This window comes from Theropithecus gelada, chromosome 9 (genome assembly GCF_003255815.1).
Source record: "Theropithecus gelada isolate Dixy chromosome 9, Tgel_1.0, whole genome shotgun sequence".
NCBI classification, from domain to species: Eukaryota; Metazoa; Chordata; class Mammalia; order Primates; family Cercopithecidae; genus Theropithecus; species Theropithecus gelada.
The window spans coordinates 49,176,692-49,320,870 of record NC_037677.1 but is presented as its reverse complement, the minus strand read 5'-3'; positions in this window follow the sequence as shown (position 1 = coordinate 49,320,870).

Below are 144,179 nucleotides of genomic sequence, written 5' to 3'. Positions count from 1 at the left end.
CCTGATGTAAATGACGAGTTGATGGGTGCAGCACACCAACATGGCACAAGTATACATATGTAACAAACCTGCACGTTATGCACATGTACCCTACAACTTAAAGTATAATAATAATAAATAAATTTAAAAAAAAAGATATCTTGTGATGGTCACACAAATTGAGAAGCGGGGTCGGAGCTGGAGCTGCAGTTAGTGGGGACAAGATCAATGTTGCCCTCAGGTTTTCCATTTGCATTGCTATAAAGGAATACTTTGGGACTGGGTAGTTTATTTTAAAAAGAGGTTTAATTGGTTCATAGTTCTGCAGGCTGTATGTGAAGCATAGTGCTGGCATCTGCTTCTGGTGAGGGCCCCAGGAACCTTACAGTCATAGCAGAAGGTGAAGGGGAGCCAATGTGTCATGTGGAATGAGAGGGAGCAAGAGAGAGGGAGAGGAGGCGATGCCAGGCTCTTTTAAACAACCAGGTCTCATGTGAACTCATAGAGTGAGAACTTGTTCTTGTTATCTGAAGGACAGTGCCAAGACATTCATGAGGGATCCGCCTTCATGACTCAAACACGTCCTACTAGGCCTGCTTCCAACAGTGGAGGCCACCTTTCAGCTTGAGGTTTGGAGGGGACAAAACGTCCAAACCATATCACTCTCAAAGCATCATAGCAGGACAAGAAGGAGGCCTCAGAATTTCCTAGTGCGGAAAACATTGAGAGAACATGTCTTTTCTAAACCCTAACCTCAAGGGAATATATTAGGCATTGTACCTGCCCTTCATCTGTTTTTGAGTCCCCTGCTTGTGGAATACCTTTGATCCTTTGCTTTTTGTTCAGTCATGCATGCATTTCTGCAAGGGCTCATCCAGCCCCTCCTATGTGCCAGGATCTCTCTTAGGTGATACAACACAGAAAAAAAAACAAACATAGTCCTTGCCCTTATGGAGATCATAGTCTCACAGGAATTTGCATTATAAGTATCTATTGAGCAACACAAGTCTTCTGGTGAGGCAAGTACAGGATCTTGTAGGAGCACATAGGAAAGGTATCTGACACAGCCTGAATTATTGACATGTATGTTTGGGAACATGGCTCCCATCCTCACTTCTTGCAGTTTTTTCACTCCAGAACGCAGGGAAGGGTGAAAATCTGTTGGGAAAGATGTCATCATCCTCCATCCAGGGCTGGGCAGTTCACTGAACAGCCATGTGCTACTCTCCACCTTGGACAACAGAGTCTTGAAATTGGTTCATGGCTCAGAGCCTGGAAGCTAAATATTTTGCAAGGAGATCAACCCTAAGGAGAGAAAAGTGGTCATCATATTTTCTACCCTCACCCAAACCTGATTCCATCCCCAAACAGTGCCACTCTCTGTTCTATTCTTCATTATCTGAGGATAGCAGTGTTTAAGTGCCACATTGCTCAGATCAGCAGTTTCACAGACTTGATATCATTTAATCTTCCCAACGGTGCTCTGAAGGAGTTACAATTTTGTCCCTGTTTTACAGATAAATAAATTGAGACAGAGAGCACTTTGTTAACTTACAGACCCATCATGCTCATCCTCAAGTGAAGTGAACACACTTCTGCCTGAACTCTCAGGCTCTAGTTCTCTGCCCACTTTGACTCTCTAAGTAGAGACAAAAGTGGACAGCAGAGAAGGCTTCTGAAGCTTCTTTTCAGAGATCTTCTGGGGCTCCCTAGTATGCAAAGAATCCAGTACCAAGCAAAGATTACACTCCAAGACTATCTTGGAATGTAGGCCTCTCTATTATCAGTTAATGTTGCTTTCAAATTCAAATCTATTTTTCTAGCCTCAGCTCTTTTCTAATCTGTCTTTCTCCTCTGCTGCAGTGACTCCCAAATACTCACTTGTCTCTCAATGTGTCCTTCAAGCTTCACCCCCCCTCCCTTGTTGTTGTTCACATTGTTCTCACTGCTTGAAAGGTCCTATATATTGTCATTTCTTGAAATTGCCCTTCCTTCAGAGACCAGCTTTCACCATAAAACTTTCTTTTATGCCTCCCAGGAGAATATAAACTTACTGTTTTTCATGCTCATAAATCTCTGCAATAAAATTTTATTATACCCCTTCTGTCTATTGACTTTTTGCTCTGTCTTTCCCACTAGAATAGGAGCTCCTGGAGGGCAGGGGCAATGCTTATGTTGTGTCCTGCACAATGCAAATCACGTGCCAGCCCTGCACACAATGTCTCAGTTCATATCTTGGTATTGCAATGAGAACCTACTGCTAGGTCCTTCTCAAACAACTTTCTGGGCTGAAGTCACGGGGTGGGGGTACAATTGCTTGCTTACTGGTTTCATGCTACTTATCTCTCAGAACCCTCAATTTCCTCACATGTGAAGCAGGATTATAAATACTTGATGAGAGATAATGCCAGAATCCAGATGTCTGAATACTTGATTTCCGTTCTGACACATCCTATATAGGGGAAGGATAGTACGAAGGACATATATACAGGGCAATGCCAGAGACATAGTCTTGATTTCTAGCAGGGAACCTAGCTCCCATGTCCCCTGCTCTGGTGACTTAATTGGCCCTTGTGCAGACTAAACAGAGTAGCTATTCTCTTGGTCCAAGAGCTATACTCAATGGCAGGCTTCAGAGGCTTGCTGCACAGATCTTTCTGCAGAGCTCTTTCCTGGCTCCCACTTGGTCTCATGAAGTCAAAAGCAGAAGACTGTCGCAAGTTCTATCTTATTGGTAGATAAGATTGTTCTGTCTTATTGATAGAAAGATTAGGTCTCTCACAGAAGGGTTTTCTGAAGTCTAGTTCTGTTTATGTACGTTTCACTTTCCCCTCAAAAATTCCTACCCTGCTGGATCTGCCTGTTTGACTAACTGCATGTTCTGAAGTATACCTTTTTATCTTCCAGTCATTTCAAAGCCCTGCCTTGGTAGGAAAGCAGTATACATACATGCGTTTGGGACAGATTTTTTTTTTAATTTTAAACTAATTATTTGAATAATAACATCATGATCTGAATTAGGCAGATGCATAGTGGAAAAAAATAATATACTGTTGTTGGTGTCAAGTTTTTCCTTATACCAACAGTAACACCTTGGGAAGTTTTCTTAATGCCTCTAACCTTTAGCTGTAAAATAGAGATGATTATGTTTACCACCTAGGGCTGTTTGAGCATCAAATAAGATAAAGTGCATGAAGATCCTATCACAGTAATTGGCATGAAATAGGTGTTTGATACATGTTGGCACCTTTTTTTCCTCTCTTTAAAGTTAACCAACAAGATCCTTTTCTCATCTGATTACAAGTAGTCAGTTTCTTATGAAGGACATCTGGGAAGTCAGAACTAGAAGCCTGTGCTAATTTTATGACCTCATCACATTCTGTCATTGAAAAAAAGAGTACAATCTAGGGCTGGAACCCACCTAGTGCTTTGGAGCCATCCTAGGCTATTTAGTACTTGAATGTTTAGCAAACTTGCTTAAGGCTCTTAGATTAAACCTGGTGGTTTCTGCTCCAAGTTGCTCAGAGCTCAGCAGTTGACTTTTGCCCCATGGAAAATCATGGACATTACTGATCTATAAGAAATAAGCATCATTTTATCTTTGGTTAAGATGGTGTCATTGTCATCATCATGACCTCCCCTAGCTGCCAGGAACTCAACACACTATTGCTTGGGGTCACAAAGACCAGTCACCTGCTCCTAGCCACTCTTTCCCTGACCCTCCCAGACATTACTCCTGGAGCAGGGTATCACCTGCTGCTTCTCTGGAAGTTGGGCTTGAAGCAGAATGGAATGAACCACTCAAGTCTGAAAGATCCCCACTCCCCTCTCTTCTTGATATATTAGGTACCCATAGTTTTTCTCGAAAAGTTCTTGAGAAACGGGGTGAGGAGGTATAGCTAGAAGATTTTTCCTGAGCCTCAGGGAGTCAAAATTAAGCCTTTCAATGCCCACGTTTTGACTCCAAGCAGAGCCCAAGAGATGATGGGAGGGAGACTTGGGCAGTCCTCCTAAGACAACCAGTGCAGTGAAGTTATTGAGAGCATGGGTTTGTAGTTAATTACTACCACTGTGAGTCTAAAATCTGCATAGATGTGTGACCATGGTCCAGATCCTGAGCTTCTCCATGCCCCACTTGCCTCCTCTGTGCAATAGTCATAACACTACTCAATTTATGCTGTTAGAAGGATTAAATAAGACAATTAATGTAAAATATGTATGTAGTATTTGACACAACTCTACTGCAAAGTAACGTAACAGTGAGGACCTTCAAGTCACATTATGTATTCAAGAGTTTAGAAATTACTGAATGACAAGAATCCAAAGCAGTTTGAATTGGATTATCAAAAAACAAAAGGATAATAGTTTACCTGGGAAAAATGTTAATTAAGTAGGGAGAACAACAAAGCATTTTCCCTTCTTATTTAAGCTACATAAAAGCTTTATTTATTATAATCTTTAACATTTGATCTCAGTTAGACATTAGACCAGTCATAGCCAGGAAGTCAGTGGCTGACTGGATTTGCTGGTGATTCTCAGGCTTGTATTTTCTTATTGATTCATTTCCATTTACTGTCTTCCTGATTGCCCCCACCATGAAGGAGGATGAATTCACCATGACAGAGAAGCAGTTCACTTGCCCCCAGATGAGGCATAGGTTCCCCTGAATGGAACAGCTTCAGCAGGTATACTGGCCTACAAAACTATTGTGCCCTAATGGCCACCTTCCATTCCCTCTGGCTATGACTTATTTCTGTCACCCTGTATTTTGTTCTTTAGGCACAAAGAGAATCATAGCTTATAACAATGGCATATTGTCCCAGTTGCATGTATGTGTATGTACATTTGCCTCCACACACAAGATCACATGAATACACAAAGATGCATTTACAGGCATTCACACAAATATGCAAAGGTTAGGTGAGAAGTACTCTGATAAACATAAATACCGTGTGGCCACATTTAATAGATATAAAAAAAAATACTTGCAAATACACTCATCCATGCCCACTCTCGCACAGACACACACAACCATCAAACACACACACACATACTTTGACCATGTGACTCTCCTGCAGGACTATGGAATATGTATAGTACAAATAGACAGTTCTGCTTATTTTAATCACATTCTTTTTATAAGGAGCTTTCTCTAGATCCCTGGATCAGCAGGGCAATTCCATATCTTATTACAATCTGCCAAGATGAAATAGATAAATCTATTAGCCTGCTCTTTGCTTGTTTCATCATTGTGACAGCCTCTCACGGGCCTACATCCATCAGGTTCCCATGCCAGCTGACAGGCAAGTCTCCACCACCAAGCTGCAGGTTAATAGCTCCTTAATCTCTATTTAATTGTTCATTAATAATTCCAATACTGCTTTCCTCTGTTAATTGATTAAAAAACAGTTTCAGCGGAAGTGAATAATGAAGTTTGGTAGCAGCCAACTATGGAATGAGTTTTTTTGTCATCAAGATAATCAAGAAGAAATAGTGGCCAAAATACTTCCCGTTCCATTTGCAGATTTCTATAATGCATGAATTGACAGGGCCTTTGGAATTCAATGACATCAGCATATATAGTTGCTACTACAACCAAGTTGTGAGCCACAACTGGTTAAACAGTTTTCTAGGGAAGACAGCATTTTGTGATCAAAGAAATCTGGCAGATCCGGCATACAAATGTCTGTCACACTTTGGAGTCTGACATTAATCATTGGCATATTAAAAACTCTGAAATTCTGCAGTTTGAGACATCTCTTTACATTGTTCAGGCAATCTTAACCCAATGTTACTTGACAATACAATCACATATCTTACTGAGCACCATTTCATTTATCAATTGTCACATAATGGATTACCCCCAAATTTAGTGGCTTTAAACAACAATGATGGATGATTTTTTTATAATACTGTGGCTCTCCTGTGCTGGAAGGTGGAAGACTGTCTGGCAGTTGATGTCTGGGGAGCCTCACTCCTCTTCTACATGGTTTCTCATCCACCAAAAACCTTTCTTAAAAGGTGGGCTCAACACAGTGTTGTACTCAATAGGGCAAACAACAGGCACCATTAAGCTACTAAACGCTTAGCTGCGAAAGTCAAGCAACATCACCCTGTCACGTAATATTGAACAAAGCAGTCATAAGGCTAGGCTAGATTCAAAGTGTATATAAGTTGATGTCCCTCTGTGGAAGGGAGGACAGATAAAGTCACACTGCAAAGAGGCCCTTGGAATTCAGGAAGGAATTGTCGTGGCTATCTTGGAATATAATCTACCACTAACTGCTGAGCAGTTTTTGGAACACAGTTCAGAAAATGCCAATGTAGAACAATTCTTAGATTTTCCAGATTAGGATACTGAGACTCATGGATGTAGAATGATCTGCCTAAGGGCACAAAGCCAGTAATTAACAGACCTGAAGTTAGAATCTAGTCCCCAGACTTCAAGTCTTCTCTCTTTGCCATGGTGTTGCCAAAGGATGCTCTACCAATTAGGAATAATGTGAATCACATCCAAACACTTACTTTCTGGATTTGGGGAGTTCTAGACCCTGATTTTGGTCTTCTAAACAAGTCTAGCTAGACTTCTTAAATCAGGAATAACTCTATAAACCAGAGATGCAGCTTCTTGTGCTTTTATTCCATAAATAATAAGTTCTGGAAACAGCCAAATTTGGAGATTCTGAATGGCATGGGTTGGGTGAGCTCTTTCAAAAAATTCTGCGAGATAAAGTAACCTGGGTTTTTTCCACCAATATTTTAGTTATATTTCCTAGATTTCCACTGAGTTCTACACATTTACAATCCATGGTCAGATCTTCACTGAATCTCCCAAGTCCCTTAAACCATAATCCAGCCCAGCTCTTTGACAGCTCATAAGTGAATTTACTTAATGCTCCTGTAAGTTGGCAACTTATTCCAAACACAGCTTTCATGTTATTGCAATGCTTAAAAGCAAATCCAGAAATAATTACTCTTCCGCGAATTTTTCCTGAACTGGTCAAGGCAGGCATGAAAACTTTATCCAGTTCTTATATCTGAGAATTTAGCTCAATCCCCCTCTACTTTTGTATCATTGTGGCCTCTTATTTTGCATGCTCTGTAATATTTTATTGAGTCTACTGAAAATATATTTGCTGCTTGAATGTATTGTACCTATGTTAAGTGAACCTTCTTTTATTTATATACAAGCTGCTTGAATTTTCTGTATTATAATGCTAGTACTATAATTCTTGGACTCGAAGGTATCCCATGAAAGGGGCCATATCTGATATGGTTTCTTTTTTTTGTAGATATCTAAGGTCAAAATCTGCTGCATCGGTGCTGGGAGAATGCTTGCTGGTGATGACTTGATCAATATCTCCAAGACACTGGCTCCTAGCAACATTTTGCGTTAACTTGGCTTTAAATGTTCCAGTTCTCTTTGCTCAGGAAAGCTCATGAAAAAGAAACATTAAAATGAAGGCTAATGATTATAGAGAAAAAATATGTGTTACACTTCACAGGTAATACATGAGACTAGCGTCATCTTCCTTCTGTAACACATTTATTATGAACAGAACACGACCTTTTTCTGGATGGCATTTTCAGCTGATGTGTCACAGCATGAAAGAGTCTGAAGATTACATCTACTTCCCATTCTTAGCTTGTTACAAGGCAGGAGGAACAGAGGATGAGGGATTTTGTGGCTGTGATTTATACATGAAGAGCAGGGGTGGGTGTTAAGTCCCTAGCCTGATATTTAAATCTAAGATTACCTGGAAACTAAGCAGGAGAAAGAAAAAAGCAGGCTATATTATAAGCACAGCCAGTATCAAATAAACTTGGAATGACTTCTCTGGAAATGCTGTTAAAATTCAGCTCAAACCTTTATTTGTTTATTTGTTTGATTTTTCCCCAAGACAGAGGCTACAGGAAGCAGAAAAGCAAATACCCCATGTGATGCTTGTATTTGAGAACTACAGAGAGAGGTTAACTGATGAAGTTCAAGTGTCAAGGAGAAAATCCCCTTTGAGCCACTTCAGATCTTGGGAGGTGCCAATCTTCCTGGGTCCTGATATTAAAGTCCTCAGAGTATGCAACTAGGTCCAGTTGGCAGGATAGAGCAGCAAATGACATTTTGAAGACTGGTCTAATCTGATAAACAATTAAATCACATTCCCCTGAAATTTGCCTTTCCAAATATTGTCTGTGCTGAAGTCAAGATAAGAAGTCCAATTCTGAAAATGTATTAGTTTAGAAATGAAATGGCCTCTAATATGCATTGAAGCAATGCCTCTGTTCATTGAGTCACCTTTCTGGAATTCTCTAAGTGTCACCTGCAACCTCTTTTTTTCTCTTTAAACCACCTGCTTTCACATTCACCCACTCTACTTCCTACCTGTCTTTTCTATTTATTGACTCACTAGAATTAGTCACTCATTTTGGTGCTATTTCTGCTCCCAGGTTACCCAAGTTAATATGTATGTAACTGTGGCTTACTTGTAGTTCTTTGGAGTCAGATAAATCAGAGGCAAATGCAGAAGCAAAGAAGCAAGAGGACTGATAAGGAGACATCAAACTTAATACAACTTTAGAACAAGGATACTTTCATTTCACTGGGGATTGAGACAAGTTTCCAGTGAAAATGTCAGGATTCATGGAAGTAGGTTCACAAAGGAACTAAGATAAAAATGCTTCAGCTTGTTCTTTTAAATAATTGAAAGACAGAGGGGGGAAATGGGTGCAATATAAGCTGAGGAACAGTCAATTGAAGGTGTGTGTGAGGGAGTGAGTTGAGTGGGGAAGATGATCACAGCCTAGGTATTGACTCCAGGGACAAGACCTATTGCGCCAACATAATAGAAGTCAACCCAGAAGCTCTTGTGAAGAGATTGGATGGCTACAATCAGGGTTCAAAAATTCCTAATTTAAATTAGAAAACAATCAACTTTACCTCTTTCAAAAAAACTTAAATGGAGCCACCCGACGTTCTCAGTAGGATGAACAGTCTCTTCAAGGCAAGTTTCCCTGACAGGCTGCATACTGAGGACTTACTATGATGTTTATCTGTGGCTATAGCACACGTAACTTCTCCAACCCAAGTAAAACTAGAACAAACACCTCGATAAATCGTAAAGTTGTTTATATTTTATTTAAAAGGACCTTTTTAAACTTTTGATTCTGAAATATGGAGTAGACTTTCTTTTCTCTATTTCAACCACAAAGTACAGCTGAAAAATTTGGACATTATGTATAAAACAAACATAAGACTGAAAGGCTGACAAAGAAGGCAAATTGGCTAAAGACTTTGGTACCGAGGAGATAACACAGTGGTGAGTTTTCTGGTTTTCTTTTCACTTTGTGTATTCCAGACTCTGAGCTGAAGAAGTTACCAACTCAGAAGTGCCAATGAGAGCAGACAAAGCTTACTCTCTCTAGTCAAAGGACCAAGATAGGCATAGCCTAGCAAGACAGAACATGCTGAAACAGTAATCACTATATTCCAACCAAACCCACCCTCAAATACACCAGCAAAGCCAAGCGGGAAGTTTAGACTTTCACCCTCATGATAGTGAAACACCACAACACTGTTACAGAAGACTGAATAGGAAGCTGGGATTTTAGTAGTTGTCTCTCAACAATTAATACAATAACTAAATAGAAAATCAAGAAAATCATAAAACTTGATAATACCATTAGAAATAGGAGTGTTCATAGAATATTCCACCCAACAAGAGAATGCACATTTTTAAGTGTCCACAGAGCACATACCAGGGTAGATCATAACATAGGCAATACAATAAACTTCAACAATTTAGAAAAAGTTGAAATCATACAGAGTATGTTCTTTAACCACAACAAAATCAAAGTAGAAATCAATAGAAAGAAAACAAGTATGTATTTAAATACTTGGAAACTAAATAACACACTTCTAAATAATCAATGAGGCAAAGAGAAAGTCTCAATAAAAGTAAAAAGTACATTAAATTAAGATGCAAATGTTTTCCAAGAAGAGGGAACACTTCTCACTTTAATGAAGCTCTTATTACTCTGATATAAAAACCAGATAAAGACAGTACAAGTGAAGAAAACTAAAGACTAAGATCTCTCATGACTGTAGATGCAAACGTCCTTGAGAACATATTAGAAATAGGAGTTAGTAATATATATGAAAATTGTTTGTTTTAACTAAATGAGGTTTATTTGGGAGTGCAAGGCTGGATCAACATTAAAGAAACAAACAATATAATTCAACATATCAACAAACTAAGTATAAAAAGCCATATGATACCATCAATTGATGTACAAAAAACATTTGTTACAGTTCAACATGTATTTATAATAGAATATCATCAAGTAAAGAATAGGGTGAAATTAACAAATGTCTACAAAAAACCCTATAGCAAATAGCATAATGAATGCTTTCACCCTAATATGGAGAACAGCATGAGGAGAATGTCATCACCATTCTTACTCATCAGAGTGCTGGAAGTTCAAGATTGTGAAATAAGAAAAGAAAAATAAATCAAGTCATATAGATAGAACACGAAAAAATAAAATGGTTTCTATTTAAAGATAACATAATTGTTTACATAAGAAATCCCAAAGAATCTACAAAACAATTGCTGGAACTAATAGTTCAGTTAGGTCACAGAATGCAAGGTAAACTTACAAAAATAAGTTATATTTTTGTAAACTAGTAATGAATACATGACATTGAAATTAATAAAATCAATACTATTTACCACCTGTAGTTTTAGTAGAGAGATAGACAATGGGAGGGCACAGATAAACAAAAAATAGACCCATATACATAGGCCCAATTACATTTTGACAAGGCTGCAAAAGCAATTCAATAGATTAGAAGAGCCTTTTCAACAAAATTATGTTGGAGTAATTGGATACTATAGGACAAAAAAGAGAAACTCAATATAAATCTCATTGTGTATTCAAATGTAAGATGTAAAACTATAAAATTTAAACAAAGGAACAGAGATTGTCTTTAGGTTCTAGGGCTAAGCAAAGAAGTCTTAGAATTGACAGCAAAAGTATAATCAATAAATAAGAAAAATAAATTGGATTTCTTTAAAATTACTGATCTTTGTTCTGCAAAAGACCCTGTGAGGAAGATGAAAAGACAAGCTAAACTCTGGGAGAAATTATTTGGAAACCACATATCTCTGAAAAGGCTAGTGTCTAGAATACATAAAGAAGAATCAAATGTCAACAGAAAATAAAACTCAATTAGGAAATGGAGAAAAGGCACGAACAGACATTTTGTTGAAGAGGAGACACAGACAGCAAATAAGCACATGAAAAGATGTTTAACTTCATTAGTCACTAAAAAATGAACATTAAAACCATACTGAGTTATTTTAATGGGTACATATTGTTATGTACCTATCAGAATGGGTAAAATAAATAAAAGTAGTTACAACATCAAATTCTGGTGGAGATACAGAGAAACCATGTCATTTAAACATTGCTTGCAAGAGTGTAATGCAGGCATGCTAGGATAAAATGAAAAAGTTATGTAAAAATCTAAACTAAGCGAGCAACCCCCATATGACTCAGCAATCACATTTATAGATTTTTCTTTCAGAGAGATGAAATCATCTGTTTCCACAAAACTTATACATGGGTTTATAGTATCTTTATTTATAATAGCCAAAAGACTGGAAACAGACCAGATGTCTCTCAGTGAGGTGAGGTAGTGGTGCATAGGCAATATTAGTAGCAAATTCTGAAGGGAAGCTCAGAATTCCATCTCTTCCGTACTTCATTCTTAAGAGAAAATGTTCTGACATGTCTTAGAAGCAGAATAAAGTTCCTGAGCCCACAGAAGGGCCTTGGCAGAACGGTGACTGGGGTATAGCAGAGGAGATCTTACTTCTCTTCTCTTAATATTTGGATCTACTCATTCCGCAAATGTTTCTGTATTAACTTTTTATTAGCTTTAGTTGCCCTAAATCATGAACCTCTGGATGCCTCTTTCTCAACATAAACCCACAACTTAATGTCAAGAAGCTCTCAAGGTAGGATTCAGGGGAAGGGAGCATTGGGCAAGCTGCTTAGACAGACTCTTGGTCATGTAATGAACTAAAAGGGTCATGAAGGCCATGGGGTCCTAGAACCACGGTGGGAAAACAGACATGCGCCTGGAACCAGAGCCCTGGACAATGGCTAGAGGGCATTGTTCAGTATGTATTCTAGGTGGAAAGGGTAGATTACTGTATGAATCTAGTATGGTGTTTGTACTAGCTATTTTCATGCTGCTGATAAAGACATACCTGAGATTTGGTAATTTACAAAAGAAAGATGTTTATTGGACTTGCAGTTCTACATGGCTGGGGAGGCGTCACAATCATGGCAGAAGGCAGGGAGGAGCAAGTCACATCTTACATGGGTGGCAGCAAGCAAAGAGAGAGAGAGCTCGTGCAGGGAAACTCCCCTTGTTAAAACTATCAGATCTCATGAGATTCATTCACTGTCATGAGAACAGTGCAGGAAAGACCCACCCCTACAATTCAATCACCTCCCACTGGGTTACTCCCATGACATGTTGGAATTGTGGAAGTTACAATTCAGGATGAGATTTGGGTGAGGACACAGCCAAACCATATCAGTGTTCATCTGAGTTACATGGGATTAGGGTTCTAATTATCCCATCTCCATTTCATGACACAACTAATGGAGTCTGGAAGGAGGTGTTGAGAAACGTGTGGAGTATGTTAAATAAATCCTATGTTTATTTTAACTAATGTTTCTGAGTTGGTTCCTATAGTTTTCATGTAAACTGAGTTACACGCCTCAAAGCAGCTGTAATAACAGATTGGAAGCCAATGCAGATAGGGGAATGTTACTTTAGCAACAACACTAGCATCAGAGACATTGTGTCTCTGTTAATATGTCCAAATTTTCACAGATACTGTAAATAAAGAGAAACAAATGGAATGATCCCAGAAACTTCTGTTGATTGGCAGTGACTTCTCCTGGAGTCTATGCTTCAGGCATGTTCTTGATGTTTCAGTATCAATTGAACATGACGCATGATGCAGAGCTTAATGCTCTTCAGAATGGGTACTCCTAGTGTCCAGTCAAGCTTTGTGTTTGATTCACAGGTAGGTGGCAATGTGGAGATTACACTTGTTAGCTGGATGCTATGAGAACCTGCCTTTCTGCCTGTTCACTGCAGTGGATAAATTATGTAGGAGAATGTTCTTCCCAAGAGCTCTTTAATACACACACGCTGTCTAAATACACACACACACACACACCCCTAACACACCTATGTGTGTTACATGAATATATAAAAACATATGTGTAAGCCACATATATAATCATATATGTGTTTTTCTCTTTTTCTAAATGCTTCTAATACATATACACACATACACATATACGTATGTGTGTCATATAAATGTAATATAAAAACATATGTATGGCAAATATAATGTCATATATATGTTTACATGCAGTTTCAGGTTTTTCTAAATGCTTCCTATTACAATAACATGCTCCATAATTTTCTATCAATAAGTTGAGACATGGATGATTATTATCTAGAGTACATTACGCAGATATCTATTATATAGATTATTATGATATAGATCTATTATATAATGGCTACTATTATATAGATCAGAAGGTGGGATCCTCACAAAGTTAAGCAGTTTTTATTGGGTTTCACAGCTCGGTTAAGTGGAAACATGAAGCAGATCCCAAGCCTTCTGACTCCAAGAGATTGTATCCAACAGTCATGACAATTCTGTTTGTGCAGTGTCTGGCACTTTGTAGGTGCTCAAAAATATTGTTGAGTAAATAAATAAATATCAGGAAGTCTTGGCATTCTGACCTGATTGCCTCATTCTCTCTTCCTTGTTCTGATCTGCTGTATCAGCCTAAGAGGTACTCCGTTTTTCTCCTGACGAGGTCGCTCTGTCACCTTTTGCCCCTTCAGGGACTTTCTATAGTTTCTTCATCAAGCTCTTTACTAGCCCTGCCAAGGAGCAAGTGTTTTTATTGGAACAGCATGAAATGTGACATTACTCATAGCTTCTGACGGAAAATTAGTGGTAGTGATAGCCAGCTCAGCACAGCTGTTGTGTCTCCCTCTTGGAAGCAGGTTGGAAGCAGGAAGCTGAGGGACTGCAGGGAGTCATAATGGTCTAATGACAGCTAATGGTGAGGAAACGATGGACTGGAGGCCCATAAATCAATCTGAACACAGGGATGGCTTAATGAAATGCTCAGGAGTTGCTTGAGCTCTTCTGAGCATTGTTCATGGATGGGTGTGTGTCTATTAATGGACCATTATTTTTTGTTACATAAGGGAAAATTATAACCATTTTTATATAGAAAGTCTCAAAAGGCTAAGACACTTTGAGGTCCACCTTTAGTTTCCAGAGCTCCAAGCCCGTGATTCTTTCATGGTCTGGTCTATCTTACATATTTGCCAAATCATGGAATCTCTAGTCTAGTGTGTGTGTGTGTGTGTTTTGTTTTGTTTTGTTTTGAGATGGAGCCTTGCTCTGTTGCCCAGGCTGGAGTACAGTGGCACGATCTCAGCTCACTGCAACCTCTTCCTCTCAGGTTCAAGCGATTCTTCTGCCTCAGCCTCTTGAGTAGCTGGGACTGTAGGCACGTACCACCACACTTGGCTAATTTTTGTATCTTTAGTACAGACAGGGTTTCACCATATTGCCAGGCTGGTCTTAAACTCCTGACCTCATGATCTGCCCACCTCAGCCTCCCAAAGTGCCAGGATTACAGGTGTGAGCCACTGAGCCCGGCTGGATGGCTCTAGTTTTTAGCCTTTATCTAATTTTTATTTTTCTACAATGTATAATGAGGCAGAAGTCTTAAGATAAAAAGAGACTAATGTCTAGTTAAGTCTAACACAATTGCCTCTGTGTTCTCCAGTCCAACCAATATTAACAGTTCTGATAGTACAACCTTGGTGTCCGTTCTCCTCTGTTTATAGATTCTTTGGTTTCAAATATTTACCTTTTAGGAAGAATCAGCATAAAAACTTTGATGTTAACTAATAATTTTCTACAAAGATGGGGTGTTTGCCAGTTCTCTAAATGGTTTCCTCTGGAGCTAAAATGCTTAGCAACAGTGATGTGCGATCAAAACTCCAGGACTCATTTAAGGCAGATTCAAGGTGCAGCACCTTCTTTCTGTTCATTCAAAGAACTGTTAAACAAGGAGTTGGCACAGGTTGTAAACAGACATGTCTTGCATGAATTTTGCAAATATTACATTTTATATTTCCAGAAATATTGTTGAAATGGGATAATTTTCTCTTTGGGGAAAGAGAAGCACATATATCTTGATGGGATTTACTTGAGGATAATAATTAACAATCACAGCTTATTATTTTTATCTTAATATTTTTTAATTTTTTTCTAATTCTAGAAATTAATATCTAGAAATTATTAGTTTCTATTAATTTTTCTATTAATTTTTTCTTCTTTTGAAAAAATATATGATGAGAGTTAGAAAGCTTTAGACCTGTAATGGGGCATTGCCCAAGGGAATCCTGGAAGGTACCTATGTGGAAAATTATCACAACCACTCATTTACGATTGAAGATGATATTGAGATCTGTATGAGAGACTTCATTAAAACCTTTCTTGTGGTTTTTGGAGTTGGTAGAAGTATCTTCTGAAGTGTGACTGCCTAAGTTCTGTGTTTCTAGAGTATGCTGCTAACTAACAGGTTGTCACAGAGATTGGAATGGAAAGTGGGAATTGCCAGGGACAATTATATTACTCCTCCAACTGCTAATCTACTGGTTTCCAGAGGTACATCTGACACTACTTCTCTGTCCTCGGCACAGGACAACACCCACTCTTTGTTACCGTTTCTTCAAAGCGAGTAAAAATGAGTTGCATGGATGGATGTTAAGATTAGAGGGAGAAGAGGGTCATGATCCAGAGAAAAGAGCCATAGCTTACCCTAGAAACAAAGCAGAGAAGGAGGGCGAAACTATGCCGTTAGGAAAAATAACCAGCAATTTCTTCAAAACCTTTCTCACAGCCATAATAATTAGGCGGACTGTTCCTCATGCTGCTGGCAAAGTTTGTCCCAGAGATGCCCTTTTGATTTTTACCAGCCCTGACTTTCTACACATTGACTCAGAATCATTCTGTCTGTCAATCGATTTTGTCTTAATCCTTTTCATGCTCAACTGTTTAGCCTAGGTTCTGCCACAGATATCATACCAGTTTGGAATGACCACATGTCTTCCTTTAAACTAGACAAACACATGGCTTGCTCTGGCCCCAGGATTTTCTCTGTTTCCTGTCTTACTGCCTACAAATCTAGCTAATTATTATGAGAAAGAAAACTGGGAGAAAATTCAAAGGGAGTATAAGTGAGATTTCTTACTTCTAGGTCTCTAACTTTTAGCTCTACATTGCCCCATAATGGGACAGTTTTCCCCTCTGATCATGCTGTTCTAGAAACATACTGCAAGTGTTATACCTAGATCTAGGCAGACGACTTCCAGGGGTAATGACTTCTAGGGTGGTGAGGGCTGAAATAAGTACTGTATGACTACTTCTTCAGTAAGTGTGGAAAGTTCAACAGACATTTGGCCTCCTTGTTTGTCTTTCACTCAAATGGGGTCAGAGCCAGGAAAAATGCTGTGATCTGCACCAGGGCACAGAAAAGGGTATTGGTTATTTTAGGTGCTCGGGTATAATTTATATGTTTTATGATATTGCAACTATATCACTCTTATATGTATATAAATTATGTGTGGAAATTATGTAGTAATAAGTTATAGGCAGAGTGACTCTCATTCTACATAGAGTCACTCTGCTTATAGTCTGCTGTAGTCTAATAGTCTACTATTCTGAGACTGAAAATGTAGTGTGAATTTCAGATTGCTTACTGAATCTAATAATGTACACTCATCCCACGAAGAGAGATGAAGTTTTCTTACAAAAGACTATGACCCAAGACCTCTGAAACACAGAAGAAAGCAAACGGTTGCTGGTTACTTACGTATGATTCAAATTACCAGATAAAAAGTGTCAAGAATAACAAACTTGTAATCTTTCTTCAGTTGATAAACAAATGCCTCCTTTGGGTTATTATAAGACTTAGAAAGAAATAACCAGCTAATATTTATATCAAAGTAAGGCTTTAATGCTCTCACAAATGCCGGAATCATAAGGAAAATAGTCAGAATCTTTTATTCTTCCCTAAAGTCCCACACTTGGATGACCTGGGCCATTCTCAGAAATCTCTGGCAAAGCTAGCTAATCACTGGAGGTCATAAATAAAGACAATGCCACCTGCAAAAACACGTGGCTTCTTCCTGGAGTGGCTGAGAATTGGTGATAACAACCCACAATAACCCTGAGCTTAGGAATGGATTTACATTTTGTTATTATACATTTTGCAATTTTGGCAGTTTTGAAGGTAAAAATATGTCAAAGGGTAATATGTCTCAAGGACAGTCAGTGTTAAATCAATATTAATTAAATAGGCTTATTCTTATTTAACAAAGCACTGAAGTGTGGAGGAAGGGATCCACTGTGACCATTTTCTTTAATTTTCTTTTACCATCTGTCAGGTAAGGTAAGACCTCCAAATCCCGTATGTCAGCATTTAAAAAATATAGCCAATTTTCAGCTCAGGTTGCTTACCTAATGATGTATTTACTATGTCTCAGTTGTGATTTACCAGAGATAAAGCTCTATTCCTAAGCAGAAAGGAACTAGGAGGAGCACCAATAAAGACAGTAGAAGTTTTAAAGCAAGAAAAACATGTTGTCTTTAATTATTTTAATAAACTCAGAAACTTCAAAGGATGTGACAGCACATAGGCTCAAGATAACACGTATGTTTTTGGCCATGAAAGATATAGAAGGAATCACGTGTGGATCAGCCGAATTGTGGAGATACAGTTTAAATAGTCTTTTAAAAAAATCCATTTGACATCTGTTAGGGACCAAGATTCCTATTCCTAACTTAGCAAGATATAAAGCACATAAAGAAAAAAAATCCATGACAGATAAAAAACCATCCTGTGAATTAGTTATGTCCACTCAAGAGTGTAGATATCTTAATGGAGTGGCAATAAGATCTGACCTTTGCTTCTGATGATGTTACTAAAAGTTGGTATTACCGGATTCCCATAGGGGTTAGACTACCAAAGAGCCACAGGACAAAACTCATTATAATATGAAGTGTTGTTATTATTATTATTATTTTGTTTACCAACCATGGACCTTCAGATCATTCTGAGCATATTTAATATATTTTTTATTTTTTTATTTTTTATTTTTTAGATAGGGTCTTGCACTGTCACCAGGCTAGAGTGCTATGGCACGATCTTGGCTCACTGCAACCTCCGACTCCCTAGTTCAAGTGATTCTCCTGCCTCAGCCTCCCAGGTAGCTGGGATTACAGGCACGTGCCACCACGCCCGGATAAATTCTGTATTTTTTTTTTTCAGTAGAGACGGGGTTTCACCATGTTGGCCAGGGTGGTCTTGAGCTCCTGACCTCGTGATTCACCTGCCTTGGCCTCCCAAAGTGCTGGGATTACAGACATGAGCCACTGCACTCGGCCCATCCTGAGCTTTTTACACATAAAAGTCTATGTCAAATATAATTACAACCATTTCTCCCATAGCCTGCCATGGTGCTATCCGGGATGCTGATTTAGCTAATGTTGAAGACATGTCTCAATTGAGAAGTCAGGGTACCTTAACTCAGGGCCTGAATTTCGACCCTGTCTCTATTTCCTTTGACCTTGTGCTCCTAGCAGCAAATGCATATCAATTTTGGACTCCACTATATAACTTCAGAAAATTACAAATGTTGGAAGTAATCCAGGAACTATTTTTATATCCTTATTCCTATCACCATATCAAAGAGCAATGAGATGTAATCCTTGTCATCAGTGGTATTATTATCTGACATGAGGTATCAGATAGTTAAACCAATAAATATAATCACTTTGGTAGGGGCACACGTAAAATGTTTTCGACCTCAGAGGAAATATTTTTCTGCTAAGGTATAGAAAGAATGAAATACAGACTTAAACATTCTTTACAAATATAGGGTTTACATCACTTTTGAGTTAGACTTGAATTTGAATTAGGACATGGATGAATTTCTCCCTGTCAAGATATTAATTTTCCCACACGAAGAAAAATGTTTTCATGGGGATATCGACTTTTGACACGAATTCTATCTCTGACTCTCTGAGAGTGGGTTGCTCAGCAACAATGGCCTGTAGTATGTTTTTCTTGGGAGAGGCCCAAATATGTGCCTTTATAACACTCCAATCCCATGTTTATTTAGATTATGATAAATGAATTTCTTTGATTATAGTAGTTATTTTCTCTTATTTCTGCCTAAAATAATCCACTTCAAAAATTGAGGGTAGTTGCCCATTTTGAACTCTATGCTAGAATTTCTCAGGACCGGCGGGGCATGGTGGCTCACACCTGTAATCCCAGAACTTTGGAAGGCCAAAGTGGATGGATCACAAGGTCAGGAGATAGAGACCATGCTGGCTAACACAGTGAAACCCCGTCTCTACTAAAATATATATATATATATATATATATTTATATACACACACACACAAAAATTAGCCGGGCGTGGTGGCACATACCTGTAGTCCCAGCTACTTGGGAGGCTAAGGCAGGAGAATCACTTGATGCCAGGAGGTGGAGGTTGCAGTGAGCCGAGACCACACCACTGCATTGTAGCCTGGGTGACAGAGCCAGACTCCATCTCAAGAAAAAAAAACAAAAAACAAAAAACAAAAAACAATTTTTCGGTGCTTAATTTATTCCTATAATTTATAAATTTGATTGAATACAATGTAGGCTATAAGAAAACATAATGATTTCTACTATTTAAATGTACAGCTATTATACTATTTTTGAGGAGCTTTAGTCACCCTATGATTGATGCTTTAGGACAGATGAGTAAATCACAATGATGACATTATATGGAAATTCTTAACCAAAATGTTCAAAAAATTCCACCCCTTTATCTTGTTTTTGAAAATAAACCAGGAAAACTAGCTTTAAAATGCCGATAGAAGCTCACTATTTTGTTACTTCACCTTCAGCATTAAGCACTGTACAGTTAGAAACAGATAAGGTAGCTGAGAAGCTGACAAGTCTCTGAGTATCTGGATATGCATTTATATTTTTACTATCTTTAAGAAACAATTTCAGATTTAGTAAGAATCCGGAAAAATGCATTTACTTATATTAAATAAGGTCATGAGAGTGGAGTCTAATCTGATGGAGTCAGTGGCCCTTAAGAAGAGATCACTCCTAATGATGAGAACACACGGACATATAGAGGGGAACAACACACAATTGGGCCTTTCAGAGGGTGGAGGGTGGGAGGAGGGAGAGGATCAGGAAAAACCACTAATAGGTACTAGGCTTAATACCCGGGTGATTAAATAATCTGTATACCCATGACATAAGTTTATCTATGTAACAAACCTGCACTTGTACCTCTGAATTTAAAATAAAAGTTTTAACAAAAAGAACCAAAAGAAAAAAGAAGTAGTTCCTCTCTCCCCTTGCATACACTGAAGAAAAGCTACAGCAAGAAAGTGACCACCTGCAGACCAGGAAGAGAGCTCTCAGCAAAACTCAACCATGCTGGCACCCTGATCTCAGATTTCTAGCTTCCAGAATTGTGAGAAAATAAATTTCTGTAGAAGTTATGTTATCTTGATATGAACTGATGAATACACCTTATCTGAAGAAACACATGCACCTTCTTAAGAAACAGGCTCACACCTAGATTTTGAGTATGTGAGCAATTGCAAATCCAAAACCCTGTGGTAAATTCACCCTCTTAGCAGCACCCTCCCTTTAACCCTACAGTAGTCCTGGCTAACTTTTATTTATCCTTTATCGATCTGACAACAACTCAGGTGTCTTGAATTTATGACATTTTGTTCCTAACTACTCCCTTTTTGTGAATAATCACTGATAGGTCAATAAAAGGTTCTGTCTTACATACTCTATACCAATTTTAGGTAATTGTTAAATGGGAAATATATCATTATTAAGAGTAAGCAATAGCAAAGTAGTTTTGGTTTATACCTGGCAGATTCCCATTGGATAGAGATATTGGATGGAGACACCACAATTTCTGAAAAAAAAAAAAAAATTGAAATCAGGTTCTGAAAGCATATACTACCACCTGAAAAACACGGTCTGAGAAAACAGAAGCATTCCTTTGGAAAAATATATCATTTTGAATCTTTTTAGAACTTAGCATATACAAAAAGTAAGTAAATATAAATACTTTGGTAATTTAGATATGAAAAGCTTTAATATACTAGTGGAGGAAGAATATAATCCAAATATTTAATTTAATTAAAGTGTTTGCTCTGATAATTTCTGATTTAAGAGTTTCTGGATTTATAAGCTGAAGGTCCAATTTGTTCTGGGGAAAATATACTATAACTCTGGGGAAAATATACCTATCAGGTACTAAGAATTTTTAAGCCATATTATCTCTGAATCTACTTCCATTTTTAGTTTTAATTATATCCAGCATACACCCTGGAATATGAAAAGAAGCAACTTAAGGAAGATGTCAACTGAGCAGATATAGATGATGGTCAATAATCCAAAGGGTATACTGGATGAGATGAGTAGGGAATTTAAATAATGATATCAACATTAATCCAAGGTTAACTAGCATGAGGGTCCAAAACTGAACAGATGACTTTCTCCCTGATGTTAATTTTACTTCTTCTTAGTTTCCATTCTCAATGAATTATCTACTTAATTGTTCATCTAGTTTACCTATTTGTTCAAAGAAGAAATTTGTCATTCTTAAAATCTTAATCTCCACATGGATCAGTCCCCAAATCCTTTTGATTTTATACTTTGAATATCTTAAAAATCACTTTGCTGCTCAAATCAGCTTTTACCAGCTAACTCCAAGATCCCATTATCTTTTATCCTGCATCAGTCTCCTTACTATAGTATTGCTGTCTGATCTTGCACCTCTACTGCAATCTCTAAATCTGAGACAAAACCGTACAGTTTTACCACACAGATCACTGTCATGTTTAAGGCCTTTCAATGTCTTTCTTGTACTCACAGAATAAAATACAAAATTCCTATTTTAGTCACTCTTTTAATTTTATTATATATTGACAAATAATAGTTGGACATATTTTCATGGTACAGAGTGATGTTACGATTTTTAGATACTATGTGATTTAATTACCATAGTGATTGTGAACTAATTACCATATCCATTGCCTTGAATATTTAACTTTTTTTGTGATGAGAACATTTGAAATTACCCTCTTTGCATCAAATATACAGTACTCAATGATTAGCAATATTTACCACACTGTGCAATTTATCTAAAAAATATCAAACATTCCTCCATCTAACTCAAGCTCTGAACTGTGGGACCATCTTCTCTTCATTCCCCAGCACTCAGCCTCTGGTAACCACCATTTTACTCTCTGGTTCTATGAGTTCAATTGTTTTAGATTTCCCATATAAGTGAGAACATGAGATCTTAGTCTTTCTGTGTTGGGCTTTTTCACTTTATATAATATTCTACAGTTTCATTCACGTTATTGCAAGTGACTTAAGGGTGAATAGTATACTATTATGTATATATGCCACATTTTATTTCTTTATTCATTCCTTGACGGGCATTACGTTGATTCTATGTCTTTGCTATTGTAAACAGTGCTGCAATGAACATGGGATTGCATATATCTTGTCAACCTACTGATTTCAAATCTTTCAGGTAAATATCCAAAAGTGGAATTACTGGATCACATAGCACTTCTATTTTTTTGTTCTCTGAGGAGCCTTCATACTCTTTTCTATAATGATTGTAACAATTTACATTCCCACCAACCACATACAAAAGTTCCATTTTCTTCACACCATTTCCAACACTTATTATCTTTTATCTTTTTGATAAAAGCCATTTTAACAGTTGTGAGGTGATATGTCATTGTGGCTTCAACTTGTATCTCACTCGCGATTAGTGATGTTGAACATTTTTTCATGTTTCTGTTGCCACTTGTATGTCTTTTGAAAAATGTCTATTTAAGCCCCTTGCCCATTTCTTAATTGAATTGTTTACTTTCTATAGTTATTTAATTTCCTTATATATTTTGAATATTAATTTCTTATCAGATACATGGCTTGCAAATATATTTTCCAAATCCATACGGGGTTGCCTCTTCATTAATTGTTTTCTTTGTTGTGCAGAAGCTTTTATTTTGATATAATCCCACTTGTACATTTTTGCTTTTGCTGCCTAGGTATTTGGGGTCAAATGTAAAAAATAATTGGCCAGACTAAAGTCATATAGGCTTTTCTCTGTGTTTTCTTCCTGTATTTTTACAGTTTCAGGTCTTATGTTTAAGTCTTTAATCCTTTTTTGGATTGGATTTGAAGTTGATTTTTGAAAATACAACATTTTTAACCTCAGTTACTGAGCCCAAAGTATCTGATTACGTCATCTCACCAGAATCATTCTATGTTACTTTCTTTAGTTTTTCAGTGTGATCCAGCCAAACATGCCTTGACAATCAAATCCTTGAGAGGACTATAATTCTTTGTAGCTCGGACCCTGCGTATAAATTTCTCTCTCTGCATATGTCTCCACCACATCCTTTATCTGTGGTTAACAATGCTTAATTATTCTTCATATTCCAAATCAATGTAACATACATATGCAATAACATAATTGTATAATTTAGTAGTTATGATCAACTTTCAAGTAGGGAGTAAAATACTTTTCCCATAGTAGAAGCTAATTAAACAAATATTAATCAAATGGAGTTTTATAAATTTACTTGCTATAAAACTTATTTTAAATAAACTCCACTGTGAGACAAAATAGAATCAAATTTTTGTTTTGGAATGTGGGCAAATGGGATCCATGATTCTTTCATCAAAAATTTGTCATTCCGGCAAACAGCTGATGCTTATTGTGACACTAAGACAAAGAGTCAGGGATGAGCTTAGTGTCCAATTTGTAGAGCTGCGTGATATTCTAAGCAGACAGTTTATGCCTAACATGGTTTTGCTTTTTTTCTATGACAGTGATCTTAAAATCTGGCTATCTTCACTCTGTATGTCCTTTGCAGGATGATTCCATGCTTAGCCAGTTCTCCATGGCTCTCACAAGTAAAAGGGGGAATAATGGAGGATAGATACAGATGTAGACATAGGAAATTTTGGGAAATATACTAATGCTCTAATACTTGATTCAACCCATGACATATGCTTTTCTAGAAAAAAGTTTTAATTTTGGAGTTAAGTTTTGCCTCACAGTATGATCAAAACATTTATTGTCACAAATTGTAGGAATATAGCCATGGTGTAACAGCTATCACTGGAAGGAAACAGTTGTGTTCAGTTTTTCTAAAGGCATGGTAAATTCTTATACCTATTCCCATCTTCTAACAACTCTTTCAGTTTGTCATTTAATCAATTAAGAAGTCGGAGATAAAAAAAAGAAACTATTAGTAACAAATAAATTGTTTTATAACAAATAAAAACTTTTAGCAATAAATAAAATGTTAGAGATGTTTTTTAAGCAAAATAAATCAAGACAAAAGTTTGGATCCCAGTCAATTTGCAGAGAAATAAAAGTGAAGGAACTAAAGAATAGTAGCTTTGAAAAGCACTAGAAACATCGACTCAAACCCAATAAGAGTCCAGGGCTAGCTATCTATGAGAATAAAAGCCATTGAAGAGAAGTAAGTGTTACAAGCCATTACAAAATCAAACTAATAACATAAGGCATAGAACTTGGAAGAAACTTTGGGAAAAGTATACAAAGACTAATTTCTCTAACTTTCATAGAAGGAAAACAAATGGTATTATCTCAAATTTAAACATGATCTTAACAAACAAGCAATGATTTCAGCTTCCTCATTTTTGTCCATATCACTTCTTAAACCAAAAAGGAAACTTCTATGAAGTAATGTCATTTTAGGGAAGAAATTTTTTTTGAAGATTGGAGAGCCCTTTAGTTTCACATAAGCATAATTTTTTCCTATTACCTTCAAGTAAATTCTCTCTTTGTCTTTATATTTGTACTTGTGCAATCTAGAATGATATAAAACCAATATTAATATGGTTTTAGGTGATATGAGTGGTAGGCTCTTGCAAGAGAGGAGGAGATAGACAAAAGACAGTTTTGGTTTTCATTCTCTAATTTTCCACACTGCTTTTTGTGATATTATATGCAATGCATGAGTATATATCAACAGAGATTATCTGAGCAAATAGCTCATAGCTCACATATTATTCTTACCTTTATATAACTTATATTATAAGTATACCAATGTACATAATAATTAGATCATTTTAATGATAAATATATGCAGATGTAGAATATAATAAAAAATAAAATTAAGTGTAAATTTAAAATAATGCAATAGGCCAGGTTCAGTGGCATGTCTATAATCTCAGCATTTTGAGAGTCTGAGGACTTGAGATTGGGAATTTGAGATCAGCCTGGCTAACATGGTGAAACCTCGTCTCTACTAAAAATACAAAAACTAGCCAGGTGTGGTGGTGCACACCTGTAATCCCAGCTACTTAGGGGGCTGAGGCAGGAGAATCACTTGAACCTGGGAAGTGGAGGTTGCAGTGAGCTGAGTACACCACTGCATTCCAGCCTGGGCAACAGAGCAAGACTCTGTCTCAAACAACTAAAAAATCCTAAAATAAAATAAAATAATGCAATAAATACTCTAAGGTATAAAATTAAAAGAAAACATATTAGCATAGATTTTGTATGGTCAGAGGGAATGAGTGAAGAGCTAATATATTTTAGCATATTATATTTCATACATACATAAAATATATATTCTCTACTATGCCTATATACACAAATATATAAAATACATACTGTATATAAAAATATAACTTTTAGGTACGTAGGAATTTTAAATAATCTCTTTCAAGTTACTGATACACAAATGAATAAAATGACATAAGTGCATAAACATATAATGTAAAAATAGCATGCAAAGGCAGACATAAGTACATATGTATTAAAATTTTAAATAGAAAAAGAACAAGTAAGACAAAACCAGACTAAATCTAAAGATTTGAAAATTTCAAAGAACAAAGAGTTAAAACAAAACAGAAATAAAGGGAGAAATATTTACACAAAGAGAATGTTAAATATTTTCACAAAGTGAGAATTTTGTTCATGTAAAAAGTTTTTAAAAGTTACTGAAAAATGTAAAGAAAAGACTAAATAAAATATATGAATGAAAAACATGCTGAAAAGTACTAAAATCATGAACTCACATAAAGGAAAATGATTAAACTTAAAATATATATGTGAAAAGATGTTGAGAATTACATTTATGTTGATTGATAAAGTTAACTACAAGTGAACAGGATTCCAAAATGCTCAGAGCTCACAGGTTTGGATAATAAACATGCTAGATATTTGCTTTTCATACTCATAATGAATAAGGACAAATTCAACTTTTGTACTTTATTTCTGTCACAGTTAAACAAACAAACAAACCCAAAATGCCAAAAATGCATTTAAGAGAGAAAAAATTAAAAACAAAACTGGAAAAACAACAAAAATTACTGTTTGCGTCTATGCTAGTTCTGGAAGCCCTGATTCAGGTGACAATCAATACTTTCACTAGAGGAAATGAAAGAAAACATGCGGAAGAAAAATAAAACATGTTTTAAAGTCAATAGTGTAGTGAAGTGTTGTGAAATGTCAAAATATTAAATCACAAAGAAAATGAGATAATGGCGAGATAATGACAATAAATTTTTTAAAAGCTAAATTACTAAAAATCAAATAGTGGTAAACAATAAGTGCTTAAAATTAAATAGGTGACAGCAAAACGTTAAATGAGGCAGCTGGCCAACATCCAAATTTTAACAGCTTACTAGTATGTTAAAAAATAATAATAAAAAAAAAAAGACAAGGATGTGTTATTTTACTTTCCTCTTTCTATGGAAGTCGATGGAAGCCTTGAGTATGGACTCTGTGGGTTGAGGGAGCTAGGACAGAGCCAGTTTATTGAAATAAGAAAAGGGTGAGGAGGAACAATGAAGTCAACAGCCTGAAGGCTCAAATCTGCATGAAAATTACAGCTTGCAAGGATGGAAGTTTCAGTAGCTACAGTAGCAAATACAAGTATCCACAGGAGAATTTGAGACAGAACAGATATGTCTGCCAACAGGTGTTATTAAATAGTCTTCTTTGTGGTATGAAATGGAGTCATTTGTCTTTCTCACTCTGAACACACACACACACACACACACACACATACACAGATCACTAATGGTTTGGATAATGGATGTGTTTGGAGATACTTACTAAATGCTCAGTGCTTTATATGTATTGTCTCATTTCAGCCCTAAAGAGGGAGATATTATTACTTTCCCCATTCACAGAATGAGTAAACTGAGTTTTAAGTAGGTTAAATGGTTTGCACAGGATTACAGAATTAGAGAATGAAAGAACCACATGGCAAACCCATGTAGCTTGTGCCAAACTTCTACTCTTCTGTGTCATTGTGGTCCTTGATTGTGAGGTTCATTCAAAACCAGCAATCAGGCAAAAATACTCAAAGGTTACAGTTAAGAATTTGAAAGTCATTTTGTTATTATCATCCCTAAAACCCCAAACTAACGGGAATTCTATTCCTGTTTCTAACCAAAGATGAGGCAAGAAGACATTCAATGTCTCCTGAAGAAATTTATATCAAGATGTTGATTTAAATACTTAGAGGTTCAGTTTCTGTGTTTTCTTTCCCTCCTAGGTTCCTCCATCATTGCTGGCAGGGAATGCTGTCTCCAGGATACAATGGCATAAATCGGCATGACAGATATAAAGTCGCAACTGCTAGAAGGTGCTCTCTTCTTTGAAAGCCTAAGAAAACAGAAGGTCAGGTTGCTTCTTCACTTGGCATCTTCCACACCCTTTAGAGAACTTAGCAAGTTAGCCAGGATTGGAAAACCTCCAATGATGTGGTGGTTCATTTCATTGCAGATCAACACCCCCGATAGTTAGAAGTCATTTTTCCCACCTGTATCCAACTCATTGGCTGCAGAGATGCATATGTTCCTTTGTAGGAAAGTGAATTTGCTTTCTTTCCTGATAGCTGCTTCCTCAACCTGCTGGCTGGGTGTTAAGCGACTGCTGTCTCTGAAGACTCCTAGGGTTTGCTCACTTGCTCCATGGTTATGTCTAACAAGGTGTGTAAAGGCAAATTAAGAGGAAATGAATTGCATAGGAAAAGACACAAAAGATGCAGCAGAGAGAGATCTTTCTAAGTTCTGGCTCATCACAGTGCCTGTTAATCACAACTTGCAGGCCCCTACACCTAGCACTGCCCGTACCACAAAGTTCAGATTCCTTATCTTAGCCTTCCGTAGCCAGGCATGGCCTTCCATGATTTGCTGCCTTCATTTTCATGTGTGTCTCTTGACGATCACACTTTTCTCTACCAGTGTTTCACCAGCCAGAATGGTGTCTTCAACTCTGTGGATTCCTCCACCATACCCCACTTCTCTTACTTTACCCTCTTCCCTGACGTAATTCCCTATGCGTGTTCTTCATTAAGTTTTTGTTTCTGTTGTAGATGTAGTAGCTCATTCCCAGGTGAGAACCTCACACCTGGCAGAACAGCTTGTTCAATATAAAAGAATCCTGTCCTGGGCTCTCAGGACGTGACCTGTGTTTCAGAACAAATAATGCCCCAGAAATCAATTAACAATTCTCTTCAGCAGGGGCAGCAGTGGAGAAATGAATACTTCTAAGTTGCTCATCTGGACACTTGTGCCCCTAACCCTCCTACTCCCCATTCCCTTGACAAGGAGAACTGGACCTTTCAGCCAGGACAATCAAACACTGTTTCTTAGGTTTGAGCCCCATCACCAGGGCCTAAGTGGCAAACTGAACCCAAACACCTGCACAGAAAACTTGTTTTTATGTTAGAATGACTCCCTCTTTTATAAGAGAGTTGCAGAGCTTTCAGAAATGGCATTAAATCACAGAGTGCCTTGTCTTCTTTTCCTTTTACTATTAGGACTTTCTCATTCTGTTAGGAGGAATTGCTGACCTAATGTAACAGAAACTACCACCGAATCTTGAAAAACAATTATTCTCCTTTGTTTTTCTTTTTTTCCTTCTCCTTTCTATGCTGAGCTTTTAATAATGCTTTAACAATGGTTAACTTGATGCATGTAGCTTTGCTTGAAGAACTTCAGAAATTGGCCTTGAAAAGCTAAGCATAGAGTCAAGCCTCCCACCTCGGGAAGAATGCTGAGAAGTCAATCTGTATTTCTGTTGCAACCAAGCTGACATCACCAGACCAAGAGATAGCCATTTGCTCAGCACAGTCATTGAGACCAGATATACCGACCTGCATGTAGTCGACCCCTGCACATAGTTTCTCCACATCCCCACTTCCATAAAAACCCTCTGGCTAGACTGAAAAACTTGAGATGGTCTTTGTGACACTGTCATCCATCTCCTCAGGTTGCTGACTCTTGAATAAACCTGCTTTTCCTCTTACTAACTCTTGTTTCTTGAGTTTGGCTTGCAAGCAGCAAACAGCTGAGCCTGGGTTTGGTTAAAATTTATGGTACCCAACTTGGGACTGTGTCCCCTATGTGATCTAGCCTGCCTGCTTTCTGACGGTCAGAGCAATTGACTGCAGCATTGCACCAGGGCTTACCCATTCACACTATAGACAGAGCAATAATTGCTTGTGAGTGCCAGCTGCTCGTGACTAGCTGACCTCATGGCTAGGATTCCAGGGATGTTCCACCAGCTGCCAAGAACTGTCTCAGGGATTTTCCCTCCTCTCCAGTTTGTAGCATCAGCTGCTTCCAACACTCAGTTGATACAAGAAAAAGCAGCATCTGGGGAGTTGATGGGCTTCAAGATGGAGTAAGTAATTTTGCTGTGTACAACTGGGAACTCTTTTTCCCTCTTTTTGGAATAAACCACTGTGTTTTTGTGTTTGACGGGGGTGCCCTGTCAGAAAGCAAAATAGTTGTTGGACTTTTATGTCATTTGAGAGCTGGTTCATTTGCATTTGTCTGTCAATTGTCTTTGTGGGCCCTGGAAAAGTTCAAAGGCATGCCAGATTTTCTGGAACTCCAGATGGTTACATATTGTGGCCCATTTTTGTGCACATTTAATAATAATGATCAAATTACAGTAAGGAAAATTCAGAGCTCAAATGGTTAACTTGCAATTATAGAGCTAAGTAGAGTCATCTAAAGCTATTTATTTCTCACTTTCTTTTTCTGCCTGATCTGAATCTGCTGTTATTAAACTACTGGTGTTGAGATAAACTGTTTATGGTCCTTGTAATCAAGGTTTTTTGGAGATTTTTTCTTACACAGTTCCACCAGTTCTACCTAAACATTGGAAACTCATTTGAAAATGAAGGGAAGAAAAGAGTAAAAGAGATGTTTTTTGCTTTTGTTTTTAATTATACTGCCATGAAAACTGCTTTACCCCAAATTTTGGCTCTCAACTTTTATTGGATTACCTATTGGGGCAAACAAAATTAGCCAAGTAAACAGGTTCCAATTTTGTTGGAGATATAATTGAATTTAGCTATCTTTTGTAGGCTGATGAGTTCATGATGTTGTCTCATGGATAGAGTTCCAAGGTAAAAGCTATTGGATTTTTGTTTGGGGATGTGTGTATACATGTTTAGATGTGTTTTTGTATATGTACATGTATTATGTTATGTATTATATGTAGCATACAACCAAACTGGCTAATAAATAAATGAGTACTCATAAATTAAGTCCAAATACTTTTCAAGTTCACATGAATTTAGTAATCTTTGATAAATAAACTTGATTTAAAATTATTGGTAAAATAAAAATAGAAATGTCTTTAGAGTTGTTGGCATTCATTTTTTGTCTGAGTTTACTGATTAGGTAAGTTTTATATTTGCTCTGCTAGATATTTTAAGGTACCAGGGTTTGACCCAAAAGTTATAAGGCTATAAACCCAACTAAAAACAGAATAATCTTTTTTTGTGTGATTTTTCCTGAAAAAAGTAGTAATTTAAGATTGTTGGTTCCATGAAAACAGCTGAATCTTCTGAACTATTGTCAAAATGCCCAAGTATTTAACTTTGAGGTTCTTACTTAGGTGAACTCTTGATGTTCACTGACTTTAAAACTGGTTACTAGGAAAATTACTTTAAATGATGAGTAGTTTTGCCTAATATCTCAGTTTTCAAAAGTAATTTTTATAAACTGTTAAACGTGAAAGAATTGGGATACATGTAAATGAGATAAATGCTTGTAGGTAAACTTTTTATGTAATTCAAAATTTTTAAATTATTTTAAATTGAATAATAGGCGCTCATTGGATGTCTGGGTCATGTCCAATTAAGACAGTTATGATATGGCAAAATATATTTATAAAAATTATGGAGTTGTTTCATCTATAAAATGCAAACATCTGAAACATCTGATAGATAGTTTAGAATTTCTTGTTTCCTAGGTTTTCACTAAAATTTAAAATTACTAAGAATAAGAATTCCAGTTAGTGTGTAATTCTGTAAGTTCTGTTCTTATTGAGAAAGAATCACTTTATGTAACTTGGATGTTATTTTGAAGTAATGTGTGCAAGAAAGTAAAAGATAAATAGTAAGTACAAAAGAGATATGAAGAAAATTATTTATGTGAAGATGCAGTTTTGGTAAAGAAAGTTATTTTTAAATGAAAAATTTTGTATGAGAAAGAATCTTATGTGTTAAATTTTTGTCCTGAAATAAAATGACTGATTATTTAGAAAAGAGGTAAGTGTATGGCAAATAAGAAAGTTCAAGCATGTTGTAGATAGTCTGAGTAAGTCAGGATAAAGTTTGTGGAAAGATAATTTTTTAAAAAAATATTTGTATGTGATTAACTTAGCTATAACAAAAAGAGAATTATTTGTAATAGTCTTTCTAAGATTGGTCACTATGTTAAAACAAGGTTTTCTCAAGGCATTGATTTATTGCTAATGAAACTATAAGAAGTTTTAATTTTTAATTCTATAATCTGTTTTTTTTTAAACTTCTCAGATTCATATCTCAGATGATCAATTTTTGCAATGTCTCACTGCTTTCAACTATTTCTCTCCTAGAGGTGCCCAAGATGGTAACTCTCTCCTTCAACTTTTTCGCCAATTCCTGTAATTTTTTTCCCTCTAGTTCTAACTATTGTTGTGGCCTGATGCTGAAAGGTTTTATCTTAAAAGTCTAGAAGAGCAATGTTTTCCTCTAATATAACTTGATTCTTTATTTTTGGCTTTTCTTGATATATGTAGTTTTTAAATGTAATCAGGAAATTTCTCATGCCGTTACTAAGAGTTATGTATTCCCCTGCTGTAATTATAACTTTGAACACACTGTTCTTGTGTCTGATTAAATTCAAGTATTTTTTTTCATCAGGTTTGCCTTCCAGGTTGTCTAAATGGGCTTCCCAAAAGGAGAAGCAATCACAGTGCAGAGGGTTTTTTTGTTGCCTTTTTTGGTAACTGGCTTAAGAAAAAAGATTTTACATTTTATCAAGAAAATTTCCATGCTGTCTTTATTCAATCTTTTGATTACTTAGGAAGACTGAGATTTAAAAAGATTAAGTAAGATTCTTACATCCATGTAACTTTCTGTTTTGCCTTTGAGGTTTTAAAATTATCACGATTGGTTAAATGAATGATTATTATTTTATAATAACCTGTGATTTGATCAAATATTTTGAGCCTTTTAACATCTTTCATAAACACCATCAAAATCAAAATTCTAAGCTAAATTTCTGACCTAGACTTATACTGGGGACTTGTCAAAACCATAAAAATTAATCACTACAAAGTTATAGAATTGTTTTACAACTTCCAAACAGATCATTGACTCCAGTGTCACCACCTTCAGCCCCTTGAAAAGGTCCTTACCAGGTGCTATTAACTAATCCTGTGGTATTAAGTTACAGGATTTTGACACCTTGATATATACATCTCGTCAAAAAGGCATCATCTGCTGCCGAATCTTGAATGTAATGCCAGTATCTGACAACAAACTCAAAGTAACCAAAGCCTTGTCTCCAGATCTGGAAAAAGGCAACAATCAAAGTAAATTGCTTTCATGAAACATAGGGACAGGACCATAATAAAAGACATTAAAACTCATTTAATAATTTTACCTCCATCTGAATCCTTGATACCACATAATTAGAAGTTTAGCTACCTATGAACTTCCTTTTCCTGTCATTCTTAGAACTAGACAGGGCTTATAACCTTTTTTTGTTTGTTTGCTTGAAATGTTGCTAATGCTTCATGTTTTGTTTCACCTCCAAAATTTGAAACTATTCAATCTCTTGAGGTCCAGGGACTATTGTGGAAGAAGTGGGCACATGAGATTGTAAGCAACAGTTTTGAAAGATAAAATTAATTTAGATCCTCCAAATAAAAAATAGTACACGATGCCTAAACAGCTGATGGCACAACACATAGAACTTACAGACAAGTCAGGTTTTTAACCTTCCTATTTGGCTGTTGGTTTTTGGCTCTTATGTTGCTTAAAAGGGTTTTGAGGCTTAAAGTCCACTTTTGTTCCCATCTAGCTTAGAATAATTAATTGGCTATAAGTCTTTAAACTCTAAATCCCTTGGTCATAGGAGTCCCGCTGAAGAATGTGATGGATCAGGGGAAGGTAGTCACCCCACTATCACATCAAAGTAGGACAAAATAAGAGCTTCGACATTTGTTGACCAAAAACAAACAAACAAACAAACAAACAAAAAAAAAGAAAATGTAAATAAAAAGTAGAGAACAAAATAAAGTATTTGCAAACTATGCATCTATCAAAGATTATAACATCCAGAATCTATAAGAAACTTAAACAAATTTACAAGCAAAAAACAACCCCATTAAAAATGGGTAAAGGACATGAAAAGGCACTTCTCAAAAGAAGACATAAATGTGGCCAAAAAACATGTGAAACAATGCTCATCATCACTAATCATCAGAGAAATTCAGATTAAAACCACCATGAGATACCATCTCACACCAATCAAAACGGCTATTATTAAAAAGTAAAGAAATAACAGATGCTGGCAAAGCTGCAGAGAAAAGTGGACACTTATATATTGTTGGTGGAAATATAAATTAGTTCAGTCACTATGGAAAGTAGTTTGGAGGTTTCTCAAATGACTTAAAACAGAGTTACCATTCAAACCAGCAATCTCATTGCTGGCTGGATACCCCAGGGAAATTAAATTGTTCTGCCAAAAAGACAATGCACTGGTATGATCATCGTGGCACCATTCCCAATAAAAAGACATGAAATCAACCTAGGTGCCCATCAATGGTGGATTGGATAAAGAAATGTGGTACTTATACACTTTGGAATACTAAACAGCTGTAAAAAAGAACAAAATCATGTCTTTTGCAGCATGAATGCAACTATAAAACATTATTCCAAGTGACTTAATACAGGAACAGAAAGCCAAATATTGCATGCTTTCACTTATAAGTGGGAGTTAAACACTGAGTGTGTTGGTTAATACTCAGTGTCAACTTGATTGGATTGAGGGATACAAAGTATCAATCTTAGGTATGTCTGTGAGGGTGCTGCCAAAGGAGATTAACATTTGAGTCAGTGTGCTGGGAAAGGCAGATCAACCCTTAATCAGGATGGGACCAATCTAATCAGCTGCCAGCATGACTAGAATATAAGCAGGCAGACAAATGTGAAAGGAGAAACTGGCCTAGCCTACCAGCCTACATCTTTCTCCCATGCTGGATGCTTCCTTGCCCTTGAGTATCAAACTTCAGGTTCTTCCGTTTTGGAGCTTTGAGTCACTCTCCTTGCTAGTGTATGTGTGTGTGTGTGCGTATAAATATATATAAAATTCATTAATACATTTTATTAGTATTTCATTAGTTCTATCCCTCTAGAGAACCTTGTCTAATACAGATTTTGGTACCAGGAGTGGTTCTAGAGGGATCAAATATTAAAAATGGAGTTCTTTCATTGGTTTTGGGGTTTCTGGAGTTGGCTGCTTATATGATTAGACCCACAAATGCTAAGGACTCTACTTCTAATAGTATGGAGAACACTGATAGTCCTTGGTGTGAACTGTTTAGAGAGTTACTCAAATTAAAAGCCTTTGACACTCCTGATTTATTGCTCATGAGAGTCAAGGAGTTTAGTAACATAATAGCTTTGACCATATGTGGAGAACCAAGGAACATGATGAAGCTGGATGGTTGCCTCTAAGTTCAGTGAACAAAGTGATGAAAGAAAATACTGAACTAGGGGATTCTATTTCCCAGCTTCAGAAGCAGATATTGAGCTTCAAATCTGATTAGATTGCCCTGAGTGAGAGTCTTACCTCCTGTAGAGAAAGAGATGAAATTGAACAGACACAAGCTTTTATCATGTGAGTGGTTGACAGACACAAGCTCTTATCATGCAAGTGGTTGATCTGCAATAATGGTGCATGCACAGCCTCGGCAGATGTCTATTGTTAAAGTGAGGACATTGATTAGAAAAGAATGGGACCTTGCAACTTGGAATGGGAATGTGTAGGAGGACCCTGAAGAAGCTGGGGACACTAACTCTGTAAACTCAGATGAATCTTTATTGCCAGAAGAAACAGCTTCCCCATCCCCAGTAGTGGCAACATCCCCTCCCCAACCCATACTGCCATCAGTCTTTCCACCTTTGTCTGAGGAGATAAACTCTGTGCTGCCTGAGGCAATGGTGATGGCCTCTGCTGAGGCAGTTGCAAGGCAAGATAATGCTGATTCTCCTCAGGAGCCACCCCCAACATCCCTGTTTGCTTTTAGCCCTTTAACTAGACTAAAGTCCTGGCAGACCCCTAGAGGTGAGGTTGAGAGTGTGACCCATGAAGAGGTGCACTACACTCAAAAAGAACCACTTGAGTTTCCTAATTTATTTATTTTATTTTTTTTATTTTTTGAGATGGAGTTTTGCTCTTGTTGCCCAGGCTGGAGTGCAGTGGTGCGATCTTGGCTCACTGCAACCTCTGCCTCCCAGGTTCAAGCAATTCTCCTGCCCCAGCCTCCCGAGTAGCTGGGATTACAGGCATGCAGCACCACATCTGGCTAATTTTGTATTTTTAGTAGAGACAGAGTTTCTCCATGTTGAGGCTGGTCTCAAACTCCTGACCTCAGGTGATCTGCCCACCTAGGCCTCCCAAAGTGCTGGGATTACAGGTGTGAGCCACCGTGCTGCCTGGCTGAGTTTCCTAATTTATATAAAGAGAAATCTGGAGAACAGATTTCTCCAGATGGGAATGGATATTAAGGGTGTGGGATAATGGTGGAAGAAACATAGAGTGGGATCAGGCTGAATTTATTGATTTGGGCCCACTAAGTAGGGACTTTACCTTCAGTGTTGCAGCTTGGGGAGTTAAAAAACGTTCTAATAGTTTATTTTTTTGATAAGCTAAAATGTGGATTAAAAGATAGCCCATGGTGAGTGAACTGGAAATGCCTGATCCCCCTTGGTTTAATGTAGAGGAAGGGATCCAAAGGCTTAGGGAGACTGGGATAGCAGAGTAGATTACTCTCTCTAGAGCTACTCATCCCAGCTGGGAGGGTCCAGAAGAAATACCCTTGGCCAATGCCTTGTAAAATAGGTTTGTGAGGGCAGCACCTTCATCTTTGAAGAGCCCTGTAATTGCTCTTTTTTTGTATGTCAGATCTAACAGTGGGAACCACAGTCACTCAACTACAAAATTTGAATACAATGGGAATAATTGGATCCTGAAGTGGCAGGGGCCAAGTGGAAGCACTCAACCATCCAAAGGCAAGGTAAGTGTAGCTAACATAATGGACAACAGAGGCAAAGCAGCATTCGGAATAGCCTGACTTGTGTAGAGCTCTGGCACTGGCTAATTAATCATGGTGTTCCTAGAAGTGAAATTGATAGGAAGCTTACTGCATTCTTAGTTAATTTATACAAGCAGAAAACTTCTAGATTGAATGGATAAAAGACTAACTTGAATTATAAAAACAGAGAATCATGGCCCCTCAATCAATTTCCTGACTTGAGCCAGTTTACAGACCCAGAACCCATTGAATGAAGGGGAGGCAAGCTCCCCTTGAGGAAGGACCTCACTACACTACAGAAAATGCACGCAATGAATCTTTCTCCCATCCTTTCCCAAGGAGATCTCTGGCCTTTTACTGGAGTAACTTTGCATTGGGGAAAGGGAAATGATCTGACATTTCAGAAACTACTGGAAACTGGCTCTGAACTGATGTTTATTCCAGGGGACCCAAAACATCACTGTGGTCTTGCAGTTAAAGTGGGGGCTTATAGAGGTCAGGTAATTAATGGAGTTTTAGCCCAGGTCCAGCTTACATAGGATCCAGTGGGTCCCCTAACTCATCCTGTGGTCATTGCCCCAGTGCCAGAATCCATAATTGTCATAAACATACTTAGCAGCTGGCAGAACCCCATGTTGGCTCCCTGACTGATAGGGTGAGATCCATTAGGGCATCTTTTAGTATTACCATGCTCTGTGATTAAGGTCAATGGGAAACTACAACAGCCCAGTCCATACAGGACTACAAATGGTCCAGACCCTTCAAGAATGAAGGTTTGGGTCACTCCACCAGGAAAATAACCACAATCTGCTGAGGTGCTTGCTGAAGGCAAAGGGAATCCAGAATGGGTAGTAGAAGAAGGTAGTCATCAATACCAGCTATGACCACGTGACCAGCTGCAGAAATGAGGACTGTAATTGTCATGAGTATTTCCTCCTTCTTGTGTTAAAAACATGTTTGTGCATGTATACACTTGTACTAAGAAAATATTTTCATTTTATTTTCTTTCTCCTTTATCATGTGACATAAGATGACTTATTGACTTCAAATCAGCATTTAAGTACTGTTAACTTTATGTAATAGTATTTGGGTTGGGATTGGTGCATTTCTGGTTGTACGAAGGACAGTTGTATTATGTTAGGTATAATTACGACTTTTTTATTGTCTTTATTTGAAGATTATGTATGATCTCAGGAGTTGTATATGGGTTCAACTTGACAAGGGGTGGATTTGTGATGGTTAATACTGAGTGCCAACTTGATTGGATTGAAGGATACAAAGTATTGATTCTGGGTGTGTCTGTGAGGGTGTTGTCAAAGGAGATTAACATTTCAGTCAGTGGTCTGGGAAAGGCAGACCCACCCTTAATCTGGGTAGGCACCATCTAATCAGCTGCCAGTGTGGCTAGAATATAAACAGGCAGAAAAATGTGAAAGGAGACACTCATCCAGTCTCCCATCCTACATCTTTCTCCCATGCTGGACACTTCCTGACCTCGAACACCAGACTCCAGATTCTTCAGTTTTGGAACTTGGACTGTCTCCCCTTGCTCCTGAGCAAGGGACCTTGTGATCATGTGAGTTAATACTTAAAAAACTCCCATATATATATTATATATATATAAAATATGCCAAATATATATACACACACACACATATATATGTAAAAATTCCATTAGTTCTGTCCATCTAGAGAACCCTGACTAATACACTGAGTAAGCATGGATATAAAGATGGGAACAATAGACACAGGGGAGTTCTAGAGCAGGGAAAGAGGGAGGAGGCAAGGGTTGAAAAACTACCTGCTGGGCACTATGCTTGCTACCTGGGTGATGAGCTCCATACTCCAAACCTCAGCATCATACAATATACCCTTGTAACAAATGTGCACATGTGCTTGTTAAATCTAAAATGACAGTTGAAAAGTAAAATAAAATCTTCAGTCCTCCACTAACTGAATGAACCCCTCCTTGGCCAACAGAACCCCAGAAATAAAAGCCTTAAAAATGTAGTTCCTAATCATGACAGGACGGGAGGTCAGACATGCCTCATTGTATCCCCTTCATTTTATGGTATGGACACAACCACCAATTGACATGAATGTTAAAACAGAGCTCATAAAACTGACAGAACAGACTCTTTGTAAGATAAAAGATTATAAACAGGACCTAAGGCTATGCCAGGTAAAGGTTAAGTCACACACCCCTGCCCTTAAAAAGTAAACTATGTTCTAACTGCCACAGGCATTTTCTTTTTCTCTAGCAACTAAGCAACAACTGGCTTTGAGGTACGCAACATGAAAACAACTTGCAGCTCTGCTGGCTGCTGACTAACTGACCTCCAGTCTCTGTTCTTCTAGCCAGAACTACAGCCTTAATTATACAGGAGACTGATTTCAGTAACTTTCTCCTGATAAAAAGACCAACCGCAGAGTAGGTCTGGACAGTTTACAGAGATTTAGCACTTACATGCATTTGTGTCCTAAAAAAAATCTTTTGATCTATAAGATCTAATTGTAATACATTTAAATGTTTAATCTACACCCCAAAGTGAACATTGGTGGTATGTTACATGAGTTTGTTTAATACACATGTGTCAGTAACATCTTCATGAATATTCAGCTCTTACACATGTGTAACATCTTCATGAATATTCACAGCTCCTTCTCTAAACTGTTGAATATGTATGTTTAGCCAATCTGTCATCATATCACCACGAGAGCCATGGGTACAACTGACAGTGGGGAACAAACCATTATTATTGATATGGAGCCATATATTTTATAGTTAATACCCATCTATCACCTGATTTTAAAGAGACTATTATGGTTGCAGGAATGCCAAATAAAACCTGTGGCACCTTTAAATTGTCATCTTGGAGAACACAATCAACAGAAAAAATTAAAAAGGTAAACCCTACTCCAGGAAAAAAAATAAAAGCATTACCAAAATATGTCAAAAAACAAAAAACTTATTTGACTTGAGATAAAGTGTTGCTGGTTGTCCTGTTGTAAATTAAAACGGCTCCCCCAAAATAGACACAAATTGACTCCCTTTTCAAGTATCATGAGGTAGGCCATTCCAAGTTTCTGCCAAGGTGGGACAGCCAACTGATATGATTAGAAATTTAGCAATTGCCAGATATGTTAAGACTCTAGTCTCTATACTAACTTCTGCTCATGAGTTTGCTTCCAGCAGGACCACTCATCCATGTACGTGGCCCTGCATCCTTTTCAACTGGGAGAGCAGGTCCTCCTGAAGACCTGGAAAAACACACACACACACACACACACACATGCACACACACTGAAAAAAGGACCTGAACATCAGCTCACTGCCAGATCAAATGGTTTCATTCCAAAATTTCTAGTTCACACCCCTATCCAGCAGGAAGTATCCAAAGTGGTATCGATGCCCCACTTTCCATAAAAATGGAATGAAAAATTGACAATGGGAAATTTGTAACAGAAACTACAACCTTATCTTGAAAAACAATTATTATCCTTTGTTTTTCTTTTATTACCCCCTTCCTCCTCTGCTGGGCTTTTAATAATGCTTAACTTACGTACTTTGCTTAAAGAACCCCAGGAAGTGGCCTTGAGACACTAAGCATGTAATCAAGGATGTGAAACATTCCGCCTTGGGAAGAATGCTGAGCAGTTAATCTGTATTCCAGTTACAATCAAGCTCACACCAGTTGGACCACCAGATGGCCCATTGCTCGATATAGACATCAAGACCAGACATACTGACCTATACATGCTCAACTCATGCACATAGTTTCTCCATATTCCCCCTCCCATAAAACCCTTCAGCCAGTCTGAAAAACTTGAGATGGTTTTTGTGACACCAGTCTGCCATCTTGTTGAGTTTTCAGCTCCTGAATAAATCTGCTTTTCCTCCTAACCAGTCTTGTCTCTCAAGTTTGGCTTTTGAGTAGGGAGCAGCTGAACCTGGGTTCTGTTACATTTATATTTGGTAGACCAATAGAACACATCCCCTTAACTATTAGAGTTTCTCACCTGGCTTCCACTGGCAGTAGTTGCTCCAACTTTCCCCCACCAGTGGTAGGGTCACCCTCCCAAGTTCCAGAACCCAGCTGAGGCCTGGGAGTAAAGCTGTGGTCAATCTATATAGCCAAGGCCATGGGATTTTTAAAATAAAAAATCATGAAAGATTTTAGACATATAAAACTATATGAAAAAATACAAACATCTATGAAAGCACATTAAGCATAAGAAGTAGCAAATTATTTGAAGTCCTTATATAACCTTCACCAATTGCATTATTTCAAGGTCATCTCTCCAAAATGTGCCCGTCATATGGATTCACCGTTATCACTGTGTTAGGCCCTTTGTGCCACCGTAAAGAAATAACTGAGACTGAGAAATTTATTTTTAAGTTATTTAAAATAAATTAAATTTATTTTAATTGGCTCATTTTTCTGCAGTCTGTACAGGAAGCATGTTGCTGGCATTTGCTTCTGGTGAGGCCTCAGGAAGTTTATGATCATGGCAGAAGGTGAAGGGGGAGCTGGTGTGTCACATGGCAGGAGTGGGAGCAAGACACAGTGGGAGAAGGTGTCAGGATCTATTTTTTTTTCTTTTTGTCAGTTTTATTTTTTAACAATATTGTTTTTTGTTTTATTAACTTTTATTTTAGGTTCAGGGGTACATGTGCAGGTTTGTTATATAGATAAATTGCGGGTCATGGGGGTTTTGGGTACAGAGTATTTTGTCACCAAGGTAGTAAGCATAGTACCTGATGGGTATCTTCTTGATCCTCACTCTCCTCCCACCCTCCAGTTTCAAGTAAGCCCTGGTGCCTCTTCCTTTTTGTGTGTCCATATGTACTCAAAGTTTAGCACCCACTTGTGAGAACATGTGGCAAGTGTTTTTCTGTTCTTGTGTAAGTTTGCTTAGGATAATGGCCTCCAGCTCCATCCATGTTGTTGCAAAGGTCATGACCTCATTCTTTTTTATGGCTGCATAGTATTCCACTGTGTACATGTACCACATTTTTTATCCAGTCTACACTAATGGGCATTGAGATTGATTCTATGTATTTGTTGTTATAAATAGTGCTGCAATGAACATACCAGTGCATGTATCTTTATGGTAGAAAATGTATATTCCTTTTGACATATACCAATAATGGGATTTCTGGGTCGAATGGTAATTCTAAGTTCCTTGAGAAATCTCTCCTATTGCTCATCTTTGTCTATTTTGTTGAAGACCAGATGGTTCTATGTGCACGGCATTGTTCTGGGCTCTCTATTCTCTTCCGTTGTTCTATGTGTTCTGTTTTTTGTACCAGTACCATGCTGTTTGGTTACTGTAGCCTTGAAGTATAGTTTGAAGTTGGGTAAAGGTGCCAGGATTTCTTAAATGACCAGATCTACTGTGAACTCACAGAGCAAGAACTCACTCATTACCAAGGAGAGGACGCCAACCTAGTCATGAGGGATCTAACCCATGACCCAAACACTTTCCGCCAGCCCCCACCCCTAACACTGGGAATCACAGTTCAACATGAGGTTTAAAGAGGTCAAACATCAAAACCATATATCTCTCTCTCTCTCACACACACACACACACACGTTTGTGTTACTACCATGTAAGTACCCTAAAGAATATGTGCTATTTATTTTCATGTTTTTTAATTTTACGTAAATTGTATTATATTGAAAATATTCTGAAATTTGCTTTGTTTTTTCCCTCAATACTAAATTTGTAAGATTTATTTATTCATGTTGATTTTTCTAGCTCTGTTCATTTATCTTCAGTAATATATGGTATTTCACTATGCGATTACATCACAGTTTATTTATGTATCCTCCTGTTTGACATTTAGATAGTTTCCAAGGGCTTACATTTTTTTTTTGTTCCTGTTACAATGTTACTATGAATATTTTTATATATAGTTCTTCATAACATAAATTCAGTATTGCCTGTAGAATACATATGCTGGTGTGGAGTTACTGGTGGTAGAGTAGCCAGGTCTTCAACTTTACTAAATATCTCCAAATAGTTTCTAAAGTGATTGCACCAATTTATATTCCTATGAGCAATGTATGCATGCCTCCATGTTTCTACACCATTAGAACTCAAAGCTGTCAAATTTAAAAATTTTTTATCAATTTTCTGATGTTGAATAATATTACGTGATTCTAATTTAAATTTTTCTAATTACCAGAGAAATTGTACATCTTTTTTATGTTTCTTGACCATTTCAATTTTCTCCCTTTTTTGTGAATTCCCAAGAACAGTAGTTCTTGGTCCCTCTCTTCCTCTTTGCCCTCAAGTCTCTGTCTCTTCACTTGCGCAGGAGCTTAACCTCCAGCTCTTCCCTCAGGGGCAAGGCTTGAAGGGTTCTTCTTGTTTTTCCTGTTAAGACTTAAACACCTGGATGCCTTTCTCTATGTGTCTTAACATCAGTTCATTTTCTCTCTTCCTTTTCCTGTTCAAGCTCAAGAATGAACCAATCAGTTTCACTTATATAAAGTACTTAGAATAGTCAAAATCATAGACACAGAAAGTAGATTGGTGGTTTCCAGCAGCTGGAGGTAGAAGGAAACCATTATTTATAGTTATTGTTTAATGTGTACGGAGTTTCAATATTACAAGATGACAAGAGTTATGGAGAGGGATGGTGGGGATGGTTGCACAATATTATGATTGCGTTTAATACCACTAAACTGTACACTTAAAATGGTTAAGATAGCAAACTTTATCTTATATATATTTTAACACAATAAAAAAGATTGAGAAAAAAGACTAAATAGAGGCACTGTTAGGGCTATCACAAAAAAAGACTTGAGAAACGGTCACAGTCAAAGAGAACCTAAGTCAGGAGACATGATGGTTCTGTGTACTGTAGTATTGTGGGTGAGACACTAGAACAGAAAAAGCACATTAGGCAAAAACTGAGGAAGTCTGAATAATGCATGAACTTTGGTTAAAAAATAAACTTATTAATAGTTAGAAATTTGCTCCATCAGGGCAGTAGGACCATTGTCCCAGGAGCTGAGGTTTCTCATATAATCATTTGCAGGGAAGCTGGAAGAGTGTGAAGGGCTGGGAACCAAGATTCCTGGTGGATGGAGGACTGAATAGTGCTTCTGTCTTTATTAGAGTAGAAAGAGGCAAGTATGCATGAAACATGAAATGATTAATCAGAAATGCCCTTGTATTTCAATAAATAATTCTTTCTCACCACAATCTAAATAGAGTTGTCTGACTCAGAAAATTTAATAAAATATGGAATAGAAAATTGAGAAATATTCTGGACTGAGACAAGCGATAACTGGAATGCTTTAATCATTCAATAAAGATATTTTTTTTCCTTGTTCCAGTGTGTCCTGGGATGTAACTGGTACTCAGGATAAACACATAGGCTACGGGAAAGGATATATAATTCTCTGCTTTATTTTTCCTGTTCCTTTTGACCTCTGTGTTACCTTTGGGTTGATATTTAAAAGAGAAGTCAGAGTAGTTAGTAAGAAAATCTAAGTCAACAAACATATGAAGAAGTTGGGAGGTGGGAGTTTAAGGTGGAGGGTAAGGGGAATTAAATGGCAGCTGGGGAGCTCAGTGGGTGTTGTTAGCAAAACATGGATGCTACTTTGGAGGGGCTGTATGTGCCGAGATTTTCGGGGCAGAGACTCATGGGTTCAGAAGTATTACTTGGGTCCCCTTTTGTGTTATTTGAGAGATACAAATGAGAATGTATAATTGCTTTGTAATTATTTTGACTATTTGTGACTTCAGAAATGGGCAGATCTCACAGGAGTCTAACGTTTGTTGTGGTGACGTAACTATCCTGGAGTTACATCACCCAGGACTCCTTGAGGATTCTACCTTCTTGTCCTTGAACTAGAGAGACTTCTGGTCAAGCTGTGATTGTAGGTTCATTAATGTTGAATTTTCATACTCTCATGTTTGAGACACAGTGTGGCAACTGGAATGAGCCTTGAAATTTGATTAAAAAAAGAAAAAAAGAAATTCCTCTTCCAGGGTTTGGTCTTTCTTAGATATTAGCTTATGCAGTGACTTTAACCTCTGTGAAGATGTCTTTGTAACAGGACACTAATCATACCTTCTCTGCCAACCTGATAGTGTTGTGATGATCAACAACTGAAAATTTGATGTGAACTTGAAAACTAGACAGCAGTATCTCAATGCAGGGCTAATTGTTTCTTTGACAACTAATCAGGTAGGAGGGGTGTCTGTGCCTTGCAACTTGTGGGTGCTGCTGCACTAATGGGGAAAAGTCTATACTGAAAGTCCACAACTACTCTAGCCTCCAACAGACACTGCACAAAAATCAGACTACAGAAAAAAACAGAAAAAAGAAAATCAGCGATATACACTACAATTTTGTGCCCTGGATTTGGAAGCTTATTACAGGAGAGTATTCTGTCTACATTTATGAGAAGAGTTGGTAAAGGCTTTATCCTCCACTTACTGTACTCTGAGAACAACTGTAAATTACCCAGGGTGACAAAGGGACCAGTGTGAAGCATGGACTCCAGCGGCTGCCCCCCTGCTGTGAGCCTCTTCTCCCTAGCCTCAAATGTCTTCCGAGGACGAGGGGCCCGGGAGCTGGGGAAGACAAACGCTCTGTCAGGGACAAATATAACAAGTGTGAGATTGCTTTATTTAAAAGGGAAACCTGCTTTGTTGGAGGTGTTTCCTGTTCTTGGGACACAGACGAGATAAGCACACAGGCTCTGTTGCCATTAATACTCCTGGAATGAGAAATCCAACATTTCTTTTCAGTGATAATTTGAGCCAGCAGGTGTGTTTACACACAGATAAACAGAAAGCTTAGAGAGGGACATAGGAAATGAGGAAAGAGAAATTCAAGTGGAACAACAACAAAAAAAGGCCCAGGCATCCTAACCCCTGAGGGCAGAGACAACTGGTAAACCATGTTGTAAACTACCAAACAATGAAGACCTCAGACATGTCCAAATGTGTTCATGAGGGTTTGAATTACCTTTGGACTCCTGGTTGTGAACCACTTTGTGTTTCAAAACCCTTTGAGAAATTGATAAAAGCTATGGAAATTTTTCCTCATGAATAAAAATGAAGATATTCTTACAGACAGAACAATTTGCATAAAAATTCAAAGGGCTTCAATGTATCTGAGATCTGTCCATGTATTTTCCCAAGATACCATTGCTGACCTTCTTCCTCATATGTACGATATCACATAGCATGACATAATATGATATATGATACAATATGAGAGGGGGCTTCTAGAAACATCAATTTTGTCGAATATGTAGCTCTAAAGTGTGTGGGTACAGGAAGGTGAGGCCTTTTAGGAGAAAGCGTAGCTGTGTTTACCGCATCTTAGTTTCTAATTCTTGTTCTCAATTAGGGGAGTATACACTTTAGAGAACACAGGGCCATCTATGGTTCCATGATAACCAAATATCAGGCATCCATGTAGCATGAAATCTGTTATTGATGCCTCTTGTTTCAGTCTGTTCAGAATATTATAACAAAAATACCATAGACTGGTGTCTTAAACGAAAAAGAATTTATTTCTTACAGTTCTGGAGGCTGGGAACTTTAAGTTCAAGACACCAGCAGATTTGCTATCTGGAGGGGGCCTGCTTCCTGGTTCATACACAGTTCTCTTCTTGCTGTGCTGTCCTGTGGTAGCAAGCGCAAGGGAACTCTCTGGGGTCTCTTTTATAAGGGCATTAATCCCATTTATGAGGGCTCCATCCTCATGACCTAATCACCTTCCAAAAGCTCCACCTCCTAATGCCATCAAATTGAGGGTGAGGATTTAAACATATAAATTAGGGGAGTCACATTCAGTCCATGTCACCTCTGTTACAAAAAGATAATACCCGCCTGGGTCCCCAAATACAGGGCTACTATAGACACCATTCAGATAGGTTTTAATGTAAATGATGGCCCCTGGGGGCAGTTCCCGATGGTGGCCTGAACAGATGATTCCTCTAGGATCACCTTTTCTCAATTACACACAAAGAACTAGAAATAACCATAGAGATCTCTGTAACATTTGGCCCCAGCCCTAGGCAGAGTGATCAGCCTGTTGTCACACAGATTTTCAAACTAGAGCGTAACTTCAATTAATTAAAACTAGAACCATAGAACCAGAAATGCATCTTTAAGGCCCACAAGGAAGGAAAACCTCTGCACTGAAGCAAGTGAAATGACCAGAGTAAAAGTACACGTGGTACTGGGGTTTTTATTTTAGTAGCTGTGAAGATGGGTTACTGAATGAGAAAAGCATGTGAAGCACTTAGCACTATTATACCAGCATCTGAACAGTTGGTGCACTAGCTCCTTTGCTTCCCCTAATGTCTATGTCAGAGACAGTCAAGACATACATGGGCCTTGTTGCACTTCTGAGCAAGGGACAGGCCCCAATTCTAGCCTGTGGTACAATGTCAATCAAAACCCACCAGAAGGCATTTATTTTAGGATTCTTCTCTTTCCAACAAAGGTTTTCTTTCATCTATGGAAGTACTCACAGTGGAACAAGCTAGACACCATAAGGTGAATGACATTGACTTCTCATTTCCTTTAACAACTGGATCACTTTGGACTAAACTTATGATTGAAATAAAAACACTCCTTTCTAAAGAGGGTGCTGCAGATTCCCAGAGCTCCTACGATTCAACTGCTATCTGCTCCCACCAGAGGTGAGTGCATCAACACCTGTTAGAACGACTAAGTTTGGGTTCTATTATTCAAAGCCTCCTGGAGACAAGAGAAGACAAATGAACACTTATTGACTGGCTGCTATGTAAAGTTTGCACAGCCTAACCTTGCCTTCCCACAGTTTTTAGAAGCTCATTTGTCTAGAGGGTAATTCTCCATCATTTCCTCTTAAATTAAATGTTATAAACCTCATCATCCTCTCTCTGTTTAGGAACATTTATTGAAATTCAAATTTACATGTCAGCTTTATTGTGGAGAATAATTTAGAATAGAAAATGAGTTTCAAAGATAAGTGGGCAGTTTGGGTGTTTGTGACATTGACGTAGTTGTATAGCATGTCAGATTTATGTCAAGGGTTTGAGGTAGCAGAGCCTCAGGGTAGCTATTGTGTTTGTTTTTCCACAAATTGGATTTTATGTCCATTTTCTATGGCTACCCTGAGAATAATAACAGAACTAGAAGCTGCCTTAGCAACATCTAGGTCACTACACGCAAGTCTTCCTCTGAGGTTGTCCAAAGGCACTGGACTCTGGGCGCCATTTCTCCTACACTGTACTTTCTTCTGAGAGGTCAATGGTCCCTTTCACTCATCCATTTACTTGGTCATTGAGAGACTATTAATGAGCACCATAAGTCCAAGACGTGGAGACAATATGACATGCACTCTACCCTCTAGCAGCATACAGTTCATGGGCATGGACATGAACAGCTCATACAATGTGACAAAAGTGTGATTAGGGGACAAGATCAAAGTGCTACTTGAAGTTAGCCATGTTAAACACACTGATGGATTAGGGAAGGCCTCTAAGGAGGTCATGTCTGAGCTGTCAGGAGAGCAAGGAAATTTGCCTGGTATAAAAAGTTGGTACAGAATCCCAGCTGGCAGGAACATCATGAGAAGGGGCTGGAGGCATAAGGGCTGACAGGAGCTTTGTGCAGTTGGAGATGGGGGTGTGACTCTAGAGACAGCTGTGGCCAACATATCAGAAAGTCTCTGGTATCTTATTCTTCAGCTCTGGTTATTTTCCTCTTGTTGCTTGGATCAAAACACACATCTGACCACAAATGAAAGGGAGACAGATATGGGAGAAGGAGAAAGGAGGGCATTTCCCAGAGAGCCTGTGGCAGCTTGAGTGAGGAACCTTGCTTTTTTGAGAGAAGGTGGCCCAGAGTTGCAGCTTTCAAATAATAACATTCAATGGACCAAGACATATTTTGTGGTAGACAACACAAATAACTTCTAAAAAGAAGGAGTAAATCATCTGGACTATTATAATACGAGGAAAGAGTTTTTCTCTGAAGGGTAAAAAGGAAAAATGGAATTTTATCTTTCTGGATCATTTTAAATTGACACGTGTACTAACACATGACTTCAACAAATCCTGTATGACTTCTTCGTTTTTGATTAATATGACTATATTTATCTAAAATTGGCAAGATGTGAATATCATGTTCACTGGGCTGTTGCAGGGAATATATAAATTACACACAAGAAAGTGCCCATCACAGGGTTTGACACATAATACAGAATCAGAAAATATGTCTCCCTTTTTGCTCCTTCTTTTCCGCATTTCTTTCTTCTTGCTTCTTCTTTCTTTGATTATTTTGATGGCCAAGGGAGATATAAACTAGCTAGGACTTTTCACAAGTGAGCTGTTGAATTTATATCTACCAAAATCCATGCATTGAAATAATAGTGACAGGTTCTTTCAAATTGTTCAGCTCATTTTCACCCTTGTGATTGTTGAAAGTAAACTCTTGAAACTGAAATGTGTTTCCTGACCACACTTCCCCTCCTTGTCACACATGGAGGCCCTTGTTTGCTGTGACAACTTATTCCTAAGTCTATTACTGAGAAGCCTGATGCTAATGTTGTAGAAAAACAAGCACAGGCTATTTTCTTTGGAAATAAAAGAAGGTGTGTGGTAGTGAAGCCTCCAAAGACCTGGGGACTTATTATGTATTCAGAGTCTCGACTTGAGCTCTTATACTTTACAGGGGGTGGGGTGGGGGGCTCTGTGTAACCCCATGGTGAAGGACTGTGTGATTCTCTCAGACCTAGAAATAGGCAACTAATAGAACTGAATGCTGCACAGAGAACTGAAATTGCCGATCAAAGAGCTTGCACTTCCAAAGTGGGACTTAATTAAATACAAGGATGCAAGAACCTCAGAAAAAAATGGGTGTTTCAAATGAATAAACTAACCTCTTGGCATTCTCCCAAGAAAGCCACTGTAAGCACTGTTATTTCTAAACATAGGTGTGATTATCATGCCTATCTGCACAAACCTTAACTGTTCATTGCCTTCAATATACCTTCAAGTTTTAAGTCTATTTTAATGGATAAAGAAAACTCAAGTATTTAGAGTTACTTCTGAGCACGTAAGACATATCAGTTAAACATCAGTTTTGGCTTCCCTTTGCTTTCTCTGGGTCTCCAAGGTCTCTGTATAAAGCTGAAGCTAGGAATGGAATGACTAGTGACTCTAAGGGAAAAATTTCTGCAGAGGTGTGTTATCCATCTGCCATGATAGGTGCTATCCTTGCAGTTGGCTCATAAGGGGTTTCAGATACTCTGTAGCAGTAGCTGTGGGTTCTTAGCATGCCAGAGAACTGGAATGCAGCCTCCTGCTTTCCCTCACTCAGGTCACGCCCCGAGAACAAGAATGGCCAGCCAAATTGTGACCAGGTCTCTGTTTCCTACCTGCTGGTCTACTGACCCCAAAGCCACATTTTCGCCTCCTGTTTCTCATACCTTCCTGCACTGAAAGATAATACATTGTGAGCAAAGAAGTCAAAATTCCTTTGGACTCTGGTTTTCCAAAGATACCACCTAAAAGAAAAGTCCGGTTTTCCAAACAGTATGCTGGACCATGTCTACATTTCAAACTTCGGACATAAACACATTTTGCAACAGATATCAAAAAGGAATGGAGAAAGCACAACCATTGTTTAAAAGCCAGAAGTGGTGGTGGATCTAGTCAAGAATTGTTGGAAGACAAAACAGTGTTGTCTGTTGGTCTATGAACCAACATTGGGAAGCAGTGTTCTCCACCAGTGGTTCCCAAAATGGGCTGCACACACTCAGTGGATGCTTAAGGTCACCCACTGTGACATGGACAGAAAGCATTAAGACCTCTCTTCCTATGTTCTCAGAAAAAGGAACAAGAATGAAGCTTTACTTCTTTACTTGGTCCACATACCAGATGGCCCTCCCTCAAGTTTAGCTGATGAAATATCAAGGTTCCAAAACAGAAAGGAGTTGGCAGGGATGCCTTACCCTTCATTCACGTGTGGCATATCATGACATGTTGCTGTTTCTATGTGTCTGGTTAATGGATTTGTCACTTACCTAGTTTAAACTAAACTAGCCTTCCCATGGTAGACAAATTGGCTTTTAAAATTCCTGCAAAGAAACCACAGATTGAAGGTACCATGTAGAATGCAAGGAAAAGAGAAAAGTTCATAAAACAACAGTAGACACTTCCACACATAGATGAGTCCCTTTTATCCACCTTAAGAAGTAAAAGCAGTGGTAATATCATAATATCTGAAATGAATTAGCCAGAGAGAAAATAAAAATTCCAAGCTACTTGAAACGTCTTTAAAAACAATATGATTCTTAGAAGCTTTGCCTTAAGTCTACATTTTGGTATTAGCTAAATGATAACACATTAGCTAATGATAACACAGAGCCAACATAAGAAAATATTTTAAATCTGGTTTATCTTAACTTAGCCTTTTACAATTTATTTTTTTCATAATCGTAACATAACAGTCATACTATAAAAATTACTGATGGGAGTAGTATTAACACATTTGAGGGTCATTGCTCTAGGAATGTATAATGATTAAATGAAAAACATACTAATATCAAAAATCCTTAATTCTTGTTAGTCCACCCCTCAAGCCACCTACTGTCGTAGCTGGCATTTTACCATGGAATGATGAGGAAGATCATTGTAATCACTTCTCTCATAAAATGTCACAAAAATGCAGTTTCATAATTGAGTAAATTGTCTGAATGGAAAATAAGGGCTTGTTGCAATGTTTTGGTACATTGAGTTATGTTTGGCACATGATTTAATTCAGCCCTTGCTGATGGCAGATCTCCCCTTCTGGGCTAAGAGAAGCACTCCATGTATCTCATAGAGTGTAGGAGCCTCCACTTAGATAGGCCCTTGCACTCTTCCATACAGGCTTTGGAGGAGAGAGGTCTCAGAGAAGTCCTGAAGTTTTCAGGACATACTAACTTCTCTGGAGACTGTTACAGTTGAGAGAAGGGGAGTAATGAATTTCACTGTGGATGCATGGAAGGTATTGTGGCTAGCAACAATCCAAATGAAACTGCATTAAAGAGTGAGTTCGCAGCTATTAGTTTTAATCAGGAGAGAGACATGGGAATCAGAATTATAGAGTGTTTTCTAGCAACATTACTTCAATGTGCTGTTTCAGCCATAAAGGCCAGTAAAATGTGAGACACTGTCAAGAGGAGGATTGAAAGCAACAGCTTCTGCCATTAAATCTAGATTTAGTGAATCTTTGATTGAATACCTGCTATAGGTCTCTGTATTGTAAGTGAGTTCTGCTTACTTCAATTTAAAATAGATTCAGATATTTGTCAATTATACCTCAATAAAGCTAGAATAAAATAAAATAAAATAGATTCAGAGAGTTGGAAAACTCCAGGAAAATAGCAACTAGCATAATCATTGAAGAACCACCAAATGAAGATGGAATATAGTTATAATGAAGATAGAATATAGTTATAAATTATAATTATAGGTATAATTTCTATAATAGAATATAATTATAAGGTGAAGATGGAAGAGGGAAGGGAGCAAGCTTATAAGATAACAAAGAAGAGTAATCAAAAAGAGATGGAAACCAGGTGATCCAATTATGTTTCCATGAGTTCAATGATTGTTTCCTTGAACAAATAACCCAAATTAAAATTGTTGAAAGGGTAGGGTATCAAAAGCAAGACTCCAACCCACATTCCCAGAAGACTTAATGAAATCCCCCACAAATATCTTTTTCTCCTCCCAGTGGCTGCTTTTTCCTAAGTCATTTCCTCCTCCCACCCGCATCCCAGCAGTGTCCTATTTCCAGATGAGATTTGGTCAGGAAAATGGAAAGCATTATAAGATTCAAAGCAGGAAAGTGTTGCATACTGAAAACTACAGTAGCATTTGATTACCCATAGAAGTGATAGGAAAGCTTCTAATAGCTTCTAGGAAATCATACTACATAATAATCAAAAGTCTTCATCAGTTACCTCAGCTGTATGCAGCATCAAAGTGAGTGATTCACCAGAGTATGCCCCAAACCCCTGGTAAATCTCTACCATCTGCTGTAACTGATGCATCTCTGTACATCTGCCATAAAAACGATAATACGACTCTGCTTCTCTTCCACCTTCTATCTCATGTGAGTCCCTCTTTGGCAGAAGGAAAACCATAATCCTGATGGCTGAAATGCAGCTCTTGAGCTTGTATAGGAGAGAGCATAGAAGAAGCAAATGGGACTGTTTCCCACAGATCAGATGATCTAGCACAGTCATGCCTTCTCATTGTAGTAACTAACATCTTTCTGCTTCACTGGTTTTCCTGAAGGTGTTTTAGCACAAGGTCACTTTAATATACAGACTTACTACGAGCTTCTGATACATACTATAACACTATTAACCAATGTGAGCTAAAATCAAGCTTTTAACTGACTTAAATTTCAAGAAGCAAAGTCCCGTTCTCTTGCTCTAGGTAAGGCTTCCACTTCTTTGGACTGATGTCATATCACAGCACAGAGAGATTTTTGTTGCTCCTCTGTTGCAATGATCTATTTTCTACCCACTCATTTGCTTTTCTTCTCAGCATCATTTTGACCTCCATTACCAAAGTTACTCTGATGTCCTTTTGAGATGGTGAGTAGCTCTCTTCCACCAGAAATATACCTCCGTGACTCGGCCACAAGGTAAGCTGTGTGCTTATATTTTTAGAGTGAAAACCAGGAACTATCCTCTTGCATTTGATTCAGCCTTTCAGGATCTCCCAGGTGACTTGAGATTCCTTTCTTTAGGACTGAAGATACTCTGTAAGAAAATGCCTACATCATGCCTTTACTTATTCTGGACAAAACTGGTTTCCTAAGACTTTCTCCCCAGGAGGATAAATTTCTTCTTGTTTACTTTGGGGTCTGGAGTTAAGAGAAAGAGTTTATTCTCATCCTCTTTGTCAAAGAATCCCAGACTCAAGGCAGGTCCTCATTTTCAATTGCTCTTTTACCTCTTCCTCACAGGAATGCTAAAATCCCTGATATGAACCAGTCCCAGCAGCCAAGCAGAACATGTTGCAGTTTGTGCAGGTAAACTAGATTTGAGCAGTGGGCATACAGATGTGTTGTCCTTTCTGTGACTTCTACTGCATGGCACCAAAAGATCTTAATTAATGTTGTGAAGAAGGAAGTTAAAAGAAAACAAGCTGAAGACATTTATTTAAGCTTCAAGATCAGAGAAGCTATGCTTTAAGACTTCTCATTCAAGGCTGAAGTTATAACTCAAAGTATAGAGCAGTGATGATCGGCTGTGTTCTTTTCTTCATTCTCTGGTAGTCCTGATGGCTGGAGAGCCCCTGTAGCCAGGTGGAAAACTCGTTTTGTGGCAACACCATAGCATTCTCCTCGTTAGCCATTGCAGATTATTAGCACTAGAAACCCCTGGGCAGAAATAATAAAATGTCATGGATTGTCACATTTTGCCTCTGCAAGTCTCTTTTCACAGAGCACTAAGTGTAATATTGATCCAGGAGGCACTGGTCACAACTGACATGTCCATCCACTAAGTTAAAGAATAAAAGAGAATTTTGATGAATTGAACAGACGTTAGATGCTTTATCTTACACTAACATTTTGATTTTTTAAGGAAATGCATTTCCTAACTGTATCCTGCAGATAGATAACTCCATTGCTCCCTTCATTTGTTGGAGTTGTAGAAAAAATAATCAAACTTGCCAGCATGCTCAAGTCTTAAATTTTGTAGCTTGTCATAATTCCACACAGGCTCTGCTGCAAGGCCTACTAGAATGATAAGATGGAGAGCAAATAGAGAGAACAAGCCAGAAATTGGCAGAATTAAACCCCAGGTATTCATCTGTTTATTAGGACTACATCCCAGGGATAGTGGTCATAGACTGAACTGAAATGTCTAAATTGATGACTAGAAAGCCATAACATACTATCTAAAACCTAAGCTAGAACCTGCATTATAATGTCCAAGGAAGACGGCCATGAGACCCTATTATTATGCTTAAAGTAAAAGTCAGAAGACCAGTTTCCAGCTTATAATGTCATGGTGGTGCGGGGAGGGATGGATCATGAGATTATATTATGAAGTCCGTAGTTATGAACACAATAATATTATAGTCTACAGGGTATGTTCATGAATCCAAGTAACCATTTCAGAGGGCAGAAGTCAAAAGGCTATATTGCAATGAACAAGAAGACACCCAGAGGCATTATACATTGTATATATTATTCATCTCTTGTGCTATTCTGTGCCTCAGTTTCCTCCTCTGTAAAAATGATGACATGAATAGTTTGCCCATCTTCTAGTAAGAGACTCATGAGAAATGCTTAAGAAATGCCTGTGATTATTCAACCCCCTAATTCCCCCTCAATTCTGCACTCACTCAGACCTGCCCTCCCTACCTCTTCCATGTCCCTCTGATTCCTTCTGCATGGCAGACAGAATGATCTTTCTAATCCACGTCTGACCACATCACTTCACTGACTTCCCTTCACTGTCAAGATAAGGTTCGCATTCCTGGCACTCAGGCCTGCCTGTATCTTTCAATTTCTGCCCTGTCTCCCACCATGCCCCAGACCGCCCCAGCAAACCATACATTATAATGTCTTGGATATTTAACAGTAAATGCCATTCCCTAATGCTCAACTGAATGGTTAGTTGGTTTGAATATTGTGCTCAAGGACTGGGCGGGAGGCATCACACTGTAAGTCTTCTGGTGAAGGTAGGAAAGGAGGGGTTGGGAGTGAAACCACTCACTAGTCCAAGGGAGGACTTGTTTGAGTTAGAATATCACTTCGATCAGGGAGGGATTTAGAGTCTGGCAGGGATAGGCTGGGCTGGGAGGGACAGGCAAGGGCTCACAGCAATCTGGTGACAAGTCTCAGCAGCTGTGTATCAATGGTTCTCAGAAGCTGTGTATCACTGTCTTTTGTGGGCCATGCTGAAAATTGGTCTTACTAACCTGGCAATGCAGGATAAACAATTTTCTTTGGAGAAGACATTGTAAGAAATATTTGGCTGAAAGCACAAGTATGCTTCTGCTCTAACTCATAAAGTTTTGTTCAAAACTTTATAGCATTTCTTGCAGATCTTAATAAACTATGCATTTGTGATGTATAATTATATTGACAGTTGTTTGTACACATGTGGTTTTCTGGTTGCTTTCTGGTTACTTTCTTCTCCATCCTATTCTCTGTCTTGGAAAGCTGTTGTATACAATTCTCTTGTCTTCCTATGGGTTTGGGAACCCTAGCTGGAAATCAGAGGGTAGAGGGAGAATAATGTCAGGAAATTCATCCTTAAAAGTTACTGCAAAAGTTACCGAGGCCACTTGGATTCTTCAGCTGAGGGCTCTGTTCTTCTCAAGGGGCTTTCTTTCCATAGTTCTCTCCATCTTGGGCAGGGTAACCACTGTCTCTCTTCTTTCTTTTAGGCCTAGGAGCTGTGCTAGTTTCTCTACTACTAATCCCAGGTCATGGCATTATCTCTTGTAATTCCAGCTTGCATATTTGTGAATAGTCCATTTGTTAGGAAATCTTTAAAATAATCGAGAATGTGCTATTTATTTCACATAGGGACACTGACTGATACAAAATGCATCACTAAACCAGCTTTCTATTTTCATTTTTCTGGAGTCAATTTGCATGCACATAATACCCCAGGAAAATGACTTGCATTGTCTGGGATGCTGCTGTCACAAGTTGGATCACACCCCAAAGCTTCAAAATAAAAAATACCTCACTAACATACTCCTCTCTAAAGCCAGAGACAAGAACTCAGTTTCAGGTAAAACCCCTGCGCAAAATATCAGCCCAGTGAAAACATTCAGAAAAAAAGTGTATTGACTATACTCAATCTACACTGCAGTTAAAGGAACACCCACATGCAGAGATGAGAAAGAACCAATGCAAGAACACCGATAACTCAAATGGCCAGAGTGTCATATATCTTCCTAGTGATCACAGCAGTTCTCCAACAAAAGTTCTTAACCAGGCTGAACTGGCTAGAATTACAGAAATATAATTCAGAATATGGATAGGAAAAAAGATCATCAAAATTCAGGACAGCAAAATTCAATCTAAAAAAAATAAGAATCACAATAAAGCAACAGAGGAGCTGAAGGATGAAATGGTCAGTATAAAAAGAGCCTAAGAGGTCTGACAGAGATGAATAACACAACACAAGAATTTCACAATGCAATCACAGGTATTAACAACAGAACAAACTGAGCTGAGGAAAGAATCTAAGAACTTGAAGACTGGTTCTGTGAAATAAGACAGTCAGACCAAAAAAAAAAAAAGATAAAAGGGCAAAAAAAAAAATAAGCAAAATTTCTAAGAAGTATGGGACTATGTAAAGAGGCCAAATCTATGAAGCATTTTCATCCCTCAAAGGGAGAGAAAGCAAACAACTTGGAAAATATTTTTCAGGGTACCATCTATGAAAACTTCCCCAACATTACTAGAGAAGCCAACAGCCAATTTCAGGAAATACAGAGAACTCCTGCAAGATTCTACTCAAGATGGTCATTCCCAAGACATGTAATTGTCAGATTTTCCAAGGTAGAAATGAAAGAGAGAAAGGGCACGTCACTTATAAAGGGAACCCCATCAAGCTAACAGCAGAGCTCTTAGCAGAAACCTTACAAGCCAGAAGAAATTGGGGGCTTATATTCAACATTCTTAAAGAAAAATCTTTAACCAAGAATGTCATATCCAGCCAAACTAAGCTTCCTAAGTGAAGGAGAAATAAACTTTTTTTTTCAGATAAGCAAATGTTGAAGGAATTTGTTACCACTAGACCTGCCTTACAAGAGATCTTGAATGAAGAGCTAAATATAGAAAGGAAAGATTGCTACTAGCTAATACAAAAACACACTTAAACACACAGCAGTGTCACTGTAAAGCAACCACACAAACAAGCCAGCATAATAACCAGCTAGCAGCACAAGGACAGGATCAAATCCAAACATCAATACTAACTTCGAATGTAAACAGGCTAAATAACTCCACTTAAAAGTCATAGAGTGGCAAGCTGGATTAAAAAGGTGAGACTCAATGGTATGCCATCTTCAAGAGATCCATCTCACACATAATGACACGCATAGGCTCAAAATAAAGGAATGGAGGAAAATCTACCACGCAGATGGAAAATAGAAAAAAAGCAGTGGTTACAATCCTAGTTTCAGACAAAACAGATTTCAAACCAACAAAGATCAAAAGAGACAAAGAATGGCATTATATAATGGTAAAGAATTCAATTAAAGAAGACCTAACTATCCTAAATACATATGCACCGAATATTGGAGCACCCAGATTCAGAAAGCAAGTTCTTAGAGACTTACAAAAAAAAGACACAGACTCCCACACAATAACAATAGGAGACTTCAACACTCCACTGACAGTATTACATACCACCAAGGCAGAAAATTAGCAGATATTCAGGACTTAACCTCAAAATTGGACCAAATGGATCCAAAATACCTTTACAGAACTCCATACCCCAAAACAACATAATATACATTGTTCTCATTGCCACATGGCACATACTCTAAAATCAACCACATAATTGGACATGCAGGTATCCTAAACAAATGTAAAAGAACAAAAATTAAACCAAACACACTCTTGGACCACAGCACAATAAAAATAGAAGTCAAGACTATAAAAATTGTTTAAAAGCATGCAATTACATGGAAATTAAACATGCTCCTGAATGAATTTAGGGCAAATAATAAAATTAAGGTAGAAATCCATAAGTTCTTTGAAACGAATGAGAACAAAGACAAAACATACCAGAATCTCTAGGACACAGCTTAGGCAGTGTTAAGAGGGAAATTTATAGCACTAAATGCCCACATCAAAAAGTTAGAAAGATCTCAAATTAGCAACCTATCTTCACAACTAAAAGAATTAGAGAAACAAGAACAAATCAATCCTAAAGCTAGAAGAAGATGAGAAATAACAAAAATCAGAGCTGAATTGAAGGAAATTGAGACATGAAAAGGCATTCAAAAGATCAATGAATGCAGGTGTTGGTTTTCTGAAAAAAAAAAAAAATGACATAGACCACTAGCTAGAATAATAAAGAAGAAAAGAAAGAAGATCCAAATGAAGAGAATTAAAAACTATGAAGCAAATGTTACTTACTACTGACCCCACAGAAATAAAACAACTATCAGAAACTACTGTGAACATCTCTATGCACACAAACTAGAAAACCTAGAAGAGATTAATAAATTCCTATACACATACACTATCCAAAGACTGAGCCAGGAAGAAATTGATTCCCTGAACAGATCAATAATGAGCTTAAAAACTGAATCAGTAATAAGTAGCCTACCAACCAAAAAAAGCCTGGGACCTGATGAATTCACAGCAAAATTCTACCAGATGTACAAACAAGAGCTGATACCACTCCCCCAAAAACCATTCCAAAAAATTGAGAAGGAACTGCTCCCCAACTCATTCTATGAGGCCTGCATCATCTTGATACCAAAACCTGGCAGAGACCCAACAAGAAGAGAAAACTTCCAGTCAGTATCCTTGATGAGCACTGATGCAAAAATCCTAAAAAAAAAAAAAAAAAAAAAAAAATACTTGCAAACCAATTCCAGCAGCATATCAAAAGGCTTCATCCCCAGGATGCAAGGTTGGTTTAACATACATAAATCAGTAAGTATGATTCTTCACATACACAGAACTAAAGATGAAAACCACATGATTATCTCCATAGATGCAGAAAAGGTTTTTGATAAAATTCAACACTCTTTCATGTTAAAAACTCTCAATAAACTAGGTATTGAAGGAACATACCTCAAAATACTAAGAGCCATCTACAACAAACCCACAGCCAACACTATACTGAATGGGCAAAAACTGGAAGCATTCCATTTGAAAACCAGTGCAAGACAGCATGCCCTCTCTCACCACTTCTATTCAACATAGTATTAGAAGTCCTAACCAGAGGAATCAGGCAAGAGAAAGAAATAAAGGGCATCTAAACAGAAAGAGAGGAAGTCAAACTATCCCTGTTTGCAGACAACATGATTCTGTATCTAGAAAACCCCATAGTCTTGGCCCAAATGTTCCTTCAGCTGATAAACAACTTCTACAAAGTTTTAGGATACAAAATCAATGTACAAAAATTACCAACATTCCTATAAACCAAAAATAGCCAAACTGAGAGCCAAATGAAAAAAGCAATCCCATTCACAATTGCCACAAAATGAATAAAATACTTAGGAATACAGCTAACCAGGGAGGTGAAAGATCTCTATGATGAGAACTACAAAACACCACTCAAAGAAATTAAAGAAGACACAAACAAATGAAAAAACATCCCATGTTCATTTAGAAGAATGAATATCATTAAAATGGCTACACTGCCTGAAACAATTTATAGATTCAGTGCTATTCCTACCAAACTATCAATTACATTTTTCATAGAACTAGAAAAAACTATTTTAAAATTCATATGGAATCAAAATGAGCCCAAATAGCCAAGGCAATTCTAAAGAAAAAGAACAAAGCTCCAGGCATCACATTACCTGACCTCAAACTATACTATAGGGGTATAGTAACCAAAACAGCATGGTACTGGTAAAAACAAACAAACAAACAAAACAGGCACATAGTCCAATGGAACAGAATACAAAGCCCAGAAATAAGGCTGCCCATCTACAAGCATCTAATCTTCAACAAAGCTGACAAAAAAAGCAATGGGAAAAACGCTCTCTGTTCAATACATGGTGCTGGGATAACTAGCTAGCCATATGCAGAAGACTGAAGCTAGACCCCTTTCTTATACCATATACAAAAATCAACTCAAGATAGATTAAAGACTTAAATGTAAAACCCAAACAAATAGGAACTCTGGAAGACAACCTAGACAATATCATCCTGGACATAGGAATGGGCAACGATTTCCATGACAAAGCCATCAAAAGCAATTGCAACAAAAACAAAAATTGACCAGTGGGATCTAATTAAACTTAAGAGCTTCTGCACAGCAAAAGAAACTATCAACAGGGTAAACAGACAACCTACATAATGGAAGAACATATTTGCAAACTATGCATCTGACAAAGGACAAAGGACATCCAGCATCTACAAAAACTTAAGCAAATTTGTAAGGAAAAAAAGCCCATTAAAAAGTGGGCAAAGGACATCAACAGATGCTTCTCAAAAGAAGACACACATGAGGCCAGCAAACATAAGAAAAAGAGCTCAATATCATTAAAGCTCAAAACCATTAAAGAAATGCAAATAAAAACCATAATGAGATACCATCTCACACCAGTCAGAATAGCTATGATTAAAAAACCAAAAAATAGCATACTAGCAAGGCTGCAGAGAAGAGGGAACACTTATACACTGTTGGTGCGAGTATAAATTAGTTCAACCATTGTGGGAAGCAGTATGGTTATTCCTCAGAGAGCTAAAAGCAGAACTATTATTCAACATAGTAATTCCATTTCTGAGTATATACCCAGAGAAATATAAATCATTCTACCATAGAGATACATGCATGTGAATGTTCATTGCAGCACTATTCACAACAGCAAAGACATGGAATCAACCTAAATGCTCATCAATGACAGATTGGGTAAAGAAAATGAGGTACATATACACCACAGAATATTATGCAGTCATTAAAAAATGAGATAATGTCTTTTGTGGGAACAGAGATGGAACTGGAGGCTACTATTCTTAGGAAACTAATGCAGGAAAAGAAAACCAAACACCACATGTTCTCACTTATAAGTCAAAGCTAAATGATAAAAACTTATGAACACAAGGAAGGGAACAAAAAACACTGGGGTCTACTTGAGGGGGGAGGGTGACAGGAGGGAGAGGAGCAGAAAAGATAACTATTGGGTACTGGGCTTAATACTTGGGTGATGAAATAACAGGTACAACAAACTTCCATGACACATGTTTACCCATGTAACAAACCTTCCAGTGTACCCTAAACCTAAAATAAAAGTTAAAAAAATTAACAATACACCAACATAATAAAATAAAGATAATAATAATTTTTTATGCAATGTTTTCTCTTTCACAGTCCACTCAGGGAATCTTCACTCCTTTGCTCTCCTGAGTCATCTGCAATCTACTGTGGCACAGGCCTCTGGTACCATATCAATAGAAGAGCTCTTCTGGCCTGGTATTAGGTGGCAAAATAGACATCTCCTCAAATTACCCATTAGAGATCACTGAGAAAGGGATGGAAAAATTGGTGCTGAGCCCCTTGCAGAAGCAGATACCTCATTCATCTGCCTCATATGGTACTATGATACTATTACCTCAAATTACAAATTCACTGCACTTTCATCACATTTTTACAAAGGGAGATTGGCCTGCCTGCAGACTCCAAGCAATTAGACAGGGTATGTTAGTCCATTCTTGCATTGCTCTAAGGAAATACCCAAGGCTGGGTAATTTATAAAGATAAGAAATTTAATTGGCTCATCATTCTGTGTGCTGTATGAGTAGCATGGTGCCAGAATCTGCCTGTGGTGAAGGCCTAAGAAAGCTTCCACTCATGGTGGAAGATGAAGCAGGAACAAACATGTCACATGGTAAGACAGGGAGCAAGAGTGAGGAAGAGTATACCATGCTCTTTTAAATAAGCAGACTTTGTGTGAATTCAGAGTGAGAATCACTCATCACCAAGAAGATGGTGTTAAGCCATTCATGAGGGAACCACGCTAATGATCCGATCACTCCCACCTCAACACTGGGAGTCACATTTCAACATGAGATTTGGAGGGGGCAAACATCCGAACTGTATTATTCTGCCCCTGGACCCCTAAATCTCATGTTCTTCTCACACTGCAAAATTCAATCATCCCTTTCCAATAGTTCCCCAAAGTCTTAACTTGTTCCAGTATTAACTCAAAGTCAAAAGTTCAAAGTCTCGCCTGAGACTGAAGGTACATTTCTTCCACCTGTGAACCTGTAAAATCAGAACCAAGTTATTTACTTTCAAGATACAATGGTGGTACAGCCATTGTGTAAGCATTTCCATTCTAAAGGGGAGAAATTGGCCAAAATAAAGGGGTAACATGTCCCACACAAGTCCTAAACCCAGTAGGGCAGTTATTAAATCTTAAAGCTACAACATAATCTTTGACTGCATGTCTTGCATCATGGTGTGAGAGGTGGGCTCCCAAAGTCTTGGGCAGCCCTGCCCTTGTGGCTTTGCAGGGTGCATCCTTTGTAGCTTGTCTCATGGTTGGAACTGAGTGTCTGTGGGCTTTTCTAAGCAGAGGTTACAAGCTGACAGTGGATCTACCATTCTGGGGTCTGGAGGGCAACGGCCCCCTTCCCACAATTCCACTAGGCAGTGCCCTGGTAGGGACTCTGGGAGGGGGCTCCAACTCCACCTTTCATCTTGACACTACCCTAGTAGAGGTTTGGGGACTCCATGCCTGTGGCAGGCTTTTTCTGGGCACCCAGGGTTTCCCATACATTCTCTGAAATCTAGAAGGAAGCTGCCAAGCCTCCTTCATGTTTTCATTCTATGTCCCTGCAGGTCAAACACCACGTGAAAGCCACTGTCTTATGGCTTGCACCATCTGAAGTGGTGGCATGAGCTGTACCTGGGGCCAGATTTGGAAGGAACAAACATCCACACCATATAACAGGGCATGCATAATTTGTCCAAGAACAACATCCATTTCCCGTATCTTGAGCTATGAGAATTATGACCTGTTCTGTAAGGTCAGGTAATTAGTCAGTTCTTCCTGTTGTCATTTCCCAAGATGATCTTCTCTCTAGAACTTCTTATTGGTACTCTGAGAACTGTCTTGTTAAAGTGTGAACTGAAATAAGCCCTTTTCTACTTGTCTCAGTGTTGAAGTTAAATTATCTCATAGCTCTCAATTCCCAGTCCTCTCATGGTTTTGAATACACGGAACATCTTAGATATTTATAAAGAAAAGCTTTTGTAGATAGTATGATCAAGGAAGGTGTGCACCTCCAAATGAAGAAGTCAGTTTTCAGATTACATCTTTAAAGGATAGTTTATACCATTTTAAATCTACAATTTCAGTCCACAATATATAATAAGAAAATGCACATGGTCGCTATTATTGTCTTATATGTCACAACACATGCATGTGCACACGCACAATGAGAAAAAACCACAGTAAGAATTGGTTCTGAGTCTAACTGCCTATTTCCCCCAAGACCTAATTATCTCCTGTTCTTCCCAATCTCAAATCTTCCTTTCACAGACCAAAACATCTCTTTTACTAACTGCTAGTGATCCTGATTCTAAGTATCTACTGAGTTAATGATAAAGCTCCAAATCTGCAGCTGACACGTGAAACAGTCCTGCTGCTTCCTAGATATGTAAAGCCCCAGTTTTAGGAAGCTCTGCAGTTCACAGTGATAAGTGGTGGACTAATGGGAAGACCACAGAGGGGAAACGGAGTCACAAGCTCTTGGATTTAGAATTAGGTTTTAAGTCATAGGATAGCATTTTCTGCCTGAACTTTTTGTTTGTTTGTGCTTGAAAAGGATATGGAAGTGAAGAGGAATTTAGATCTCTAGAAGCAATGCACTATGAGAGACTCACACACTTCTGCTGCATAAACCCAAACTTCCGCTAAGCTGTAAGCTCTGTGAAGTCAGGAGCTTGTGTGCTGTTCAGTATTGTTTCTCCAGGTCCTGGCACTTAGTGGGCACTCAAAATATGCTTGTTGATAAATAAACAATTGAAGGAAGAATGAAAGTTGAAAGACTTCTTTGCTTTGTATCTTTTCTATGTTTATTTTCGTTTTATCACCCTTAATTTTTACCAAGTTTTTTTTGTAAATTCAGTGTTGTCACATATGCGTCGGGGTTAGGTTTACACAAACATGCTCATTTCCTCAATAGTTGGGCCAGAGGTTAAAAGCAACATATGGGAAGTGTCATTTCCTCAGAGCCAGCAAGAGAGAGGAAGAGAAGTATGAATGGAAGAAAAAGGTCCCATAGAGAAGAAGACACTCATGAGATCAAATCCAAGATCTAGATTCCATGGTTGAAATTTTTATCTTTGTTTTAAATAGGATGTTGATTCCTTTCAATACAGAAAGTTCTGCAAAGTTTTGTTTCCTTAAGTAAAAAATCAGAGCCAGAGTGCAAATTGTTGAAGCCAAGCTTCCTGGAATCTGAGACTGATAAAAGGGTGTAAAATCAGAAGGTTTCAAGTGGACAGAAGGAAACTACTTCAGGAAGAACACACTTGGACACGCGGGACCCCTTTTCAACTTGCTGATCCTACACTAGAGTAGCCTGAATCCAAGAAATATTCTGTTTTTTGTTTTAAGACCACAGTGTACAAACAATTGCCCCTCTAGGACCTGATGAACAACATTGGAAAATATATTACAAAAAAGAACGGTGAGAATTTCCTTAAATATAAGTGGACTAATTCATCCATAAAAAGTTTTCTCTTAGTCTGTGATCCTGGGTGTGGACTTAGCTCATGAAAACATGTCTCTGGAGATCCCACACCAGGCACAAGGTCCAGTCCTGGACCTTGTATAGGTGGAATCCCAAATGTCCACTTTTAGAGCTCAAATGCTCTTCTTCCGTCTTAACATAGAAGATCATCTAGAGGATGTAGTTTGCTGAAGGACTGAGTGGACTAAGTAAGAATCAGTTTTTCAGGAGTTTTCCTCAGTCCCTTTCTCCAATCTCATTGTTCTTTAATCCCTCACACATCCACTACCCAGCATCATGCTGTATGCTCTCCTTGTGCTGATTGATTCCAGACATGTCTCCAGGGGGAAAACCATTGTCTTATCCAGTGGCTGAGATGAAGGTGACTGTGAACTATGTGCCCATCCCAGGCCGAAGGTTTTGTGATCATGGTAATTGTTATGGAGATAACACTGTTTTCGAGAACAATACTCACATCAACTCTTTCCCTGGATGGAAGAGTAGCTGGTGTGCCCTTTCTACCTGCAACCAGCTCCTCCCCAAAAGCCAATACATGCTGCTTTTTTCAAAGGGAAAGGTCAGACTAATGGTGCCAAAGATCCAAAGAGCTAAACAAAGACTCTCCCAGGGAGATTAGTATCTGTCTTCCTAAAACTGAGACAGAGCAAAGGAAAGTGCATGATCAGAACAAAATGAATTGCCTTGGATAGCCAGCATGAAAGGTAGAGAATTTTTGAAAGGTTTTTTGGGTCTTTCATTTTTTTTAAAAGGATAATAGCCTTTAAAGTAAGTATGATTTTCTTTAAGGTCTAAGAGACACCCATATTCACTTTGAGTTTTGAGTTTTGAGCTTTGAATGACAACACCCTTGTATTACTCAGGGTTCTACCCAAAAACAGAACCAAGAGGTGTGTGTGTCTGTGTGTGTGTGTGTGGTGTGTGTGTGTCTGTGTGTGTGTCTCATAAGAAATTGGTTCAAATAATTGCAGAGGCTGACAAGTCTCAAAACATGTAGTTAACAAGCTGGAGCATCAGGGGAGCTGGTGGTATAAGTTTCAGTATGAAAGCCAGTAGGCTAAAGACCCAAGAAGAGTTTGTATTTCACTTCATGTGTAAGAATGATGTCTTAGCTCAGAGACCGTTGGGCAGGAAAAATCCTCCCTTCCCCAGGAGTTAACCTTTTCGTTCTATTCAGACCATCAGCTGATTTGATGAGGCCCACCCATATTAGAGAAGATCATCTGCTTTATTCAGTCTGTCTAGTTAAATGTTAATTTCATCCAAGAAAATCCTCACAGAAACACCCAGAATCCAGAATAATATTTAACCAAAAATCTGGGCATCTGTGGCCCAGTCAAGTTGACACATAAAATTAACCATCACAACCCCCACCTTCACCACATTACTGTACTTACTTCAATAGAAAGTATTAACTTAAAGGGAAAACTAGCAGGGGGAACAGGAAAAGGAAAAAGAAGGGCATGATATCTCACTATAATATTGTTTATCCTGATGTCCAAGAGGGAAAAATATGCTTGATACACAATCGCTTATAAAATCAGCTGTACAAATTATGAAACAGGCATGGTGATATCACTCAATTTAGTGTAAAATTTTTTTAAGTCATGAGAGAAACAGAAACTGAATTGAAAAAACTGAAATGCCAAGTGCTATTGCACGGATGGAACTTTTACTATCACATCAGATTATGTCCTTCCCCTGACCCCACTCCAAACATTTTAGCTTTGCTCTCTGTCCACTTGGAGGGCCTTTGCAAATGCAAGCATGCTTGTCCTTGGAGACATACAGCACATGTGGAAGTGTTAGGAAACCTGCAGAGGCACCTGGGCCATTCAGATTGATTGGTGGTGCAGTAAGTGGATTGAGACAACAGGGGAGCTGATTACTTATTATGAGATATGAGCTGTTACAGAGATGGGAGAGGGAAAGTTGGGAGGAGAATGGAGATTTTATTGCAGCTTAACAAAGAGCCTAATTCCTAGTCTCTTCTGAGACTGGCACACCACAGGGCTTGCTCCTCTATGCTAGCAGGCTTAAATTAGGTGACAATAAATCCTAGCTTCTGATAGCCAAAGTAACTTCTTTCTTTACTTCTTTACCCCCTTGACTCAGATGACCATGAGAACTAGAGTAAATACCAATGCTGGAGAAAAATTATGAAGGTAAAGTGATTCCAAAATTCTGTCAGGGATAAATGTGACTATCTGACAAGTTTCACAGTCAGAATGCTTTGGGTGACAGATGAAAATATTTCTCAGACTTGAAAACGCTAGCTTCCATTACTTTCTCTCCTATTTTCTTGCCTATTTTCCTGATAATGCAAATCTCACAGCAGAGAAAGAGAAGGAGAGAATAAAATAAAACCCAAATCTAATACTAAAATGAAGCTGTTGTTAAGTAGGGGAGGAGGCTGGGGGAGACAGAGTGAGAGAGAGTTTCCTAATGTTAAGCAGGGCCAGCAGATCACACAGAGGTGTAGTTATCAGATGCTCAAGAGTGGGTCCCTCAGTATCACAGTCCAGGCCGTGCTGAACATGGGGTGGGTGTGTGCGGGGCTATGAAAAAGATGCACAAAATGTTCAGGCATAAGTTTTCAGGTTTTTGAATCTGCATTGAAGGCCTTCACCATCTACCCTTCAGTTGCATTATATGTGGTTGAGATGGGGCACTCCTGTTGTTTAAGATCTTACAGGCATGAGGATAAAAGATCTTTATCCCCACCAAAAAAATCATTCTTTCTTGGTGTAGTCTACTCACTTGGAAGAGATTTAAAGACAGAGCAAATTCTAAGGGATTTCCAGCCATCTCTCTCTGAGATGAGCTTCCTTCTTCTATGGAAGTATCACCGCGAGACTTCCCAGCAATGAGGAAAGCCCAGCAAGCACACAGAGAAACACCTTGTTGAACTCAAGGTAAGCAAGGATTGCTTAACTAGGCTACAAAGAGCATAAATCATAAATGTAAATTAATTTTCATAAAATGATAATTAAATTTTCTGTTTATTAAGGAATATACACAATGACAATTTAAAAACTAAGCAAAAGGATATTTGCAACACATTTAACAGTGCCCTCCAACAAAAAAGACATAAATAAGGAGAATAATACAAAATTCTACCAAGCACTAAGAAATCAAATAACCCAGGGCATGAGGAGATCAGCAAAGACAGAAACAGAAAACTCACAGAAGAAATTTGAATTGCCGGTACAGATATGACAAAACGCTTTGTCATTAGTAATCATGGAAATTCACATTAAAACCACAAATCTCACATTAATCAGGCTGGTAAAAATTTTAAAAGTCTGATGATATCATATGTTGGGAAAGATATGGATATATGAGGACACTTATACTTTGCTGGTGAATGTGTAAATTGATACAATCTCTTTTAGTTTGACAATAACCAGTAAAATTGATGTTGCACAAATCCTCTGAGCTGGTATATACCCTTAGGATATTCTTGAACATTTATGCCAGAAACATGTAGAAAAACACTTATAATAACATTATTCTTAACAGTAAGATCTGGAACCAATGCAAATGTTTATTACCTGGAGAGTGAATAGATTATGATATATTCAAACATCAAAGAAATGGAACACAACACAATAACACGTTGAAAAAAACTAGACCTATAGATATCAAATGTAGTTGAGAAAAAGAGTTGCAAAATATGTATGACTCTATATTTGTATGAAAAACATACAAAACAATAATGCATCCTTCTTAGAGGTTCATGTAAGTTCTAGTTAAAATATGAATAAAGACATAGGAATGAAAAACACTAAATTCAAGACAGTGCTTTTCTGGAAAAGGAAAATTATTTGGGAGAGTTTCAAAGGGGCATTTAGTTTGTTGACAATGTTTTATTCCTTAACACGTTGTGAATGCACAGATATTTAATGTACTGTTTCAATATTTGTATGTCTTAAATATAGCAAATTAACTTATTTATTGATTGATTGACAACATCATCTATATTTATTGTGTAAATGTTTTGAAATATGTATATGCTATGGAATGGCTAAATGAAGCTAATTAACATTAGCATTACCTCTGTATAGCTCTGTGGTAGAACATTTGTCTGCAAAGCAAATAAACATTTTAAAATGGAAGTCATAGTAGCTGGCAATGTATGGTAAAGCTCTTGTTACCTTCATTTTGGGGCAAAATATTGCTTTCAGAAACATTCTCCATACTTTTCTCAAAGCTATACAATCCATTCAAACATGTAGCAAGAAAGAACCGTGAAAACAAACAAAAAACCTGTTTAATACTAGGAAGACGTTACACCATGGCCAAGTACGTAGAGTATATGAAGTAGATATTCATTTTTGCCATGTCTGTGTTTAATGACCTCCCATTCCATGCTCTCTCTTTGTTAATAGCTTCATTTCCCTCTGAAAGACTCTCCTTCCTCCATTCACAACACACATGCTTTGCATGGACCTCTGTGAAGGATGTGACCTCTGTCAAAGCTAGTCACCACGTTACAGTGACTGGTTCAAAAGATTTTGCAAGAAGTCCTTGGAAAGGGACTCTTGTTGTTTTCCACTCCACAGGCTGAGACCAAGAGAGAATGTGCATGCCAAAGCTGCTTCAGGCTCTCTGTGAGCAGGAGGTTCTCCAGCTAGTCTAAGCATAAAGGACATGAGGAACAGAACCAAGTGAAGACAGAGCATGGGAGAAACCAAGTCCTGGTGGATTTCTCAAACTTTTCAATCAATCTATGTCTGACACGAGTCCCACCTCCAAGCTCTTGGGAGCTGAAAGTCAATACACCCTCTTCAGAAGCCTGGTTTTAGCTTTTCTCTTTCTTACCCAAAGTGGTCCTAGCTGATAAATCTTGCAATACTAGTAAAATATCAAAATGAAACCCCTTGTTAGTCATAGGAGCAATGGCAGTTTTGGCTGAAAGGAGAGTGCTCTGCCCTCCTTGCCCATCCATCTCCCATCTGCCAGGTCATCAGTTCCCTGCCACGCTTTCCTAACCAGCTCAGCAGTGAACAAAAGAAACACAGCTGGCTCCACTCAGATGCAATACCTAGTTCTTTTGTTACAGAATTGCCTAATCAAAACAACCAAAATTGGCTTCCCAGAAATTAAACCCTTCTTTTGACTGGAGACTCTTATCCCAGCCAAAAACACTTGATGAAGACCCAGTGAAGGAGTCATTGTTATCTTCATTTTGAATAATGTCGGAAAATGAAGGGAAAGAAGATGAGTCTGCGAGGAGGTAATTTGTTTCTTCTGTCAGATGTTTTGCAATACAGGGGATGACCTAAATTTAAAGTTTCTTTAAACAGCATGTAACCAGACTAATGAAAATCAAAGTTCAAGGGCTTATTTCAATTATGATGAACAATCCACCCATTTGTAAGGATTTATTGACTAGCTGGGGAACATTTAAAATTTGCATTTCACTTGCCACTTTAGAATTTTTTCTAAGAACATTTAATCTTCTTTCCTCTTTCTCTGTTCTTTAAAAGGTCTTGACTTGCTATTCTTAAATGAAATTATCCTTGTCTGCTTCCTCTTCAGTGAAATGAAACCAGCTTTAAATAGCTCACTTACACAGCTGAGTTTTAAACTTTTTGAGCAAATACTTTCTCTCAAGGACCCTACAACTTGTGATACCACGAGTACTCTATTCTATCTTATTCTATTCCACTCTATTTTAAAGTACCTTGGAAAGGTACCTTGGTAAGGTACTTTCCACTGCATTAGCTGCTGTGGAAATAATTTCTCACTTTCAGAGGTGTTTTGTAATTATTTAGGAAAATCTTTGAACCAGCGAAATCACATTTTTTTTTCTTTGACTTCTTTGACTTTTATCTAATATGGAAATATTTTCAATCAGTCAATAAAGTTAATGGTACCTGGAGTCTTGTCAGCTCTTATCAGTTTTCCTGCCCTAGCACCTGACTCCAAAGGGACTTTTCCAGTCATGTGCCTTTGTTCTTAGGTGCATTTAGTGACCTTCTGATCTACATGAAGAAGACTGATCCTACATTTTTCGGGCTCTTTTCCTACCTACTAGTTAGGTTAATTCAAAAGGGAGCATTGATAGGTGAATGGCAAGTAGAAGTAGGGGAGAATCATAGTCTTTCTTCTTCTTTTTGGATGAAGTCTTTCTTCATCTCCCATATGAGCTCTACTTTTTTTGTGTAAGCCTCTGGTCTGATTCTGGTTTCTACCTGGTAGAATTGGCTCTTGGCCTCTGTAAATGCCTCCTCACATTGCTAGTCTTAGGAGTAGAAACAGCTTTCTGTTGTGGCTGATCTATGGTTTGCTCTCCCATACCCTGTTTGTCTTTGTGATGCTTACAGCATCTGTGTTAACTAGTTCTATTAAGTTTCTTCCACTGAACTACCTGTCCTTCACTCTGCTTTCCACACTTGACTCTGATTGATATGTGACTTAAAATTGGATTATACTTATTATCATTTAACCTACATTTTAAACTTCAGTTTTGGAAATAGAATTGAGGGTCCAAAATCCTGGAGGGAAGAGTATAGATAAGTGAGCCCAACATTCTGCATGGAGTTTTCTCTTGCATCTGCCAATTTCTAAGAGGCTGAGAAATCAAATAGAATTTAAGAGATTAAGAAGATAAGAAAATATTTCAGGAATCTCAAGGAACTGGAGAGAGAGACAGACACAGAGAGAGAGGCAGAGAAAGAAAACTCATTTTAGGGTCTACCATAGAGGAGGGATCTTGAAAATAGCACAGACATTTAGTTGAGTCCCTAAATGGCTCCTTCTAGGGATGAGTAAAGTGGAAGTAGGCCAGACCTCAAAGAGTCTAAAACAAAATCTCAAGACATTCAATTACTGATTAAATCAAGGTGGTCTTCCCAAGGTGGTCTGTCAGAGGGAAATTAAATTATATCTGGAGGAATATAAATTACCCAAAGCCTCAATATTTTCAAAAAATATCATAAAACGTATCAAGCATGACAGAACAAAATATCATATGACTAAAAGTCAACAGGAAAAAAAGATAAAAATAACAGAGACATAATATAATAAAATGTCAGATGTATAACTCCAAAATTTGAAACAATCAGTCAGGCACTTAAAACAACAACTATGGTTAACATGTGCGAGAAAATAGAAAATTTCACTGCAGAACTGCAATGTATAGTAAGAGACCACTGGAAATTCTAGAGTTAAAATAATTGTATTATATGAGTTAGTAGCAGTATAGTTGCAACAGAACCAATTAATAGTGAACTAAAATATAGGACAACCGAAAATAGATTGAAACATGAAGAGAGATATATAAATGCAAAAAATGAGGCATGACAAAATGTCTAAACAAATGACATCTCAGGAGGAACTGAGGGAGAAAAAGAATAGGGCAAAGAAGATATTTAAAGAGCTACAGGCTAAGAATTTCACAAAATCTAATAAAGACACTCAAAATCAAATTCAAGAGAATTTGCAAACCATAGCAGCATAAACACAAAGAAATCTACATAAGTAGATTCCTAATATAGTAAATAAAACTACAGTAACCAAAGTCAAAGTGAAAAAAATCTTAAAAGAAACCAAGAAATGTAAAAAAACTTGTTAGTTTTTTTTAAAAAAAGCAATAATAAGACTGGCATGAACAACAAAAGGTAAAACAATATCAGGTTCTAAAATCAAATATCTACTAACCTAGAGTTTGATATTTCAAAAATGATGCTAAAATATTTTTCCATAAAAAAGAGAAAATGTATGTGAGTAGTCCCACATTAAAATAAAGAGTAAAAATATAAAGAAATGTCATGCAGATTAAATACTTTATTCAACTATAAATTATAAGACATAAATTTCTAAATTGGAAGAATCAATAGAAAACTTCAGTAGCAGATCTGATCAAGCAGAAGAAAGAATCAACAAAAAAGAGGACAGTTTACTTGAAATTATCCAGTAAGAGACACAAAAAGAAAAATAAGTTTAAAAGGTAAATAAATCATATGGTACTTACAGAACAACATCAAGAAAAACAATATACATGATATGAAGATTTTAGAAGGAGCCGAGGAAGAGAAAAAGTAAAAGAAAGAAAGCTTATTTAAAGAAATGAAAACAAAAATTGCCAACATCTGAAGAAGGAAATGAACAGCCAGACCTATGAATACCAAAGAATACCAAGTGGATTGATTATTGAGATACATTGTATTCAAGATACATTATGTTAAAATTGTTAAGAGACCAAGAGAATTTTTAAAGTAGTAAGAGAAAAACACCTCATCACACACAAGGGAATCTCCACAGGACTATCAGTGGATTTCTCAGCCAAAACCTTACAGCCAGGGTAGATTGGGATAATATGTTGAAAGTGCTGAAAAACAAAACAAAACAAACCAAAGCAAACAACAACAACAACAAAAACATGACAATCAAGAATACTATACCAAGAAAATATGTTCTTTGGAAATGGAGAGATAAAGACTTTCCCATGCAAACAAAAGCTGAAGGTGTTCATCATTACTAATATTACTTTACAAGAAATGCAAAAGAACGTTCTTCCAGTTGAAAGAATGCTAATCAGCAACATGAAAGCAAATGAAGATGTAAAACTCACTGGTTAAGATGAGTATATAGCAGCCAAATTCAGAATACTTTAATATTGTAATGGTGGTGTGTGAATCACTTTTAACTCTAATACAAAACTGCTAGTACAAAAGTTAAAAGATGAATGTATTATAGTTATAACATTTTAATGAGTACATGATATTAAAAGATACAAATAACATGAAAAGTGAGGAGGGGAGTAAAAGTGTAGAGTTTTTGTATGTGATTAAAATTAAGTTTATATCAACTTAAAAGAAACTGTTATAACTACAATATGTTTTAATTAAGCCTTATGGTAATCGCAAAGAAAAACCTGTAATAGGTACACAAAAGATAGGAAGAAATGAATGAAAGCATACCATTATAGAAAATCATCAAATAACAAAGAAAGACAACAAAAGAAGAGAAAAGAATGAAGGGAACTACAAATCAGTCAGAAAATAATTAACAATATGATAAGTCCTTATCTATCAATAATATCTTAAAATGGAAATAGATTAAATTCTCCAATTAATGACAAAGATTGGAAGAATGGTTTAACATAAGAAGATCCAATTGTATGCTACCTACAAGAGACTCACTTTAGCTCAGCATTCCAATAATAGAACACTATGCATAAATGGCATAAGCAAACCACTTATGCCTAGTGTTCCACTATTGGAATGCTGAACACATGGGAGTTATTTATATACAACTGCTCAATTCATTGCCAAGGTCTGATTGCAAAAATTCAAAAAATTGCAACCTCAGGCATAAATGGGCACACATGTTAAAAGTGAGGAGATGGGAAAATATATTACATGTAAAGGGTAAGCAAAAGAGAGCAGTGGTGACAATAGTTAGACAAAATAGGCTTTAAGTACATATTTGTTACAAGAGAAAATGATGGTTATTATATCATAATAAGAGGGTCAATTTCTCAACAGGGTATGACAATTGTAAATATAGATGGACCTAAACATATAAAGCAAATATTAATACAATTAGAGGGGAAAGAAACAACCATACAATAGTAGGGATATTCAATACCCTATTTTGAACAATGGATACATCATCCAGATGAATATCAATACTAAAAGCACAAACTTGAATAAATCAACTGATTTTAACAGACATATACAAACACTCATCCAACAGCACCAGAATACACATTCTCCTCAAATTCACAGACACATTCTTCTCAAAATGCACAGGCTCATTCTCTAGGGCAGATCATATGCTTGGCCACAAAACAAGTCTGAACCAATTTAAGAAGATAGAACTAGTATTAAATATCATTTCCAACCACGATGGTATGAAATTAAATATCCATAACAGGAGGAAAATTTGAAAATTCATAAATATGTGAAAATTAAGCAATACATTTCGGCCATAAAATAAATCAAAAAAGAAATAAAAAATATCTTGAGACAAATGAAAATGGAAAGATGCACACAAGCACACACACACAAATTATAGGATGTACAAAAAGCAGTTTCAAGAAGGAAATTTGTAGCAAGAAATCATATGTTAAATAAAGAAAGATCTCAGATAAACAACATTCTACTTCAAGGAGCTAAAAAAAAGGAGAATAACACCAAAGTTAGCAGAAGGAAGGAAACAATGAAGATTAGAGTAAAAATAGAGACTAGAAAAACAATAGAAAATCATGAAATTAAGAGCTGATTTTTTGAAAAGAAGCAAAATTGAAAAACCTGCAGCTAGATTAACTGAGAGAAAGAGAGAACACCCAAATAAAATTATAAATGAAGAAGACATTATAATTGATGCAACATAAATACAAAGGATCATAAAAGGTTACTGTGAACAAATAAATGCCAATAAATTGCATAACCCAGAAGAAATGTATAAATTCCTGGAAACAAACAACCTACTGAGATTGAACCATGACAAAATAAAAAGCTGAAAAAATCGATAGTGAGGTCATTGAATTAGTAAAAACAAATCTCCCAAGAAATAAAAGCCCAGGAACAGATGTCCTCACAATGAAATTACGCTGAACAGTTAAATAAAAAATAACAATCCTTTTCAAACTCTTCCAAAAAATTGAACAGGTTGTACTTTCAAACTCTTTCTACAAGACCAGCATTACCTTGATACCAAATACAGAAAAGGATACCAAAAGAAAATGAAATTACAGGTCAATATCCCTGATTGAACAGAGATACAAAACTTCTCAACAAAATACTAACACACTGAGTTCAACAACATATTGAAAGAACCATACACTCTGACGAAGTGAGTTATATTTCTGGGTTGCAAGGATGTTTTAACATATGCAAATTTATAAATATGGTATACCACATTAGAACAAAGAACAAAAATAACATGATTATCTCAATAGATACAGAAAAATAATTTGAGAAAATTTAACATCCTTTCATGATAAAAACTCTCAATAAATGAAGTAGGGAAAGAATGTGTCTTAATATCATAAGGGCCATATATGACAAGCTCACAGCTAAAATCACACCCAAAGGTTTTAAAACCTTTTTCTAACTAAGATCAGGAACAAAACAAGGATGCCCACTCTCCCCATTTCTATTGAATGTGGTACTAGAATTCCTAGCCAGAGCAATTAGCAAGCAAAAATAAACAATTCAAATTGCAGAGAAAGTAGGTAAATTGTTTGCTGATGACACCATCTTGTATACAGGCATATCTTGTTTTACTGCATTTTGCTTTATTATGCTGAATAGATTTTTTTTGGAACTGTAAATTCTTGATAATGTTGTGTCAGACAAGTTTATTGGCACCATTGTTTTAACAGCATGTGCTCAATTTGCATCTGTGTTCCACATTTTGGTAATTCTTACAATATTTCAAACTTCTTCATTATTATTACGTCTGTTGTGGTAATCTATGATCAGTGACCTTTGATGTTATCATTTAAATTGTTTTGAGGCATTAAGAGTCGCATTTATTAAGTTGGTGACCTTAATGCATAAATGATGTGTGTTCTGACTCATCACTGACTGGTCCATTCCCCCACCTCTGTCCCTCTCCTCAAACCCTCACATTCCTTGAGAGACACAAATATGGAAATTAAGCCAATTAGTAACCCTAATTGAGGGTCTCACATCTCTCACTTTCAAACAAAAGCTAGAAATAAGTAAGATTAGTGAGGAAGGCATGGCAAAAGCCAAGATGGACTCAAAACTAACTAGGGTTCTTTTGCCTGTGTTAGCCAAGTGAATGAAAAGGAAAAGTTCCTGAAGGAAATTAAAAGTGCTTCCCGAGTGAAGACATAAATGAAAAGAAAGTGTAGCAGCCTGATTGTTAATATGAAGAAAGTTTGAGTGGTCTGTATATATCAAACCAGCTACAATATTCCCTTAAGCCAAAGCTTAATCTAGAGCAAGGCCTTAACTTTCTTCAAGTCTATGAATGCTGAGAGAGGTGAGGATGCTGCAGGAGAAAAGTTTGAAGCTAGCAGAGATTGAAGAAGTTTAAGAATCCATCCCCATAACATAAAAGTGCAAGTTGAAGCAGCAAGTGCTGATGTAGAAGCTGCAGCAAATTATCCTGAAAATCTGATCATTGATGAAGGTGGCTACACTAAACAATAGATTTTCAATGTAGATGAAACAGCCTTCTATTGGAAGAATATGCCATCTAGGACTTTCATAGCTAGTGAGAAGTGAGTGTCTGTCTTCAAAGCTTCAAAGGACAGCCTGATTCATTTGTTAGGGGTTAATGCAGCTGGTTGCTTTAAGTTGAAGTTGTTGTTCATCTACCATTCCAAAAATTGTAGGACACTTACGAGTTATGCTAAGTCTACTCTGCTTGTGCTCTATAACAAAGCTTGGATGACAGCATATTCGCTTACAAAATGATTTCCTGAATATCTTAAGCTCACCATCAGGACGCATTGCTCAGAGAGAGAGAGAAAAACAATTTCTTTCAAAATATTACAATTCTTTGGCAATGCACCTAATCACCCAAGAGTGCTAATGGAGATGTACAGGAGATTAATGTTTTCATGCCTGCTAACACAATATCCCTTCGGTAGCTGATGGATCAGGGACTAAATTTGACTTTCAAGTCTTGTAATTTAACTACTGCATTTTGTAAGGTTATAGTTGCCATAGATACTAATTCCTCTAGTGGATCTGGTTAATGTAAATTGAAAAGTTTCTGAAAAATTTCATCATTCTACATGCCATATAAAACATTTGTGACTCATGGGAGGAGGCAAAATAATCAAAATTAACAGGAATTTTGAAGACCTTGATCTTGACCCATATGATTGATCTAGAAAGGCTGAAGACTTCAGTGAAGGAAGCAACTACAGATGTGGTAGAAATAGCAGTAGAACTTGTGCTGTTTGGTTTTCTGTCCTAGTGACAGTTTGCTTAGAATGATGGTTTCCAGCTGCATTCATGTCCCTGAAAAAGACATGAACTCATCCTTTTTTGTGGCTGCACAGTATTCCTTTACAATTAGAGGTGGAGCCTGAAGATGTGACAGAATTGTGACAATTTCATGATAAAACTTAAAGAGATGAGGAATCGTTTTTTATGAATGAGTAAAGAAAGTGACTTCCTTTTATCCTTCTTTTTTCTTTTTTTAAGACACAGTGTCTTTTTCTGTCGCTTAGGCTGTTATGCAGTGTTACAATCACAGGCTCAAGTGGTCCTGCTGCCTCAGCCTCTTGAGTAGCTAGGACTACAGGTATATGCCACCACAACTTTTATATATATATAAAACTTTTCAAAAATACTGAAACTACAGGCTTAAGTCACCATGTTCAGCTGAGAAATTGGCTTCTTAAAATGAAATCTACACCTGGTGAAGATGCTGTGAACATTGTTGAAATGACAGTGAAAACCTCTAGAATGTTACATAAACTTAGCTGGGAAAGAAACTGCAGAGCTTGTGAGGATTGATTCCAAATTTGAAAGAAGTTCCGTGGTTAATATGCTAACCAACATCAATCACATACTACAGAGAAATCTTTCATGAAAGAAAGAGTCCATCAATGTGGCAACCTTCATAATTGTCCTATTTTAAGAAATGTCCACAGTCACCTCAGCCTTCAGTAACCACCACTCTGATCAATCAGTAGCCATCAATATTGAGCAAGACCCTCTACCAGCAAAATTATTACAAAGCTTGCTAAAATTGTTAGGAGATTTTAGCAGTAAAGTATTTTTAAATTAAGGTATATATACTGTTTTATAGGCATGATGCTATTGCACACTTAGACTACAGTGTAATATTTACACAAATTTTATATGCACTAGGAAACAAAAATATTTGTGTGCCTCACTTTACTGTGATATTCAGTTTATTTAGGTGGTCTGGAACTAACCCACATTATCTTCAAATTGTATCCATATAGAAAATCCTAAGAACTCCACCAAAAATCTCTTACAATGAATAAACAAATTGTTTAAATCTGCAGGAAAGAAAATTAGCATTTAAAAATATATTTCCTTTCTATGCATTAGCAATGAACTACCTAACAAACTAAGAAAACAATGCCATTTACGATAGCTTCAAAAGCGGTAATTCTTAGATATACATTTAACCAAATAGTATACATGGTATGGCATCAAAGGCACAGTCAACGAAATAAAAAGATAAACAAGTGGGTCTGCATCAAACCAAAAATCTTCACAGCAAAGGAAACAATAAGAAAACTAAAAAGGCAACCTATGAGGAATTGAGTAAAATACTTGAAAATGTATATCTGATAAGGACTTAATTCAAAATATACAAGGAACTCATGCAATTGAATAGCAAAAACAAAAATACTCAAATAATTTTAAAATGGGCATTCTTCAAAGATGGACAGGTGGTCAACAGGGATACGAAAAGGTGTTCAACATCACTAATCATTAGGGAAATGCAAATCAAAACCACAGTGAAATATCCATGTCTGCTGTGATGGCTATTATAATAAATAACAACAAAAAGATAACAAGTGTCTGTGAGAATTGGAGAAAAGGGATTCCTTGTATACTGTAATAGGAATGTAAAATAATGCAGTCATTATGGAAAACAGTATGGACATTTCTAAACAAGTTAAAAATGGAACTACCACATGATCCAACAGTTCCATTTCTGGGTATGTATTTAAAGGAATTAAAATCAGAATCTAGAAGAAATATCTGCATTTCTTTGTTCATTGCAGCATTATTCACAATAGTTGAGATATGGGAGCAACTTAATTGCTCATTAATGGATGAGTGGATAAGGAAAATGTGACATATACACACAATGGCATATCATTCAGCCTTAAAAAAACAAGGAAATCCTGCAATTTGCAACAATAGATGAACTTGAAGGACATTGTGCTAAATGAAGTCGGCCAAAGACAGAAAGACATATATTGTATAATTTCACTTATATGTAGAATCTAAAGTAGTAAAACTCATAGTAGCAAAATAGAATAGTGCTTGCTAAGGGCTGAGGGAGGAGGATGGGGAAGGGGATGATTAAAGCTTACAACATCTCAATTATGCAATATAAATAAATTGTGGAAATCTATACAGCATAGATTATATAGGTAATAATATTGTATTCTATACTTAAAATTTGCTGAGACTAGATCTTATGTTCTTTCCTAAAAAACAAACAAACAAACAAACAAAAACAGTAATAATAATAAAGGGATTGAGAGGAAACTTCTGGAAGTGATAGAAATGTTTGTGGCCCTGGTGATGATTGGTTACACTGCTATATATGTAACTCCAACCTCAATGAGATTTACTTATTAAATATGTCCAGGTTTTTATATGTCACTTGTACCTCAATAAAGTTGTTTTTAAAAAATAAATACAATATAAACTTTATGCTAAGGATGTCTGCTTTCATTACTTGTATTCATCATTTTATTGAAGGTTGATAAAAATAGAGATAAAATAATAAATCCAAATGTATAAGAATTGGAAAAGAAGAAATGCAACTGTTGTTATTTCTGTGCATATGAAAAATACAAAATAGTACATATGTAAATTATTAAAATTTATAAGTTGATCAGCCAAGTTACTGGGCATAAAGTATGTCAACCAAAGTCAGTTGAATTTCTGTATACCAACAAAATTTGTTTTTACTAACAAATATAGTAAACGTTTATATTGTAACATATTTCTTTACACTAATATTTAGTATTACAAAGTAGCAATGTAAAACATATCATTACAATAGCATCAAAAGTATCAAATAGCTAGGAATAAGTAAAACAAACTACATACAAAATCACTATAAAAACTAGAAAGTGCTAAGATAAATTAAAAAAACAAATAAAGGGAAGGCGATATCTAACAAAATGAACTGAAAAATTCATATTGTTAAGATATCATTTATCCCAAATATATCCTTACCTATAGATTAAAAGCATTACCAATCAAAATCATACATTTTTTACCGGAAATTGATAAGTTGATCCTAGAACTTACATGAAAGTAAGAACTCAAAATAACAAAAATATTTTTGAAGAAAAAGATAAAGTTGGAGCACTTTAGCAGATAGCAAGAATGATTATAAAACTACAGTAATTAAAACTGTAGTGTTAAATGAGGATAGAGACATGCATAAGGGGACAAAGTAGAGGATTCATAAAGAGGCTCATACGCCTGATAGTAGACAAAGGTGTTACCGTGATACAGTGGGACAAGAGTACTCTATTTCTTAAAAGATGATGAAACAAATCAAGGTCCAAAGAAAAAAAAATTAACTCTACTTCATCCATACAGAAAAATAACTTCCAATGGATTAATACCTGCATATGAAAGATAAAAAATAAAGCCTTTAGAAACAACATAGACAACATCTTCAGTACCAATGGGAAAGACAGGATTTCTTAAACAGGACTTAGAAAGCACTAACCATAAAGAAAAATATCAAAGTGGACTTCATTTAAATTAAGAATTCTGATGGTTACAATACACCATAAAACTTTGAGCAAACATCATCACTCGCCAGCAGAGAAATGCAAATCAAAACCACAATGAGATACCATCTCACACCAGTTAGAATGGCAATCATTAAAAAATGAGGATGTAGAGAAATAGGAACAATTTTACACTGTTGGTGAGACTGTAAACTAGTTCAACCATTGTGGAAAACAGTGTGGTGATTCCTCAAGGATCTAGAAGTAGAAATACCATTTGACCCAGCCATCCCATTACTGGGGGTATACCCAAAGGATTATAAGTCATGCTGCTATGAAGACACATGCACACATATGTTTATTGCAGCACTATTCACAATAGCAAAGACTTGGAATCAACCCAAATGTACATCAGTGACAGATTGGATTAAGAAAATGTGGCACATATACACCATGGAGTACTATGCAGCCATAACAAAGGATGAGTTTGTGTCCTTTGTAGGGACATGGATGCAGCTGGAAACCATAATTCTCAGCAAACTATCGCAAGAACAGAAAACCAAATACCGCATGTTCTCATTCATAGGTGGGAATTGAGCAATGAGATCACTTGGACACAGGAAGGGCATCATCACACACTGGGTCCTATTTTGGGGGGTAGCATTAAGAGATATACCTAATGTAAATGACGAGTTAATGGGTGCAGCACACTAACATGGCACATGTATACATATGTAACAAACCTGCACATTATGCACATGTACCCTAGAACTTAAAGTATAATAAAAAAATAAATAAATAAAATAAAATAACATTCCATCCTAAAAAAAAAAAAAACTTTGAGTGAAACGGCCCAGAGCAGAAAAGATGTTTGCAATTCATGTATCTCCCACACATTTCAAATTATATATATAAACATATACTAATATATAGTAACATGTAAGCTACATATCTATTATATAATATATAATATATATAGAATATATCTATATAACATAACAAATATATATTTAATAATTACATATTAAATATATATTTCAAACTATATGTGTAGTTTTATATATGTAGTTTGAAATATAATTATATATCTTGCAAAAGAAGGCTTTCAAATGTCTAATAAGAAGCAGGAAAATTGATCAATATCATCAATGATTAGGGAAAAAGAATTTAAAAACCATAATGAGATGCCATAAGGTATCATCATAAGTAGGTAAATATATATAGTATATGTAGTACTGATGGGTCTACAATAGAAAACTTATAGTACATGTGTTAGTAACACATGAGGTAATGGGCATATTAGTGCAGTGTTGGTAGGAATAAAATTTTAAAAATCTTTTAGAAATATCTTTGACAAAATCTACTAAAGCTTAACTTTTCTATGCATTGTGACCCAGCAATTCCATATCGAAGCATGTATCCAGCAGAAATGCATACATACCTACATACAGGTAGACAATGAATAAGACATGAACAAAATTGTTCCCAATAACATTAATTATAATGGCCCCAAAATGACAAAACCTAAATGCCCAGCAACAGTGGAGTTGATGTTTATGTATATGACATATGTATCGTATATATATGACAAATATATCATATATATATATTTGATAAAAACTCATTATTTTAAAATGCGGAAAAAATCTAGGTGACCCTGGGTTTGCCAATGAAGTTTTAAATATAACACCAAAAGCACTCCCCTTGAAGAAAAAAACATTGACATACATGTTTAATAAACACATATGATATACATGTTTAATAAATATACATGTTTAAATGATATACATGTTTAATAAACATATATGATATACATGTTTAATGTGTTAATAAATATATGTTTAATAGTCATATATGATATATATGTTGATATATTTATGATATATTTATATCACAAAAAGTCAACTACTGCTACATATAACATACAATAATATGGATATTTCAGACAGACAGAATAAAGACTGAAAGAAGCAAGACACAGCAGATGAATGTTATATGTTTCTACTCATATAAAGTGTGAAAAAAACACAGAAGTAATCTATGGTGATGAAAGTCAGAATAGTCTTTTTGGAGGTATAGCGATGTGACTGGCCATGAGAAGTGCTTTTGAGGTGCTGGTTATATGCGATATTAAGGGCCGGAAACTTTTTCTGTAAAGGATAAGATGGTAAATACTTGAGGCTTTACAGGTCATATGATCTCTGTTGCAATAAGTCAACTCTGCTCTTGTAATGTAAAAGTACCCATAGGCAATATATTTTAAAATGAGTGTAACTAATTATGAACAGTAGAATATGAATTTTGGGTGTATAGTTTTCATGTGAATTTTGTGGAATATAGAATTCCTTTCATGTTTTCCAACCATTTAAAAATATAGAAAATATTCTCAAATGGCAAGCTTACAAAAACAGGTGACAGGCCAGATTTGACCTCCTGGATGTAGTCTGTATTTTGAACTAATTTGTAGTTAAGTGAATGTGCTCTCTCTGTAATAATTCATTAAGCTGCAAACTTAAGATTGGTGTACCTTAGTGCTATTTATTATGTTTTAATAAAACTCTTTATTAAAATATGCTGAGAAAATCTAGGTGACCTTGGATTTACCAATGGAGTTTTAAATATAACACCAAAAGCATTATCCTTGAAGAAAAATATTGATAAGCTGGACTTTATTAAAATTCAAAACTTCTGCCCTGTGAAAATCCCTATTAAAAGAATGAAAAGACATACCACAGACTGAAAGAAAATATTTGCAAAATATATTTGATAAAAACTTACGCCCAAAATATGTAAAGAGCTCTTAAGCACATTAATATGAAAACAAACACCTCAATTAAAAAATAGGTAAAATATCTGAACATATAGGGAATCAAAAAAGATATACAGATAGCAAAGTAGCAGATGAAAATATGATCAATATCATATGTCATTTGGGAATTGCAATTTGAAACAACAAGGTACTACTACACATCTGTTAAAAATGACTAAAAATAAAACCAAAAGCCTGACAGTATCAAGTGCTGGGGAGGTTGTTGAACAACAGGAACTCTCATTCATTGACGCTGGGAATACAAAATGACACAGCCATTTTAGAAAACAATTTGACAGTTTCTCATAAAGCTAAATATAGTCTTGCTCTACAATCTAGCAAGTAGTCCTAGGCATTTACCTACTTGAAAGGGAAACTTGTGTCCACACAAAAACTTGCACAGAAATGTTTATAGCAGCTTTGTTTATAACTGCCAAAAATCTGGAAGCAATGAAGATGTCCTTTAATGGGTGAATGGATCAACAGACTGTAGTACATCCGTACAATAAAATACTATGTAGTGATAGAAAAGTAATGAGCTATTAAACCATGCAAAAACATGGATGAATCTTTAATTCCTGTTACTGGGAAAAAGAAGGAAGTCTGAAAAGGCCAAAACTGTCCATTAATATGACATTCTAGCAAAGGCAAAATTCTAGAGATAGTGAACCAATCAGTGGTTGCTACTGATTCAAGGATGAAGCACAGGGGAATTAAAAGGATAGTGAAACTCTTCTGAAGATACCACAGTAGTGGATCCGTGACTCTACGCATTTGTCAAAACCCACAGAACTTTATAGAGAAACAATGAACTTTAACGTATGCACACTTTATATGAAATTATTTAGGAGTTCAAAAGAATTCAGACTGTGATAAAGAATCTTTATTTATTTATTTATTTTTGAGATGGAGTCTCACTCTGTCACCTAGGCTGGAGTGCAGTGGCACGAACTTGGCTTACTGTAACCTCCGCCTCCCGGGTTCAAGCGATTCTCTTGCCTCAGCCAAACGAGTAGCTGGGATTACAGGCACTTGCCACCGTGCTCGGACAATTTTTGTATATTTAGTAGAGACAGGGTTTCACCCGTTGGCCAGGCTGGTCTCAAACTCTTGACCTCAAGTGATCCACCCACCTTAGCCTCCCAAAATGCTGGGATTACTGGCATGAGCCACCACACCTGGCCAAGAATCTCACTTTATTACAAATAGATAAAACAACTTCACTGTAGGGAATGGGGAAAAGTTCTTGACATAAGTAGCTTTGAAAAGGAGTGGGTCCTAGAAGACTAAAGGAAAAAGGACCTCTATGTGAGCATTGTATTCTAGTTGAAAAAAATTGTTTTCCTACACTGGTACAGCTTAACAAATATCAAACTGTTCCATGGATATACTGGAATAGAACAATTAAATGACTGGATGGCAGATGGTGGAAATCAGTTTTTTTTACTGTTGGAGGGGAAGGTTACAGATAGGCAATGGAAGAAGTCTGGAATTATCTACATTGTAATGGATCTGAGTTGGAAATATCACTATGATGTGTGGCCTAATATTGATACATGTGGTTACGTATAGAAAAATTATGGATTACCATATATATATATATATATATATATATATAGAGAGAGAGAGAGAGAGAGAGAGCAATCTTTCAAATCTATGGATTCTGCATCCATGGATTCAATCAACTGTGGGCCAAAAATATTTGGAAGAAAACAATTCTATAATGTTCCAAAAAGCAAAACTTGGATTTGCCGCACTCCAAGTGCCATATTGAATCCACACAAATAAAGTGATATGTAGGCATTATATTAGGTATTATAAGTAATACACAGATTACTTAAAATATATCGAAGAATGTGCATAAGCTATATACAAAAACTACACCATTTTATATAAGGGGCTTAAGCATCTGTAGATATTGGTATCTGTGGGAGGTCCTGGAACCAATTCTGGCCATGGAAACTGAGGGATGACTGTATTTCCTTGTTCTGCTATCTGAAGGGGACAAAAAGACATGATACCCCACCAGTAACAAGTGTAACCTAGGGCTTAGATCTTGTTTTTTAATATTATTGTTCAATGAAAAGAAGCAAGGGTTCTTAGAGAAATGTCTGATTCAATGACTGGAATAGGAAACACACAAAATGAGCCTGGAGCATCTTATGGTGTCAGAAAATAAGAATGCTAAGAACAAACAAACAAACAAAGAAACCCCACAATGATGGCGGTGTGTTGAACAGACACAGGAGCCAACCGAAAGAGCTCCCAGTGACCGGTGCTGTATGTAACAATTTGAACAAGAAAATAAAGTAGTATTGGATTACATTCCAAAGTGTAAACTAAACAGGTATGATTCCATACTGATAGGGGAAATTATTTAATATATAGTCATGTGGCACATAATGACACTTTGGTCAACAAAATACCACAAATATGAAAAGTGGTCTCATACGATCATAATACCCTATTTTTACTGTGTCTTTTCTATGTTTAGAAATATTGAGATACACCAATATTTACCATTATGTTGTAATCACCTATTATACTCAGTACAGTAACATGCTGTCCAGGTTTGTAGCTTACAAGCAGTAGGTATACCATATATCCTAGGTTTATAGTAGGCTATACTACCTATGTTTGTGTAAGTATAGTCTATGAAGTGTGCACAATGGTGATATGGCCTAATAATGCATTTCTCAGAATGTTTCCCTGTTGTTGTACTCCACCTTAAAGGAGGGAGAACATAAAGATTGGACTTTGCACAGTGACTTCCTCCCAAACAATGCAGTGTGGAAAGAAAGAAGGAGAATAACTGTCCTGTGGAGAAACCTGAAAAACACTACTTCAGCCATGTTATCAATATTTACATCAACAGAGATTAGCTTTGGCCATAGTATGTATTCTTCAACCCTTGGTATGATCTGATGAGAATGGCATTTCATCTCTGTTGTCTCCCTCCCCAAAATACATAAGTCAGGTTATTCATGAGGGAAACATCCACAAATTCCATCTGAGTGGCATTCTACAAAATACCTGAATACTACTCCCTAAAACTGTCAAGGTCACCAAAAATGAAGAAATTCTGAGAAACTGTCATAGCCAAGAGGAGTCTGAGGAGACATAACAACTCAATGTAATGTAGTAACCTGAATGAGATCCTGCAACGAAAAGGGACACTAGGCAAAATCTCAGAAAATTAAGGTATATGGAAACTCTGTATTATCTTCATGTTTTTTCTTAAATCTAAAACTATTCTAATTTTTTAAAGTTTATTAGAAGATTGTCTTAAGGCTACTGTAGTTACTTATGCTTCCAAGTAAGTTTTGGAAACTGCCACTAGAAGTGTTCTGGATCAGATTACGACTCCAGTGTGGATTCTATCATTTACTTTTTTCCCACAATTTGGTTTATTTCAGTATCTTCTTTACACTGAGAGAATATATAGGAAAATGGCCCATGGTTACATGATGCGAAGCATCTCATACTATTCTATTACCTCAATTATTGTATAGTTCTACATGACTACTATAGTAATAGTGACCATTTTTTTCTCTCTCCTATAAATAATCATAGTAGCCACATTTTGTTTTGTTTTATTTGAGACAAGGTCTCATTCTGTCACCCAGGCTAGAGTGTAGTAGTGTGATCTCCGCTCACTGTAGCCTTGACCTCCTGGATTCAAGCAATCCTCCCATCTCAGCCTCCTGAGCAGCTGGGACTACAGACATGCACCACTACACCTGGCTAATATTTTTGTATTGTTTTATAGAAATGGGGTTTTGCCATGTTGCCCAGACTGGTCTCAAACTCCTGAGGCTCATGTGACCCTCCTTCTTTGGCCTCCCAAAGTGCTGGGATTACATGCATAAGCCACCACACCAAGCCTTCCACATTGTTCTTATTAAGGTCTTATTATTAAACTTCCTTGTTCCAAGTTATTCAGTTTATTGAAGTCCTACCTTTATCATCCTTCTACAGAACAGTCAGTTAATACAATCTCCAGTGTACACTCAGTGTCCACACTCTACACTGGAGTGGCATAGACACTTTATATCCAATTTTATTGGCACTTTTGTTCTCACCTGAAATGCTAGCTTGAGATGACCTCTGAGGTCTCTTTTTCTTTCTCCTATCTGGTGGGAATGCCAGATTGACTTATTGGCTAAATATATCTCTCACTGGGCTTTTTTTCCTCTCCTGTTACTTAATTTGATTACCTGTCATATAATTGCTGGCCTGATATAAAAATGCAAGTTTCTGGGGTCAGCTAAGACTTGTCTGATCTTAGAGAATTAGATTATTGAGAAAGGCCAAAAGACTAGCATCAAGCCCGAAGGAAGAGTGGCAACTACATATCTAATGCGAGTTGGGCAGAGTGGTCAAGAATGTCTAACCTACAGTCAGTTACAGAGCCCAGGTGACACAGTGTTCACTTTCAATGAATGGTTAGGTAAGAAATAAGTTAAGATCTGTCCAATTATGGCATAATAAACAATAAGGAGTTTCTTCTTCCAAGAAACTTGTGATAGTTTGCTAATGTTCGAGGCTGGGCTCCAGATTCCAGAGGAAGATCATGAGGTTAGAGCCAGGGGTGAAGAACCCAAGGAGTGGAAAATGAACAGTCATGGTGGAATGTGAGGCTGGTGAGGAGCACTAATGCTGGAGGTTCACCTTGCATTTGCTCACTTCCAAGTAAACAGAGAACCACTAGATGTTAAAGCCCAAGAATATAGCCTTAAGGGAAGGAGCCATTCTGATATATACATGTGTTAAAAGTCTTAGTCATTCAGTGGAATTTTAGAACCAGATTTTAGTGTTGATGGGCATCTGAAGGGACTACCTGTGCTTAGAGGACAGAAAAGAGTTACACGGGACCATATTCACTGGTGGGAAATGGTAGTTTCTTTCTAATGTGCAGGTGGTTTCCAAGAGATTAAAGTCTCATTAAGGACATAAAAGCTACAGACAAAAGTTTCTTTCTTCTATTGACTTGGATATAGGCAGGCCACCGCACATTCACTTCTTGCCATACACACTATTACTGGTGATAAATGAAATGACATAGAACACATAGTGCCCTCACCAACTCACAGAGGGCAAAAGTTCTTGACAGCTGCAACTATGAAAAAACATTGAAAAAATTAATGTTTTTTCTCTTCCTCCTTGGCGTTCTCTTAGACTCTTCGTCTCACAACTCTGTCTCTAGGACTGCCTCTCAGTTCTCTCTCTCTCTCTCTCTCTCTCTTATTTCTTCTCCATTCTTCTCTATATTTTCTGTTTTAAAATTCCTGAGGGAGGGTGTGTAGGAGGTTGCTACTTACCAAGAATCAGAAGAAACAGCCAAAGCCCTGATGCTTTAGGATCAGAAGTTGTGTGAGCATCTGTGCTTGCCATTTATGTATGCACCTGTTACCAAACACACCGTATCCTTCAGAGAATCTGACCTTTCCCAAGAACTGCCCAGGACTTTCTCTTCAGCCTCTGTCTCCCCCACTTCCGTTTATGTTTCTAGGTCCTATGTCCTGGGTTCCCTTAATGTCATACTGGACTAACGACAACCATAAGTGGGTTTAGTGTCAAGTGTCCAAATCAGTGATTTTCAGTTGATTTTTGACTTCAGGAATGACTGTTTAAAATAAAATTAAGGGAGAAATTCAGAGAAGAGGGTTCAAGTACCACTGAGTCTGCGAGCCCTCACTGTTAATAACCTCCAAGAAAAAATCTATGTAATTCTTAACAGCTCTGTGATTAATAATATAAAAAACAATGAATGACTAAAGAATGTTATAAATTGCTATGTTTAATAACAAAGAAGGCATGTCTTTTTTCTTGAAAAAATAGTTATGATGTTTGATACATATTTGTATACCTTGAAAAATTTATTTTAAAAATAAATTTATGTGATTTAGGGGAAAATTAGTTTTAGTTTTATCATAACCATAAAATTGACTGTTATTATTTTGTTTTAAAAATGTTTATTGAGTCTTTTATATAATTTTATACAGAAATCATTTTAGGTGAAAATGTGTGAAATTTGTGAAATTTCTTTCATTGCTAAAAACAAATATCACATTTTCATGGAAAATGTTCAGGAGAAATAATAAAAAAGAAAAAGATAAGTACAATTGCAATAAAACTCAGTTTCACAATATCAGTCTGTGCTCTTATTTTTCTCTACATACTTTATTAACTGGGATAATAATTTTATAGCAACAAAAAGATTTTAAATAAAAGTATTCATATTTATGTTTTTTTGTAATGTATTTCTTATCTAAGTGCATATATAGTTTACCAAAATTGTAGTTATAATGCCCATGAAATGTTTTATTCTGTATTTTCACTTAATCTGGTATACTACAATTTTAAAATTATTTTTAATAACTGCATAAAATATTATGGAAGCAATATGCTGTAGTTACTTAATTATTCCCATATGTTGGACATTTAATTGTCTCAAATTTGTCATCACTATTTTGTAATGAATGTTTTTTTTTTTTTATTTTTCTGTATTTTGGATTACCTCCTTAGATTCTCAGAAGTGGTATTACTGTGTTAAAGACTCTAACTATTTTTATCGTCTGGACATAAACTGCCAATTTGCTACCCATTAATGTTGTGGCAATTCATGATGCCAGCTACCCTGTAGAAAAAATCAGTTTCATGAAAAACTTTCAAGTACTTATCATTGTTATTTCCAGTTTTAGCTAACATAGTATGGCTATAACAGCATTACATTACTGGTTTTTAAAATGCGTTTTAATACATCTAAAATTAGATATTTAGTCAACTGTTCACCTACTATTAGTATTTCTTCTCTTGTTGCCTTTCTGTTTATCATACCAATGAATATGGCCTTTTAGTATTAAATATATATTTCTTAAGGATTCCTTAATATCCTGTATAATCTTAATAGTTTGTTTCACTTTTATTTTATATCAAATTTGTTTACTTAATACTTATTAAAATTGTATGTGCAAAGTATCATGCTAGTTACTTTGAGTAACCTGGGGAACTAAATAGATGTGGCTCCTCCCTTTCCACTGTAAAGTGGGAGGCAAAAACTAAATAGCCAAGCAAAAAAATTGTTGTATTTTTGGAAAAATGCAATGAAAAAATTTAAAAGGTTCTGTGACAGAAAATTGGGAGAGGAAAAGGTCTACTTCAAACAAGATAGTCTTGCTGAGAAGATAGCATTGAAAGTGAGGGTAAGAAGACAAATAAAGAAGTGGAGGGACAGTTTTTCAAATATTAGGGAGATCAAGGGCAAAAGCCCAAATTTTGGAATGAGCATGTAAGCTTTGATGTACATATAGATCGCCATATCTGGTGAAAAGTGAGCCAGCAAAGGCCAGTAGGAGATGAAGAAGCAGAGATGGGACCACATGAGTCATTGTAGAGTGGGACAAAATAAAAAGAACTGACTTGTAGAAATGGTGGAATCAGAACCTCTGAAAATTCTCTCCTTTGTAAAATCGATAACAAAAAAAGCTGACAAAATTAGCCAGAATAATTTTTTAAAACTCTGGAAAATTTTTAAATCAATCTGGAGCGCATGTATTCAAGTGAAATTATTGAATCTCAGTAACAGCAATGAGTTTTGTGACTTTTTAACTTATCCTATTCCAGTTTCTCTCTCCAACTCCATGGTAGACTTGAAAACCAACAACCTACACTGACACTGTAAACCTGTTGCCTAGCAGCCACCAAAGAGAGCAGAACGGAGTTCTTTCAAAGGCTCATTCCCAGAGAACTGTCATTATTTGACCTTTCTGATGGTTCCTAGGCAGCCCCTTCTTATAAGACTGTCTTTATTTCTCTTGACAGCAGCTCACCCAGGGTGAAACGTTTCTTTCCTCCACGGCATTTTCTAAGAATGTTTAGAGGCAATCGTTTAAATGTATGACAGCTTAATGCCATGTAGTACTACTAGGAAAAACAATAGGTTGACCAGTACACTTGAAAGGAAAATCTGAGAACAGAAGGGCTTTAAAAAGTTCTGAGATATTCCTGGGAATATAGAAGATTACACACATACAGATGGATGCACACATGCCCAGGGCTGTGGACATGTTCACAAAAGACCTTAGAAGGCCCCAGGCTTTTACTTTTGGTTAGCATTGAGGCTCTGCATAAATAGGAAGTAAGGCTAAAGCAGACTTGTCAGCTGTGTAGAAGAGTGTTGAAGACATCTCCTAACATTTGCACAGAGCCCACTGCAAAGACTGGGAGACTTAACTGGTATCAGGGATTTAAAAAAATATAACTGCTCAATCATTAGTGGACCATTAAGCTAACCAAGCAAAGACTTCAGTCACCACACCCAACAATGACTACAATATTTAAAGAATACGTTCAGAAAATTACTAAATAAATAATCAACAACAATTCTTGGGGAGTGAAGAGAAGTGATTTCTAGAATTATAATACTGTATCAAATAAAATGTCCAGTTTTCAACAAAAAGTTATGAGACATCCCCAAAAAGATATATGGTCTGTATGTAGGGGGAAAGGTCTCTTAGAGAAAGGGAAATGTTGTCTTAGAAGAAAATAATTTTAAATCAGGTATTTTAAGTATGTTCAGCAAATTAACCAAAACCATGTCTAAAACACAAAAGAAACATAAAATAATAATGTCCCATCCAACAGCAATTATCAACACAAAAATAGAAATTATTTTAAAAGTAGAAATTCTTGAGTTGAAAAGCACAAAGACTAAAAGTAAAACATTCACTAGGGTGGCTCAAGAGAAGTTTGAATCAAGCAGAAAGAATCAATGTACTTTAAGTTAAGGCAGTTAAAAAATCCTGTCTAAAACAGAAAGTAAAAGTAATAAAGAAGAAGGAACAAAGCCTCAGATATATATGGTACATCATCAGGCATACCAACATCTGCATATTGGGAGTCCCTGAAGAAGAGAAGAGGAAGAAATAGGCTGAAAGAGTGTTTACAGATATAATGGCTAAAAACGTCCTAAATCCAATGCAAAACACAAACATATATCTCATATATATATATATATGTATCTCACAGATATATATGAATTTATAAGTTTTATTTTATAAGAGTTTATTAAGTATTAACTTACATGATGATTACAAGGTCACACAATGGGCTGTCTGCAAGCTGAGCAGCAAGAAGAGCCAGTCCAAGTCTTAAAGCTGAAGAACTTGGAGTCTGATGTTCAAGGGCAGGAAGCATCCAGCATTGAAGAAAGATGTAGACTGGGAGGCTAGGCCTGTCTCTCCTTTTTACATTTTTCTGCCTGCTTTAGATTCACTGGAAGCTGATTATATTGTGCCCAACATATTAAGGGTGGATCTGCCTTCCCCAGCCCACTCACTCAAATGTTAACCTCTTTTGGCAACACCCTCACAGACACACCCAGGATTATTACATTGTATCCTTCAATCCAATCAAGTTGACACTCAGTATTAACCATTACATACATATTTAAGAACCTCAATAAATTCCCATAAGATAAACTGAAACAAATCCACACCCAGACATGTCATAATTAAACTGTTAAAAAAATAAGGAAAAAGAAAGTCTTGACTAGCAAGGGAGAAGCTACACAATGTATACAAGAGAGCATCAGCTATATTAAGAGCTGATTAATTATCAGAATAAATATATCTTTATAAACACAAAGGCCAGAGAGAAACAGAATGGCACATTCAAAGTGCTAAAAGTGAAAAATTGACAACCAAAAATTTTATACCCAGCCAAACTAATCTTCAATAATGAAAAATTAAAACATTCACAGATTTTTTTTAAAAAAAATAGAGAATTTGTCAATAGTAGATCTTCCTACAAGAAATGCTAAAGGTGACTAGTAGGTAAATATAAAAGAAAAAGTAAGTGATTTTCTTGTTTAAAACTATTTTTCCCCTATCTGACAAAAAGACAACTTCATAAAGCAATAATTATATATCCGTGCTGATTGACATATAATGTATAAAGATAAAATTTGTATAGTGATAAAAGCACAAAGGGGGGAGGAGGAATGAGCCAAGTAGGAGAAAAGATTTTGTTAATTATTAAGTTTAAATTAGTATTGACACAAAATAGATTGTTATAAATTATGATGTATATTGTAATCTCCAGGGCAACCACTACAAACATAATTCAAAAAATGGTAAAAGAAACAATGAAATTAATGCACTAGAAAATAACTATTTGACAAAAAATAACTATCGTAGAGGAAGCATAGGGAAAAAAGCTGTAAGACATATAGAAAGCAAATATCAAAATAGAAAAGGTAAATCTTATATTATAAATAATTACATTTAATGTAAATAAATTAAAGAACTCCAGGGAAAAGACAGAGATATAATTGATATAAAAAAATCAAACAATACGATACAAATATGTGCTGACTACAAGTTACATAATTTACATACAAAATCACAAATATGTTAAAGGCAAAAGGAGGAAAAAAGATATATATCATACAAACAATAATCAAAAGATCGTCAGCTTAATTATATTAAAGTTAGGCAAAATGGACTTTCACAAAAAGCCAAAAAGATAAAACTTGGTGCTAGAGACAAAAATGACATTTTATAATCATAAAGGGAAAATTTATCAAGGCAATATGACAATTATTGGTATATAGACAACAGCAGAGTCCAAAAATACATGAAGAAAAAATGTATGTTATAATCATATCAATCATTTCCAAAAGATTCTACCTGCCCTCTTATTATCCCTCCTGCCCTCTTTATTAAATATTATATAATTAATTAGTATTTATTATTTGTAATAGCATTTAATGTAAGATATGCCTGCTTAGCAAATTATTAAGTTTACAATACAGTGTTGTTAAGTATAGGCACAGAAGAAATGCAAATGAGCACAGGCACTATGTTATACTGTAAATCTCTATAATTTTATCTTACATAATTGAAAGTCTATACTGTTTGATTTTAATATCTTTCCATTTGCCCTTCCTCCCGTCCCTCGCAACCACCATTTTACTCTTCTGTTTCTATGAGTTTGACCATTTTAGATTCCTTATATAAGTGATATCATGTCGTATTTATTCTTCTGTATTTGACTTATTTTTCTTAGCATATTGTCCCTCAGTTTCATTGTTGTAAATGGCAGAATTTCTTTTTTTATGGTTGAATAATATTCCATTTGTAGGTATATACAGCATTTTCTTTATTCATTCATCTATCAATGAACATTTACATTGCTTTATGCATTGACTAATATGAATAATGCTGCAAGGGACCAGATAGTGAGATATCCCTGCAAATAGAATTGATATTGATTCTAATATCAATTCCTTTAGATACATACCCCAAAGTGTGACTGTTTGGTGGTATACTAGCTCTATTTTTATTTTTTTAGAAATCTCCATACTGCATTTCATAATGACTCTACCAATTTACTTTCCCACCAACAGTGTAACAGGGTTCATTGTCCTCAAGAGCCTTGTCAACAACTGGAGTGTTTTTTTGTCTTTTTAATAATAGTCATCCTAACAGAAATGAGGTGACATTCACTGTGGTTTTGATTTGTATTTCCCTAATGATTAGTGATGTAGAGCCTCTTTTCATATAAACCTGTTAATTATTTGTATGTCTTCAATGTAGAAATATCTATTCAGTTTTTTTCCCATTCTAAACTGGCATATTTAAATAAATAAATAAATATTTGCTCTTGAATTGCAGACTTTAAAGAGCTAATATTTAAAATATATAGGAACTCAGACATAAGGCTTGCAAATATTTTCACTCATTTCATAGTTTATCTTTTCATTTTGTTGATTGTATTTCATTGCAGTTATGAGGTTTCTTGGTGCAATGTGAATACCCCTTACTAATGTTCGCTTTTATTGCTGTGCTTTTGGTGTCATATTCAAGAAATCGTTGTGAATCATTCCTTGCCAAGAAGGATTTCTCCTGTTTTCTTTCAGAAGTTTTATGGTTTAATATTTTAAATCTTCAATACACTTTAGTTTGATTTTTGTATATGGTATAAGATAAGGGTTCAATTGCATTTTTTTTTTTTTTTGCATGTGAATACCCAGTCTCCTGATTACGTTTATTGAAGAGACCATCTCTTCCCCACTGTGTATTCTTGGCACCCTTGCTAAATATCAGTTTACCATATATGTGTAGGTTTAGTTCTGGGCTCTCTGTTCTGTTACATTGGTCTATGTATCCATTTTTATACAAGCATCATACTTACACTGATAACTGTAGCTTTGTAATATATTTTGAAATTAGAAAGTAAAACACCTCCAGCTTTGTAGTTTTTGTTCAAGATTGTTTTGACTATTTAAGGTCTTCTGTGGCTCTATATGAATTTTAGGGTTTAAAAATTTTTCTGTAAAAATAAGGTTACTGGGATTTTGATAGGGATTGCATTAAATTTGTAGATTGCTTTCAGTAGTATAAACAATTCAACAATAAAAATTATTTGAATCCGTGAACACTAGATGCCTTTCCATTTATTCATATCTGCTTTAATTTTTTTCAGCACTTTATAGTTTTCAGTATACATATCTTTCATCTTTCATTCTTTCATCTCCTTACTTAAGTTTATTCCTAAGAATTTTCTTCTTGTTAATGCTGTTTTAAAATAAGAATCAATAAAAGAAGGAAATTTGGGAAACTAACAAATATGAAGAAATTTAACAATGTGTCTCTCATAAATCAATGTGTGAAAGAGGAAGTCTCAGTGAGAAATTGGGATAGATTTTGTGATGAAAGACAGTAAAATCAACACATACCAAAACTTAGAAAATTCAGTGAAAACAGTGCTCAGAGGTAAATTAAGCCATAAACAGCTATATTAAAGAAAAAAACACTTTTTAAAAAACAATCAAAATGTCCTCCTCAAGAAGTCGAAAAAGGAGATCAAAATATACACTAAGCAAATAGAGAGAAGGAAATAACAAAAATTAGAAAGACCCTAAATTAAATAGATAACAAAAAACAACACAGAAAATCAGTAAAACCAAATTTTTAATACAAAAAGGGGCACCCCATAGAATAGACAAAACATTTACAAATCATGCATCTGATAAGAGAATAGAATATAATTCTGAACAAATAAATAACCCTTATAACTCAAAACTATAAAGAAAAAAGATCCATTTTTTAAAATGAGTAGGCTTGATGCAGTGGCTCACACCTGTAATCTCAGCACTTTGTGAGGCCGAAGCGAGTGGATCGCCTGAGGTTGGAAGTTCCAGGTCAACCTGGCTGACATGGTGAAACCCCATCCCTACTTAAAAATACAAACTAATGTCGTCGCGTGCCTGTAATCCCAGTTACTTGGGAGGCTGAGACAGGAGAATTGCTTGAACCCGGGAGGCGGAAGTTGCAGTGAGCGGGAAACGCGCCACTGCACTCCAGCCTGGGCAACAGAGTGAGACTCAGTCTCCAGGAAAAAAAAAAAAAAAAAAGGCAAAAGACTTGAATATATATTTTTCTAAGGAAGATATACAAATGGTCGATAAGCACATGAAAAGATGCTCAACATCTTTAGTCACCGGGGAAATGCAAATCAAAATCAGAATGAGATACCACTTTATATCTACTCAAGACAGGCAATAACAATTGTTGGCAAGAAGTACAAATATTGGAACCTTCATAGGTTGCTCATAGGAAGGTTAAATGTTTGCAGCCACTTTGGATAAGAATTATACATATGTAAAACATAGTTACCATATTAACCAAAAATTCCTCTTCTAGGTATATACATATGAAAATTAAATATTTATTAGTTTTTCATGCAAAACATTATTTTTCATGCAAAAACTCATATATGAATGCTCATATCACTACTGTTCATAATACCACAAAAGTGTAAAAACCACAAGTATCCATCTAATGATAAATGGTTAAACAAATATAATATATTGATACAATGAAATATTATTCAATCACAAAAACTAATGAGGTACTGATACATGCTAAATATTGATAAATCTTGAAACATTAAGCTAAGTGGAAGAATGCAGACAAAACGATCACATGTTGTATGACTCAATGTATATGTAATGTCCAGAATAGGCAAATCCATGAGAAAGCAAATGAGTAGTCGCCAGGCTTGAGGGTGTGAGAAGAAAGATGGACTACATGTGCATACTTGGTTTCTTTTTAGGAGGGATGATAAAAGTGTTCTGGAATTCAATACTGGTGATGGTTACACAACATTGCAAATATACTAAAAACTACAGAAATGTACACATTAAAAAGGTAAATTTTCTAACTTGTGATTTACATCTCAGTAAAAATATTGTCAAAAGAATTAAAGAGTTTGGATCTTATTTTAAGTGATGTGACAAGCTACTTAAGGAGAAAAGTGATATGGTCTGATTTTTAAAATTATTTTTTCATCGACTCACACAGATATAACACGCATGCAAAATTGTATACATCACAGGGACGACTCCTCTGTTACCACCACCCAGGTCAAAAAAGGAAACATTCTCAGGACACCAGAGACCTTCCTCTTCCTTCACCGTATTGCCATTCCTACCTTCCTTCCATTGTTCAGTCTTCTAGCAACAGAGAACAGTTTTCTAAGAAAATTCAACTTGCAATTATATGGTATGCATTATTTTATGTTTATCTTCTTTTACCCAACATTATCTTTTAATGGTTCATCCATATTATTTCAAGTAGTAATCTCATTGTTCTATATTATTTCACCATACAATTTTACCACAATTATTACCATTTTTTTCATACTACTATTCATAGACAAATGGGTAGTTTCTAGATTGAATCAATTACAAATAGTGTTGCCATTAATATTCTAATATCTCTCTTATCCTGAACATAGGTACACATTTCTTTTGAGTATAAAACTAAGAGTAAAATTTGGAGGGCAGAGGATATGCTTATGTTCGGGTTTATTAGAAACCTCCTAATTTTTTTGGCCTGGTCCAGTGGCTCATGCCTATAATCCCAACACTTTGGGAGATAGAAGTTGGTGGATCACTTGAGGTCAGGAGTTCGAGACCAGCCTGGCCAACATGGTAAAACCCCACCTCTACTAAGAATATAAAATTGTCCTGGTGTGGTGGTGTGCACCTATAATCCCAGCTACTTGGGAGGCTGAGGCACGAGACTCACTTGAACCTGGGAGGCAGAGGTGGCAGTGAGCAGAGATTGTGCCACTGCACTCCAGCCTGGGTGACAGAGCGAGACTATGTCAAAAAAAAAAAAAAGTTTTTCCTATTTTTGTCTAAATGATTGATCTGACTTTGACTTCCATCAGTGATGCATGAGAGTGTGCCAGGTATTCAGGTATTTCACATCATTGTTAACATCTTGTGTTGTCAATTTTTTATATCTTAACCACTTTCCTGCTGTGCCATAATATTTCATTGTGTTTTAATTTGTTTTAATTTACATTTCCCAGATGACTAATTAGTATGAACATAGTTTTATATAATTTATTGGCTATTTGTGTGCCCTCTTTTATGACATGACTCTTGGAGTGTTTGTTCAATATTTTGTATTATTTGCCCCTTTCCTATTGATTTGGATAATTTATCTTTTATAAAAACTGTTTATGTATCCTTCCTCTTTTTGATTATTTAAAATAGAAATGGATCCAAGAGTATTGTGACCAAACACATGTGTTTGCAGGGGCATTCCTTTAAAAATAATACCAAACTTAGGAATTAAACGTGTTTACATTAATAAAATAAATTTTAATTAGTTACACATTTTAAAAGCTGAAATCTGTTCTAAGAAGCCAGAAAAATAAGAATTTCAAAAATTTATTGACTGTGTGACATACTGTCCTAATACTTTTGGTGTATTTAAAAAAAAGCTTGGTCTACATACTAGCCTTTTTTCGTCTTTATACGAACATGTTTTGTAATATTAATTTTTTTTTTTTTTTTTTTGAGACGGAGTCTCGCTCTATCGCCCAGGCTGGAGTGCAGTGGCACAATCTCGGCTCACTGCAAGCTCCACCTCCCTGATTCACGCCATTCTCCTGCCTCAGCCTCCCGAGTAGCTGGGACTACAGGTGCCTGCCACCACGCCTGGCTAATTTTTTGTATTTTTAGTAGAGACGGGTTTCACTGTGTTAGCCAGGATGGTCTCGATCTCCTGACCTTGTCATCCACCTGCCTTGGCCTCCCAAAGTGCTGGGATCACAGGCGGGAGCCACCACACCCGGCCATTAATTTTTTATAAAAATATGAAGATAATCTTGTCTTTTTCCTATAATTGTTGATTATAATTCATCTGCTTTGTTATAAATAGTTTGAAAATGCATCTTTCACATTCACAACTCATTATTGTTAATATAATGTACATTTTCAAGATGGTTGTGAAAATTGAAGAGAGTTTTTCCAAGTTTTTTCTACTTACAATCAGTAATATTTCAAAGAATTTAAGCTTTTTTTTAAAACTGTGTATATTCTTAAATACTCTTTGGATTAATGACCTGCACAATGCAGACATTATAATAAATTCTATTTTGCATAATTTCTATCAAAAAAGAAACAAAAATCTGGCTTTATAATTGTATGTGTTACCTTATCAAATATATTCTTGAAAAGAGAGCACTTCTGTGCTCGGAAGGGAACACATAGCATAAAACATTGAAGGCAAAGGGAACTGAGTCTTTTGCTTCTAATTTTACATGTTAGATGAATAGAAGTCTTTCCCACAAATTAGCTTCTGGCTTTATACATTAAAAACCTTGTTTGTATCCTCTACTCTGATAATTTTGGTGTTGCATATTCTATGTCACATTTGTATCACGATAAATCCTGAGTGATGCATCTTTGTGCTGTGCTTCAGGGTAAACTGTCACAGTGAGTAATAGGAGTATAACTAGAATCTATTTCTACACTTGTGGGAAAGTAATGCCATTACAAAGAAGGGGCTGTTAACAACATATTTCCCACTGGACCCAAACTAAATATATCCCTAATTCAATAGGATTTTTTTTTTTTTTTGAGTTCCCAAAGAGATTGGGACACCTTTAATGTCACCTGATCTAAGAACAAATGCAACAGAAATTGAAACAATTTTTCACCAATTGCAGGTTAAAACAACCCACAAAACTTGGTTTTAATAATTTTTATAAAACATTTTCCCATGGAAACACATTTTACCATCTTTCTCAAAGGCTTGGGAAGACCCATAAAAGTGTGGTTAATTTTCATTAATTTCAGGGTAAATCCATTTCTGCTGCACCTTTTCTTACTCTGTGGCTTGCCTTTTCATTCCTGTAATGATATCTTTGAATGAACACAAATTCTTCATGTTTTAAAATAAATGTTATTATGTATATTGAAGGTACATGACATGATGTTACAGGATATGTAGGAAATATGTGTAGTATATACAGATACTATAAAGAAGCAAATTTATATATCCATCATCTCACATAGTTACCCATCTTTGTGTGTGTGACAGAGCAGGTAAAACCTACTCACTAAGCAAAAATTCTGAATACAATACAATATTATTAACTAGAGTTCTCATGTTGTACAATATATCTCAGGCTTGTTCATTCATCTATCTCCTACTTTATATCCTTTGATATAGTTCTCCCCATTTCCTTCCCACTGAAACCACACCAGGTAACCACTTTTATTCTCTAGTTGACTTTTCTTCAAGATTCTATATATAGGCAAGATTATAATTTTTCTTTCTGCGTCTGATTTATTTCACTTAGCATAACATCCTCCAGGTTCATCCATGTTGTGGCAAGTTGCAGGATCTCCTCCTTTTATAAGGCTGAGTAGTATTTCATTGTGTATATCTACTACGGTTTCTTTGTCCATTTATTTGATGATGAACACTTAGATTGTTCCCATATCCTGGCTATTGTAAGTAATGCTGCAATGAATATGAGAATGTGGATATCTACATAAGGTGGTGATTTCATTTCCTTTTTATATATATCCAGAGGAGGAATTGTTGGGCCACATAATAGCTATATTTTTAATTTATTTAGAAATGCTTAATTTTGATGTCACTCAAATTATCCCTACTACCCTTATTTGTTGTTTTTGTGTCTTATCATACAAAAGTCATAAAAATATTATCATATGCTACCGTACATAAGATTTATTGCTTTTAACTTTTACAGAGGATTTGCTCCTTTTGTATTTTGATCTAAAATCTATCTAAAAGTAAATGTTGTAAGTTGTGTGAAATAGTGGGTGAAGGTTCATTTTTAATGCGCTTATTGAAAATCAGTATAATTCAATGAAATAGATATGAGAACATAAAATACGTAATTCCACTAAATACCTATATTTATAAATTCAGGCATTAAAATACATTAAGATCATTTTTGACATGCACTTATAGCTATAAATTGCTCTATATCCATGGCTTTCATAAACCATTAATCTTTTTTTCTTTTTGAGACAAGTACTCTTTCTGTCACCCAGGCTAGAGTACAGTGATGCTATGATAGCTCACTGTATCCTTGAAGTGCTGGGTTCAAGTGATCCTATAGCCTCAGCCTCCTGAATAGCTGGGACTACAGGCATGCATCACCATGCCCAGCTATTTTGAATTTTAATTTTTTTTTTGTAGAGATGGGGTCTAACTATGTTGACCACGCTGATTTTGAACTCCTGGCCTCAAGCAATTCACCCACCTTGATCTCCCAAATTGCTGGGATTACAGGCATTAGCCACTATGCCCAGTTTCATGAATCTTAATATGCCTACTCTTATTATCATTCAATTAAAATATATTTGTGAATTTTTCCTGCGATTTCTTCTTGCCTTTGGGATATTTTGAAGAGAATTATTGGATATTAACAGTCAGTAGTCATTTTTATCATCATTCTTCTGAAGGTTAAGAGTGTCATGTGGCTGATTCCAATTCTTCTATTTTATCTTGTTTCCAGCAGATGTATTATCATGTGCCCAGGTAGAGTCTTGTTTATATTTATTCTGCTTGGATTTTCAGTACTTCTTGAATCTACTGTTGATAGCTCTCATATGATTTAGAATGTTCTCAGCAATCGACACTTTACTTATGGCCTTATTCTCTATTGTTTTCTTCTAGGATTACAATTTCACAAGTGTTAAACCTTTTCACTTTTAACACATGTTGTTCAATCTCTTTGTTTTCCATTCTTTTGAATGTTTATGTTCTGATAAGTATATCTTTTTATTTATCTTCTATTTTTCTAATTGTATCTTTAACTGTGTCTATCCTGTTGGTAATCATATTTTGTGAATTCATAATTTTAGTTCATATACCTGGCTTTTTATTTTTATTTGTATTTTTTATATTACTATTTATCTGCCAATATTCTCCATCTAGTTCTTTAGTTTCTAGGTGATGTTAATCATAATTATTATAAAATATTTATCTAATGATACATAATATTCTGAATGTGTATTTATTTTCTTGGTTTTTGATCACAGTTGTGTTTCATGCTAAGTTATTTTTGATACAGAGTCATTACATATAAAAACTTGAAAAGAAAATGTGAAGATGTGAATTATATGTTCTTCTTTTCCTCTATGTCTTTCTCTATTCTCTGGATTATTGAACTAAGAAAACCTATCACTCCTGGTAATTATCTCATTCCATCAAGCAGGTTTTTAAATATTTGGTAAATTTTTTCTAGTTACTCTTTATGGAAGGATTGATCTAAAATCAGCTAATTCTCCACTGACTGTAGCAGAAGTAACTTGTTCTATTTTTCCAAATTGGACCTAGTTCTGGACTCTGTGTGGGGATTTTGTCATTGTTGTTATTTGTTTAGTTTACTAATTTCGGTTTTATTAGGTCCAAAAATATTACTTTAATTATTATTGTTTTCAATTATGCTTATATGGTAGACAGATAGCAAGAGCGGCCACATATTTTCCTATCTCTGTATTTACGATTTTTTGTAATGTGAATTTGAAGCTTTTCCCACCAAAAAATAAAATCTGTTTTCATACCCTTGGATTTCAGTTGGCCATTTCAGTTTTTTTGGCTAGTGGACATTGACGAATACGACACGTACAGAGAATTGAAAAGCACTTGTGCATTGGGCTTTTTTTGTGACTGCTACCATTCATCATGCAATGGAACCTGGAATATTTTGCTGAATGATGAGAGACATGTGACAATTATCACCTTAGGTGACACTTATTCGGCCACTAGATATTTTAACAAGTCCATCATTGTCCACAGAGTCTCAACAACATAAGAATAATGTCTATATATATATATATATACACACACACACATATATATATTTATTTACTTATATATTGTGCTTTAAGTCACTAAATTTCAGGGCAGTTTGTTATGCAACCAAAGCTAACTTTTAAAAGTGGGCACCCAGGAGTGGGAGGTCTGCCATAATACAAGCATAAAATATTTAACATTGTCTTCGAGATTGGGTGACAGGAACAGGCTAAACAAAGTGAAATAAAGCCAGGCAGTAAAAACTGGAAAAAATGTGAATAAACTTAGTGGATACTGAAAAAAAATTACAAAAGATTGCTATAGCAGGATAAAATAACATGATATATGTTCTGTAGCAGCATATAAACTGGCAAAATGATTGATTTTGGTAATTAGAAGATAGAAAATATACCTAATATAATTTAGCTATGTACTCGCTGTATTACAGAGTGCTAAAAGTGTAATTGGCTTATTTCAGCTATGTAAAATGTAATGTGATGAGAAAAATGTGCTAAGAAGAAAGTTACTCTGCAAGAATATAGACGAAATTGGAGAAGAGCTAGTTCTTGTTGGTTTTGAAAATAAAACTGTTTTTGATTTTGAGGTTTGAAAAACCTCAAAAATATTATCCAGGTGAGAAGTTATCTCAATGGAAAGATCAAAATGAATGATTTTGAGATCCTTTGTTAAGCTCCAACAAAGATAAGGTAGTGCCTAGAGATTTTCTCTGTTCTACCAAAGAGCATCCAAAAATTTAAGTGTTGTCCTGTAGTACCCTGATATGCCAAAGGGGAGAGAAGACTGTCTCAAGATGAGTTGTGGATATGGGTTTTGTTGAATGTAGTAGATTCAAGTCAGATAGCCAGGACACCTGCAAAGTCGTTAAAATAGTTGTAATCAATAAAGCACTGACAGTTTGAACTAAAAAGAATTGTGATTGCTCAAATTTCAGAGAGCTTCCTGGGCTTTCAACTTTCTACAGGTAGCGAGAAGTCTAAAAACCTATTCAACTGCAAAGAGAGGCCATTTTATATGGGAAAGGAAGACATCTCAGATCAGACCCAAGAGCTGACAACAATGGACTGTCAGGGTGAAATAGAGAGTAACGGAATGGGGAATCACCCAGGGAGCAGAAGTGCATCCTTTCAGTTACTACTTCTTCTGAGATCCACCAACTCCTCTGCCTTCATTACATTCCTTTCATTCCTCTCCATCACTCAACTTGGTCCATGAATTTTGGTAGAAGACCACAGTCTCCCATTTATACATTACTCCTAAATATACTGCTTATGCAGGGACCTCTGCATCACCTTTAGGACTTGCGCTATTGCAAATCAAACCCAAGACCCTCTGCCCCTAACCCACTCCGACTTTAACATCCCTTTGCATTCGTTTTCCAAAGCAATGAGCACAGTCTATTAACCTGAATGAGCAAGGAAGAAAAAGTGAATTAATTATCTGTAGGAAAGAAAAAAATGACTAACATCTCAAAAATATTTTCAGGCAAAACTGACTTCTTACTATCTACTTTCAGTTCTACTCTTATATCTTCCAAAATATTCTTAAGGCTAACATATAGAATTCATCACATTTTAACATTAAAAATGGTTTATTTTTAATGGAAAAATCAGAATTATGCATACTTATTTGGTACAATGTGATGTTTTGATCCATATATAAGTAATAGAAAGATTCAATCAAGTTAATAAACATCTTTCACCTCAGCAATTTATCTTACATATGTGTGGTGAGAAAGTTAAAAATCGATTTTAGCAATTATGAAATAAACATTATTATTTACTGTAGTCACGATGAAATGAAAGAGCTCACTAGAACTTATTCCTCCAGTCTAATTGAAACTTTGTATCTTTTAATCAACATTATCCCTGCCCTTACTCCTCCCCCTTCCCACCAGTTGCTGGTAATTATCTTTCTACTTGTGTTTTCTATTTCTTTTTTTTTTTAAGAATTTACTAGTAAGTAAAATCATACAGTATTTGCCTTTCTGTGCCTGTCTTATTTCACTTAGCATTATTTCCTCCAGTTCCATTCATCTTGTTTTAAAAGATAGAATTTCCTTCTGTTTAAAAGGATGTATGTTATTTCATTGTGTATACATCACATTTTCTTTATCCATTCATTCAGTGACGAACATTTAAGTTATTTCCATAACTTGGCTATTACAATAATGCTGAAATAAACATGAGAGAACAGATATCTCTTCAACATGCAAATTTCAGTTCCAGAAGTGATATGGCTGGATCATATGGTAGTTTTGTTTTTAGCTTTTTGAGGAACTCTTCCATATTATTTTTTAAAATGACTACATTAATTTAAATTCTCACAAAGAATATACAAGTGTTCCCTTTTCTCCACATCCTTGCTGACACTCATTAATCATCTTTTTTTTTTTTTTTTGAGACGGAGTCTCGCTCTGTCGCCCAAACTGGAGTGCAGTGGCCGGATCTCAGCTCACTGCAAGCTCCGCCTTTCGGGTTCACGCCATTCTCCTGCCTCAGCTTCCCAAGTAGCTGGGACTACAGGCGCCCGCCACCTCGCCCGGCTAGTTTTTTGTATTTTTTAGTAGAGATGGGGTTTCACCAGGTTAGCCAGGATGGTCTCGATCTCCTGACCTTGTGATCCGCCCGTCTCGGCCTCCCAAAGTGCTGGGATTACAGGCTTGAGCCACCACGCCCGGCCTAATCATCTCTTTGATAGTAGCCATTCTAACAAGTATAAGGTGCTCTTTGTGGTTTTAATATGCATTTAACTAATGATTAGAGATATTGGGCATTTTTTTCACATATCATTTCACCATTAATTTTTTGAGCAATGTCTGTTCAGATTCTTCGCCTGTTTTTTTTTTTTTTTTTTTTTTAAATTTATTTATTATTATTATACTGTAAGTTGTAGGGTACATGTGCATAACGTGCAGGTTTGTTACATATGTATACTTGTGCCTTGTTGGTGTGCTGCACCCATCAACTCGTCATTTACATCAGGTATAACTCCCAATGCATTCCCTCCCCCCGCCCCCCTCCCCATGATAGGCCCCGGTGTGTGATGTTCCCCTTCCCGAGTCCAAGTGATCTCATTGTTCAGTTCCCACCTATGAGTGAGAACATGCGGTGTTTGGTTTTCTGTTCTTGTGATAGTTTGCTAAGAATGATGGATTCCAGCTGCAAATTGGGTTATTTGTTTTCTTGCTATTGAGTTGTTTATATATTTTTAGATATTTGCCCCTTATCAGATATGTGGTTGCAAATATTTTCTGTCAATCTATGGGTTGTCTCTTTACTCTGTTAATTTTTTTTTTTAATGTCCAGAAGCTTTTTAGTTTAATATAATCTCATTTGTCTATTTTTACTTTTGTTGCTTCTGTTTTTGGAATCCTATCCAATAAATTGTTGCCCAGACCAATATCATGGAGCTTTCCCTCTGGGTTTTCCTGTAGTAGTTTTACAGGTTCATGTCTTATGTTTAAGTCTTTTATCCATTTTGAGTTGATTTTTTGTGTATGATGTAAGATAAAGGTCCAGTTTCAATCTTCTGCATGTAGATATCCAGTTTTTCCAAAATCATTTATTGAAGAGACTGTCCTTTCTCCATTGTATGTTCTTGATACTTTTGTGGAAAATTAACTGACCATAACTATTTAAGTTTATGTCTGAGCTTTCTGACCTGTTCCATTGGTTCATGTGTCCATTTTTATGCCCTTGTTGTGATTACAAAAACTTTATAATATATTTTGAAATCAGAAAGTGTGGTGTCTCCAGATTTGTTATTTTTGCTCAAGATTTCTTTGGCTATTAAAGGTCCTTTCTAGTTCCTTACAAATTTTGGGATTTTTTCTATTTCTGTGAAAAATAATATTGAAATTTTGATAAATTTGCATTGAATCTGTAGACCACTTTGGACAGCATGAACATTTTAACAATATCAATTCTTTGAATTCATGAATATGATGTGTCTTTTTCATTTATTTGTGTCTTTTTCAGTTTATTTCATTAATGTTTTATAGTTGAAGGAATACTTACCAAACTAGGTTTACTAAGCTAACATTACCCTTAATAGTAAAGCAAGACAAAAATTTTGGGAGAAAAAAAAAAACCAAAAACTGTAAGCCAGTCGCGATAGCTCACACCTGTAATCCCAACACTTTGGGAAGCCAAGGTGGGTGGATCACCTGAGGTCAGGAGTTTGAGACCAGCCTGGCCAACATGGTGAAACCCCGTCTCTACGAAAAATACAAAAATTAGCTGGGTATGGTGCTGGACGCCTGTAATCCCAGCTACTCGGGAGGCTGAGTCAGGAGAATAGCTTGAACCCGGGAGGCAGAGGTTGTAGTGAGCTGAGATTATGCCATTGCAATCCAGCCTGGGCAACAAGAGTAAAACTCTTTCACAACAAAAAGAAAACTACAGACCAATATCTCTAATAAACACAGAAACAAAAATCCTCAACAAAATACTAGCAAACAAAGTTCAACAGCACATTAAAAAGATCATACATCATGATCAGGTAGGAATTATCCCGGGGATGCAGGGATGTTTGAACATAAATCAATAAATGTGATATGTTAAATCAAATAATATGATATTAACAAAATAAAGGATGAAAATCACATGATCCTCTCAATAGATGCAGAAAATGAATTTGAAAAAAATTCAACATTTGTTTATGTTAAACACTAAAAACAAGGTATAGGGACTAAATACCTCAATACAATAAACGCCATATATGACTACCCTACAGACAACATTACACTAAACAATGAAAAGTTGAAAGCTTTACCTTTAAGATTAAGAGCAGGACAGGGATGCCCACTCTTACCACCTCTATTCAACATAGTACAGGAAATCCTAACCAGAGCAGTTAGGGAAAAAAAAAAAAAAAAAAGAAATAACAGGTACCCACATATGGAGGGATGAAGTTTACTGGTGACACAATCTTATATATAGAAACCCTAAAGACTTCACCAAAAAGCTGTTAGAAGCGATAAATTCAATAAAGTTGTAGGTTATAAAACCAAGATAAAAATCAGTAGCATTTTTACACCCTAACAACAAACTATTCACACACAAAAAACTAAGAAAACAATCTAATTTACAACCACTAAAAATACTTAGGAATAAATGTAATCAAGGAGATAAAATTTTTTATATTTTTAAATAGTTTCTTAGGACAACTGATAATAGAGCATTCTTAATATAATTGTAATTCAGGAATGTCTCAGGTGAAGATGCCATCTGAAAACCACTTGCCAACAACAGGAATACTCTTTGGAAAGTAATATTTAAATATTTGTGTTAACCGTCATTGCATATTCAGTAAGTTGAGGAGTTTTCTTTTTGCTTCAGAAGATTTTATACTTATTTCAATGGGATTTAAAGAAAAGGTTTTTAGAACACTTATTGTTTCGATGATTTCTGGTTGCTTTCCTAAACGGTCTTGTCCTACTTCTTCACAATTAACAGCACTCAGTGGTAGTAAACTTGTCTACCTTCCCCACCCCACAAAGAAACACAATTTTCAAGTTCTTTGAATCTAAAATGTAAGTCCACTTACTCTGGCATACCTCTGTTTATTTTTTTATAGAACTATTCTTTCTCTGTGGGCTAATTAGAAATATGACTGGGTTTACTGCTGTGATCTGTGCATGCCCTAGGCCACATTCTCACAGATTTCATTGAGTACTTAGTTTTAATAAGAGCAGTAAGACACAATTCTTACTTTCTACCTCAGAGTCCTAGTCTCTGTAGTTTGGTATTTAGTTAAAATGAGATGGTGATTTCAGTACTTAGGTGGACATTAATTGTGTAGAATCTTTTACTTCTCATGATGCCACATGTTTCTTACTTTTTGTCTCTCTCAGATGTCAAGCAACAGTCTGCACTTAATTAGATGTGAGGATGGCTCATGAGATCTTTCTCTTCTGACCCACAGCTGAGTCTCCTTCTTTTCCATACCTCTCTTTTTTGACATTTTATTTAGCTAAATAAACTCCTGGTAAGCTTGAGGTTGGTGCTGAGACTCAGCTCAGTCCAGGAACGTTTGTCTCCAGACTACCTTACTTAAGCTTCAAGGACTATGGCCCAAGACTTTTGAAGTGAAGGAGCCAGAAAGTTTTTCCAATAAAGGAAAAAAGGTTTCCTACAAAAAATGATAAATAATGTTTCTGACTAGCTTGACAAATCTACATTCTAACAAACGTATTTTCACGATTGCTAGACATGCTTCAGGTCTCCATGGCTGCTCACATATACAAGTTTAATTCCAAGTAAAAGAAAAAACAACAACAACAACAAAAGAAAACCCCAAAACCAATGGAATCTTCAAATGAGAATTCTAAGGAAGTTTGCTTTTTTCTATAGGACAGGACAAGACAAATTAAAGTTAATCTAGGTAAACAGATCTGCTGGGAAAACCTGGTTACTGTCTCCATTCAGGATTATTTTAGTTACTATGGCCGTATAACAAATTACCTTAAAAATTAGTGACTTAAAGCATTTTTTTCTATTTTGCTCACAATATTGTGAGCCAGCAATTTTGAAAGGACTCATATTACCTGGGTTCATGTAGTTGCGGTCAGATGTTGGCTGAGGCTGAAGAATCATGAAAGCTTAGTGGATTGGGCATGCACCGTGGCTTATTCACAAGGCTGGTATTTGTTGTCTTTCAGCTGGAAGCTCGTTTGGGCAGTTGAACTGGAGGGCCTCTCTGTGGTCTCTCCATTATGGTGGTCTCAGTGTAGTAGTTGAGCATCTTGCACAGTGACTCAAGTCTCCAAAAGTGAGTCTTCCAGCTTGTGAGATGGGGGCTGCATCACATTATATGACAGTCTTAGACATTACACAGCATCACTTCTACCACATTGCTTCTATATGAGCCACAATCCTCTCAAATTCAAGTGAAGGGGTGTTAGACTCTCCTCCCGCATCCTCTTCTCTGGGCCTTCCCGCTCCACCATAGAGAGGTAGAGTCTCCTACCATAGAGAGGTAGAGTCTCAGTGGTGGAGGGGTAAGGTCAGAGAAGAGCATGTGGGGTGGGAATGTTACAGCCAACTTTGGAAAATACAATCTGCCTCAGAGACAACACAATATTACAGTCAGTGGGTGAGCGTATACACGAAGAGGTACCAAGGAGTGCCAGAAAAGCTGCCACTTTTCATCAGTATAATTTAAAAGGGCAACTGGAACTCCAAGAAATTCAGAGGCAAAGTAGAAGCTGCATATGGGTCCACGTGGCTGAGGCATTCATGTGGGTGTCTCAGGAAGTACCTGGGCATCAACAGGTCAAGAGGTTCCCCTTATTTCCCACTTGCTGTCACCTTGAGAATATGAGCAATAGGCTTAAGTCAGGTATTGAGAAGAAGGAGAAGAAAATCATTCATTATATCATCAATGGATTTATAGAAAATATTGATTAGGATTGTTCCTCTCCTTCTCACCTGGGTGATGTGATGAAATAATCTGTACAACAAACCCCCATGACACAAGTTTACCTATGTAACAAACCTGCACTTGTACCCCTGAACTTAGAATAAAAGTTAATAAAATAAAAATGTATTTCAATAAGCTAATAAAAATTCATAATAAAAAAGAAAAGAAAATATTGATTAGGTTTGATACCTAAATACAATAGAAAAGTCTCCCTAGATTCTGGACATTAAGAGAAGAACTGGGTAGGAACTTCATTGAATGACAGTGGCTATATCACTGTGGATAGAGGGAGCAAATGCAGAGTTTGTGAACAAAGTTGCCCAATCATGGACCGATAGGGTTTCATTCGTATTTTCTTTTCAGAGGCTTTCAAATCTAAGTAGTATTTCAACTCTCTCTGTGAGAGGGGTTATTTTTTGTCATGCTTTAGAAACCTTCCCCCATTGCGTCACTGCAAAGCCTAGAATGGAAATTTCCTGAGGGGACCTTAACTTCTAAAACTGGAGGTGAGGCGTGAACTTCAACTACCTCAGATGAAAGAAAATTAATGTCTTTTTGAGTGAGACACTCTTCTGGACGTACTGCTCTCTTATTTTATCTTCAAATCAACTCTGAAATTTTAATAGTATTATTCTCGCTTCACAGATGAGGATAGGTTAATCTTTAAAGGACAAATTCTGAGCAAAGTTCTTATCGTTAGTACTCTATGAGTCACAGTTTCATAAGGTGAGTCAAATGCCAAAGCCCTGGTCTCCATACTGTACTTCAATGCTTTTTAGGATCCCAATGAAGCTCAGAGGAAATTATTCACTGTTAATATTTTTGTTCTTCTTGGTCTTCTCTAAAGTGCTATTTTAATCTCCAACTCACAGAGGAAATCTCAACATAAAGAAAAACAAAGCCTGTGGCATAAGAGAAGCTATGGGCATTTCCCTTATGATCACGCTGAGATCCAAAGCTGGGAAGTCAGTCCCAGCAGCCAAAGGTGGACAGAGTCTTAAGACAGTATGAATGAGATGGGGCTACAGCTGTACTTCTAAGACTTCAGTTGAGAGACAGAAGAGAAAGGCCTTGGGCCCTTTTACAGATATTACTCCTATGCAGAAAAGGCAAGTGACAGTATATGACAAATGGGACTAACCTAAAGCTCAGAGGTTGAAATCATTTTAGGTCTGAAATGGCAGAGATTAAACAAAGAGCATTCCGGGATTCCCTACATCTTTACTCATATATAAATTTATGGTAACTATACAACTAAATGTTAGAAAATGGGATTTGATTTAGTACTACTAATCATTTTATTCATCCACCAATATGTTTATATATTTTAAAATGCATATTGAGCCTATACCATGTATTAAGCACTGGTATTATTAAGCATAATTGGTACACAAAGAAGGTGTGGCCTCCACTTTCCTAGGTAGTCTAGTCGAGAAAGTATACAATACACGGTTAAAAAGCCATATGAATATGAAACTATCCATTTGTATAAGTACTACTAATACAAGGGAAACTCACAGAGTGCAATGATGAGAATTAACATGACCTACTCCAAAAGGGTCAGCAGAGAACATCTTGCTGTGTGATTGAGACCTGAGTGATATGAGAAGCTGTGGTAAGGGCAATCTAGGCAAAGAGACTAGGTCTACAGGGATGAAGGTCTAGAGAGAGAAAGGATGTGTTGCCTTTCAAGAACTAAAACAGTGCATTTGTACTAGATCATGAAGCTCAACGAAAAGCATGGCAAGGGTGGACTTTGGAAGGTAGGTTGGGACCTGAGCAATGTGCAAAATTTTCATTTTATTCTCAGTGTATCAGGTAGCTATTGGAGGCTCCCTGAGAAGGGAATGACATGATCTGATTTACATTTAAATAGCCATTTGTGGAGAAAATGGGTGTTTTATCCTCAGTGTTTTTCTAAGGGCTTAAATAATAATGAAATGTAGTGGGGCTCTTTCCCAGAAAGCCAATAGAAAAATCTCACCTATTCCCTTTTGTTTCATCTACAGTCAGCTGAATCCCTGATGAACAAAATCACAGAAAAAGGAATTGTTGGTAACCAGTCAACTCAAGTTCTGACTCATGGTCCTGCTGTAACCAGAATAAGTTCAACCAGCTGGAATGGTGGCATCTCCTGAAAACAGAAGATAATGAGCTGAGCTTGGAGGAGTGAGGCTGAGAGAAAGCAAAAGATAGGGAGTTGTAAAGGAGAGGACATCCAAATCTTTACTTAACTTAAAACTTAAACCAAAACTTAAGTTTAGTTTCATTGGAGTTAATATGAGAAGTGTAATCTGTGGAGGTGGTCATGTTTTCAATGCAGGGGCAGTTCTTAGTGTTGTGTGGACTGAATCTAGAGAGAGCTGTCTACGTTGATGCATTTGGTGTCAGATGTGAAATCTATTCCCAAGTGAGAGACACTGGCAAGTCCAAGGCTGCTACGGGCCAACTGAGTGTTCAGGACAGGAAGTCTAGTCTGGTTAGTGCTGCAATGTACACATGAGTTCAGGAAAAGACCATTCTGGTAGATGAATTTCTCCTGCCAAGATTTGGATGCAGCAACAACGCTGAGTCCAGGAAGACAGTTGGCTCCTTGCACCCAGCAGTCATGGATGTGAAAGCTGGAGACTACTTTCTGCCCAGCTGATTGGTGGGGAGGGAGCTTCCTCTTTACTTCTAGGTCAGGGTCTGTTTGGCTTAGCGCTGGGCCCAGACAGAGTCTGCAGGAGTTGAGGTCAGGTTGCTGGCAGTTGGATGGGGCTGGCAGGAGTTGGAAGTGGTCTTTAATCTTTGTTGACAACTTTCTTTTCCTCTTCCTACTCTCGCTACCAACTCTCTTTCCCTTCCTTTCCTTCATCTTGCTCTACCTCCTCCTCCATCTTTTTTGGTACTATATTCCTTGTCTCAGACAAATGAAGACAACAAAGTAAATGCATTGTGTTCTCACTCATAAGTGGGAGTTGAACAATGAGAACACATGGACACAGGGAGGGGAATATCACACACTGGGGCCTGTGTGGGGTTGGGGGCTAGGGGAGGGATAACATTAAGAGAAATATCTAATGTAGGTGATGGGTTGATGGGTGCAGCAAACCACCATGGCATGTGTATACCTATGTATCAAAACTCCACGTTTTGCACATGTAACTGAGAACTTAAAGTATAATAATAATAAAAAAGATGATGTGTTAATTATTAATGTAAATAGATACGCCCTTTGTTTAGAGGATTTATTCTGTCAAATTTTTAGATCAATTTCAAAATCGAACACTTGAAAGGAGATAGTAAGGCTAAAGATAGCTCCTGGAAACAAAATTTCCTGTTGGCTGGGGAAGCCAGTTTGCCCTGACAGGTAGATAGAGTCCCAGAGTCTACAGGAGGTCTGTTCAGGGCTCTGTGCATGAGAACGTTCAGAACCCACTGGCTACATGGAGTATCCTTCTCTAGCAAGTTTGTCTCAGAGAAGTCACCATCAAGATGCATAAGAATGTCTCATTAGCACGTGTACTTACAAAGTGCAAGACTAAGATGGATGAGAGGGACCTAAGTTATTACTCAAATTGTATGTAGGATCAAGGAATAGCCTAGATCTAGGGCTTGACTGTTCTATGGCTTGCTCAGTATTCGCTCTCTTTAGACATAGCATTGGTATGTTGCAGAGGTCAGAGGTTAGTTGGGGTTGGAATCTTCAGTGTTGTGGGATCCAGTGACTTCTGAAAATAGGACAGCCTTCTGAAAACTTTTCCTACCTCTGAGCTCAAGAGAAAACCCAAACAATGCCTGCCTTTGCTTACAGCATGTGTTTCAAAGTATCAGGTCAAAATGTACCCAAGGGCAAGGGAGTGATAGCAGTCTTTTTTTTTTTTTTTTTAAATAGTGGAGGGGGAAATACATGATAATTCTGGGAATATTCAATGAAATGTGGCTATCTGATGGGCTATTTCCAGCTAGTGCTTTTTTGCCACAAGGTATAGTAGTTCATACTGCTGTATATATTTGGTGTAAAGCCTAGCCCGGGAACAGCTTGGCACTGGCTTGTTGCTGTGAAACCCCAGTTCTTTGGCAGAGAGCTTTCTGTGCAGGAGGAGACTGCAAATCATCTCCAGTCTGGGCATGAGGCCACATGGAACTACCAATGAAACAATGCATGAGGCCACTGTATTTCCTTCTGAAAACACCCTATCCAGGACTGGCCACCTGCTCACAAAAAGGAGGATGGGACTGAAGTTCAGAGAAGCCCTCTGCAACCACAACAGCCACAGGAAAGAGATCTCTAACAATCAAAGTCCTCACATAGAAAGGGAATCTGATCTGCTGTGCCTAGTTCAGGGGCAATGATGGCACCGAGATGGGCAGGATGGAGACTGCATCCTGATCACAGTCCAGTACACTTTGCATCCCGCCTGATGGGAGAAAGCTGAAATATTAAATACAGCATATTTCTGAGTGTCTTTGGTTAACAGTTGTGTTACTAAATGATAGTTTTGAAGGTCACAGACTCAAATGATCCCAAGAAATGGGATGAATATAAGACAATAGGGAGCAGCAGGGACTTTGGTGAAATGCAGAAAACATGTTAATCTGAAGTCCAACAATCTGGCAGTCAGTTCTGACTAATGGTTTCCATTTTAAAATCTGGGGCCAATATTACCAGATTTTTCAAGGATTAAGAAAGACAACGCATCCAGAATTTAAATGACATATCTTATTTTTAAACAATATTGTGTAATTTTGTTGAAAACATTGTGAGGTCAGTATCTACCCATTCGTAGTGCTACCCCTGTCCCCGGGGATTATCATTTGTAACCTGAAGCTTTGCAAAGATAATGGTTACGTATGGTAGCTCTCCAGCATACTCTAATTCAAACTAATTATCTATGGGATCTAGGTCTGCTGGAAAGAATAGCAACAAAGTGAGTTTTATGCACAGAAAATAAGATTGTTAATAGATGACGAGGCTGCAAGTTCCTGCATGATTATGGTGTTTCATCCCTGGGGCTTCAGGGACCAATGCATCTTACAAGACCTGAGCGTCCACAGGATCCTTGCTTTAGAATTTACTAACAACCACATATGATGAATATAGTCTAGTGTGTTCTCTGTACTCTCGGCGTAATCTGATTAAATCCCCCATGTCCAGTGGTCAGGGCTACAATTGCAACGGCCAGATCATCCAACTTTAAAGACAGCTTTCCCAGCTTGAAGAGGACCAAGCAGAAGCTCCATGCAGGGACAGCAGCACAGGAAGCAAAGGTTAGACATCATGCTAGAGCCCCAGCTGTGGGTTTCAATCTCTATAGGCTCTGGAAAACAGGTCTTGATTTTACCTTTTCATCTTGGCCCACTACTTTGAGAAAATGCCTCTAAATATTTCATGGGCAGCTCAGCCTTTCTCAGAGCCTCCACAGGAAGCTCAAATCCTTCCTCCTTGTCTCATTAATTCACAAAATGTACTTTGTTTCACTCGATGGAAAATTCCTTTGTTGGAAGAAGAGGGCAAGCATTGTTATGAAGAAAACAGAATGCAAAATGTTACCCCAGCCTTTGTCTGAGGGCAGCCAGACCTCAGGGAAGAGCCTAGTCAGAGTGTGGGCAGCCCATTCCAGCCCCTCCCTGCTGCTCCATCCTCTGTGGTCCAAAAGAGGCTGGGGGTGTGGATGGGCACATTTCTAGTACAGAGACCCCTGAACACCCCAAGAGCTGTGAATTAGTGCTGGGAAAATCTCAAGCCTAAATCTTTAAAATATCCTTAGTAAGGAGGCCCAGGAGAGAGGGACACACACACACCACACACACATGCATGCACGCACATGCACACACACAAGCATGCACCTGAGTCCATGATTGTTAGCACTGCTTGTGGGATGCTGTGCTTGGTTAAGCATTTGCTGGATATATCTTTTAGTCATGAAACAACAGACATAATGGGTCCATGGCCAGCATCACTTCCTGGCATAAACTCTAGTTATTACTCCTCTCTTATGAAGCTCAAAAGTTGTTGGAAACGTGTCCCTTTCCACTTTAGATCCCTGATAGAGCACCTGGGCCCCGTCTGAGGGCACTGAGCCCCTTAGCTGGCTCCCTCCTTGCCTCAGTCTTCTTCAGAATGAGCAAGGGCTAGTGACAGGCGTGGAAATTATTACCAATGCATTTTGAGTGTGTATCAGCATCTCTAACCCTAACTCACATCATGTAAAAGATATCAGTTCACATTATACCTGTCCTTGTTGCCTAGGCCTCCTTACTAAGGATATTTTAAGGATTTAGGCTTGTTAAATAATCCTGAATTGGATTGCTAAATCCTAGAGTGGTCCCTCTACCCATCTGCTTCATACCAAAGGGAGAATCCCTGAAGAATCCTTGACTAAGACAAGTATACTCCTTCCAGGGAACGCACACTCACGAAGGGAGGAACACAAGGTCACAGAAACATCATGGGATTTGTCTACCCTCCTCCCCTACCATATTGGCCAAATGGAGATTACATTATGCTGAAATACATGTGATCCCCGTATGTCAGTGGTTTACAACACAAAAACATTTCTTTCCCACTCACATACCATGTATTTAATAAATGGAGTGTGTTTATGTCCCACACCTTTCTCACTCCAGGACCGAAGATGAAAGAGCAGTGTAATTTGGAAAAGAGCTTCTCAAATTTTAGTGTATAAATTAGTTTAAGTTACTTGAACTCATATTTTATTTTATTTTTATTTTTATTTTTATTTATTTATTTTTTCCTTTTTGAGACAGGGTCTTGCTCAGTTGCCCAGGCTACAGTGCAGTGGCACAATCTCGGCTCACTGCAAGATCCACCTCCCGTTTTCACACCATTCTCCTGCCTCAGCCTCCCGAGTAGCTGGGACTACAGGCTCCTGCCACCATGCCCGGCTAACTTTTGTATTTTTAGTAGAGATGGGGTTTCACCGTGTTAGCCAGGATGGTCTCAATATCTCGACCTCGTGGTCCACTCACCTCAGCCCCCCAAGAACTCATATTTTATTAACCAAAGCAAATCACCAGGCCAAATCTGAATCACTGGGAAGGAGAAATATGATACTCTTGCATGAAAGAATAGCTAATACTTGGGAAAGATAATACACTAATTTACACCCCTATTCCCCGCAGGGTATACACTGCCTTGGGAAAAGGAAGTATAAAGCTCAGAAGACTGTCTATTTATTAATCTAACATTAACTGAATACTTACCATATTCCAAAAACAGCTAGGCGTAAGAGATAAGAAACTAGAACAAATTCCTCCTCTTAGAAAGCTTATATTCTAGCAGGAGGGTCAGAAGACAAAGAAACATGTAAATGTGTGGTATATTTGTAATTAATTCTATGGAAAATAGTACAACAAAGTAAGAGAGAAAGCAAGTTCCAGGACACATGTATGTGTGTACGTGATGCTTTCTTTTTGTCTGAGAAGTCATGGTTTGGCTGTATGTGGAAAGATGGCATGATCCAAGTGACATTTTAAAAGGTCACTCTGGCTGCTGTGGACAGAGATGGAGGCAAAAGCATGAAATGGAGGCTTGTGTGGTAATTCGGGCTAGAGCTGCTGGTGATTTGGATCATGATGGTGATGGTGTCAGGTAGTGTGAGAAGTGATCAGATTCTGAGCATATTTTGAAAATAGACAATGGATTGGCTGATGGGCTGGATGTGAGAAGTATGAGAAAAAGAGTTTGAAGAAGCCTTAAATATTTTATTTTGAGCAACTAGAACAGATGAGTTGCATTGATAGAGATGGTGAGCTGCAAGAAGAAAGGTTTTGGGGTGAGAGTTGTAGGGCAGCCAGGAGTTCAGCCCTGGTCATGTGAAGTTTGAGCCTGTTAGACAGTCAAGTGGAGATATCAAATAGGCAGTTGTAGATGTGATTTTGTAGATGAGAAAGATGTGTAGGGCAGAGATTTAAATTTGAGAGCCACAGCTATTTTCTATTTAAAGCCATGAGGCAACATGAGCTGATTCAGGTATGATATGGGCAAAGAAATATTCTGAGGTCAGAACCTTGGAGGAGAAACTAGTGAAAGAAACTGGGAGGGAGTGCCCAGCGAGTGAAACCAAGTGAGCAGTGTGGTGGAACAGACAGGGAGTGCTATAAGGAAGAGGGAATGAATGGTGCCCCGTGTGGCCAGAGAAAATGGAGTGCAGCCACTGTATTTAGCCCAAGGTGACAGAGAAAAGCTGCAGAGGATTTCTAAGGGCAAAAGTGCCATAAGATCGCTGTCTTTCTGAATCCTCTCTGCTATAGTCACTGAGGATTCTCAACTTGCAGACTGAGCATACCCAAGGCTCTACTGACTCTGTATTACAGGCTATCAGCTGGCTTAGACCCTTCATCCTGTGGAGTTTGAAGTCACTTTTGGACAGCTGGGTCTCAGGCACTCGCTAATCCACTGAGCAATGTTTGCTTAATCACATGTAATCCATATAAAACCGGCCCAAATACAGGGAGTTGCATTCAGATGTAAACTGGTGTGACATCCAAAGAGCACTGAAAAGGAATAAAATTATTTATTATGAAGGGCTTGTTAAGAAGTACTAAAGGGGGATTACTCACTTTCCCAATGCCAAAATCCTGAAATCCCTTTTACTGAGTCTCTGTCCTACCCTTTCACTTAAAAGGCACTGAAACTACAGCTCAATCTCTCCTCTCACATCTACAAACTCCCATCAACTCTTGGTAAACATGACCTAGGCTGGCTCTTTCTCTGCATCTTTTCCTCCTCTTTTGATTCTATCATCTATTTTATTTTTTCTCCTATCATGCACAACTTTCTGCCCTTTCTAATGTAGACTGACTTGGCTTTTCTAGGTGGTCCTACAATTTTCTTCCCTGCTATTACCAAGATTAATAAAGCAAAGGCCAGAAATGTGGCCAGGCAAACACAGAAATCTTAAAAGGAAAGGAAAGTGGGGGAGCAATGCACAGTTATCCAGATCAGGGTGCCTATTTGTCCTACATGTGACAGGACAGGACTCCTTCTTGGATTCACATGTGCAACCAACTCCCCTCTTGGGTCAGAAGTCCCCACGGGGATCCCCCATTGAAGGTTCTCAACATACCCCTCTCTAGGTGCCCGTGTCTGCCCAGGCCCATTGAAGGATCTCTAGCCACAAGTATGGCCCATCCTCCTCATCCCTGACCACTGCTAAGAAATTAGACTCTGCTTCAGATTTGACCCATTTCTCCTCCCTTTTGGGACATGTGGGTGGACTGACTTTCCCCTTTGAGGATTTGTCAAAAGCAAAAATAACAATCCCAACTGCCTGTCACTTAAACAAGAGGAGATTTATCAGATTTACCAGAAAATACATAGTACAAGAGAGATAAAAACAAGGTTAACATCAGGTCAAGAGGTTTCAACTCCAGTCCAGCTAGTTCTTCCCAAAATCATTTTTTGGCTCCTGTTCTGTGGCTGGCTTGCTGGACCCAGTACCTGATGCCCAGAAAACAGCCAGGAAAGAGAATCAGAGGCCCTGGAGGAGTCAGAGCTCCAGCCCTGGGTGGCTTCTGCAGTTCTGCGTGTGTGAGTCAGCACGAAGGTTTTTGTGGGATGAGGGGCTGCAAAAGTCAAAATGGCATCTGGCTTCTCCCACCTGTGCTGTGTGTGGTCTGTTCTAGGGTGGTGGTGGGGAGGAATGGCTACCTCCCCTCCTGCTATTAAGCAGGAAGGCATGGCAGGGGTGGAGACAGCTTTCAACTGAAATTAAGGAAGCGAGGGGTAGGGTCTGCAGTTGATGATCCCCATTGCTACCTTAGTCCCCCATGAAAATCTGAAAAGCCATCCCTAGCAATCAAAGCTTACTTAGTATCCCTTTAAACACACTCTCCTATATCCCCTTGGACTGAAAATGACAGCCATTTCCATAGTTACAGAGACTCATGTTCTAGGAAATAATGTAAGATGTTTCAAAATAACTAATCAAAAGAAAAAGGAAGTTATGGCATGTATGTAAGGGTGTGTATGTGTGTTCTGTTCCTATGTGCCCTGACCCTTTCCAATATTCTATTCCAAAACATAATTGTGCTCATCCTTATGAGACAGCAAGCTCTGTGAAGATAGGCATTGTATTCACTGTACTCACTACTGTACTCTCAGAGGAGATCCTCACCATCGTTACACATGTTGAATAGTTGAGAGTAGAGAGTATCATCACCATCACTAGAGTTCCGTCTGCTTGAAGGAACACTCCGTGCTCTCTTTTTGTGCTTCCACCACCATATTAGATGCTCACAGATAATCTAATGCCTAAGCTGAATTTGAGTTTGCCACAACTCTTGGGATGCTTAGATTTGGGCCACCTCCCGAACTCGATAAAGGATATCTTGAAGCCACTCAGCCCCTTTAGCTCATAACCCACTTATTTCCACATTTATTCCTCTTCTGCCCCTGCAGTAGTTTGAGAAACAAGCATAAAAATGTTAAAACCTTAAAAATGTGTCGATACATGATCTGAAAGATCTCAGTATTCGAGGTAAGCAACAAACTGTGCTGAATCCTGGGTTTCCCATTCCTATTATAACCACGCACCAGAAAGCGTCCTGACTTTCTCTCTTGCTCTCACACGGACTGAGATGGGATAGTAGCCAGGGTATGAGAGGACCAGGGTTTTCCAGGAACAGGCAACAAGGCTATTTCCTTGTCTGGGAGTTAATGTTGATGGGAAGTAGGGATGGTGGTAAAAAGCATTCACCAGGGAGCAGGGAGGAGCTTACTCAGGGGTTTCAAGGCATATCTCTGACCAAAGATGTAACCAAATATAAGAAGACCCTAGAGTAAAGCATTAGGAACACAGAGGTAAAGACCTAGATATTCAGTAAGGAATTCTGCCAGTCACTTTGGTCTGTTTTATTGAGGATTGTTTATATGCTTTGCCCTGAAACTAATCTGATTATGTTAAGCAGCTATATAGCATTTTATCATGGGATTATACTTTGATATTTTTAACTCATTTCTTATTCATGTACATTTAGTTCATTACTCTTTTTTTGCTGTTATTATAAACAGTGCTATAATATGCATCCAGCATTACAACTTGTGCTCTAGTTTCTTAGGATAGATTCCCAAAATTTGGATTTGTGAAGTCACAGGTGAAGACATTTTTAATTTTGACAGATATAGCATAGTTACAATACCTAGAAATTTTGTATCAGTTTAAATTCTCGCCCAACAGTAAGTGAAACAACTTCACTATACTTACAAACAGTAGGCATAAATCTTTCATAGTTTTACTAATCTAATATATGGCAATCCATATCTAATTTTATAAATTAATGTTTACATATAAAGTGTACTAGTTTCTCACAACTTACTAATTATTGGTACATCTTTTTGTGAAAGTTTTAATAAAATTTGTGACCCTTTTTTCTTAAGTTGGCACTGGTATTTTCATTTGCAAAAATGTTTTGTATATTATCGGTAAGAAATTTATGACTGTTTTATGTTTTGCAAAATGTTTCTAAGATAGAAACCATGTCTGCTTTGCATACAATGGCTTTTCTGTCAATTTGCACAGATTCCAGCCCAGAGTGGACAGTCAATAAACATGTGCTAAAGACTGAATAGATGCACAATGATATAGAGACTGTGAATACAAAACTCCTGCCTGACTGCAACCTTTTCAGCATTGACTTACTAGCTAACGTTGCCTCCTTGTCTACCTGAGCTTCAAGAGTATGTCTTGTTCTATCCATAGGCAAAGACACTTCCTCCTTGGTAAAACTTCATCTTTCTGGTATATGCCTCCCAGATCATCAATGGAACTCTTACCCACATGAATGCAACTCTTCCTTTATAGCCTACTGACTAGGAATGATAATTGTCCAAGGAAAGTCTTCAGTGATAAAATACACAATTACTTGTATATTTTAGCTTTGTTCTGTTGGTAATGATTTGAATGGTAAGTAAGATATTTGATGATATTTCTTTTGCATTTGGCTCATCATAGATGGTGTCCTCCAATTATTTGTATGTTGGCTCATTCAGGTGAGATGTCCTCCTTCTAGAGAAGGAACATTTTTCAAAAGTTGATTCATCCTGAACAAAATATAACCATCAAAGCTTAAATACGACAATTGTGTTGTTCTTAACCATCCCAGCCAGTGAGGAAGACTGTAACACAAACAAAGGTCAAACAACATTTTCTTCAGTGAAATAACTCAACCTTTGAAGGTAATCTTAGCCCCTTCTTAACATTCCTGGAAAAAGTCTGACTTATCATCTCCTGTCCAGAGACAAGACTCATCTTGGTGCTGATACAAACACAGTTATGACTTCTACCTAATAGTTGAAATGTAACAGCTGTAACTTGTCAAACATTGGGCTGGACACTGAATCTCCTGCATTATCTCTCTCTACAAGATAATTTGTGAAACACCTGACCTACATGGTCACTGTGTGAGAGTAGGCAAAGCACAAATACATTTCTAAGGATGTATACCCTTTCAGCAGGGGGCTTGCTAAAAGGAAAAAGGTTCTGATTCATTTTCTCACATAATAGCTAGTACACTCAACCTCCAGGGATGAGGGTGGGGTATACTCAGTGGACTAGGGAAGTGAAAATTTTGGAGACTTCAGGGAGTATTTTCTTCCTATTAAACAAACAAAAATTGATTGCAGAGGAGGTTAAATATCTTCATAGAAATTCTACTTACTTCTATTCATCCAAAAACTCTTACACACTTACGTTTCAAAAAATGCACAAGATAAAGGAAAAATATTTTTCTGCATTGGAAAAACTGAACCCTAATTCATAAGAATATTGTACCAAAAAGAATATAAAGATGGTGTTAGGTTCAATTCAATTGAATTCAAGAACCAAGTTGTTATGCACACAATGCGTGAAAAATGCTATAGAACATAAGACAAAGAAAACAATTCCTTGTACCCTGGAATTTACCATTAAATTGCAAAGTGTGTACACAGCCAATAAATGCCTAGAAAGTTCATAAATCGACTAATCCCTGCAGGGGACATGAGCCCATGACAGCACAGGACAGGACTCTCTCCCATGGAGCTAATGGAGACTAGCTTTCTAAGTCACATTTTTAGTCTCTGTAAGCCTCAATCTCCTTGGCTGGAATAATCTTTTCCATTGCTAAGTGCATCCATGGCCTGAAAGCACCATGCTGTTGCAAAGAGAAAGATGTTAGGATACGGCAGGAGTCCATGCGATGTTAAGTTTTTCAAGGCAACAGGATCAAGCAGGATGTACAATATGTCTCAATACCGCCTTTAACACTCTTAGATTAAGAACAGTGCATCCTTATCCTACTCTACCACCTGGTTTCTCAGGGATGACCCTTCCTGTCTTGCTACACTTTGGCCATATTTTGAGACTAGATCTGTTTGTGACCCAAAAAAGGGAAAATCAGAAACCTCAGAATTATAGCTTGACTTCTCAGCAAGGACAGGAACTGTACAACATGTTAGGTGAGAAAACCCGTGACCAGAGGCTTGCTCAGCATGAATGCATTGAGTAGAAGTAGATGTCAGGACCTTTGGGAAAACTGAAGGCTGAAGGAGGTCAGAACTAAAGTTGTATTTTTAGGTAGAAAATATGAATTATTATGAGCCCTACATTTTTTTTCTACATCTATCCCTGCTCTGGTTCATTTTGACCTAAACATCTTTTGAATGACTGATAGCAAAATGTATTAAAAATGTTTGCTTCCTTTTTATTTGGGTCCAGGTATAGTCTGATATTATGAAATATTTTGCTTAAAACAAACAAACGAGCCAGTCAAACAGCAATTTTAAAAGTTGGCTCTCAGAGAGCAAGCCACTGAAGTCAAATAAGAATCCTTTTGGAACACTTCAACAGGAAAAGGTATGGCTCAGGGTTCAGACTGGGCAAGGGTCTGGAACACAGGGATGTGCACACATGGGGAAAAGGTGAGATTATTCCAGCTATCAGGAAAGCACAGTACTTATTGGAAACAATTTAGGAAGGAAGTGAAGCAGAAGATGGACTCATATGAGTTGTGGGAGAATTTACTTGGATAAAGTACTGTCATACATCCTGGAAGCTGGCCACGACACATGGTTGGTTCCTGGCTCCGACTTCTGATCTTGCCACATTTAATTTACCTTTTATCTTCCTGATTCTGGAAATACAGTTTTTAAGATGATATTGAGGTATAGAAGAAAGCAGTGGGAAAATATGCAGTCACAGCATATTTATAATTTAGGGGGGACCCATGCATTATGCAAAATGGTTCTGTTCTTTCCAAACCAAAGTTGATGAATGACAACAGAAGGCTTCCCCGTGGTTCTTCTGGGGAACAGAAAAGAGAATCATTTAAGACAGCTGACAGAGAGGGACACAAATCCCATCCCCAAGCTTCTGCCACTTATTTTTTTGTCTGTCCACCTTCTCCTTTGAGGAAAGTCAGGCAAGGGGTGGGCATGGCCAGCAGGACTCCACAGTCAGAAGGGAAAATGGAATATCTTTTATCTCCAGTTATCATTCAAGGAAGGTCTAGAGAGCAAACACTAAATGTATGTTGTTTGAAGGTCATGGAGTTTAATTCTGCACTTCTAAACATGGCCATAAGACAAGGGGGTGGAGATGACATAAAAGTGGGGTTTTTGGAAAAATATTGGAAGCCTAGTAGAGAGAAAAGTGGGTCTTAGTGAACCAAGTATGTCAATAGTAAAGGGAAAACATTTAGGGTAGGCAAATAAAAGGTGGTCACAGAATTACATTTTCTATGATCCCATGTACCTGGCTGATTTGCGGTTGTATGGGTTTGTAACAGCTGAGTATGTTCATTCAAAGGGCTGGGCAGAGGAGTCCTTCCTTCCCACTATTAAAGGCCTATGTCTTCCTTGCCCCGTAATGCCAAGTGGAGATTTTGGCTGTCATTTTCTAGGAGGAAGTACAAAGAAAAAAGAAAAGAACCATTTCGTCTATTACGTATAAGACCCAAGTTCACTGAAAGAGAAATTTCACTGCCAGTCTCTGGCCATATTGGACCTCCCAAGCATTTATATTTAGAAATAATGAGTTGTGCACTTGTCTGTCTAACTTCGATTGGAAGCTGCTTCTGCCACACTGGGCTCAGAGAACGCATCCCCTCTAGCGTGCTCATGGCATAGCACACACAGATTTTTTTAAGATGTGAATTCAGAGAGGGAGGCAGAAATACCAAAACATCCAAAGCCCAGGATAATATGAGGCTTTGAAGGACATATGATTTATCTTAAGTAAAGCATTCTGTCCTGGAATATATTAGCGTATCCCTCAACTTCCTGGGCCCCAACCCATTCCTCTGCCTCCCGGGTTGTGTTCTCAAACCGGCCTGTAGGTGAACATTGCTTCAAAGTCTCTGGGGTCCTTTGCTCATTCTAGATGCTGATGCCCAGGTCTCCTTCTGCCTATCACAGTCCCAATCTTCACTCTGGAGGGGACTGTCTTAGATGAAGCCTTCAGACTTCTTTCAATGTTTTGGAGTTCCTATTCCTGTACTTTGGTCCTAAGCACTAGTCCTTTTCTTTTGACCCATTGAGTTTGCCTAAAATGCATTCAGACAAGCCTGGTGGTAAGGGTATGATCCTCTTGGCAGACTTTGGCTTTTCCAACTGAGCCTAGACAGACATCTGGGACAACCCCGCTATTGGAAATGCCATAAATCTCTCTTCTGTCCTGTTGCCAATCAAGCTAGTGGCTTCTTCCTCTCCTTGCCTGATGGCTTTTGTACCATCACTCCCATGCCACTCCACAGCCCATCAGAGTCTGGCCACTTTTCCCACAGCCTCACAGAAAGCTGCTCTATGGCTTCTGGCCCCATACACACACAGGCATTTGAGATTTATCTGCACTGTTTGACGAGGTGGGCTGCCCCCTCCTTGAAACTCTCATCTTTTGCTTTTCTTAACATTACACTCTCCAAGGTGTTCCTTTGTGGCCTCCGTTCGTCTCCTTTCTGCCACTTTCCCCACCTCCATTGCCAAAGGTCAACGTTCTCCAATTTCCTTCTTGTCAGGTGGCCCAGGGTCAGCACAAAGTGCTGGTTAAGCATCTTTGCCCTTGCACTAGCTACTTGGATGTGAATCCCAGTTTGGTCACTTGCACTCTTGGACAAGTTTTTAGCCTCTTTGTGAGTCAATTTCCCTGTGTATGGGAGAAATAACTCTAGTGGCTAACTTACAGCGTTATTGTAAAAATTAAATAAATGAATATATACGCAAAGTCTTCAGGCATTACCTGATCACACAGTGAGTACCCAATACCTGTATTCTCTTCTGATTATTAGTCTTTCATCCTTTCTAAGAGCTGTAACTACCATTTTTACAGTCTTAAGTCTATTTCAATAACTCAAAACACTCATTTTAGTTCCAAAATATATTTCCATTTTCCACATTCCTGTGTATGATGGAAGAAGATACAAATCAGCATGTTCAAAACTAAACTCATTATCTATGTCCTAAAACCAGCTCTTTTTCCTGCATTTCACATCTGGGTTAATGATACTGCCATCTTCTGGGTTGTCATAATTTGAATTCTCAGAGTTCTTATCTATTACTCCCTCTCTCTCACCTTCCACAATTTTGAGCCAAGCTCTGACTATTCATCTTTCAAAATAGTTCTTAAATCCTTTTATAATCCTTCCTCAATGTCAAACCTTTAATTCAATCCATTATCATCTCTCACTGATTATTACAATAATTTTCTTTCTCCAATTTTACTCATTTCTCTAAATCTGTTTCTTTAAAAATAACAATCATGTTTCATTCCTGTTCTTAAAAAGTAAACAAATAGGCCGGGCACAGTGGCTCACGCCTATAATCCCAGCACTTTAGGAGGCTGAGACGGGCAAATCACCTGAGCTCAGGAGTTTGAGAGCAGCCTGGTCAACATGTTGAAACTCTGTAGCTACTAAAATTACAGAAATTAGCTGGGCGTGGTGGCGGGCACCTGTAATCTCAGCTACTTGTGAGGCTGAGGCAGGAGAACTGCTTAAACCTGGGAGGCAGAGGTTGCAGTGAGCCAAGATCGCACCATTGCTCTCCAGCCTGGGCAAAAAAAGAGAGACCCCGTCTCAAAATAAAATTAAAATAAAATAAAATAAAATGAAATAGACAACAAATAAAACAATAGCAATAACACCAGTACTTTCATGGGATCTCCAATGCCTAGAGGAGGAAATGACAGCCTATATTCTTCTATCTCCAAAAACTATCCCTTACTACTTTGAACTAACATCTATCACTTTTCACCTAAGTATCCAAATATCTGGTGCTGAAAACGACTCATAATTTTGCAAAGAAGTCATACCTTTCACTTCGATTTGCAATTATTTCTCCCATTTTCTCTGTTTGACAAGTCCTACTCAGGTTTAAGGTCCAGAACAAATATTCCTTTTCCCAGGCAGTCCCTCCTCCCCAGTCCCAAAGCCCAAGGCAGAAACTACGAGCCCGATTCTGAGATCCGTCTGTTCTTTGTACAGACCTGCCTACTGAACTTGTAACAGCACAATGATATTTATTTCTGTCTCTTTCTCTTAGCTGTGGGATCATAAAATATTGATCTTTTATCCTATGCATTTGACATGGATTCTGGCTCATATTAACTCTAAGTAAGAATCTATTGGTTGTAATTTTCTAGGAGTATTTCGTCTTCTTGCAAGTTTCCCTACCAGGGCTTTGGCACTGTGTTTGCCCAGTGCCTCTTCCTTTTTGACCAAGGCAATTCTTGGTTTCTGCCGAGTGCCTGTGTGCTGGCAGTGGGTCCTCTTAACTCACTGACATTGTCACCATGGTGGATACTCATCTGGGAGTGGAAAATTTTGCCTACAGCCTATCTAAGTAAAACTAATTTGGTTAATGAAAAGTTTCCCACTGACACTAATCTAAAATTCATATTTACACAATTCAATGCATTTTATGAAATATGTACAATATTACACCTGTCAGGACAAGTGCTTATATCCTTTTAGAAATATCTTGGTCCATTTTGCCTAATTTTGAGGATTTCAACTATTTTTAGATTCAGAAAACTTCCATTTATGAATTTTACATTACGTCACATACAATTCATCAAATGAATTCCTTTTGGTATTCTGGCCTACATTTTGCTCTTTGGGGGCTATTTTAGGAGACTTTGTGCACTATATGGACTTATAAAGCAAATCAGCTGATACCCAACTTGCTATTTTAGTGAAGCATTATACTTTGATATTATGAATGAAATGCTTTTAGTTGCTGTATTTTAATCAGTAATCTATGTCACAAAGTGATACTTAAAAATAGCCATAGTTACACCCTATAATGACTTAGCTTAACACTTGAAATTTTTAGGTTATTGTTTTCACTGTCGAAATAGTATACATTCATTAAATAAAATTTGGAAGTATGATAGGAGTAAGAAAAAACTTCCTTAGCTATCATTAAAAAATCATAATATTAACATATATTACTTTTCAGTCTTTCTATGATTATTGTTGCAATTTTTATTTAATATTTATTATATTATTTAATATTGTTTTTATTTTATGTAGCTTTTACTTATTTGATATTGTGTTGATACAAATATTAATAAAATATGTGAGATATGAGGTTCACTATGTAATTGTAGTTCATTCAAATTCACTGCTGAACATTATTCTGTTTTATAAATATGCTGGGATCTGGCAATTAATTCTATTGATTGATATTATAGTTTTACTAAAAGAAAGATTTATCCTATGAATATTAGTGATAATCAGATCTATACTTATGTGGGGAGGAGGTAGAACAAATTGCTGCATCAGAGGGTACCATTATTTCCAAATGCATAGGTCAGAAAACAATCTTATTTCCACTTCCGTTAGTTGAGGTAAAATTATTTTCTAAATAACATTCCACAAGTATGTAAATATACTTGCTATTCCACAATTTTTTAACATTTGCTCTATTGGGGGTTAAATCCAATTTAATAATGATTCATTATATTTTGTATAATTGACATAAACTGTGTATAATTTGATGAGTTTCATAGATACATACATTCTTGAAGCCACCACCACTATCAAGATAATAAACATATCCATTACTCCACCCTCCCAAATGTTCTCCTGCTCCTTGGTAATCTAGTCTCGATGGCCCTCTCACCCTGCCTCCCCACCCCTAGGCAACCACTGATGAATTACAGATTCGTGTGCATTGTGGAGACCTATTTAAAAAGGAAGGCATGCAGTATATAATTTTTGCCAGGTTTCTTCTTTCACTCTGCTTAATTATTTAAAAACTGTTGCTGTATATGAAAACAGTCCATTCCTTTTTATTGCTGAGTAGCATGTCTTTGTATAGTTATACATAACAATTTCGTTTTGCACTGAGCAGTTTTTCACATTTAGATTGTTTTCAGTTTTGGGCTATTTCAAATAAAGTTGCATGAGCATTCAGATACAAGTTCTTGTATGTTTATATGTTCTCATTTCTTGGCTCACTGCAACCTCCACCTCCGGAGTTCAAGTGATTCTCCTGCCTCAGCCTTCCGAGTAGCTGGAATTGCAGGTGCCCACCATAACGCCTGGCTAACTTTTGTATTTTTAGTAGAGACAGGGTTTCACCACGTTGGTCAGAATGGTCTCGATCTCTTGACCTCGTGATCTGCCCACCTTGGCCTCCCAAAGTGCTGGGGTTACAGGCTTAGCCGCCGCTTCTGGCTGAGCACAGGTTCTTAACTTTGATGAAGTCCAGTGTTTCTTTTTCTTTCTTTTATAATGTATAGATCATGTTTATGATGTTTGTATTAAATATTAGTTTCCTAAGGCTGCTGTAACAAAGTGCCACAAATTAGGTGAGTGGCTTAAAATAACCAAAATGTATTGTTTCACAGTTCTGGAGGCTAGAAGTCTGAAATCAAAGTGTTGACAGGGCTGGTTCCTTTGGAGGGCTGTGAGGGAGAATCTGCTTCATGCCTCTCTCCTAGCTTCTGGTAGTTTACTGGCCATCTTTGGCATCCCTTGACTATTGGATGCATCACTCTCATCCCTGGCTGTCACATGGCATTCTCCCTATGTCTCTCTTCATTGTCTTCTGTCTGTGCATTTCTGTCATATCCACGTCTCCCCTTCGTACAAAGACACTAATCATATTGTATTAAGTTCTCTGTAATGAACTTATTTTAACTTGATTACCTATGTGAAGACCTTATTTTCGCGTAATATCAAATTCTGATGTACTAGGGGTTAGGACATCAACTTTTTTTTTTTTTTTTTGTGGGGACACAATTCAACTCATGACAATGTTGTAACTAAAATACTTTTGCCTAACTCAAGATCACTAAAATTTGTTTTGATGTTTTCTTTCTAGAGGCTTTATAGTTGTATGTTTTCAATGTAGGCCTATAGCCTATTTGATTATTGTATATGATGGTAGGTATGAACTACAATTTTTCCTTTTTTTTTTTTTTTTTAGTTTTTGTTGTTACATTCGTGTATGGTTATCTGATTATCAGCAATTTCTGAAAATCCACTGAAAGATGCTTTTGGATCTTCGTCCAAAATCGGTTGTCCATATTTGTGTGGGTCTATTTCTGAACTTTATTTTGCCTATTTTCATGTCAATATCACACTCTCTTGACTATTGTAGCAGTTTTTTCTAATAGATTCTTTTCAGTTTATCTCATTTCCTCTGAAACTACAATGGATCTTATGTTAGATGTTTTTATCTTGCATGTTTATTAAAATTTCTCCCCAATTTTCTGTCTTTGTTACTGTTCTTCATTTTTTATGGTTTCATTTGATCTTATCCTTTGATTATTTAATTCTTTATTCAACTTTGTTAAATTAGCTGTTCAACTTAGATATTGCATTTTCTAATTTTAATTACTCACTGTGTTCCATTTCCAGAACGTTAGTTTGATGATTTAAAAAGTCTAGTTGGCTTTTTTCTATGTGTTTTTTAAAAATAAACATAATTTCAATTTGTTTCTTCAAGCTTATACTCCTAAAGAATAATTCCAATATTGGACATTTGACCATGTTGATTTTCCTGCCCTTAATGCACAGTACCTTGTTGTCACCATATATGTTTTCTTTTGCCCTTTAACCAAGAGATCTCATTGCTTGACACTTGATCTATGGGAATTCCTTGACATCTGTTTTGAATTTTCTTTGCTCCAAACAGGATTTGCTACTTCTTCTGTCAATCCTGAAGTTTTGTGTTTGTTTCATTTTGTTTTTTTCAATCACTATCATTGATCAATTTAGAAAGAATTTTTGCTATAATCAACCAAGAACTTTTAATAGTTTTCAGCAATTATGTAATTAAGTTATCCTGCTCTCTAGACTGCCTAAAACATAAGTATCTAGGTTTTTGTTTATTTGTAGCAATTTGTCTAATGATTCATTTGCCAAGAATGTAATTATGTAGTTAATACCTTCAGGAAAATGTTTGAGCCCCTGTCTTCACTTGATGTTATACTCAGTACTGATGTTACTAGTCATCTTGTAAATATCAACCTTGAGATTTGTATATGATAGAGATATTAATAGACTAATATTTCCAAATCATTATTATCTTAATTTGCTTTTTTATTTTAGACATGATATTTAGTTTTAGGTGTTTTTAAAAAAAATTTAAATTTCTGCTATCTTCTATTGAATTTTAACTTCAAAGGTCCTCTCTGCAGAAGTTGAGTAAAAATAAATTTCTATTTATTTTAGAGATCCGTTGCTTTATTTTTGAAAATATTTAATTTCACAGGCTTTAGGAATTCATCTTTTTGTGTTATATAAGGATCTGAGCAAAAGCCGATTTGCTGCCTCCCCTAGGAAGGAGCCACAGCGATCCAGCCCATTTCTCTCCTTTTTGCTTCCTGATTATTTATTCTCCTAGAACTCAACATAAAGGCAAGACAAAGATTGCTCTGAGGTGGTTGTTCTACTCATAAGGAAGACATTGCCACTCCCTGTACATTTATTTTACTTCCTCTAAACATCTACATTTTTGAATACTATATTAAAATTGTCTTTTTGTTTGAAATGCTTAAAATAGGCCAGATGGAAAAAATATACCTAAAGAAATATAAAAAAGGGACTAGGCACAGTAGCTCACACCTGTAATTCTAGTACTTTGGGAGGGAGAGGTGAGAACATCGAGCTCAGGAGTTCCAAGAAACATGGTGAGATGGCAGAATTCCCAAAAGCTGTTAATATCCACATATAAAACATTTTATAAGTGTGATGTACAGCATTTCAAAGGAATGTCTCATTCGTAGAGGAGAAAAGTAATATCTCGCCCATTGCTGGGTTTATGGCCAAGACTCCTATAACAAAAGAGAGAATAATGAAAGAAAAGCATAAAAATTTATTTAATATAAATTTGATGTGACACAAAGGCCTTCAGAAATGAAGACTCAAAGAAACAGGGAAATCTGTATATTTTTATGCTTAGGTTTGATGAAGAATGAACAGACATGTTGAAGTGTAATTGGAGGATGAAAGGCTGTAAGCTCATGGTAATAAACAAGGGGACACTCAGCAAGGCTTTTTTGTCCAGATTCTTCTTGGTGGTGTTGTGTCTTCAGATGCTCTTTTCCCCCAGGTATAGGGAGAACCCCTCTGAAATCTCATGGCCTATGTTTAGGAGAAGGCCAGATAATTAATTTATGGCATACTTTAGGGGAGAAGGGTAAGAGAAGGTCAGAGACACATTCCTGCTTTTGAGGTGTATCCAATTTTCTTTAGTTTAAAATACTCAGTACGCAAGATGCCTTTTTTTTTTTTTTTCTGAGATGGAGTCTCACTCTATCACTTAGGCTGGAGTACATTGGCGCGATTTCAGCTCACTGCAACCTCTGCCTCCTGGGTTCAAGCAATTCTCCTGCCTCAACCTCCCAAGTAGCTGGGACTACAAGTGTGCTCCACCACGCCCAGCTAATTTTTGCATTATTAGTAGAGACGGGGTTTCACCGTGTTGGCCAGGCTGGCCTCAAACTCCTGCCAAGGTTCCATATCTTAAGACAGCATGGTCTGGGTCCTATCATATTTAGCAAATTATTATTAAAAATTACTGGATTTGGTTTAGCCAAGTTGATCTGGGATATCAATTCTCAACTACTCTCATGGTCAACAAAAATTCTGTGACTTTCCCCTCAGGAAATGGTTTGGCTGAATCTCTGCAGGTTCCCCATACTCAGTACTGTGACCTGCAAAGCCTTTGTTATTTGTAGTAATAGGGATGATGTCCTCTTACAGTCCTGAGTGTGACCTTGATGCAGCCTGTATGAGTAGAAGCTTGGGAAGCCATCTCTGAGGATACTGTCTATTTCAATATTTGAAGCATAAAGTATTTTGAGCACTACTTGCCTAACAGATTCTTATTAATGATAATGAAAACTGCCCATATGTTGATATTAGTCTTGTGAAAGGTTTCCAAATTCCCTAAATCAAGTAGGTTAAATGACTTCATGGGAAGTCGATAGTATTCACCATTTTGAATCATGCTTAATTTTATTATATGATTTTTTATTCACTAAAATAAGAATTAGAAATTGCTCATTTAATTCAATTCAGCCCATGCCTGGCCAGCTACATAGGTCAATGTAAAGACTTGGGGCAATTACCCTTGGGGCCCACAGCTCCAGCCTGAGAACTGTGTAGGTAGGGTCAGTGTGTGTGGGATGCATGTGGAATGGCTAATGCTGGCCATGGCCATCATCTCTCCTTGTCCTGACCCTGGTGGCCAGGCTCCATTGGTGGATGGGTACTTGTCCTGAAGCTCTGCTATTATGAGACTCCAACTTTGCTAGGAAACTCACCCTTCACCTATACAGAGATTTTATTTTTTAACTTTTCTGTACTCAAACTTGAAGGGGTTTGCACCCCTCAAATGTCTCTCTTATCTGTCCACCCAAGTTGTCCATTTTCTTTGCCTCTGTCTTGGTTTAGGATTTATCACAGGAACTTCTTTTGTTGAGGTCCACTTTTTCAATCTTACCCCATAACTTCTTTGCCCCACTATGGCTGGGACAAACCTCTCTAAGACCCAAATATCCTTTCATCCTGCTACTAGGGAATTATGGAAAAAGTCAGATGCTTGCAGTGTCTAAGATCTCTTGTGACCCAGCTCATGCATACCGTACTGGCCCCTCTTCTTTTTGCTGGTTTTCACAATCCACGCTCCAGCTAGTGAGAAGAAGCTGCCTCTGTTCCTCTGATGTTCTTCTACTTTTGTGAAGAGGGCTCCAACCAAAGTGCTTCCCCATTAATCCTCATTTGTAAAGCTGCAAACAAACATTGCATCTTTTGGGAAGCTTCTTTTCTCACTCAAGGTACTCTTTGACCCTGTTTAGTGATTTGTATGTGGCTCAATCATGCCTTGTCTTTCATTTCTCATGCCCGTCCCTCACATGGTGTAGGGTAGTGATTAGCAGAGACAGACTGTCAGCCAGACAGTCTGAATTCACATCCTTACTGCACTACTTACTAGCCATGCCATCTTGGGAAAATTATATTCTTTGAGACTCTTCCTTGCACTCTTTTGTACAACAGGTATACTAATGGTATGCAACTCATAGGGGTGACATGCTAATTACATTAGATAACAGACAAAGAGTTGAGAAAGTCTGAAAACAGAGTGAAGACCCAGTAAGTGCTATTTTTTTGTTGTTGTTAATTTTAAGAATATTATTGGCTGGGCACAGTAACTCATACCCATAATCCCAGCACTTTGGAAGGCCAAGGCAGGAGGATCTTGAACTCAGTTCTAGATCAGCTTGGACAAGATAGTGAGACCTCATCTCTACAAAAAAGTTAAAAAAAAAAAATAGCCAGGTCTGGTGGTGCACACCTATAGTCCCAGCTTGAGGCTGAGGTGTGAGGATGTCGTGAGCCCAGGAAATCAAGGCTGCAGTGAGCTGTGATTGTGCCTCTACCCTCCAGCCTGGGTGACAGAGCAAGACCCTGTTTCAAAAAAAAAAAAAAAGAGCATTACTAAATAAATTGAGCACACATTCCATATGGGACAATATTAATGACCAGCATGTGACTAAGTAGTCCCAATCTGGCAGAGAATATAATGATTTGTTCAGTTAATTTTCACAGCAAAATTGTGAAGTAGGTGCCATTATTATTTCTATTTATGGGTAAGTCCCCAAGAAAGGTCAGTATTATTGCTCCAAGTCATAGAAAGAATATGTGGGTAAAGTGAGATTTGATTCCAAGTAATTTGATCCCAGAACTTTCACGCTTAACTACTATCCTAAACCTTCCCAAATACACTATGATGCTTCTCCATGAATAGCTGTTGAATGAATGAATTTTAAAGAATTTTATGAAAATAAGATGGTCTCTATGGAGATCCAGATATATATGGTGTGAGAAATCATAGTCATGTCATGTCCCAAAAGATCTTTGCCATTTTGCAATTTCTCAAATTCATTGCATTGGATACGAAAAACTTCAGAGTCCTGGATATAGAGCTAAGGCTTGGGGATACCACTGCTAAAAATATGTGAGTTATAAAGTCATATTCCTGGGACAGGACCATAAGTCCTGGTATAGGAGACAGAGAAGGGATGAGGAGGCAGGAGGCAGCATAGAGCAGGAAAGCCAGAGCTTGGCATGAGGCAGATCTTGCTTCTCATTCTGCTTCTGCCACATATTAGCTGACTCATTCAGTTAACAATTTATCCACATCCCTTCAATGCTTATTGCACTCCTAGTATCTCAGGAACCCATGACTTCTTTCTGAACCTCAACTGCCTCTTATATAAAATGGTCATTGTAGTTCTGACCTTGAAAGATGTTTGAGAAGATTGACTGAGACATACAGAGAGGTACAACTCAGGGGCCTTCTATGTTTGGCTTTCCTACCCCTTTAGCAGGCTGTTCCTAGCCAGGGGACTGCGTATGGGTTCAGCTATGCAGGCAGGAGTCAGAAAAGTAATTAATATTAATATATACCTCAAAAGGAGAAAGGGGTAGAATTTTCCGGCTGAGGTCCAAGGCAAAATTTAGGGTAAGTCAGTAGAGCCAAGGGCAGATGTCCATATCAAGTCAGGAAGCTGAGTGTCTGAGGCTAGGCAACAAAGGGAGACCATGTTGGGATCAGTCTAAGATGGGTCAGGATGTGCTGCTGACTGCTACACTGACGACTTGCTAGAGTTTGAGGTTCATCTGTATATGGGTTGCTGGAGTCTGAGAATGGGTAATGTGAGGAAGTCCTTTTCCTCAATTCTGGTGCCTCTGAGGTGATTTTCTCTAAGAATTCCCCTCACTTCCTGCCCCACAATTAATTCTTACTAAGGTGACTTGAATTACCTGGGTGGAGAGAAACAATTATTGATCCATACCTCTCAATTATATGGAGTTAATCTGTCCAAGGTTCTGAGCATGGGATATGAATTCTCATTGTCCTTCTTTCTTCTCCAGGACCAGTGGGAGGTAGAGACATGTGTAAATGAGTGTAATTTACAGACTTACATTACAACAGATGTGCTGCCCACAAGTGTAGACCAAGGTTTTCCAGGCTTGGCACTATCAACATTTGGGTCAGATGATTATTTGTTGGACATGGGGTGAGAGAAGCTCTCCTGTGCATTCTAAGATGTTTAGCAGCATCTCTGCCCTGTACCCACTAGATGCCCACAGCATGATCATAAAAAATGTCTCAAATGTGACAAATGTCCCCCAGGTCCAAGATCACCTCCTGCCCTTAAGAACCATTGCACTAGATAGATGTGGGGAGTTGGCAGAACACTTGGACCTGAGAACAAATCATGTCCTCTAATTAAGCTTCATCAAAAACAAACAATATTTTGGCCTCCATTCTTAGTTTTCCTTTTAACAATTACAGCGTGTTCAGAACCCAGATGAAGGTCCCTTCAGAGAGCTCAAGGGGTTGCTTAAGGTGGTTATGTAGGTCTCAGGTGGACGTGACCTTTGTTACATGAGTGTTTTGTCCCTGGATACTGCCACTGACCTGATATTTACAGCTGAAGTTCAAGGAGGAGGCTCCACTGGGTCTACTGAATATCTTACTCTCGGATGAGTCATGTAGCCTCAGCAGCTGAGTCAAAGTCAAAGGCAGGCACTGCCCCTTCAGCTGACTGACAGCCTCTTCTCAGCAGCTGGCTGGTAGGTAGACTAGTTGGCTCTGGTCCCAGCTACATTTTCTGGAAAGGCATAGACAGGATTTTTTTTGTGGCTGGAAAATTTATCTGCAGGGCTTCTGCAGGCAGTCAGGAGTGAACACTGGGCCTGCAAAACTTGGACTGGGCAATCACGAGGCTGTTTGACAAACTTGGGCTGTGTTCCCAGTTGAGCGTCACTCATGGGCACTGTGTCCCAGACAGGCTCAATTCTTAGAGCAGAGAGGCTTCATTTTCAGCTCTGCAGAGGCAGCAGCCTTTAGGCTAATTAATAAATCATCAACGCATTTGTGGTGTGAAAAATGAAATATTTATGCTCGCCAGAGTAATATTTCTGTCTTGCAGTCCCATGCTCTGTTGATGCCTGATGGAGGATGAAGTAAATACCAGCTGGTGTAGAATGAGTGGAATATAATTACTCTCTACAAAGTTAAGTGAATATTAAAACACAGAAGTCACAGGCACTGGTGCTTGTCCCTCCCGACTCCACTGCCCACTAAACGGTATCCTGACCTGATGCTTGGCTTCACTGCAGCTAGCAGCAGGGATCTCAGTAAAGAGCCTTGTTGTCAGCAATGGGGAAGCAATTAGGGCACAGGCTGCTGAGAAAGGCAGGAAGTCAACCACCTTCCAGGAACATATGGAGACTTTCCTGATGCCTGAGAGTGTGATATGGTGAAAAGAATGTGACTTTGGAGCCACAGACCAAATGTGACCAGAATGTGGCTTTGGAGCCAGAGACACCCACCTCTGAAATTTATAAGTCATGCGACCTTGGCGAAGGTCTTTCTCTTTTCTATACTTTAGTTTGCTTAACTAGAAAATGGAGTCATACTGCGTTACGTGATTAGAGAACTGTGCTTCAGAAATCACTTGACAGTCAAGTTTTGCATAGTGACATGGAGGCAAAGAAAACTGCAAAAAGAGCTGCAGAAAGATTGGGTAAGTAGTCCACACATGTTAAGGTGATGGCAGTAGAAATGCAAAGGAACACTGTGAAAGACAAGATTTGACAGGTGGTTTTTTGACTGCAATGTGAGATTCAATCTCATAGGAGAGAGTGGAATGATGGTTACCAGAGGCTGAGGTGGTTAGGGGAGGGGAACATGGAGAAATGTTGGTCAACAGATATGTAATTACAGTTAGACACAAGGAGTAAGTTCAAGAACTCTATTGTACAGCATGGTGGCTATAGTTGATGAGGATATATTGTATTTTTGAAAAGTGCAGAGAGAGTGGATGTGCTCTCACCACAAAAATGATAATTGTGTGAGTTAATGTGCTTGTTAACTAGGTAGATACAACCATTTCATGACGTATATGTACTTCAAAACACCATACTACACACGATACATGCATATAATTTTATCAGCCAATTTTTTTAAAAGGAGGAACTTGGGTTGTGAACTTGAGCAGTGGCAAAAACCGAAGGCCCCTGAAAGAGACTAGACAGTCCAGAAGGAATGCCCACTTGGAGGTGGGAGGGGCAGAGCTGTGAGCTCTGCATGAGGTGGAATCAAGGTGGGCCATCTACGAGGAGTAAGGGGTCAGTGAGATTTCTCCAGTCTTGTGTATATATACTTTATACACTTTTACACTTTTCAGAGCATATATCTGTATGCATGTATTATATATATTCACGTACATTTCAACTGAGAATTGCTTGGAATTCAATTTATCTTTTTTCTTTTGGTAACTATTCAGGGCCTTCCCACCTTGCAACTTAAAAATAATTTTGGAACTCTAAGTATACAGATAATATGTGTGCTTCATAATCAGAGCTACTTCAGCCTTCCAGGCAGCAAATAAATAATTGGCCAGGGTTTCTTGTCCCCTCCATAACTCCTCAAATCACACACATACAATTGCCACTTAGCAAAACCTCCACCATGCAAAGACTACGCAACTCTCTCTCTTCCATTCTGAGGGCCTCTCTATCTTTCATTTTTCTCACTGAGTGCCTCATAGCCAGTCCAAGCACTGCCTGATCAGGCCTGTTTATGTTTTGGAGGACTCGCCTTCACAGGAGCCTTTCTTTCACCTGTGCTTGGACCTCACTTCCAAGGTCCATTGTCATCTCTGAAAGAATCTCTGTGTTGTTAATTCTGCCACTGTGGTTAATTGCTTCTAGATAAGCAGATACATGGTGTCCGAGGGAGGGTGAATGGGGTACAAAAGATATATCTATTTTTTATAGGATTCCACAGAACTCCAAAGTCCCTGCCCTTAAAGACCAATAGATCTCCACAGGATACAACATGACATTTATGAAACAATTACAAACCAATGGGGTGTGCACTTGAGTGTTTTATTATTTAATAGATGGTAGGTATTCTAGGAAGAAGAAGGAGATTTATCTTTCTTAGCACCTATATGTAATCACTGTTCTATGAATGTTATATAAAGGATTTAATTCATTTAATTCTTGCAGCCATCTTGTAAGGTAGGCATTTTACAATTGGGAAAACAGTCTCAAAAAATAGTTTAAGTCTATTGTTTTCAATTTCTGCATCAATTGCATCTTTCCTTCTACATCCATCCCTGCTGTCAGGTGGCTCAGTCAAGACGTGGATGGCAAAGCATGCACAGATTGCCTTTGTTTTCATCTTTTGGGGAGTCCCATGCCCAATAATAGCAATTCTCCATGCACAACGATTTTTATTGAACATTAAGACAAATAATTAGCAAAAGGGATATCAAAAAACTATTTTACCATAATGAGACTGGAAAGAGAGACATATATTTGCAGATCATGGCCTTCATACTGGTCCCCAGAATTAGATAGACAGACCCACTCAGCCGTTATCAATGCTGAGACCCTGAAAGTCTCCTGAATTGTGGCTGGACCCTTTCTGTAAGGTTGGCATGTTGCAGAGATGGATGGACAGCACACAATGTACTCCTGAGAGGAGGAGGGAGTCTCTAGACCAAACACACAGCATTTATTCTTTCACCTTTGCTAATAAGGTACAATGCAAGAGAAGCAAGTGAAGGGACAGAGAGAGGCCAAGAGTATTTTGTTAGTGATGACCTTTCACCTGAAAGGAAAGCAGATATGGAGAATACATACTGCCTGCTTCTCTGCTGTAGAAAACTCTCCTAAGTCTTTAAGTCTTTTAAAATATTCCACCCTTTACTTCCCCCACCATCTTGTTTTTAGATGATTTGTCTGACAGTAGGTCTACTTCTTCACATCACCTCTGCTATTCTGTCCATTATGTGTTGTCTCCTCCTTCCACCGTTTGTAGTCATCTTCAATGTGGTAGCAGTTTTCTTTACATTCAAAGTTATCACGTTTCCACCCATGATTTCCCCTGATCACCCCCTCTTCCTCCCCCAGACTTCCAGGTGAGGTATTTTCATACCCACAAGTATTTAAGATATCTGAGAAGACCTTGCACCTTTGTTTTGCTCACACTTTATTATTCTTCCTTTAAGTCAATGTCCATTCTTCCCTCCACATCCTAGGAGGACTCTTTGTTTATTCACCATTTATTTTTAGTGTTTTTTGTAAGTCTTGCTTTCCCTGCCCCTGCTCTCTCTCACTGTATAAAATGTGCTCCCCAGAGTACCATCCTCAACTGTCTTCTCAGTCTCTATTGCCTGCACATGCTTTCAGGAGAATTATTACATATTATATATACATATGATTATAATAATATATATTATTATATATATAAAATAATTCCAAAATTGCTATCGCTTTCCAAGGCTTCGCACACATGCACGTGACCACACCTGTATTTACACTGCCTAGTGCATATGTATATCTAGCTGTCACACTATCATTGCAAACTGGACATGGTCAAATCCTATTTTTCTTTCCATATCTGTCTCAGTTAATACTTCCAATGTCTGTTTATTTAAAAGTTTAGGCATCATCTACAATGCGACTCTACCTATTTTATAAATAATAGCTTTTATCATTATGTGATTAAAACCTTTTAAGGCTCTGTGTTACCCAAAAGATTAAAAAAACAAAATCCTTGGAATTTTAAATATGGGTCTTTATGAACTTATCATGGTTAATTTTATGTATCACCTTGACTGGGCCACAGTGCCCAGATAATTGGTCAAACTTATTCTGGATGTTTCTATGAAGGTGCTTTTTAGATGAGGTTAACATTTAAATTGGTGGACTTTGAGTAAATATTATCCTCTAAAATGCAGGTGGGTCTTATCTAATCAACTGAATGCCTTCTTAGATTCTAAGTTCTGGTCGGTCTCCACTAAGCAGAATGAATTCTGCCAGCAGACTGCTTTTGTACTGAATTATAACTCTTCCTTCGGTCTCACATCTACTGGCCTACTCTCCAGAGTTTGGACTTACTAAGCCTCAGCATTCCTGGGAGCAAACTACTTAAAATCTCTCTCACATATGTACATACATGTAAGCTAATTACTTTCATATGAGAGATATTTTATATATATATGATTATATGTATATATGATTATACACACATATATGAGCTAATAACATACTTTATAGCTAATTACTTATACAAGAGGCAGATTTTAAGTAATTAGCTTGTGTGTATATATAATCAGATATACATATAATCATATGTATATATAATATAATCAGGATTACACACACACACACACACACACATCCTTTTGGTTTTGTTTCTCTGGAGAATCTTAATATAAGATCTGTTCTTTTATTTTAAAATAAGTTCATTTACCTTTTCATATATTTAAAAACTTAAGAAACAATCAAATGAAAATAACCAAAGACGCCATCAAACAGAAAAACAATTTAAAGCCACTATCAACACAAACCTGTAGTCCAGCAGTGTCAAAGCTCCTGTCGTTCTGGACACACGACACATTCTTCAGTGCCTCTGTGCAGTGTGACAGGCTGCTCTGTCATCTCGGGATTCTCTTCCACTTTCCTTGCCTGCCTTTTCTTAGCTTCTCCAGGCAGGTTTTTATGTGACCTTCTCTGTGCTCCCATAACATACTGTCCCTATCTTTATTTGAC